At 33.4% G+C, this 144,179-nt stretch overlaps 2 protein-coding genes across 2 annotated transcripts; both read left to right on the forward strand.

The window, feature by feature from the left end:
• Nucleotides 1-52,606: 52,606 nt before the first annotated feature.
• On the forward strand, nt 52,607-105,515 carry LOC128219714 (cell death abnormality protein 1-like). Its single transcript, XM_052927645.1, has 4 exons — nt 52,607-53,270; nt 54,010-54,121; nt 54,645-54,670; nt 103,793-105,515. The coding sequence occupies exons 1-4, from the start codon at nt 52,892-52,894 to the stop codon at nt 103,951-103,953; spliced, it is 678 nt and encodes a 225-aa protein (XP_052783605.1). The 5' UTR covers nt 52,607-52,891; the 3' UTR covers nt 103,954-105,515.
• A 14,283-nt stretch (nt 105,516-119,798) lies between these two features.
• LOC128220192 (scavenger receptor class F member 2-like) lies at nt 119,799-126,397 on the forward strand. The gene is made up of 3 exons (XM_052928474.1): nt 119,799-119,822; nt 124,956-125,247; nt 125,493-126,397. Exons 1-3 carry the CDS (start codon nt 119,799-119,801, stop codon nt 126,395-126,397), a joined length of 1,221 nt encoding a protein of 406 aa, XP_052784434.1.
• The last annotated feature ends 17,782 nt before the right edge of the window (nt 126,398-144,179 follow it).

The following is a 144,179-nucleotide window of genomic DNA, read 5'->3' on the forward strand; positions in this document are numbered from 1 at the left end:
TCATAACAGGCCGAAATTCAGACGGAACATGTAAACAATCGTTAATGGTCGGATTTCTAGAAATACGTTTGATTTTAGTCATCAATTACAGTTAGTTTCATTGATTAAATTATTAGAAAACGAGAAAAGAAACTCGTTTATCCGTTTATAAACTTAAAAACACACTTCAATGTCTCAAATACAGAACTTAGTTAAATAAAACTGCACTTTGAGATCAAAATGTACTTAAACAACGACATGTTTCCGGTTTTACAATTTCCGGACTCGTACTCTTTGCATTAACAAGCGTTTAGAATGAACACCAGCCCGTTACATTTATACACTAATTCTAACAAATTTTCATTGAACATGTATATGTGTTTATCATTTACATGATTGTCAGCATTAGCAGATTTTGACAATCATTCCTATAATGAGAAATGTATGAACGCATGTATGACACCAATGTATGCCTTGTCATGTGTCATATTTTTTTAAATGTTCTGTTTCATTTCATGAAAACTCTACGTTTGTGATTGATCAACAATTGATGAAAATATGTATTTAAAGTCTAGGTAGATTTTGCCTAAACGGTAATCTTAAGATGTCGACAAGAAATGCCATCGATTCCAGCAACAGTGGGATATGGTAGCTATACATTATAGTATGAAATAAAACATTGTTTTGTCCAGATAATCCCGTGTTTGTCAGTCAAAACAAACATCATCCAGTATCATATCCATCCGTCTGCGTGCCTGTGTGTCTGTATGTATGTCTGTGTGTCTGTCTGTGTAAGTATGTGTGTGTGTATGTGTGTATGTCAGTCTGTCCGACATTCGATCGATCTGTCTAACATTCGGTCTGATTTCTCTGTCGATCCGTCCATGATGATGGTTTGAAACAAGCTGTATGGTTTGTAGTTAGTACAATTACTTGTTTTATTAATTTTTCGAATATATGACAAAACATGCCGATAAGCATTACCTGCTTTAGTTAAATTGAGTGAGTTGGTACGTTTGTGAGCACTCAACCTCAAAGATATATCCCATCAAAGCAATTAGAGGAATACTACTTGTGTATAATGAAGAATGGAGTATAGATCTTGTCTAGAACAGCAATCATTAGTCACAGATACAAAGTACAAACGGTGCTATCACAGGGATCAAACATTACTAAATCGATGTTAAAGCTGAACTCTCACAGAGTGAAAGTTTTGACATTTTTTTTATTTTTTGTCTTGGAACGAGCCAATTTAAGCGAAAGTCCATTAAAACCAGTTAATATATAAGACTGCTGACAAAAATTTAGATCGCAGATTATTTTTTTTAATGAAGTTCAAATATTGATATTTAATGCATTTGTTTTAAACCGTTAGTAACGGTTTTAGTCATAAAACATCAATTTTCGAATGGAAATATGAAAATTTACGGTCTGATTTTTGTCAGCATTCTTATATCATTGGTTTGCAGATATCTCCGCAAAAATTGCCCTTTCCAAGACAAAAAATAAAAAAGTTGAAAAAATGGCAAATCTGTGAGAGTGCAGCTTCAAAAGAAATACACAACAATACATTCATGAACTTGAACACATTGAACTGAGCACTATAGTCACCCTCATGTTTCAGACCGAGCATGAACTTTTTACCAACCGAGCTGCAAACTGGCGCGCATAGTGAAAATAGTCTCATCGGCTGCAAACGTTCACGTTAACTCATGCTCAAGACAATAAAAAAGCATCTAAAATAAGAGGTAGTCCGAAAACAGAAATTATCAGGTAAAGGTTAATTATCGTATACATAGATTTCTAAATATATCTATATATATAACATTAGTTGTTTCAGACTAGAGCTTCATGCATCGCGTGTACATAATATTTAATATTTAATTAAGGTACATAAAATGATCATAAAGTCTACTTTATAGCGAGCCATAAATGGGATTTACTTTTGCAAACGCAATTAATCTATTCTATTTTATAGACAATAAAAAAATGTGTTCGCATTCAGATAAGTGACCTTCGTTAGGATTTATTCCACATGTTTTAGATACAAAAATAAATGGTTAAACATTATTAAATCTTCTAAATAAAGATAAGTTTATATCATTGAGGGTATGAACATATAGGAAAACTGTGTTAATTTATTAATACTTATAAGTTCTCCTGTACTCCTCTTATATAAGTTTGATGTTCATATTTTGTATACTGTGGACAGGTAAAGCTGTATGGTAATGTCACCAGAATTAACCCATATATTTTCAACTACCATAAGTTTGGATATAATCCTCTCACGTGTTGCGTGGGTACACACTCTTGTGTTATTTCTCGTACTGTCAGTTCCACACATGCTTCATGTATAAGTCTTTCTTTTACTTGTAAAAATGTAGTACGTCTCCACAGTCCTCGTCTCTCTAACATGACCCAGTACTTTCGGCCCTTTTCTTATAAATAGTTTGCCAGGTGGTCTTTCTTTCCCAAGCCAAGCCATCGGATTTCTTGTGCCACGAGTTGAACTGCCAATGGGTGAAGATATAATCAGCTTCATATGCTATATATTTAATCTCTCCATTTTTATTGTTCTATATAATATTTACGCTTTTTCTTTTTGAAGTGAATATTTTCACAGGTTTAAATATATTGCACTGCTTTCATGTTGTTGCTTTTTTTAATTTATCATGAACTTCATATTGACTTACATGCTTGATTATTAGCTCTTTCACTTCTCTATCAAAACCTTTGTCACTAATACACTGGTCCCAGACATGAAAAGTGAATTCCCGGAAGTGATCTCCTTTTGTTTATCAGTCATGTGGTCTATATTTTTCTTGATGTCTTATTCAGTTTGTACCATTTTATTCAGTCTTTTTATTCTGCCCATTGACATCGTAGTATTTGCGTTTGTTAATTACCTGAGCACAATATTCAATTATTATATATAACAATTGGATCAAAGTCTGAAATACATTATGTGTATAGTTTCACATCATTGAAATACTTGTATTGTTTATGTTGCCTTTAACCGAAAAAAAAAGTAGTACATAAATTATATACCTGTTTTCAACACATCATTTCAAAATGAAACCATCAGTTGCAAGAGGAAAGGTTTTCAGATCTTTGAGATTTCAACGCTATATTATCACCTTTTATGTTTATATCAAACAATTAAAAATCGAATCGCACATATGAATATGTTTGTTTGTATTGAAGTATGAATACTACTGTGTTTTTAGTATTGATGCTTGGAGTACGTTTTAGGGTACAAATAAACATGTACACGAGCACAGCAATACTGTTATATTCAATGCAGCTATGGCAAAACAATAATTAAAACATAATAATCAGTCGAGGTGTTGCAAAATGTTTCCCAAAGACAAACCTGTGAACACACTATATTTAGCTTCAACATTAGAACTCCAACTTGCGTTGCTTAATATGCAATTTTAAGCTCCACGGGTAAACTCGTATTTAATGCTTCATTACAAACGTGATTTCATTAACGTTTTATTTTCAGTATAAGGAAGACTGGCTGATTCTTTAGAAACTTGTTTCAATACCTGGTCTATAATCAATCTGAGTATTCGGTCTCACATATATTGCTTTCGAAATAATCACAGCTTTAAGGAAAAATATAACTTATCATCAATAATAACGTTCGGTCACTAGATTGACATACATTGACATACATTGATGTAATACTTTATCGTTTATACTTGAATAAATAAAAAAGTGTGCTACAAGCTGAAGCAGCAACTTCTACAGTTTAACAAAAAGTAGGAATTTGCAGGTGCAAAACGCTACATGTATTTAAATTGTTTTCGCAAAACGTCATAATTTCGTTTAGTTTCCGTAATGCCTGGCTATACTGCCAGTGTAACATAATAATTGCGGCATAGGTATCTGTACTCATTTAATGGAGTCTGTTTTTTTACATCAGATTTCATAGTTACCACTTTCCTTGGGAAGTTTGAAAGAGAAAATCTAAGAGTACAGTAACAACAAAAATGATTGCGAACAGCTCGGTTTCCAATAATACTTTGAAATGATAGTTTTATTGCAGAATTCCATTATCTATATCAGATCCGGCCGTGAAATATCTGGCGTACTTCAGACTAAGATCGGAGAAAAATCATACATTTATTGAAGAAAATGCTAGTAAAAGCGGCTTTATTTTAAACATACATAAGTGAGTTTTAAACTCTAAATTAATAAATGCTCACGTAAGCTGTTAATTGGCGTTTTCGAAATGCTTTAAAAACCTTTCCATAAATGACGCTTTTAAAACATCCACAATAGAGAACAAGCATTGTAACTGTTTTCAAGCGTCATTCTGTTACGTTTGAGCGAGTTGAAAGATGTCTTCCAGAATAGTTAGTATATTTTTGATATCTGGTATGATATTATTTTTATTTTATTTTTTACGTATGAATAATTTTGTATTATACGATCAATCATTTGTAAACCTGTATAATCCCCGAGAAAACTTCGAAGATATTTTATTCAGAGTTCATTGTTCTCTCTTTAACTTTTGTATATAATTGTTCATGAGTAAATAGTATACTTATTCTAACATTGAACAAGTGATATATCAGTTAAATACATGTTAGAAAAAAACATTTCACTTATTATTCTTTTGATATTATAACAATAAGAATGACTATGCTGGCACTTCAAAAACGAATTATTTATCGTTTCGCACAATTCACATATCACAAAGGTGTAATATTTTACGTATGAAAAAACATGTGTCGGTATAAGTGTATTAATTGATTTACATTAAAACGTTCTAAACTTTTTGTCTAAAGTTTATTTAATGGGATTTAGGTATTATATTGTTTACAGTCGAGATCGTGGAGTGTAAATTTCAAATTATTTTGAAGTTTATTTACTACCTTATAAATGGTAAGTTTTACTGTTCTGATGTTTTTTATTTGTGCCTAGATTAAAGTGATAACTATTGTTGTCAAATCGCTTACAAACTGGTGAAACCAACAGTAGCATATTTTTAGTGTTCACTGACCATGCCACGATTGCTACCTCAACTTTTACTTATATCGATATACTTGGTAAATTAATATATTTGCTTTCATTTGACATCGTACGTCGATCGTTTTGTTTGGCCTTATTCCATATTGAGGTTAGCAGATATGTAGATTACGATTAAAATGTTACCAATCAAAAATACTTTGTGAAATTGACTGATTCAATATGACTGTTTATCCTGTCACTTGCATACACATCGGTCAAATAAAAAATTGCCGTGTAAATTTTAGTTAATTAGGGTAGCTGACCACGTGATGTTTATCTTCAATCAGGCGAAAATGGACTTCTTTTCTATTCTGATATGTCAGAGAAAAGGCACAAATATTGCTTTTGTATATTATCAATAGTCCACCAACCACCAACTTCAACAATTACTCGTAAATAACGTTGCATCACTCTGCATGATTATGCCACTGGCAAAGAAGATCGGCCAGAAAATCTACATATGCACGTACTCCACCCACAAATGGTAAAACATGTGCATCAATTCTCTCTTTCCCGGTGCAGTTCTGAACACCCAAATCATTATTCTTCTATATCAACATTAATACAATTCATTGTTTGTAAACACTCTTAATCAGTGTAGTCTGTGAATTGCGGAATAATTGTTACATCATAAGATAATGAATGGTGACTGATCGATGGTTATGCACTTTTAAAATATTAGATATTTGAATTGATATTGACGTATTAAAATGCACTTTCTTGACTATTTAAATATATTGAATAAAATTGAACAGTTTTGATAACTATTTTTGGGTACATTTAAAGATGAGAACTCAGTGTGCCAATGTCAACAGGGAAGAAACAGTTGTACCCCTTTTTTAAAGATATTTGTTAATTTGAAGGCAATTTATCGTGTTTTATTAAACAAAATAACATGATAATTGGAATACAAGGTTAGTGCCGTTGATGGTGAAATTGTATCTGGCTCTGCTTCGGAATTTTTTGTGTTTGCCTTGCCAGATAAACTTCCTCTGTTCAGGGCACTAACTTTGTATTATGTAGTGATGAAACGATTATCGAGTACAATCGATAAATCGTCGCTCGCAATGCTATCTTGGCGACAATCGATAGAAGTTGTCCAAAATCGGTGTCGCTAATGTTACTTCCGGTAACTACGTATTTTTTGTTTGAGGTAAAAGTTGAGTAAATGTCAATTTTTCTTTCTGGTAATTTCTCGTTTAGTTCATTTTAACATGGGAGGTCACACTCTTACAGTTTGTTTGAATTTTTTATTAGTCAAGGCTCATTTAGAACATCTGAAAAAACATAAATGCGGTGAAGGTAAACACTTTTGCTTAAAAACTTACAAACTCTCCCAAAATTACAATTTGTATTTAATTGTTTATATATTTTATTATCCTTCTTCAATAACCTGTCTACGGTGTAGTGGGTCCGGTCTTACCTGTCAATACAGGGGATCCCGGCTCGATGTATTTCGTTTTTGAAGTCTTTTTTGTATCGTTTGTTATTAACTAATTTACTTTTTTGTGAAAGTTTTATCAAATTCAGATATATTAATGAAATGTTTAATATAACAGGGTATTTAAAGTTAAGCTGGTTCAAAAATATTTAATATGCTTTTACACGGATAAAATGCTAAGATAACTTATTTGATGCGGTGTACATCATTTTGCAATTTATCTGCAATTATTAAGTAAGTGTTGTGTTGTTATTTTTTCGTTAAGTTATTAAGACAGAAAAAGGTTATGGAAATTTACCTACTGTTGCGAAAATTATATGGCATTAAGTGTTAGACTCCTATTGTAATCGTTAATGTTTTATTACGGAAACTAAAATAATCAGAACAAATGTGTTTTGTGCAAATGGTTTAAAGCTCTGAAAAAATATTTACTTCTGTTTAGAAAATTAACAAAAAATTATATCAATATTGAACACGAGTTCTACATAGATAGCATTTGATGTATAAGTTTACAAGTAAGCAGGGACAAATTGCAAATAAAACCCTACACAATATCCTCAGGGAAACACGCTGGAAAACTTTTTACGTTCTGGTTTTAGAAAGACAATGTTTGGGTAGGTATAACCATGTCGAAACGAAAAAGGTTTCACTAAGGCAAAGCTGATCTTCCACAAAAAATACCAGCGATGACATGAGCACTAGCTTTATTGCATTTAAAATATATTTGATGCTTAGCAAGCGTGTTATCAAATTAATTTTTGTTCTAACGTCAGCTGTAAAATACATTAAAAATACTTTCAACGTGTACACATCTCTGTGATAACTACGATCGAATGAAATAAGTAAAGCTATGCTTGCCTTTTTGTTGTCTTATTCAATTATTGTTATAACTATTGTATGGCTACGCGTAAATGTAATTCCAGTACTATGTTAGTACTAGTAGTTTTATGAATATATATTTTAAACATACATATGGACGCTATTTATACTTTATAAAGATATAGGATTGAGGTGAAGTATAATAAAACAATTATACAAACCACAGAAGAACACTATATAAAAGTTTTTTTTACTGTTTTTTACTGTTAAGTTGGAATTCTCATAAACTAAAAATAACTAAGATTTTCAGTTTACATAGCACGCACAGACCTGAACTGAATATTTGAACTGAACACTCCTATTATATAGCACAGACTGAACACTTTCGAGTACCTTTAGACAATAAAATCGTTCAATGCGAGAACACAAAAAGTATTGACTGCACGGTTAAATTTGCAGAAGAAATATAATTACCTATACACTGTTCTCAGTTTAGATTATAAGGATTCGTTTTGCCTTAACTATTTAATTCTCCGCCTATGGAAAAGCCAGCTCATTCTGATTTTATCACGGAGAGGGCTTATGGTCATAACCTGGCTTTATTAAAGGCGGTTTTCAGCATATCGACCGTGCGCGCTAGTTAGCAGGCATTTCGCGCCAACACTGAATATTTATCTTCATTTGTAAATTGCGAAACAATTAACTCTACGGACTGCGCCCCCCAAGTTATACTGATTAAATGGTTTACTAAGCAAAATAAAAAAAATGTAAATCAATGAACAAGAACTGTTATAACAACGCGTTGCGTTGATAAGGATGTGACTTTAATCAGATAACCTTAGATTGATAATACAACGTCCGATCAAAGTAAACCATTCATTGTAGGTCTTTACTCTGTTTTAATTACGTTCTATGAACATGGAAACGTTTCCGGGAATCTAAAACGATTTCTCTTTAATGTTGGCCTTTGAATCGGTTTCATTCTTCCATCCAGTGTACTGAACTGTGCAGGATTCACTGTTTTTTGTTGAAACTTGATTGGTAGTTTTCAATAACTCGCCGTATACCAGTAAGATATGTCATGTGTATTATTCGTTGTTTAATTCATCATCTCAGGTCACAATTATAGCAATAGGATCACGTGCAGGTCCAGGTAATGTCTTTGTTGAAAAGACTTCTTAATTAGATTTTTTTTTTATATTCCAATGTAAATGTTGGACTTTGACTTGAACCAAATTTTAGCATTCCGCTTACTTCCGAACCGAGATTTCAGAATGACTAGTATCGGACATGAATCAAACATAACCTCAGGAGAAGGTTTGTGAAAATGCCACAATGACTTAAACACTCTCTTGTGGTTATTGGTCTCGTTGGCCGTTAGTTTTAAAAAAGCCTGGAAACAAACTTTGCCCTTCAATTGATGTTCTAAAACCTTCGTATAGGAGAATGAAATAGATCTTTCAAGTTGTCACGATCGGCAATAAATATCAATCAAATAGTTCATACTGAGATATCGGATGATAAATGTAACAATTAAGATGAAAACCCTTAGAAACCATCTGTATTTATAAGTATAATAAGTGTTTATTACTTGTTAATAGTACATACAAATTAGTTGTGTTTTCTGCAAAGACTAATAAATAATGGCGTTGGCATTTACAGGTTTCATTAATGCTTTCGATAAGTTCATTTAACTCTTTCCGATTTGGTCATCAATATGTCTTCCTTTTCTCCTGAGGAATTTAGTAAACAACGGCATAAATTTCAAAATGTGTTCCTCAATACTGAGAGAAGGATTAACCCGCTAGATTTACAGCCGCAATTAACATACAGCACCAGCGCTATTACGGTCTAACTGAAACTCATTTCCTTTCCCGTGTTTGAAATAACCTTTTCTGTGTTATTTCACTATCAGATCATATCTTATATGTATATCTATGGTTGTTTTTACATGTGTGCAACTCGTACTGCAAAAACAAATTGCTAAATGTAATATTCATTAATGCCTGCTTGTCAGACATTTATTCTAGCACACGTACATGTACATACAAAAAAACTATTTAAATGAAAGAAGTCTTACAAATTTCAATAAGCTTCACATAAATATTTACTCCAACCTTAATATTTTGATACTTTTTTCCCGTAAATCATTTCAAAATTTTGTAGGCCAGAGCAGAAAACATGCCTTCAAACAAATCATGTTTTCGATACCAAATAAAACAATTTACTTCCTTTGAAAAATGTTTTCATACTTCACTTTCCCCCAAACATACTGATATTTATTTCGAGAATTAAAAAAATAGTATATAAACAGCCTGATTATAAGAATCTCACATGGTTACTCGTGTAGGATAAGTATATCCTTACCCGTGACGATAAAAAAGAGAAGTTCCAGAAGGGTACTCCATTATGTTTGCTCGTGGGAAAGATAATGATTTCCTTCATGCCCAAAAATCTACTCTATCCGGGATGGATTTATAAATATTCTACATTCACTAGAATACAGAATTTGACTGTGTGAGTCACAGATACTGATTAAAATCAACATTTAAAACATACGTGTTTAATACAAGAGAAATTCTTATTTCGAATCCGTTCAGATATATAATAACAAGAGAATGGTAAATGGAAAAACAAATATGACTACCATACAATTAAACGATTGTAATCGTCATTATGTCGTCAAAATTGGTAAAGGTAACAAAAGAAGTGTCCTATTCTTATTTGAGTCAATGTTTTGAATACTGCTACAAGTTTTTGAACGATCATTCTCCACAAATAAATCAAAATGAAATAAGTCAAACGAAGAATGTTTTCATTCACAAAGAGCATGTCTAGCCACGTCTGGAACTACAACTGATTCCCGTTAAATAACAGGATATTGGAATAATTAATACATTTCGTAAAATGGATGATTGATGGCAACGCTGCAACGACGCATAACAAATGGCCTGCGCAAAACGAAATTTACATTGATACTTTGCAGTCCTTTGATTTATGTATTGCCAGTGCTCATAAAGCAAAGAATCATTGTAAATTTCGTACCTTGCACATGTCATTTGATATGTAGCATTGCAGCGTTCCCATCCATCATCTATGAAAGAATCGAACTTTCTTTATATGAATGTACCGATCGAATTATCTTTTAGCTGCTATGCGTTAACATAAACTGTATATTAGGATAACAAGCATAGATAAGAGCCTTCTGGTGGATGCATGCAAATATGCGTCTATTAGAGTAGGCTCATAAAAAGCTCTCAAAAGTATATTTCAGGTTAAACTTGCAGGGTGGGCTATGTTTGTCTCAGTAACCGAAATATATAAATTATGTTTAAATGTCGACATATCATCTATAGAACAACTATTTAAGTGCAATTATGGCAAATATCTCAGTGTAACAATGGAAGACTCTTGTTTCCTCTGGAAAAGAACTCTGTCTCATTTTTTTGTTGGCAGCCTACGGTAAACCTATAAAACTGTATGTGGAAACCAGTTATTGTTCAAACCATTCTATATGTATTTGGTAAAGCTTTCACGTGGGAAAACACATGGGACAATTTTTTCCTCCCCTTCTGTCACACACACGCGCGCTTTTCAAACGTACCAAACATTGAGTAATTTCCGAGTTTCGAACTCTCTTTGCATATTTAGACAGCAAATGATTTTCGTGTACTATATTACCATAACAAAAGGCAAAATTCTAATTATACTTGAGATCTTTATTTAGGATTGTTGGGATAATAGTGAGGTTTGTGCACTTAAACTGGTTTAAACCACAGTGGCCTGATGACAAAGGCTCATTAAAGTCACAATAAAAAATGTCAACTAGCCAAAATTATATTTTATACATACTTGAACATGTATATTATAAATATAATACATTGTCATAAACATAAAATGAGATTTGACAAAATTCAAAAATACCCTATACTGTAAATTGAAACAAGTGACGGCGAAAATGTAAACAAAGACCAATTCTCGTTGAAAATTATAACTTCTTCGTAAGCTACAAAAAAATACCTGGCTCATAAATGCAGTGGCCCGTCATATACACGTAAAAACCGGTATTCTTGTCGATAGAAACAGTATACGACGAAAATGCTTCAAAATGCGAATTATCACAAGCGCTAGCCATTGTTTTGTCAAAATGACATAGTACCCGGCTCGCCTTAATCGATTAGCGAAAGCCACTGTAGTTTAAACCCCGAGTAAATTTACATTTTACTGACCGTTCCAAGGCGGTACCTAACAATCCTTGATAAACTCACCTTTATATATATATAAATAGAACATTTAAGAATTCCTATTTTAAACGAGATTATGGCATTAACTAGAAGGGCAATTGTTTAAGAAACACCTGAAAACTTAATGACTTTCAACCATTTTCGTTATTACTTTATTCGGGATCGTTGGGATAAGAGTGAGGTTGTGCACACAAACTGGTTTAAACCCCCAATAAATTTACATTTTACTGACCGTTCCAAGGCGGTACCTTGATAAACATACCTATTTTTTTATATATATAGTATGTATGCACTGTGCTGCTTGCGGAGTTTTGTGCTGTTCTTTCATGTTTCTTGTTTGTGATTTTATTTTATATGTCTTTGGCGTTTACCCAGTGCCATTAAACCTGTTTTATGTTTAAACTTTTTGCTACTGAGCTTATTTCTGTAGCTTTTCGCATAAATATTAGTCTTAATTTTAAATCTGAATTAATGCTGCTGCGTATCATACGAGATTATCCTTATACATACAAAATACCACAAGTAGCCTGGAAGGTAATGAAATATTTCACAGAGAATCATCGTATAAATAATCTGACCTCTCAATGTCTCAACATAAGGATTGGCTTGAAAGCAGTCTTTGTCGCAATATCAAAGCATGGTTAAAGATTTATCTTCTACAGTCATTAAAAGCTTTTTTCTTGACAGCCGTGCTTCTCAGTAATCCTCTTTTACATGTTTTCGCTATCAGTAGTTTTATACCATGAGTGATTGTGCTTGATTAGTTCAAAACTTCTCTTATTTACCGTATTACATGCACTTTTATAGGATATATTGTTTGTAAAAGATAAACGGTGTAATTTACTCAAAAGCTTTTTTCTTCATTTTCCGATTCGAATAAAAGTCATTGTATATTGTTTTCGTTTAATTTTCATACTTGCATATTCCAGCATAGTTTGTTTTGCCTTTGGTTGTTTTGTATTCTGTTATTGTTGTTGTTGTTTTTTATTAAAATGAGTGTTACGTTAAGCTATCAATGTAGCCCATTTAACAATAAATAGAAATTTGTCTTCCATTTTGCAGTATATTCTTAATGGATGCAAGTAGCTGTTACAGTAGCTTTCTTATTTTGCTGAAGTTTACTTTTACCGTTGTATTTTTTTATGAATAATTGTAAAATAGAAAATTGATCCTTATTAATATAATGATACTTAATTTCTGTCTAAAATGACAGGCCCAATAGCCAATATAGGCACATATATCTAAATAAAAGAAACTTTATTATCTCGTACAAGGTTTTTTTCATGAATTATAAAACTTAAACAGTACGTGTTATCATCGCAGCATTTCCAAATAAAACCACAAGAGGAAAGACATATCGATAAAAAACTTGATTAACATTTGAGGGAGGTAAAAGATTTCTGCAAAATCATCAGTAAAGATTTGTTTATAGCTAATATATAAAACAAACATGTTTAACGTCTTGACAAATGTTTGAAAAATGTTCAATGTGTGTTTAAGGTTGAGCATCAATAAATATGTTGGAGCAATCAGAAACATATTGAGATATTTTATTGCAAGTTTTAAAGTTCATTGTTCTGTTGTTTTTCGTGTGTTTGTTTTGTGCCTCTATAATTGTGACATTTTGGTGTTAAAGCGGTAATAAGCTTTATTAAGTGTTAACTAACCATGCCAAAGCGGTTGCTCCGACGTATACTTATAACGATATTTTGGTAAATTAATGTTAACTGTCTTTTAATGAAGAACGTCTATTGTTTAGGGTCTTGTTTGTCATACTCCCATATTGAGATTAAGGACATGTGATATTAACGATTCAAATGATTACAATCAAAATAATACTTTGTGGAAATAACGGATCCAACAGGACATTAATTGCGCTCAACCCGCATCAATAAACACAACAAACTATGCCTTTTTAGAGGTCTTACATTTTAACTTTTATTTCGTTTATAATAGTCGTAGGCCATTTTTGCCGCAATAATTGCATATCAAGCGTGCAGTCAAACGTTGTTCCAAGTAGTGACAGTAGAGATCCCATCATCCGCCTTGTACGGGGCGAAGGTGCAAAAGCTTACCGTAACCCCAGCTGACAACAATAATCACTTCTGATTCACAACCCAACCCTTGAATTGCGCTCAAGAGAATAAAGTTCACAGTGAGTCACCTTTAAAGTTTATGCACTCGTTAATGTTTAATTCAGAACAATACAATGGTCCAAACGTCTGTCTTTTATACAAATGGTTTATGGATGTAAGCTATGACAATTATTTGCTTATCTTAAAACATTGACAAGAAATGAGACTAATTATAAAATGCGCGTTTCCTGTAGATCGCCTTTGATCGTTCAGTTGGAAAGTAAGCAGAGTGGTTTTTCATATGAAGTCCAAAAATAATCCTGAGGTAAACACACCAGAAAACTATCTTGTTCTCCGCTTTAGAAAGTAATTTTTTTGGTTTTGTTTAACAATGGTCAAACGGAAGCGTTACATTTTGTTAAAAGCCTAGTTTCCATGGCATAAGATTCCACTTTCCCTGAGGCGAGACTGATCATTAAAAAATGGACCTGTTCATTTTATAAAAATCTTTCATTCTAACCAAGCATTTAAACAAATTGTTTTAAGCGTCAGTTAAGAAATACATTCCTGCTACATAATACGTATATTCATCTCTGTAAATTTGCTCAGTAACTACGCTCGTATACAAAAAGTAAAACAGTGACCTAGGGTTGTGTTTGACCTAATTCAAATATTGTCATAACGTCTTTATGGTTAGGCATAAATGTTATTCGAGTACAATTAGTTTTAAAATTTAAACAATAAATAAAAGCCACATCCGAAAAAATATAAAATCCTTTTAACTCCTGACGGATGGAAGATTTATAAACTATTAAACTAATTACATAACACACACTGATTACTTTTAAATGCCTTTTAAATTAAGTGCTTCCTTGCAGGAAATAAATACATAATGATCGCAAGGCTAAATAAGCAGGAAAAGAGTTACTTAATACTGTTTTGCAGGTCTTACACTTTATATAAGTGAGAGTTTATTTGTTTTTAATGTTTACGCCCTTGTCCTATCATATCGCCGACGGATTTTGAACTAATCATGTAGGCAGCGTACGATTAATACGACCTCCAAAGGTGGATGTAGTCATAAAAAAGTTTAATGTACTTGGTGTCGGGGCGCTTTCCACATGCGCGCTTGCTAAAAGATATTTCGCGCCCATACCAAGCTAGGTTTTTTTCTATTTTAGTACTGCTAGATAATCAATTATGCAGACTTGTAGAAGAGCTGCGATCGGGTATTACCGATTTCATGGCTTAGTTAAATAAAATAAGCAATAATTACAACAGAGTACAACCTTGCATATGTGCGCCTGCTGTCAGGCAACACTAAGATAATTGTTTCCTTTTTAGCCTTGCTAAACAATAAATATCGCAGACAGGCTGCGACCGAAATATAACTATACACAATTAGAGCCCGAGACTGAGTACTACCAATTTTCTGGTTTAGAAAAGCAAACTAAACAATAACTATAACACTGTAATCAACTACATGATCTTTAACAATCTTATGTTGCGTTCAAGAGGATTTGACTCTAATAAGATATCCTTATACAAAGTAAGATCTATGTAAGCCATTCATTCAGGTATTTCTAGGGTTTTAATTACCGTACAAGAACATGGTAACGTTTCCGGAAATCAATATAATATCTCTTTAATGATATTCCTTGAAGTAGTTAAACGTCCAATCTGCGTACTGATCTGTACGAAAATCACTGCATTGCGTCGAGATTTGATTGGAAGTTGCCGATAATTCGCAGTTTACCATTAGGTAACGTCATGGACGCTGTTTATCTTAATAATCTTAGGGCGCAATTATAACAATATGATCATGCCAGGTCTGGGTATTGTGATTGCTATGAAGACTACTTAATTAGATGATATTCCTTCTATTGAAATGTTATTGTTACTGGAATTCGGCTTGGACTGATACTGTTCTGTCCAGATTGTCTGGCTTCGTCGGTGGTTACATATAAAATATAACTTATTTATACTCACTGCTTACACCAATGATATGTAGACAATATAAGTTTAAATACAAGATAATTCTACAATATTCATTATACATGACAGTATTTATTTCACTTTGCCGCACACTTACGCTATTGACATTGAAAGCGTTTTGGTTTGTTTGAGAGCCCTAAACCTCCACGTTGTTTTCTATCAAAACTTATTTATCAGTGGACATGTTTTCGTTCACAAAGAAACCTGTCGAGCCATATCTAAACCTCAACTAGTTGGGGGGGGGTGCAGAAAAAATAATCACAAACAAAAATAGGGAACAACAACTTTAAAAGCAACACACTATTTGGGTAATATAAATTGGTTGGAACCGCTTTGGATAAAACTGTACAACGTGAATTTACTGGTGTTTAGACTAGTTTGTATGCACAATCTCACTCTTATCCAAAAGACCTTGAATAAAGTAAAACCTTAAATTGTAAATCTGATTAAAGTTAAGGATAATTTAGAATAAAACAAGTGATAATAAAAAAACAAGGTTAAACCCAAGTACTATAATTAGAGATCCCAATTATATCTGCAGAGGATGAAAAACAAATAGAATTTAATTCTTAAAACGGATTCGGGATTGCTAATAAATACTGCAAGCGCGATCTTTCGGAAGTACAGACCACACCGGAGGTAAATACAGGTGCAATTTGATTAAGACTTGTCATCGACAGACTGGTAAATGAAGTTTTTCAATGTACGTCATTGTACGTCGTAGCGTGAGAAGATTGCCAACATATGTTGCTAAGCATGGTCTATCTTACAAGAATCGCTTTTTCCCAAGTAAATATTGTGTCTGAAAACATTTTTTTGCTAAAAATATAAAGTTCATCAGTTCTCTTCTTCTTTTTAAAGTCATTGCACCGCTTAACAAATGTGATATCGAGTTTGATAGATATAGGGTATTACATGGCATTGAAAATAAAATTCCGTATAAGAAAACAACGACAACAAAGTTCAGGCCTAGTTAATGTTACAGAATATTTAATTTGGCAAGTGAAATATTCTATTCCAAACGCTTGTTTGGTCAGGAGTCTACCAAGTGACAGTTATCAAAAGAATACTTTAATGGCTTAAACACTATCTTTTCACGCAATACTGATTTTCATGCGTCAGGTTCAATATTCATTGCATCAGCCGGATACATTCATATATTTTACAACGATTGTGAAGGAAGCTATGACAGCTTATACTAAGTCACTCTCGTTAGCACGATGTTGCGCGAGAGTGGGGTCTTGCGTTTACGATTAGCCTTTATCGGTCACCTGAATAGAACTTAAAAAGTGCTGTTGACATTTTAAAGGTCAATAGCTCTCGACTTATCTCCTACGATTTGGCAAGTTATTAAACGTGGTATAATGCCATTCTGACCAAATTTGTTCATGACTGGACAAAGGATTCTTATGTAACAACAAAATGGACGCTGCCCGCTCAAGTGCCCACCAGCAGAGTGTAATAGGGCAAATAGTTTCTGCAGAGAAGATGTTAAAAATGCTTCCTATATACTCATATAATGAAAGGTAGACCGGCCCTGTCGGCCATGTTTTATGGGATGAAGCAAAATGGGATGAAGCAATTAAATAGAGGGTCACATTAGGAACAACATCGACATAAAGAAACTCTTGCGAGGATTAGTTGTAATAGTCCCTGTGGTTTAGGAGGAGAAGTTGTTTAAAGCAAAATGTTAACGACGGGCGGACGTCGGACGGACGGACGACGACGGACGATGGACAATCACTCCATCACAATAGCTCACGCTGAGCACTTTGTGGTCAGGTGAGCTTAAATAGAAACACCAAAGAATACGAAGACAAAGTTAACAAAGGTAATGCAAACAATCTGTTGCGGAACAGAGTTAAACGAATAATTGTTGAATTAAAGTAGTCTGCTTTAAATACATTTGTCGCAGTGAAATCAGATTTAATATATTTGGCCAAATACTCCAACATTACAATACAACGCACATAAATCAGATGTCGGCAGATGTTGAAATTTAAAAAAATACATTTAAACCAATTAATTGTAAATTATCATGTAAAATATTGTTGGTAACGACTTTGTCGCCGTGTAACATTCGTGCGTAATTGTTGGCTGTTATAATTCTTAAAAAGAATATCCATGGATCGATTATCAAAGTAGATAAAATTCTTGCTGATCGGTCCTTAGGTATTAGTAAATATGTGCTTTCCATTCCACAAGGCATGCTCATTCATTTTGCAATTGACAAAAACCTCTCCTGAGCATCTTATAAAATCCTTTTTATTAATGTTAACTTATGTTGAACGATTAAAAACTGAATTTTTCAGTGTTTATCTCACAGACTGAATTATTTCTAGCGCATTTAGCAAATAAAATACTTCCTTGCGGGAATATAAAACATTCTGTCGGCAAGGTTTTATAAAGCAGAAAAATACAATAACACAAGAAACAAATGATTGAGATTTTATTTGCTGTTAATGTTCACGCTTATGTCTAGGCCAATTTCTGGTTTCTGGTGGATTCTGGTTAAATCATGTAAAAAGCTTCTGACGAATAAAAGCGCCAAAATTCCATTTAATCACAACCTTGATTAAACTGTGTTTTTTTTCAGCGTTTTGTGCACACGCGTTAGCTATTATGCAGACATTTTGCGCAGACAATAAATCAGTGTAAAAAAGTAAATATGACAATAAACAAAACAACCAGCAGAAAAACAATTATGAGGTGAGGTCTTTAATATCCTAAATTGCAGATCAATCTAGATATTACAGTCCAAAAGAGCTGCATATTTAATGGACGCACATAGTGTTAAAAGTGTACCAGCGGTTGTGAAAGCTAACGCTATCCCAGGCAAACGACAATAAAACTCATTCCATTTTTCATTCTATTTTTTAATATAAAAGTGCATGGTAAAATCGGTTTATTTGATTGTAGTATCAGTAATTTGTATTAAACGTTTGATTTTGACGCATCAATTTAAAGCACGTGTTCACTATTATCTAGTGTTATAAGAACGACATGTTATTAATATTTTGACTGGATCATTATACAAGGCGTGTAAAGCACATACAATGGTAAAGGTATCGAAAGTTTGTCTTAAGTTCTACATTTGGTCATTACTTTGGCAAAATGTCACCTAATTTTACCTAAGGTCATAAAAATAGCTAACGTTTAACTTCAGGCATCACGTTGGTAATATTTTTACTTATACTTATGTTTGAGTTTGAGTTCGGTTTTCGTAACACTTATTGAATTTCTACAAAATGTGTGCACTATGCTTTAAGCGAACAAGGTACCAATAATTTCAATTATTGTTATAAATTAAAGTCGTACCCCGAGATAAAATAACAATTCAACTTTTTTTATCATATTTGGATAATTATAAATTATCCCGAATATAGTTAATCCTTCAAGCAAAGAAATGGCTGTGACATTTTGGAAGAGCGATTCTATGGAAGCAGAAACTGCCCCATAATAATAAATGGGCTTTGGAAGGGTAATTGCATCAATCGCAACATCAGTTATACCTTAAACAGATGGCCATAATGTATTCGTAAACAAATATACTTCTCTATACTAAATTTCAATTTTAGTAAACCACCGTTTTATACGTTCGTTCCTGCGTCTGTTACCAACCTTAGCACAGACTTTTACCTTTTAAAAAAGTCTCATATATACATTTATAATATAATTTTCATCATTAATTTATTCTTTAAACTTATCTCCCATGGTATAAAATCTACCTGATCCCTCACCCTGCTACAGGTAGCTGCATCGTCGAATCTTACTTGTTGTCTGAACCTTAATGTTGACTTGGAAGGAGATGGATATGGGCCAAATTAGGATCTACATCAAAATATGTCCAATTTTATACGTCATTAAAAGGGGTCGAATCTCTACGAACACAATTCATTTACAAAAACATCCCAGCTGTTATTGATATAATAGAGAGCATTGGTGGTAATGACATTATTATGAGTGAACGCCAGTATGTGAACATTTTACAAAAAAGTGGCGAAAGCATGCGACTGAAGGGCGGTCGGCGGCAGATTTCGGTTAGGCAGCATCCGAAAAGGAATTTAGATTACGTAGATGCATAGTATGAAATATGCTTCCGTTAAGTTCTTCAGAAAGTCTGTTTCTTCGATAGACATAAAAATTTATATATTATATAAAGGGATTATTACAATGAGAAACGTTTTTTTAAAGAGAGAGACGTCGAAGCTGTAACCTGCTAAAAGCACGGTAGAGAACCCACGTGACTTATTGGTAAAGTGCACTGCAACAAATGTTAACAAAAGGTCTCGATTCAGGTAAGGTTTTTAAAGATAACTTTCTTAATATTTGGAGAATTTTTGTGAAATAAAGACCATAAACCCCGCATTTAAGAGCTCTATCCACGGTAATAAAGATCTTTCTCTAATAACCTAAAGTTTTCCTGAAAATCAACTGATTTCTCAGAATCGAAATCTAAGGCAAAATACACGGCTTTTGACAAATCTATCGGTTTATTTCATGTAAGCTGTAAATAATTCATACAAAAATCATATTTTAAGCAAAGTTTATGTATTTTATAGTTTTCAGCGTGTATTGTTTAACTTCTAGTTATTTCAAAGGTAAAAATGAACTAAAACCAAATTGATAATGTGCACGGACATTTTAGGATGATAATGTACACGGTCATTTAAGTTTATATTTGAAAGTAGAGTGCGGTTTACAAACTCATCGTTATAAGCATTTCTATTTATGAAGTCAGAATGTATAGTGTTTAGTTTTTTATTTAAGTCGTATTAATAAATTTTGCATTATAACGCACACCTAAATAACTAAATATTTAGCAATCATATTTAATGAGGAGTTGAAAGATAGTCTATGGGATAATTGAAGAGAAAGTCTGCCATTATAAGTTCGATTACTTTTAAATATGCAAATCAATACATAATCATACATACATTTCTTCAAAAATCAGATAGTTTTACTTATAAATTATAATCTGGACTGAGACGAATAAAACATCTCTGTAGTTAGCGGCCCGTTTGTGGTGATAATAAATTTCACGAATGTTCATATTTTGATGTCATATAAAACAATAACATAGGCACACCATAATTAGTTTATATATATTTCCACATTTAAAGCATATTGTTCATACCTTTCAGGTAACGGTGAATCTTTTATTTGGTTCAGTCTGAACAAATATTTTCTGACCTACATCAGTAAAACTGCGGTCGTTCGAACAATACAGACAGGAACTCATTGTAAAGATTGAGGCTCGGAGTAAGATGGGAAACACAAAGGAGGAATGAGAGCACACTATATTACCAACTTACAGGCTAGGACTAAGACTTGAACATCTAGATTAGAGCTGAGCATGGAACATTAGAATGTTCTAGACTAAAGGCTTAAATGTGATTACACAATCATTGTGTTTCAAAGCTTGCTGAATTATATAAGATACATGCAGTTATATATATATATATATATATATATATATATATATATATATATATATATATATATATATATATATATATATATATATATAGGACATCAATGGGAAAATGACAACCATGCATCTCTAAACCTTGTGAAAATCTTTTATGCTCAATCCGTTTTCATACTAATTTTACACAGCATTTTTTCAGTACTGTAAGACAAACGAACATTTTGAAAGAGCACCATTTGGTAACAGAACGTTTTGCTATTTATCTTAATAAAATGTTAAACTCATAAAAGGTTGTTTTTACTCGACAACATACTGGAATGCACTTCTAACTAGACCATTGTGATCTTTCAATGTGTCCTGATTAGCTGTGTTTCGCCTTTACGTGCCTGCTGAGTCCAGATTTGAACTTGAATACTGAGCGGCACTGTAGACATTTGTGACGTGTCATTCCCCTGTGTCTAGTAGAAATCTGATCACTGAGATTGGTCGTGTCACCCAATTTGAACCTAAACACATCACATGTTACCTTCAATTGGCTGCTTTCGCGTCTTTCGTATATCTTCCAAGTCTTGCAAGAGCAGTTTTGCCACAATATTTGCAAACGTGCAACTTTGTCTCGCCGTGATTGCTGCACCTATAAAAAAGACATGTACTGTCACAAGTTAGCGATAAATACTGGCAATGTCAGTACTTGAATATAATTTATAAAAACACTATATTACTGCCACGCAGTGAGTGTTTGATCGTGTAATCAGCACCATAAAACTAATAAAACCCTGTCCACTAAAACATGGACCACATTATTATGTGAAAAACGCAACCCCTAAAAAAAACCATTAGCGTGTATTGTTGAACTTCTTATAGTTATTTCAAAGACGAAAATGAACTCAAACCAAATCCATAAAGAACACGGACATTTTAGGTTTGATAAAGTACACGGTCATTTACAACCTTCAGTGTATATACTCATTATTTCACTGACTGGTGTTAAAACGAGTTATTATAAATTTATTTATTCTTTCTATTCTTCAAATTCATTATTGAACATTGCTCCATGTTTGAAAAGACACCTTGTAATGGAGTGGCAATGGAAGAATGAACGCGTTGTAACAGTTAGACCGACGGAGTCGCCTAAATGATGGGCTCTTTTTCATGAATCATGGAAACATGTGTTATCACACTAAAATTCAGTCCCGTATTTTAACAATATATTCGCAATTGACATATAAAGGGCTTGAAGTTTTTGTAAAGGGTGTTCCACTTCTTTTTCGTATCGTATATGTAAAACGTGTTTGTATTCAGTATAAATGGTAAACATTAACACATTACTGCTTAATAGCTCTTCATTTTGTTAATTTTGAGACAGAAGAGTGTTCTTGTACTTTCAATGCCTTCGATTGCTAGCTGATTTGAAAAACTTATAATTATGTGATATTTGTTTCATTTCAGAATACGACGACTCCGACTTTATGCAAAGAATGCGGAATGGCATTTCAAAATTTAAAAAAAAACAACATCTAGTAGACCAAGATAGAAGGCATTCTGGTCAATTGCCATCGTTTTTGCGGAAAAGTGTTTACACAGACACAGGTTAGTTTTTAGCTTTATTTTTTTTGCGCTTGGACGAGCGAAAGTCTTTCCTATTCCAGCAATGTTTCGGATATGCCTGGATAGCACAAGAAATTGGACCAATAGATGTGTTTACGAAACTGTTTATCGACATAATAAGGGATAATAACATCCAAAAGACAATGTAAGATATCAAAAAACTCATCTAAGACTGTTTAAATCAGCTGCAACTTACCTATCAATTACTATACCGTTCCAGTGTCAAAGAATATTATCAAATTTTAGATGTTCAAATTACGCATTAAAAATACTGAAAAAGGCACCATTTGAATATTGAAAGATATTTTGTAGAAATTGCCTTGAGAGAAACGTAAATGTTAATAATTTTCCATATTCTCATGGATTTCCCAGTATACTAGGCATTAAGGGCTTATTTTTTTAGCATGGACAGTATTGTTAAAAGTGAAACAAAATGTGTAAAGTTAACGTTGTTGACAGATGGACGTTCTCATTGTACAGTTACAATGTCGAAGGACTTTAACTTGTCATTTGAATAAGGATAGACTGACTTAAACGAAAATATTTACACCTCAACTTCCATTCCTTAAATGAACTGCCTTTCGGCAATTGCGTTCATCAATAGATCTTCGGATATGTTCGGATCGCAATTCATTGCATAACAATATAAATGAAAAATACTTATCTTGTTATTGTTTGTATTGTATCAGAAGGTCCCGTAAAATATAAATTAACGTTTGAGATAGTGTTATTTTTTTTTATTTTAAATGTATAGTTGCCATAACTGTTTAAATTTTACGTTTAAAAGTGATTTCAAGTGGTTGATTTTTTTCCGCGATATTGTGACGTCATTTGAAAAAATGCTTCCGGTTACAGTCGGGTCGTTCTATTAACATAATGGGTAGGAAAGGGTTACTGAAAGTTTTTTTTAAATGAAATTAAGTATGTTTTTAACAATTATTGTATGAAATAATGAACTATTGGTGTAAATATAAGTAATGAATTGCGGGGTTGATGTCATTATCGGGGATATGAACGCAATTGGGCTGGTCAAAGTACGCGTGGAGTCCTTTGGACTCCACACACTTTGACCAGCCCAATTGCGTTCATACCCCGATAATGACATCAACCCCGCAATTCATTCCTTAATTGAACATAAAACGACAGTCCCATCAGCCAATGTTTACAACAGACACACATATCTAGTTATAAATCCAACGGACCCATCATTCAATGTTCACAACAGACACACATATTTAGTTATAAATCCAACGGACCCATTAGTCAATGTTTACAACAGACACACATATTTAGTTATAAATCCAACGGACCCATTAGTCAATGTTTACAACAGACACACATATTTAGTTATAAATCCAACGGACCCATTAGTCAATGTTTACAACAGACACACATATTTAGTTATAAATCCAACGGACCCATTAGTCAATGTTTACAACAGACATACATATTTAGTTATAAATCCAACGGATCCATTAGTCAATGTTTACAACAGACGTACATATCTAGATGTAAAATGACAGGCCTAGAAGCCAATACGTACAATAGTCACACATATCTAGATGTAAAATGACAGGCCTAGAAGCCAATACGTACAATAGTCACACATATCTAGATGTAAAATGACAGGCCTAGAAGCCAATACGTACAATAGTCACACATATCTAGATGTAAAATGAATGGCCTAGAAGCAAATATGTATTATAGACACGCATATCTAGATGTAAAATGACACACTGAAGTTAATGTTACCAATAGGCACACTCATCTAGATATAAAATGACAGTCCAAGAAGCCAAAGTTAACACTAGGCACATATATCTAGATATAAAATAACAGGCTCAGAAGCCAATGTTTACAAAAAAACTTATATCTAGATAAAAAGCGACACAGCCAGTAACCCATGTTTATGATAGGTACATATATCTAGATATAAAAAGACCGTTCCAGAAGTTAAGGTAATGGCAAAAACAGGCACTCGTATCGAGATATGAAATGACAGGACTTGAGGCAATGTTCACAAAAGTCACACATGTATACATTTACAATGTATACAGTTATATTTCCTGAGGAATAATTACAGTGGTATGAAGTAATAATCATAAATTCAAGACAGACTTATACCATTTATTACTTTTAGCAGTAAATTAAAAATTGCAAAAATAGGGTATAATTTGGTATCATCAATATTTGTAGTGTAACTAATTAGGGTTACGGCTCTCAGTAACCTGTTTTATCGCTGCATCATTTACTTATCACACGTCAACTACTAGTTGTGTGTGACCTACGCATAATGTACAGAAAGAAATGATGACGTAATTTCCTTTTCCTTTCTGAAATTCTCTCAAACGGTAACACATGTTTCGCTCCTCCAAAAATCGACCCACACGCTCAATGCCCCTAGCGTTAGTTTTATATCCCTTCAGTTATATACACAAGCTAGAAAGTTAAAACTATAGACTATTCCTATACTCTGGTCTGTTTCTCGAGTTTTAGTTCTTTATGGGTTATTATCAGCAATATCGTAAAGTTATAGCTACAGACCAAGTGGTTAAAGTTATCCGATTATAGTAATTGATTCATTATTTGTTGGACCAAATCTGTGCTGGTTGTTTTGTCGTTTATTTTCAGTGTTACTTGGGGCATGACACATTTCCACTCGCGTCGTACTGCTTTAGTCTACTCGTGTCAACGAGGGCTCAGGACAGCGCCAAACCGCCATACGGAAACTTGTACCGCTGCGGAAGTTGGGGACGGGGCTTCGATAACAACAATTCTGAAAACCGCTTCACCTAATACCGCGCTGCTGCTCACCAGGGTCGGTTGAAGAAGGGCGGCTTCGATGTGCCAAAAGATTTTACATAATTAGGAAACCGCCTTACGCAGTCTGGTACCGCTGATTACTAGGGTCCGCTGCGGATGGTGATTCTAAGTTTAATTATGTTAATAAATACATACTGTGGAGTAACGTGAACAGTCTTGATTCCAAAAGTGTTCATAGTTTAGCGTCTAGAAACAAATTTGAAGCCATTGGTTAAACCATATACACTGGTCTTCGAACAGTATATACGAGATGTCCGTCAATTATCTGGATCTGCATGATGTATGTCGATAATAACTATGCTTTAAGCGAAAGCATCATCTCCTTTAAATAAGTGTTTACATATGCCAGAGGGCATTTTAATCATAAAAGCATAAGAATGGCATATTAGTCGTATAGTCGACATGATATAGTCTCGTAATCGCAGTTTTACATGCCTCACTTAATGATCTATCATATATATACATGATAGATCATCAAGTGAGAAAGGTGAAACTACGATTTTTACGAGACTTTATCATGTCGACTATATATAAGTACTTGCTTAGTGAAGTCACATTGCCTTTCTACGTATTGATATCTAGTTATCACTTTCAGTGAATAGATTGATTGAGACAAATCTACGGAAAATGAGCAACATAAATGGCCGTTAACAGCCAGGTTTCTAGAAACATTGTTATATAACGGCTACCGATCGATTGTTTATCATAATTTAATGATCGGTTTTTGATTCGAACTAAATGTATGTGTTATACCTAGAAGGGGCTGAAACATAAGTATCGGATATCAGTGAAGCATTTACTCACTATAATGCAAGTTCACTCAGTTTAATCGAAATATACGCTTGTTATAACTCTTCTTTTATCAATGTTCCCGTTAACAGTTCAATTGTGTTCTGGAATTTCTAGGAAAAAAACAATTCGTCATTTAAGGATGTATCTAAAAACGCCTCCTCGGAGACCACTCATTTCCCCTACATTTTAAGCAACTTCAATCTATCTATTAACCCAGTTGAAACAGGTATGCCATTAAATAAGTAAACGTATCAAACTATATTACTTGACAGGCTTCACCTGTTTTCACGTCTTCAAACATGTTGTAATAAGTGTGACGGTGTGAGCTATTAAATCTTTTTAAAGCCCGAGAAGGTTCCAACGCGATTTCTTGCCTTTTTTAAAGACTACATTCGTCTACTAACAGTGCAGAGCCTGTTACCCAAATATTTACTAATGACGTGATTTAAAAACGTAACACAATTCTTATTAAACACTGCGATGCATCGCATATCTTCGACAATAGAAAGGAATATTCATATTAACCTATATTGTGTTGTTAAATTCAAGTCGACGACAAAGACAGAGAACGATATAAAAAATATGCGGCTGTTTTTTCAAATTATCGAAATAATAACGAAATATGATAATCACTGTTTAATATATATTTAGTTCAGGTTCAAGAAAGTGCGTTCAATGATATCGTAAACAATATATATGAACGTATCCTAGCTGTTTATGACAACTGTAAATGTCAGCGGTAACAAAATGACCTAACATTCAGGCAAATAGCATTTTATGAAACATAACGATGACAATGAAAGCAATAAATACTTCTTGCTTTGTCAAGTTTCTCTTTTCAATTTACTATACATTACTCCACAACATATATAATTGACACATCTGAATATACAGATATAGTTAATACGCCAGTAAGATTATACATTGTCATTATTCTGCTGTATCTGAAACATATTAATTGTGACAAATAAACATTAAATTAAAAAAGTATTGGAAAGTTAGCGATCCAATTACCTTTGTTTCGTTTCTTTACTGTAAGAATTTCTAATTGAAGCTTTTCACAGGATGTGATTTTTGGGAAACCAGGCGTAAACGAACAAGTGGCCCTGTTAAGTACAAAGACCTATATCGCAGTAATAATGAGACACGGTTGATATATAATCAGATAATTAGACGTTATCACAGACGTAAGTGAGATTATATTTAGGAATTGAAAATAGTTTTGATTTGCAAACATACTACAATTTAAAACAAGGGATACATTTCGCGAAACTGTCCTAAAAAATATCAGTAGCAACATGCTATTTTGTTATTTTAATATGGAAACGAACTTTTAAATAATACTTAATAAAGTAATAGAAATACCCATAATGATTCAGCCTCTGCAGAATTTATAGAATACCGCTTACCATCAAGTTGAGCTACGTAAAATATATGTACATTAAATACACAGCAGAATTTAATATACACAATATGTGATGTATTTTCTATTTGAAATATCTAGTTTTTAAAAGCAGTTTGTTTGTCATAATACGAACGTTTTACACCCTTTAAGTCTTAGGTGAATATAATTTGTAAAACAATGAAATTCCAACTAATTCATTGAAATATATCAAAGATGTTATTTGTAAGTAATCAGTTTCTAAGAAAATTTTGAATTTTAAGGTAAAACTATTACTTAAGACACTTACAATTCATATACAAACAAAAAGCAGTAGCAGAAGAATGGTATTCAAAAAATGCAAATTCACCTGGGTTGCTTTTGGCAATGGTCCAATTTCGCCTGTATATACCCGGAAGCCAGATAATAACAAAAAACATAAAATTAAAAAGTTACTATTTTGACGAAGGATTCTCAAAACGAACAAACATGTTTTCTACAGGGCAATTTTGGTCATGTTTAAATGTATTTGATCCCCATTCCTTAAAATCTGGGATCACTGTTTGTATTAAAAGTTGCTTCCTGTTGACTTGTGTCTGTATTAGCGTCTGGTTATCTTGTTATATATTTGCTGTGTCTCATAAATACTACGATATAGGTCTTTGTACTCATTTTATGGGGTCACGTAACGCCTTGTCTCTAAGTTTTCACTTTATGTAAAAGACTTGAATAAGAAATTCTAACAATAAAGGTTAATGGTTTCATGGCAAAAAAAATTCTTTTCTTTTTTCACATATAATATACGAATCATACATTCCACTTCCCCGAGTTTAAAAAAAATCATTTGAAAACTTCTAGAAATAATGGTGTATTTTTTATGTTTTAATTTACTCATGAGAGTAAAACATTTGCCGTTTTATTGCAGTTGGTAAGTTTACATGAATACTGCGTTCCAAAAGGGGGTGTGGTGGGGGAGGGGGGGGGGGGTGAAACAGTGGTGAAACTAAAACTATCAATTGACAGTGGTGAAACTAATAATACTACTACTACTAATAATAATAATAAAAATAAAAATAATAATAATAATAATAATAATAATAATAATAATAATAATAATAATAATATATTAATATTAATAACAATACTACTACTACTAATAATAAAATAATAATAATATTATTAATATAAATGACAGTGGTGAAACTATTCATTGACAGTGGGGAAACTGTTTAGTGACAGTGGTGTAACCAATTATTGACAGTGCTGAAGCTATTCATTGGCAGTGATGAAACTATTCATTGACAGTGCTGAAACTATTCATTGACAGTGGTGAAACTATTCATTGACAGTGGTGAAACTATTCATTGACAGTGGTGAAACTATTCATTGACAGTAGTGAAACTATTCATTGACAGTGCTGAAACTATTCATTGACAGTGGTGAAACTATTCATTGACAGTGCTGAAGCTATTCATTGGCAGTGATGAAACTATTCATTGACAGTGCTGAAACTATTCATTGACAGTGGTGAAACTATTCATTGACAGTGGTGAAACTATTCATTGACACTGGTTAAACTATTCATTGACAGTGGTGAAAGTATTCATTGACAGTGGTGAAACTATTCATTGACAGTGCTGAAACTATTCATTGACAGTAGTGAAAGAATTAATTGACAGCGGGGAAACTATTCATTGACAGTGGTGAAACTGTTTATTGAGAGGTGTGAAACTATTTATTGACTGTGGTAAAAGTATTCATTGACTGTGTTGAAACCAAAACATTGACAGTAGTGAATGTTTTCATTGACTATGTTGAAACTGTTCATTGACAGTGATGAAACTATTCATTGACAGTGGTGAAACTATTCATTGACAGTGGTAATAGTATTCATTGACAGTGGTGAAAGTATTCATTGACAGTGGTGAAAGTATTCATTGACAGTGGTGAAAGTATTCATTGGCAGTGGTAAAAGCATTCATTGACAGTGCTGAATATATTCATTGACAGTGATGACCCTTAAGTTCTTCATTGACTGCAGTGAAAGTATCCATTTGGTTTGGTGAAACTATTCATTTACACTCATGAATCTGAAACTGTTTGTTGACGATGGTGAAACAGAAACTGTTCACTTACAGTTGTGAAACTGATAATTAACATTAATGATTGCAAATAACTTGTCAAATCCGCGTAAAACCTACTTAAGTGGGAATCATTAAAAAACTTCGATTTTTCTAAAATACCTGAAAATAGATAAAATAATCTACATTGTGCACAACGTACCTTAATATAAACTGTAGCGTCATTATGAAAGAAACGTCGGGACAGAGACACATATACTTAGTAGGGATTTTCCTGCTGATTTTTATAAGCCCGATTGTGACGAAAGCCTTATATTACCGCTTTCGAGTCCGTTTCTTGTGTAGAAACCAGTTAAGGTGGTCATTTTCGAACATGGGAGAGTAACCAGGCTCGAACTCAATACCTCTTTAATTAGAGAACATCTATACCACTAAACCACTCTCACTCTGGATGGATCGAACACACAACCCCTTGGGTGAAAGGCGGACATCTATACCACTAAACCACTCTCACTCTGGACGGATCGAACCCACAACCCCTTGGGTGAAAGGCGGACATCTATACCACTAAACCTGTCTCACTCTGGATGGATCGAACCCACAACCCCTTGGGTGCAAGGCGGACATCTATACCACTTAACCACTCTTACTCTGGATGGATCGAACCCACAACCCCTTGGGTGAAAGGCGAACATCTATACCACTAAACCACTCTCACTCTGGATGGATCGAACCCACAACCCCTTGGGTGCAAGGCGGACATCTATACCACTTTACCACTCTTACTATGGATGGATCGAACCCACAACCCCTTGGGTGAAAGGCGGATATCTATACCACTAGACCACTATACCACTGGGATCGAACCCAAAATTTCTTTTTCGAGAGGCGGACACCTATACCACTAGACCACTATAACCCCGGTTGGGATCTGCGGACATCTGAACCACAAGATCATTATCATTCTGGTGAGTAGCGACAGACATCTATACCACAAGACCTCTCTCACACTTGTGGAGATCGGCGGCTATCTATACCACTAGACCACTATCACCCTGTTTGGGATCGGCGGACATCAATACCACTAAACCACTATTAACCTTATGGGGATCGGTGGACATCTATACATCTAGACCACTTTCACCCTGGTGGAAATCGGCGGACTTCTATACCACTAGACCACTTTCACCCTGGTGGAAATCGGCGGGTATCTATACCACTAGACCACTTTCACCCAGGTGGGGATCGGCGGGCATCTATACCTGTCCACTAGACCACTCTCAGCCTGGTGGGGATCGACGGACATCTATACCACTAGACCAATCTCAGCCTGGTGGGGATCGACGGACATCTATACCACTAGACAACTCTCAGCCTGGTGGGGATCGACAGGCATCTATACCACTAGACCACTCTCAGCCTGGTGGGGATCGGCGGGCATCTATACCACTACACCACTCTCAGCCTGGTGGGGATCGACGGGCATCTATACCACTAGACCACTCTCAGCCTGGTGGGGATCGGCGGGCATCTATACCACTAGACCACTCTCAGTCTGGTGGGGATCGACGTAAATCTATACCACTAGACCACTCTCACCCTGGTGGGGATCGACGGACATCTATACCACTAGACCACTCTCAGCCTGGTGGGGATCGACGGGCATCTATACCACTAGACCACTCTCAGCCTGGTGGGGATGGACGGGCATCTATATCACTAGACCACTCTCAGCCTGGTGGGGATCGACGGACATCTATACCACTAGACCACTCTCAGCCTGGTGGGGATCGACGGGCATCTATACCACTAGACCACTCTCAGCCTGGTAGGGATCGGTGGTCATCTATACATCTAGACCACTCTCAGCCTGGTGGGGATCGACGGACATCTATACCACTAGACCAATCTCAGCCTGGTGGGGATCGACGGACATCTATACCACTAGACAACTCTCAGCCTGGTGGGGATCGACAGGCATCTATACCACTAGACCACTCTCAGCCTGGTGGGGATCGGCGGGCATCTATACCACTACACCACTCTCAGCCTGGTGGGGATCGACGGGCATCTATACCACTAGACCACTCTCAGCCTGGTGGGGATCGGCGGGCATCTATACCACTAGACCACTCTCAGTCTGGTGGGGATCGACGTAAATCTATACCACTAGACCACTCTCACCCTGGTGGGGATCGACGGACATCTATACCACTAGACCACTCTCAGCCTGGTGGGGATCGACGGGCATCTATACCACTAGACCACTCTCAGCCTGGTGGGGATCGACGGGCATCTATATCACTAGACCACTCTCAGCCTGGTGGGGATCGACGGACATCTATACCACTAGACCACTCTCAGCCTGGTGGGGATCGACGGGCATCTATACCACTAGACCACTCTCAGCCTGGTAGGGATCGGTGGACATCTATACATCTAGACCACTCTCAGCCTGGTGGGGATCGGCGGGCATCTATACCACTAGACCACTCTCACCCTGGTTGGGATCGACGGACATATATACCACTAGACCACTATCACCCTGGTGAGTAAATGCGGACATTTATACCACTTGAACACTTTGTGGAGGAGAAAGTGCACTTTTAAGTAATCGGATTAATTGAAAAATAACTTATTACGTTAAAATAAGTTACGGAGTGTGTTTCTTTGTTTCTGAATTATTAGTATTAGTTCAGTCTGTAAAATCAAATTAAGGGATACAAACAGATATTCGAATATTCAAATATTTACTTGAAGGAATAACCGATTATTCGAATATCAATTTTGCCATTTGTTTGCATCACTAAAATAATAGATATTTTTCGCAGATAAAAAATTGTGAATTTTAATCATCCTACATCAATTGTTGTGTTATCGCTGCTGTCTATTTATGATATGCTTCTTTTGATCTTTTTATTTTTAATATTGAAATGTATGCATTCTTTATAATTGCTCTTATGAAAATATACATGTCGATTGTATATGTAGTAAATATCTGAATGCAAGGTTGGAAAAAAGCACACGTAAAAAATAAAAAATATCTCAAACTTGAAAGATTGTAACAAGTTAACCAATCACTTAAACTTAATATATAGAGGTGTGCGAGGATGATGTTCATTTTCGACGGAAACATCAAGTTTTATTACAATTTATTACATTTAAAGTACAAATTGGGTGTAACACCAAAAATCATCAGACAAAATAAAAACATTCATCAAACAGCAACAAAACCATTAAATTTGATTTAATTGAGGAAGTGGCAAATGCAATGTCTGATCGTGCGTCATTGACAACTTAGAATTTATAAATCAACCTATATCGATATAAAAATATGTTTCGTAATCAAATTGGACATACTGAATGACACCATGGAAAATCACAGCTGTGCAGGCCCATAGCGTTTCAATAAATGTTATTACATGAGTATGTCTACGCCAACAGGATCGCCGGACAGACTCACAGTTAATCATTTGCATGAGGTCAGAAACCAACAACCCAATTAGTAGATTAGAAACCAACACATTTTCATTGAGTTACAACTAACAACGGACGGATTTTCCACTTAGTCTCTACTTGTTTTATTACGCGAGTTATTAAGAAGCTCTCGCTCGCCAACAAGCTAGTATTCACACGGGGTCTCATACCGAACACTAAGAAAGTTAGCATTTTTTTTATCATTTTAACTCTTTAATAGTCGGCCCCGGATGTATATCAACCGTAATTTCACCGACTTCGTTGAAGCATTACAATAGTTTTTGTTGCTATCATTCCACTAAGACAAATATAAACAACACGTAAATGAGTAACCTTTATTGTAATTTGTTCATTCATCGTCGTTATCTGCATTATACAATGCAGTTTTGCCACGCCTACAGTATTGGTGTTATCACAGTATATACGGCTTGCACATTTACAGTCATCACCATTCGCTGCAAGGTAACTGAAATGTTAAAATGTGCAAATTCGCTTAATATTATTATTATTTTAAAATAACAACTTTCAGAAACCGTTTATAAGTGTGTTTTATTTTCAAATTGGAAATAGTTTAACGTGACAAGAACATGACGCAATATTGGGTACTTTATTAGATAAGAAATAAATGAACATATTTTCAAAATAGTCTTATTGATAGAAGTTTAATATAATCATAAAGGAAACTTTCATCTTGCTTATCTTAGGATGACTGTCTTGTAATGAAATATTGGGTATAAAATTATCTGATGTCTGATGTTAGTAACGGTTTAAGCCATAAAACCTTAAATTTGGAATGGAAATACGAAAATCTGCGATCTGATCGTTTGAATATGCGCATGCGTGGCAATGGCGGCAGTTTATTTTGCACAGGAATTAAAATAATGTTTAATGATATAAATAAGGGATAAATAACGGATATATGTGTTGAATCTTATTTTAATGAAGTTGTGAAGTCATAGCTGATAGTTTGGACTTAAACGGTGTACATTTCGCCCATGGGAGGGGCCAGAAAACGCAAGAAGAGTAAAGGGTCACCGCAGAACAAAGAGTCGGAGAAAAGGCGCGTAAACAAAACGACACCAAAACAAATGGCGCAGGCCACCCCGACAGTGCAAATGCAGAACCAAGGTTCTTATCAACAAGGTATGAACATGCAAATGAACAATTATAATCAAAATGGACAATGTTTCACCCCAGGACCAATGTTTAGTCAAAATCAAAACCAAAATCAAGGACATTTTTCTTCACCTGGATTACCTTTTTCACCTGTGGCAAATCAAGCATCACCTACCATGCAACAGTACACTCAATTGGGCCATATGGGATCAACTGGATTAGCGAACAATGATCAGTTTACAATGATATTTCAAAAGCTGGATAGTATTGACAGTAAATTGACCCAGTTGGACACTATCCAAATAACGGTGAACAAAATCACAACACGACTAGACAAAATTGATCAAAGGGTCGGCGGCCTTGAAACGAAAATTAAAGATATTGAAGAAAGCCGAAACTATGACTCTAAGACATTAAATGAAATAAGGGAAAAACAAAAAGAACTAGTAGCGTTGAAGTCAAAAATAGACTCACTAGAAGCAACGCACAAGAGAGCGGATGCAGATATCAAAAAAGAAGTCATTGATCTGAAAGGGAGAAGCATGCGGGACAACCTACTATTTTTCGGGATTCCGGAGAACACAGACCCGAATAACAGGGAGAGCGACGCAGACTGCGTGGAAAAGGTTTTAGAGCTAATTGAGACAAAGATGGAAATTGCAGACGCCAAACAGTCAATAAAGCTACACCGTGCACATCGGATAGGAAGATTCAATAACTCGAAAACAAGGCCAATTGTAGCCAAATTCGTGTACTATCCGGACCGGGAAAAAGTCAGACTCAATGGTAACAAACTTTCCAGGCCCTTTGGTGTTAGCCAGCAGTATCCACCGGAAGTGATGGAGGCCCGAAAGCTGCTCGTCCCTATTATGCTCGACGCGCGCCGTCAGGGTAAAGAAGCCTACATCAGCGGGAGCAGATTATTTATAAACGGTCAACTTTATCGGGATGCAGGAACCGGGACCGGAAACGGAAACCACTAGGACGGAGGCGAGGGTGTCATACGGTGTGTGACTTGGAATGTTGAGGGACTTACTCAGCTTAAACGGGAAAATACTGATTTTTCAAATATTTTAAGCAATTATGATTTAATATTTTTAAGTGAAACCTGGACTAACAAACATTCTACAATTGATTTGAAAGGTTTTAAGCTGTTTCATTCATTTAGAAAGTTTCAAAATAGAAGAGCAAAACGAAATAGTGGGGGAATTGCGGTATATGTTCGTAATACTATATTGAAAGGAGTTAAAATGATAAAAAATGATTTAGACTGTGTAATGTGGTTAAAGTTAGATAAGACCTTTTTTCGAATGAATAATAATGTTTACTTACTTTTCACTTATATTGCTCCCGAGAATTCACCTAGTCATGATATGTATAATATTGATATATTTCAAAAGATAGAAGAGGAAATTACACATTTTCATTCTCTAGGCTCTGTATATGTATTCGGTGATTTAAACTCAAGAATTGGGCAAAAGGCTGATTTTGTAAGAAATGACCATATATTAGGAGACGAAACTTTATTGGACATTGATACGCAATTGCCGCGAAAATCTTCAGATAGAACATCAAACCGGTTCGGTGAATTTCTACTTGATATATGTAAATCTCAGGGCTTACGTGTTTGCAACGGACGTCTTGGAAATGACGCCGACGTTGGAAGGTCAACATGTTACACACATAACGGGGAGAGCGTGGTAGATTATCTATTAACTAGAAGCTCTAATTTTGATTATATTAAACACTTTAATGTACACGACTTTACACCATTCTCTAATCACGCCCCGATTTCATTTAATCTTAAGGTATTAACGGTAAAATCCGAACAATTGAATAGCAAAGTGATCTTCAAATGGAATGTAGAGCATAAAGAACAGTTTTTAGAAGATATAAGTCGAGATATTGATATTTTATGTGGACAGTTATTAACAATGATAAGCAATGATTGTTATACGGATGAAATGGTACAAACATTTACGGTATTTTTAAGCTCTAAAGGAAATAAGTACTTTGAAAAGCGCACTAAGGTAGCAAAAAATACATATTTTACGCAAAGCGACAAAACTATGAAAAAATGGTTTAGTGAAGAATGTCGTGTCAAGAAAAATATTTATACCGTCAATTTAAATACTTATAATTTGAATAAAACTAATGAAAGTAGAACTGAATTACTACAGGCAAAAAAAGATTATAAATATCAATGCAGATTAAGTAAACGCAAGTATAATCAGGCACAGGCACAAACAATGAATGATATGCGAAATAAAAAACCAAAAGAATTTTGGAAAATGTTTCGACGGGCGCCAGTAAACGATAACAGTGAAAATGTCAATATCAGTTCCTTTTTTGAGCACTTTAAAAAATTATCAAGTGAAACGGTAATTGAAGAAGACGTAGACATCCAGAATTTTGTTGAAAACTTTTCTACTGAGAATTTAACAACATTCGAAGAACTCGACTCTCCATTTACAAAGGATGAAATTAGAAAAGCGGTGAAATTACTAGGAACAAATAAAGCATGCTCTTTTGATAACATTATTTATGAATATTTTAAAGAGGGGATTAACATATTGGAAACTCCTTTGGAGATTATGTTTAATTACATTTTAGAAAAGCAATGCTTTCCGAATTCGTGGTCAAAAGGCGTAGTTTTACCCATATTTAAAAAAGGTGATAATTCAGATCCTAATAATTATCGAGGCATTACATTGACTAGCTGTTTCGCTAAGTTTTTTACTGTGTTGATAAATGAAAGACTGAAACGATGGGTTAAGGAAACAGACTTACTCACCGATGCACAATTCGGTTTTAAAAGCAATTATAGTACAATAGATGCAATTTTCTTGTTGAAGTCGTTCATTGACAAACAACTGCAAAATAAAAAGAAGCTATATTGTTGTTACGTTGACCTACTTAAGTGTTTTGATTCTATTTATAGAAATGGTTTGTGGTTTAAGCTATTGAAGTCTGGATTAGACGGTCGTCTATTTAACGTTATTAAGTCAATTTATTGTCAAGTAAGATTATGTGTAAAACATATGGGCTCGCTATCTGATTTTTATGATTGTGATATTGGCCTTTTACAGGGAGAAATATTGTCACCGATTTTATTTTCAATGTTCGTTAATGATATAGAACTATATTTAAATGAAAATAACGATGCAGGTTTAACATTAGACCAACTTTCAATTTATTTGTTATTGTTTGCAGATGATGCTGTAATATTTTCTGATACTGTTGAAGGTCTTCAAAGATCTTTAAATAATTTTCATGCATATTGTGAAAAGTGGAAACTTAAGGTTAATGTTAATAAAACAAAAATAGTTGTTTATAAAAAGGGAGGTAATAACAATGAAAATGTAAATATTTATTACAATGATGAAATGATAGAAAAGGTTCAATCTTTTAACTATCTTGGCATTGTTTTGTCAAGTGGGGGATCATTTATGAATGCTACGCAAACATTAGCAGATAAAGGACTTAAGGCTATGGGAAATTTGTTTGGGATAACTAGGGGGAAAGAAATTCCTGTTAAAGTTATGTTGGGTTTATTCGACTCATTTGTGTCATCAATTTTGTGCTATTCTTGTGAAGTATGGGGCTTTTGTAGAGCTGAATTTATAGAAAGGGTTCATAGAAAATTTCTGAAAAGACTTCTTGGTGTAAAAATAAGCACTAGTAACTCTGCAATATATGGTGAACTAGGACGGTACCCTCTGTATGTTACTAGACATATACGAATTGTTAAATATTTTCTTAAACTGTATCAATTTAAAAGAGACAATTGCATTTTATACAATACATTGCAAAGCCTTCGATATGATGCGGAAAATAACGCAAATTCAAACAATTGGTGTTCTAATGTACGCACTATATTACAAAATGCAGGATTCAATGAAGTATGGTTATATCCGGAGTCGATTAATATTGATTATTTTATTCCTAATTTTAGAAGAAGGTTAATCGACTCGTTTATTGGTCATTGGAAAAATGATATAAACTCATTAAGTTCACTAGTGTTATACAGAGAACTAAAATGCACTATACATATGTCATCGTATATAGATAAATTGTATAGCTATAGACTTAGGAATATTATTGCTAGATTAAGATTGTCCTCTCATATGTTAAATGTTGAAAGAGGAAGATATGTTAATATTGAAAGAAATCAACGTAAATGTGTTTTATGTGTTCATAATGATATCGAAGATGAATATCACTTTGTTTTGATTTGTCCGAAATATAATGACATTAGGAAAAAATACATAACTAAATTTTACTATGCAAGACCAAGCATGTTTAATTTCATTCAATTAATAAACTCGGAAAATGCTACATGTCTACGAAAACTAGCTTTGTATTGCAAACATGCTTTTAAGCTACGATATACTGCTTTGAATAATAATGCTTAACTTTTAACATGTTGAAATCATTGTTAGTTCATATATGTATATATGTATAATGCACTCTCGCATTTATCAACTATTGCCATGCCATGTGTTATGTTATTGTAACAACGATGAACTGTATATGTTCAAGTTAACAATAAATTTTCTGTTCTGTTCTGTTCTGTTCTGTCATCAGTCTTTTATCACTTCACTATATATCAGCAAATATTTGCTTGTTCCAAGACAAAAAATAAAAAAGTTGGAAAAACGGTAAATCTGTGAAAGTGCAGCTTTAAAATGAAGCTATAAATAACGCTCTCTGATTCGCCGAAAATCCTTTATGGGACTGTACAAACTAAATCTAAATTTCTTGCAATACCGCATTATAAGCTGTAAGACAAGAACGCTTTACAAACACTAGTAAGTCTTTTATGTTTAACATTATAATCTTGAAGACATCAAACAGATTGTTCGTTTATTTTGAACAGGAAAAGGATATACATATTGTTTTCAGAAGTGGATGCCTGTGTTAGACAATTCTACTGTAAATACACACCATCCAAAAACCACTCACATGGCCAACCCGAGTGTCTGAACAAACTGAAAGTATGTGATGGCATGATGGATTGAAGTAACGGAGCTGACAAAATTCACTGTCGTACGTTCTACTTTATCTAACTATTTCAAGAGATTAATTGGTCATGCGATATTACGCTAACCAGTTTCAATGTATTCACGTGTAAAATATTTATATAATGTAATGACTATGGGAATTCATTATGACCTTACATTTCAATTGACTTTTTTCAGTATATGCCTTAATTTAAACCGAAGAACTGAAGTGTATTTCACCCAAAGAAAACGCGTAAATGATAAACGATAGGTTTTGGGAAAGGCTGTGGTTGATATTCACCAATTCCTGTGCTTGCTAACGTTTGATATAGAACAGACGATCTTTGGTTGAAACCAGTGCGAAATATCATTTTTTATATATTTTAAATAAAGATATGGAAAATGTGTTCATAGCATATAATCTTCGATTGTGATTGCGCTACTCGTAAAACTATTGTTTTCTGTAATTCGAGGGGTGAACACGAAACGAGCTCAGCTTAAAGTTTTGTTCGTGATTTCATCCCTTTGGTTGCAGCTCCCCAGTGCGCCAAGATGGGAATGATCAATTGCCAGAACAGGAAACATTGCGGCCGGCTGTGTGACGAAAGTCCAGACTGTGGCGGCATGGACGATGAGAAGCACTGTCGTACGTAATGAATTAATTTATTGTAAATTTATATTTCAACATGTATCCCATACATTTATATTCACTATTTACATCTACTTCCACATAACGGTTACTCCCCTTGTCTTACAATGTTTTCTGACATCACACAAATCACGTGTTAATGAGCAAAGTCAGGTGACGTCATTCAAGAATACACTTGATTTACTTCTAAAACAATGTCATCTAATGGCATGTTACACGTTAACTTAGGGAATATACCTTTTCATATATTGTCATGACAATTTCCCTTTTATATAGCTGCCAGCTGCTTCTGTCCCGAAAATCACTATTTGTGCAAGGACAAGAAGACTTGCGTATCGAAGAAGCAACTCTGTGCTGGCAATAACGACTGTCCGGCCTGCGACGACGAGGATAATTGCCGTATGTTATGTTTGGTTATAAAAGTGATTTAACCTCAGCGCAAGGCAGACCTAACTAAACATACAATTAAGTGAGCTTCGACTGTCCTGGTCAAAGCTTTCGATATCATATCAGATCCTACTACTTCAGCAGTTGCTAGTGGTCGTTGCTCCGGTTGCACTTATCATTTATTTATATGAAAGTCCTCAGTATTACACTAGCTTATGCGTATTAATATTAAAGAATTTTAAAACTGCAATAACAAAAGCTTGTGGGAAACTCAAAGAAATGACAATTTTTCATTGTTATTAGTTCTAAAAGAGCAGAATAGAACAGTACAAAATTAATTTATCTATCCTCAGTTGGATATATGCTAAGTAACCGAGGAGAATACAAGTAATTTATTTTTGATATGCTAAGTTACAGAAAAGAATACAAGAATTGTATTCATCGTAAATATGCTAAGTAACAGAAAAGAATACACGCAATTTATTTATCATGAATATGCTATATGTCACAGAATTGAATATCAGTCTTTTATTCATTGGGAAATGAAGATTGATTTTACTTACTATTAAACCATTTACAAATGATCTATAATGTAGATATGTAATTGTACATTAATGCTCGGTATGAAAATTTAAAAGCTCCTCAAAAATGCCATGATGTAAACGATAATAATTTCAGTCATATTCGTATTATATGCTTTAACAGCGGCTGAATGCCAGTGCAGGGAACGTCACTACCTGTGTATGGAAAAGGCAAAATGCATCAACATCAAACAGATCTGTGACGGCGACGAAGACTGTCCGATGGATGAAGATGAGGACTGTCGTATGTACCACTCCTGAACTTATGTTTCGACACATATAACAGAATCAGTTGTTCCAATGCTGTTTTTGTGGGCGCAAAAAGCTATGATTGAATTGGTCTGTTGATGGCATAGCTGTCATATTTACACCGGCTCGTGGAGAAACATATGCAATCAAATTATCATTTTTGGCAACATTTACTAATGTTTCTTATCCCGCCTCTGCAGGTGATGGCTGTCGTTGCAAGCAGGGCGAGTAGCTGTGCGAGGGAGGAGACAAGTGTGTTCCAAATGAGCATCTGTGTGGTCAAGGTAAGAACTGCCCTTACGGAGACGACGAATTCTGTGTGAGAAGACGTTGAGGTGGAGGAGTCGGAGGTGTAGCTGCAGTCAATGTTTTTACCGCATAAGGAAACATGTCATACAGTTCACAATGTATCTAAGTCATCTATATTCCACCAGTCAAAAATTTATTATCAGCAATATTGATGTTGTCAAAAAGAAATGTTGAACTTATGTTGTTGTTGTATTTTTATTCAAAGTTTAAATAGAGTATGCACCAACAAACGAAAAAAACTATTACGAAAACATCCATGCTGTTTGTATATTTTTACAAAAAAGACAATATAAAAATAATCAGAAAGCATTGTATAATGAAGTTTAAATATTTACAACAAAACGTATGTATTTGCAACTTATCGCATGTTCTTTCGAACATTGTAAACTGGATTGGCGATAATAAGAAATGAGGAAGGCAAAGTATATACATGTTTCGAATGTTCATGTTTTATATAATTTTTGAGGAACAATCTTCTTTTTCTTTTTGAAGAGTAAAACATGCGTCTTTTGCAACATGTTTTGGCGTAAAAAGTATATACATGTATATTGAGGATCTCAAATGAGTGTTTATTTTGTATCAACTTTATCAAACGAGTTCATTTTAAAACGATAAAACGAGTTTAATAAATTTGATACAAAATAATCACGAATTTGACATTCTATTTATAACATAACTCAATTACGGTCCAAATCTAGGTCAAAGTTTCTTCAATGTCCTAGAGTGAAAAACTTACATTAAGTGTTATTAGAATGCTTTATCCGCATGAAAGAAAATAGTCCGATATTAAATCATTTATTAACAATACAAAACATTCATGTCTCAATTATCAACCGATTGTCAAAGGTTTCACTTAAAAACAAAAAAAGAATATTTATTTCAATCCATTTAAATTAAGCAAATCAAGAGCAATTTTATAACTGCGTGACGTCATTAGTAATCACGCGAGTGTGTACATGTCATTTGGCGGTTGAAGTTTGAAAAGACCGTTAGTCTTCGTTACACTCGCTTTCAGTAGTGCGAATTCGCTTTGTAGCTGTTGGATTACCTCATGGATTTTTGTCATTTTGATAGATATGCACAATGAGTTTTACCTCCGTGAATTGGAGTACCAAAAATGTTGTAAGATCCAACAGAAAAAGTGAGATTGCATGTGGAATCAGTGACTGTGTGAACTTGAGCATTGCTGGCGAACTGTGTGCATAGACTGAGCATTGTGCAGGTATTTTCACTGGGTACAGGATGTTGGATATTTCCTTGTGTTGATCTGGATTTATGTGGCTATGGTTGTTTAAAGATGCAATGTTCTTGTGTCCCGATATTTGCATAATCTGCAAGAACATTGTTGTCATCTATGATTCAATTCCTTGACGAGGTATTTTCTGGCGCTGTGATCAGGGGGTCGTTTGTTCGAATTAGACCCAGCCTTCTTCACCATTCGTTTTATCGTGGAGCTGAGTTTGTTGAGACCGACAAGATTCATTTTGATACATTGTTGTTGATGTTTATTTACTTTTTTGACAGCGCGTATGAATACATTTTTTTGTGATGCGGTTACCTTATTTGCATAGGAATTACACTAGTTATATATGAAAATATTGCATGCGGTTATATCACTCCTGCGCCGTAAGTTATGTTATAAATATATATATGCTATAGAAAGCAATTTAATATAGTCATCTGATATAGACAGTGGTGATGAAGCTGCAGCATTCGTTGAATCAGTGATGTTATCGCAGCGAGTGACGCGCGTTGGCTCACCAGATCTCACGAACAGTAAAAAGCGCCAAGCTGTAGAGCTTGAGGATTCACCTGTTAAGAAGCCCCGGCATTTAGCTAAGCGGACACTTTATAATATTCAGCCGACACCGGCGCCGCACCGAACGACCAATAAAGTGGTCATTACTCAAGCTAACATTAATGTGGACTGCGACGTCATTGTTGAACAGCTCGTGCGTAAGATGCCTGCAGATATGCATATGCTCTTTACATCACTCAGTGAGAGGGTAGGTAAATTAAAAGCTTCCCTCGAACAACGAATATCTGCAATAGTATCGCAATTGCTGGATAAACGTGTATACATTGAATTAAACTGCATACGCGGGGACGTGAACGATAAAATTGACGTGTTCAATGAAACTGTAAGTGTTGATGTCACCGAGGAGATTACAGAGCTTACCGCTAAGGTCGACTCGCTCGTAGATAACCTTCCTGCCTCTGGTAATGAAATTTCCAGGAACATTTTAATTCGTGGAAAATCAGAAATACAGAACAAAAATACCGAGTCTAGAGAAAACACGCTAGTGAAAGACGTTCTCAAACTCCACGGCATTACTAGTTAATATGCTGAACGCAAACCTCAACAAACCAATATAATCCTTGGGTTATAGTTGTCAGAATGAGGTCCATGGAAGATAAACGTAACGTTATGGTGAAGAAACCCGAACTTCAGCGAAATCCACAGTTCATTACAGTGTTCAATGACCATGAACTTTCATATGCAGACCGTGTCATGTCCAGCAACTTTCGTGCTGTACTTAAAGCACTGAACAATCAGAAGCTTACCATGAAAGACTAACGTGTCATACGTTCGTGTGATGTTTCCGTTGACGTCAGTGGTCGGGGTGGATTGTAACGCATGCCCCAGCAAGACCAGCGGTCCGATTTTCGGGACTGTCGAGGCGGGAATTGGAGGCAGATCTTTGGAGGTCGAGGCGGTCCTGGTGGTCGTGGTGGTCCTAGCTCCCAGGGTCAACGCGGAGGTCATAGGGGACGAAACTCCGGACCTTTTAAGATGTTCGCCGGGTTTTGGAACGTTCGTGGATGGAACATTAATCCTGATTCTGATCATTATTTTTAAGATCGGCGTTTTTAACCAAAATATAGATATTTTAGGTATAGCCGAATCGCACATTATAGGTAGTAATATTTTGCCAATTGATGATTATACATCGTATGGTTTTAATCGTAATAATACTCATAGAAATGCTCGAAACGGCTCTGGTGGAATCGGTTTCCTTGTTAAAACTACATTTTCCCCAAGAGTTTAATATTTCAGTACTAGAGGCTGAACATGAAGGTATTTCATCGTTAAAACTTGTTCATAAGAGAAATATTTGTACGTTATTGCCATGTGTCTGTTATTTACCGCCTGAAAACTTGATACGATATTTCGATGTCAACTCCTTTCCTGTTCATATTTTTGACTGACATTGTTCTACTAGCTTCAAGCTAAGTTGATTTACAAGCTATTTTAAATGCTTTAGCTGATAAGTGTAGTATTAATGACATAACTATTAATAATACAAAAAGTAACAGAGTTCACTTTCGTCCTCAATCTGTACAACGTACATATTTCATTTTAGCATTGCTCAGAGTGCTAGCCGTGCCCTCGGGCTCCTTTTTGCTAAATGTAAAATCGTTGGTGGTATGCCGTATGACGCATACATTTATAATATGACTTTGTTGTGTGGCCGATTGTATGTTACGGTGCATCTATATGGGGTGTTCGGTCGTTTTTCTGCATCAACGCCGTGCACAAAAGCGCCATGCGTTTCTTTCTCGGCGTTGGGAAATACACACCTTATGATTCTGTTTCAGGCGAAATTGCATGGCTACCACCGATTATCCGTCAGTGGAAGTCTATAATCGATAATTGGTCTAGTCTGTAAAACACCTGTGTCTCGTGTCATAAACGAATATCACTTTGTGCAAACGGCAAGGCATGTAGAACATACAAATCGTGGTTATATATATATATATAATTATATGAATGACAATGTACCAAAATCCACATTTGTTAGCCAGTTATATGATAAAATGATGTCAGCGTATGTCAATGATTGGCACGATTCTATAAATAAACCGGAAAGTATACGTGGAAGGGGTAGAAATAAGTTAAGAAACTATTGCAAGCATAAAATTAACTATTCTGTTGAAAATCATTGTAAAAATTATTATGCCGTCAAAACACAGGGCAGCGTTTTAAGTACATTTAGAAGTTTGGTAGCCCGTATTCGAGTGGAAACGGGCCGATATGAAAACTTGCCCTAAAGGATCGTTTTTACCCTTTTTGCAACTCAGTTGAATCAGAAATCCATGTGTTATTCTGTAGGTTGTATACTAATACGAATGCCATTGTTAAAAAAAGGCGAACACAATTAATCTATTTTATCAAAGCATGTCTGATATCGATAAGTTGTCGTATATTTTAACATGTTGTCAAGATTTTGTGCCAAAACCTATAACGATATTCTTAATAATAGGATTATTTATTTGTGTTAGTAATGTTTTAGTTCTTTTAAAACTTATAGTATTGTGTTATTTTACGTATGGCTAGAAATAAATGCTAATCAGTTCATCTACGGTCGAACGGGGCGATAACCGATTTGTTACACCCATTTCTTAATTATGCACGATTATGCGCGTTCATGTTTTCAGTATTTTATTTATTTGATTTAACTTTGTTTTAAAACAAGACAAGCATTGGTTTCTAGTGTTTTTTTTTACTTTTGTAGATATATGGTATCCATTATGTGTGAAAAACTTTGTGTTGTATATATATATCGATTTAAGATGTTGTATTATGAATGTTTAGTATATTTGTTGTGTGCTATAGTCTCTTACAACTTATACACTGAGTGTCAATGCATGTTTTAAGGTAAACATGTATTTACTATGTGATGTTTAAATGTGGTATTGTCGATACTTCAATAAACTATCATATACTGATATTACTGCTTACACGGTGAGCAAAAAGAGCCAAGATCCGAAAAGGGGTGTATTTCAAGCAGATCGCTAGAAATACGTAATAGAAAGCTTTTACATTTATGAATTGGAATCGTAAAAGAAAAACTGTGTTTAATAGATTGATGACTGTGTTCTGATGTGATACTTTTACCTGGTATTGAACTCGACAAACTTTTAAAACAGTATCAATAATCCACTTAAAAGACAGACAGTTATGGCGTTATTTGCGACTGTAAAATGAAACAAGTCCATGATGTATACGTAACAAAATAGTATACATTCTGTATATGGTGTTTCTTTTTCACTCCTTTAGAATGTATATTTGCTAGATTCACTCTTTCAACCATAAAAATACGTTCCTGACATTGTTCTACACAAATTCTTATTTGCTTGCCCTGGAAGACATGGTCAAAATTATTAGAAATACGAAAACAGGTTCCGCTCAATTATTTGAGTAAGGACTAAGAAATGTTGTATGTTACGTAAAGATTGAGATAGTAGGGTCAATCAAGCTGTTAACATTAGATATAGTTCTTCTACTCATTTACATTATTGAGAGATGTTGTTGAAGCAAGCTTACGAGGGGGTTGATCCAGAATTATGCATCCTTTTCCTTTAATTTTAATTTCCTAAACATTGAGTGACGGTTGTTGGTAAAATCAATAATGTAGAAATATTATTTTCCAGAACAGTTTTAGACTGTGAACCACAGTGACAGAGCACTCCATAGTAAAGCGTCATGGTCAACCATGATAAATTATTACAACTTACATTCAATGCTTCAGCACACTTCAATCATAAGCTCAACAAATCCAGCACGCAGTTTTTAATAGAATTAATAAATGAACTCTTGAAATTTCTAATTAGATTCTTTTTCATTCTGCATTTTCTTAAGTTTATCCAGGCTACTATGATGCGTATAGTTTTATGAGTGGTAACTGGTGGCACAAGTGTATGTTTATTTATAGAATTAAACATGGTTGACCAGGGCTTTTTGTTGATATTTTGCCCCTGTGAAAGAATATTTGTCCATTTGTCAATGATTTGAACCACTTATAAACATTATACAAAAAGGATTTGATAAACAAAAAGTCTAAAAGGTAAACAATACGACAACTACAATTATTATACCTCACTTATATTCTCTATGTTAAATTCCCTATATCCGAGCGGTCAATAATTTTTTATTATTAATCAACTATTACGTATTTGACGAGATGCAGAGACAACTGCGGTATCAATACCAGACAATTGAAGACAATATATGCCAGAATTCGCTCAATATCGACCAAACTCGGCCAATATCAACAAAACTCGCCTAATATGAGTTTCCTCCATTTTGATTGGCTACAAAACTCGCCTAATATAGGATTTGAGAAATGGGCCATTTTCATTGGCTGTCGAAACTCGCCTAATATGAAAAATATGCTGGAAATTGTTTTTTCAAGGTAGCCATTTTGTTTTCCGTTTTCCGACTTTTGTGAAAAATGTGCTTGTATAACTTTATTTGGAATACTTGAACCTATTGAATGATTGAACCACTTTGTACGGTTCGATATAACAGTTGTATTTAACCCGTTGGTAGATTTTACGACTATTATGATTTTGTACGCCGACAAAATGGACGGCGAAGGTAAAACATTTGACGTTTTGGCAAACGATTTACAAAATAAGACGAAAAGACGTGCTTCCTTACAATGTACAGTACTTTATGCATTAGTATGTGCAATGTCACTATAAGGATGCAGGTCAAAATCAACAAAGTCAAGTCTAGAAAAGCAGACACCATGAATAAATAAGGGATAGATACGGCTTCAATGTAAACTAAAGGTGAGTTATAAGAATGTTTTTTACCAAAACGATACTAGTTAATTAATAAAATACTTATTAATTAGGTGATTTCATATTGGCCCAGTTATTTGTCCTCGGTCAGCTGTATTTGCCTTCGCCCTTTCGGGCTCAGGCAAATACAGCTAACCTCGGACAAATAACTAGGCCAATATGAAATCACCTAATTAATAAAAGTATTAATGGCCGCATTAATTACAAGAGCTGATGCCTACACAGTAAATAAAATTGCATAACAAAACCGTTCAAGTTATCTACTACGATATGAAAAAAAAAATGAAAATATTTTTTTCAGGACATCAGAGGCAGTGGAAACTGAGTTCTTAACCTATTGCCTCTCAAACGGAGGCCGATGGAAATACATTAGTTGAGTCTATAAAGATTCCAAAGGTACAAAAAGGTCTAAAATAGGCATGTTTTGGTTTCCCAAGGCTAAGGTGGCAAACGCTTATTAAAATGTGTTGTTAATCTGGTTACAACCGGTGTTTGCATTATTTCTGCATGTTTGCAACATTTTCAATCAATGAGTGTATCTTGTTTTTACATCGGCTGATTTTGATGTTCATTTCAATATGAGAGCACATATGGGCTCGATCAAGCCTAGGAGCAGTTTTATATGCCAATTTCTGGGCTTCAATGGCCATTTCGCTGAAATAAACTGATTAAGTTAAACAAACTGTTCAACAAAAAGCTTCCTTGGTTCACTGCTTGTTGTCCTTCACCGAATGTAAACTTCGGGTACGGTTCCCGGTAGTACTCGCTACTGAAACACGGACCTTTTATTAATGGTAAAACTAATTTCACTTACCTTGCAAAGATAGTTCCGTTTAAATCCCTTCCAAAAGTTTTGCATGTGTACAATGTTGCCTACCAGGTATCCGTCGGCCATATTTATATTGTGAAAATGACGTAAGGGATGGATGTGCCTGTCTTCGTCTTCGTCGGGTTACTTGGCCATCATGTACCGTGATATTCTCGCAGCTGGACACAAAAGACAACGTTTGGAAATATGTTTTTGCGTATTTCCCCAATATTCATATTTTAAATAATTCCATAAAAAATAGCCAAAATAACATAAATATAATTAACAATGTATTAACAAGTCAATATTATAACCATAAACACTTAATAAAAATACAAAATTACATTATTCATTATATAATTATGTTTTCCTTTTATGTTAAAAACGCTCGGTGGACATCGTTGTCGTAGGTCCGTTCGTGTGCGCGTGAGTATATTTATGTGTGCATGCATGTATAGAGCAACCTAAAAAAGTAGAATACTTTGTTTAAATATACGCATATTATAACGTATTCTTCATCATCACATTTGGTTGAAATATGTTTCATTCTAAATGAGAAAATATTTACATCTCATGTAGTAGAATAGCTCAGAAAAAAGGAAAACAACAATTACGTTTTTGATATACGAGTTATAAAATTTATAGCAGTCTTCGAATCAACGACGGTAAAATAAAAGAAACACAAACACCCGTAACAACATGAATTTCACGTTTCTTTTCACGCGAAAATCAGTTATTTTGGCAAAACAAATTATCAAGCCAACTTCTCGTCGTACAATAACACTTTTAATAAAAGTAAATCTTCACGTAGTATTATTTTTCGTATAACATAACTTACGGCGCAAAACTGATTTAACCCATGCACTATTTTTCATATATAACTTATTACTATGCAAATTAGCTAACCGCATAATAATGTTTAAAAAACGTAAACAAACATCAGAAACTATGTCTCAAAAGAAATCCTGTCGGTGTCAACAAACTCAGCTTCACTATGAAACGAATGGTAAAGAAGAGCGGGATTAATTCAATCAAAAACCCCTGATCACAGCGTTAGACAATATCTCGTCCCGAAATTGAATGGAAACGGACCAGATTATGCAAAAGTCGGGACACAAGAACATTGCATCTATAAACAACTATAGCCACGTAAATCCAAATCAACACAAGGAAATATCCAACATCATGTACTCCATTGAAAATACCCCGTCTACTTCCATGCAAATTGCTTGATCTATGATGTTCGCTAGCAATGCACAAGTTCATACAGTCACTGATTCCACATCAAATCTCACTTTTTTCTGGTGGATTTTACAACAAGTTTTGTGCTCCAATTCAGGGAGGTAATATCCATGTGCACATCCATCAAAATGATATAAATCCATGCTGTTATTTACCAGCTTCAACGCGAATTCGCACTATTGATGCGATTGTGATGCTGACTAACGGTCTTTTCAAACTACAAACGCCAAATGACATGTACACACTCGCGTGATTAATTATGACGTCACGCAGTTATGAATTTGCTCTTATTATGAATTTGTACGATTCAAATGGATTGAAATATATATTTGTGATGTTTTAAAGTGAAATCTTTGAAAATTCGTTTTTATGGCAGACTATTTTCTTCCTGCGGATGAAACATCCTAATAACACACAATGTAGTTTTTCGCACTTGAACCGCGTTTTACAAGGGAATGCAGGCATATAAATCGATGCTTTAAACAAAACAAAAACATATTTTGTAACTAGCGGAGCCCATGATTTGTGTCAGTCTTTGAATGTTGGCGTATAATAAAGCAAACATTTAAACTTGGGATGAGATAAATTTAGTTCTCATTTGTTGGCAGTCTAAATATTGTAGAATGTCATGAATTGTATATGCATGATCAGTACACAAATGTAGCCTGGTCGCCTATGCAAAAGTATTTGTGAGGATAAATTTCCTTGCTAAAGAAAACTTCGATATCGTATTGCACATGTACAGACCATCTTCTTATGGTTAAATTACGCGACATTTATTCCTGCTTCCTGCATTCTGCTTTAATATCCTTATTTAAATGTTTTAGTGCAAAATGAAGACCCTGTCATTAATGGATATATCTCCATTTCTAATATTCCTGTTTGCTTACGGTACGTTATTTTATATATGTTTATTTTGAACTAGTTCAAATCAAACCAGTTTGATACGTCACAGCAAGGTCAATGACCAATGTTGATTGCAGTAGCACTGGGACTGCTGCTGCTGGAATCGACAAAGTTAAAGGAACTTAAGAATCTTCGTCATAAACATCACCCTAGCCATCATCATCATCTCAGTCGACGTGACCGTCATCGTTGTCATTATTAGCATTATCATCATCATTGACGAGTATTTTGTCTATGAAAAAGCAAGGCCGTTGAGATAGAGATTCAGTTATCGTCAATGACGTACGTTTTGTCACCTTCCTTAAATATTTACTTTTAATTAAGTCAGTGTAACAATATCATAAAAGGTGACAGGCGCAATCAAAGGGACTAAACTCTGAAGTGTAAGTATAGATGCAATCCTGTTAAGGCTATAAGAATGAATACTGTTTAGTTTAGTATTAAAACAGACCCCGAATGATATCAAATTTAATATTGGGGCAATTCCTAGACATGATAAAAGTCATGTGAGGCTAACAATGCAAATATGAGCCGCGTAGAAACAATGTAGCTCTAAGATCACATACTTGCATTTTCTCTAAATAACAATTTGTATTGAATTTGGTCATCGACATTTCAATGAATTTAAAAGTTAGCATACGTCAAAAAAGGTAACCTTATTCGGACCTTTGATTCACACAGCTGCGGTTTTGTAAATAATGGTGTTATATCATTGTACTCTTCGATAAGTTATCAATGGTATGATTAAAACAAACACTACCTATATAAAATGAACATATAATCATGACATATGTTAAATTTGTAAATATACACACGCTTCTCTAATCACTGATGATATAATGTCAGAAATTATTTATCGTCTTTCATACATAAATAAAATTAGAATGAATTGTCAACCTTCAAATCCGTTCGTATTGCTTTGGCATTCTTAACATTTTAATACAAAACATTACACATTTTATTAAAATACAACATAAGTTTATGTACATATAATATTTTAATTATTATCACTATATCGCAAAAGCTGTAATATTATAAAATAATACGAGATGTAAATCCATAAACACTCCCACTAGTCCATACTACGATGCTAAAAATAAAGGTATATGGGCATACGCATACTTTTTATTATCTAGGTTGCTCAGCTTCGTGCAGTTTGGGTTGTGTCAATGACCTATGTGACAAAACAACGCGATATTGTACATGTAAAGCTGGCTACTATGATATGAAGTGCACATCCAGGTGCGGTGCTGGTTGTCTCAATGGTCAATGTAACAAAACAACCGGATATTGTACGTGTAGAGATGGCTATTATGGTACGAGATGTTTATATAAGTGCAGTGTAGGATGTCTCAATGATCAATGTGACAAATCAACGGGATATTGTACATGTAGAGATGGCTACTATAATGTATACTGTTCATCTAAGTGCGGTTCTGGATGTCTCAATGGTCAATGTGACCTAGACTCGGGATATTGTACATGCATAGATGGCTACTACAATGTGAGATGCTCATCTAAGTGCGGTGCTGGATGTCTCAATGGACAATGTAACCTACACACAGGTTATTGTACATGCATAGATGGCTATTACAATGTGAGATGTTCATTTAAGTGCGGTGATGGATGTCTTAATGATCAATGTGACCAATCCACGGGATATTGTACATGCAGAGATGGCTACTATGGTACCGCCTGCTCATCCAAGTGCAGTGTTGGTTGTCTCAATGATGAATGTGACAAAACAACGGGATATTGTACATGTAGAGATGGCTTCTATAATACAATATGCTCATCATCTTGTTTTCCTGGATGCAAAGCATGTAGTAACTCTAAATACAATTGCAGTACGTGCACACCTGGTTATTGGAGTACACCGAAGATGCCGTGTAGGCACACTTGCAATTCTAATTGTGCGTCGTGTATTACGGAAAATAATTGCACAGAGTGTAAAGCTGGATTCTATGGACCTGACTGTCGACATAAGTGTAGTTTAGGGTGTTTAAACAAAGCTTGCGATCAAATATCCGGGCTATGTCACTGCGTATCTGGATATTCAGGTGCATTGTGCAAGGAAAGATGCCCTAGTTCTTGCAACGCCTGCATCACACCTGAAAATTGCACACAATGTGTATCTGGGTTCTATGGTAAGACGTGTAAAACAACATGCAGTTTAGGATGCACAAGTTCGGAGTGCGATATGATAACCGGTCGATGCGATAGTTGCAGGGAAGGTTTCTTCGGCGAAAATTGTGAACCAGGTTTACCATTTATGAATTATATAGCAAAACTGTTTCTTTTACAACTAGTCATGTTAACACCTACTACTACTGCTACTTCTGCTACTACTGCTACTACTGCTACTACCGCTGCTACCGCTGCTACCGCTGCTACTGCTGCTGCTACTCCTACTACTACTACTACTACTACTACTACTACTACTACTACTACTACTACTACTACTACTACTGCTACTGCTGCTGCTGCTGCTGCTGCTGCTCCTGCTCCTACTACTACTACTACTACTACTACTACTACTACTACTACTACTACTACTACTACTACTACTACTACTACTACTACTACAACTACTACAACTACTACAACTACTACTACTACTACAACTACTACTACTACTACTACTACTACTACTACTACTACTACTACTACTACTACTACTACTACTACTACTACTAATAATAATAAAATTAACGATACTATTATAATGATAGATATAACAATAATTGTAATAATAATAATAATAATAATAATAATAATAATAATAATAATAATAATAATAATAATAATGATAATAACCATAACAATCTTAATAATAATAATAATAATAATAATAATAATAATAATAATAATAATAAATATACTACTTCTACTACTACTACTACTACTGCCAATATCAACTTCGTATTTACTTCATGAAGCGTTACCTGAAATTTGAAATAATAAAATGTTGACACAAAAAACTTAATTCTACTTCAACAGAATATACGGAAAGTGTTTCGCCGACGTTGACCATAGTTTCAACTGTATCAAATGTGATTGCGGTTTTGGTCGTCTTGATGATTGGAGCAGTTGTCCTCCTACAGATTAGGAGGTATGTTGTACGATCAAAGCTATCAAAAATTGCAGAATACGAGTCATTTTAGTTTATCGAATAGATATGGTGTTTTATCAACGTAGCCGGTTATTCTATGAAAAGGGGAATTTATCAGCTCCCCTTTAAAGTAATGTAATACTGTTATAGCCTCTTTTACCTGCATAGCGAACAATGTTGGTTTGACCAGCTGTGTCTGTGTTTGCACAGCGAGAGGTAGTTGGTTTGGTTCTCAGTGAAATACAATTAGTTTGAGTCACGGTGTCTGCATGCACAGCGAAAGGTAGTTGGTTTAATCCGTAATGTACGCCTGCATAGCCAGGTAGTGGGTTGGATCCCAATCAAATTCACATAGCCATGCAGTCTGTTTCATTAGCACTTGAATTATTTACGCGACATGTTTATTTACTAATAATCCAACGCAAGTGTAACATATAGCTTATGCCGTTTAATAAGCCATGTGTACCATTTGCTTTTATATTTTTGTTTTTGTCATAAATTTCTGTTGTAATACCTATTTCAGATCGAAAATGCAGACAAATATAGAAGGTAATACTCTTTGTATGATTTAATAATTACATCAAACAATTAATATATATATATATATATATATATATATATATATATATATATATATATATATATATACAAATTAAACCTTTGGGATATTTTGCCAATTTGGACAACCTTTGGAAGACATTATCATTTAATGCTATATATCCTATAATAATATATCCCTTGCATATTCCTTCATAAAATATGCATAAATAAATGTAGTAAAGCATTATTAATGATGCTTTTTTTCAAAAATACTAGCCATCGAGAATATACAATTTTTTACTGTCGCCTAAAGGTTAAGCGCCGGATGTTCATGAAAAAGTACAACCTTTGGGAGAAGTACCCCAAAGGTTGTACTGTATATGTCGGCAAAAGGTTCAATTATATATAATGTAACTTAACTACTTAACTCAGTCGGTAGAGTGGTCGAATTAAAGCGGTAAATATCGGTTAACCTAATACTTTAGTCCTACTGACAACGTTAAGATGCCAGTTCGGTAACCATGATTTATGTAGCCATCTCCTCAATCCTTTCAATATATTGTCAAATTATTATTTCTTGCATTTTGTTTGCTGTGTTCATGACAATATTTGAAGCTAACTTTAATTCAAAGGCGGGCTCGGTTTTGATCTTACTCTCACACTAAGACGAAGGTTTATTAACCTTAATAAACAATAACAACAAAATTTATGTCATTATTATTAAACCACATACATGTTGCTTGTCCAATCACATGCTCTTTTGCCGTTTTCATTATTGCATTACTCTTGTAAAAATGCAGCATTGTTTGCCATTGTGACGAGGTTGCTTAATTGCATCAACCACCCGTTGGTGTGTAAGATTCTTTACACTCGCACTCGGGCCTTGCCCATTCGACGAGTGCTCTGGTAAGGGTGTTAGTTATTTAAATATTTCGAGAATGGTGCACAGACACAATACAACCCTGGTTTGAGCCAATCCAATTCTTTGACGTGCCTCAAAGTATAGCACTGTCACACGGGACCCCGATTAACGTCCATCCCGGAAGATGATTAGTATATTAGTGTTGCGGTTTGGAATCGAAACTGCTGCCCCTGGATTGACTAGTGTGACACAAGACCACGGAACCACCCGGAAAACGTTGACAAGATATTAACCGTGTATTTCGGTATTTTCTCCCTATATATAGCGATACTGGTGAGCAATGTGATTGTTGTCGGAATTCATCCTCCGGCGAGATTATGTATGTCAAAAACGTGTCCCCTGTATCCAAAAGCGTAGTAAGCAGCTAGCCTTTATCATTTTCGTGTGCTGGAAGAACATCAATAATTATGAAACGGGTATAAAAAATACCAGTTATTATGACTATATGCACATTGCAGCATAAATGACTCATTTAAGTAATAGTTTAATACGAAAAGTTGAAAGTGTTGTGTATAATGCCTTAATCCTGTTATGCCAATGCCAAAACGAAATTGTCTGATGGAGGCGCAGACATCGACGACCATGTACTTGGATGAAAAATTGGCGATTGGATTATATATATATGTCTCTGGTGTAATGTCGTCTGCGATTTCATACGTTTTCTTCTCAACTTAAACAGACGTGTCGTCACAAACCAACTGTTCCTGTACTTTAAATAACAAATAGAAACTACTCTTTGCTAAAATCTACCGTTATGGCATTCATCAAAGTACAAGGGACACACGTAGTGCACGTGCGTTTTTCAAAATCATTTCAGAACTGAAATAAGAGTGAAATCTATATACAATGTAAACTTATTATGTTTTCAATTTGAAAAGCTGAAATGCTATGAATATATGTACATATTCATTTTGATTAAGTTTCACTTGTATCTGTTTGAATGTTAAACCATTCGAATTAATTATATGAGGCTTTTTCTAAGAAAATAATGACTGCAAAACGAATCAGTAACGTATTATTTCACTTGAGAAACAACCACCAGAAACCATACATTAAAATTACACTTAGAAAAATGATTTGTTTTAATGAATGTAGTGCAGTTAATCTCTCCAAAAAAGATTTAAAGGTGCACTTGACAATTATAATTGAATATTTGATACTGTATATAAGCGGTAACAGCAGGGGAGAAAATGCACAATAAACGATAAGAAGGTACAACACTCGCTCCAGGCGGTAGGTCCCGGCGCGAGCCCAAGACTGTCTGCACATCATATTTCCGCGTATCTATAGCCCATTTAAACAAAGCGACACACGAACCTTCCCTAGATTGAATATCAAATTGATATTGCCACTAACCGTTGTTTTCTTGATATTTCATCGTGTATGCGGTCGAACAACTTCTTCCTTGTGTCGATCTATTTGTTGTTAATAAAGGAGATAGGTTGCCCCTCTTTCCCATTTCTAACCTACGCCCCTTAAAATGGGTTTACATACTTAATTATTATACGGCTCCAGACATTAATTAAGTAGAGTCCGAAAATTAAACCGTGGCGTATTAAACAGCAAACCGTTTTAAAATAGTGTTGTTGTATTTTAAACTTTGGCATAACATGTAATGTAAATGGGGGGTAGACGATGTATAACAAATATAAGATATTTTGAAGATTACGTTTGAGATTCAAAGATTCGTTTAAATATGTATCAAAATGAATCTAGGAACATTTTAATTCATTCAAAATGGTTCTTATATAGTTCTCCCATCAATTTATATTTCAATTACAAATCGAACTTCAGTTTTTCAGACATACTCATTCGTTTCACGATGTCTCTCCCAGAGGAGTCCGACTGCAAATATTAATTGTTCAGATATAAAGAATGTGTTCATTAGAAGCACGACACCTAGTTTAGTTTCAACTCGTTTTACTATTTGTGGGATTATATTGTTATAAAGTGGGGGTTGACGTTTTCACTTAAACCCAGGTTCTGGTTACACGATAGAAGTCGAGACAACCGTTGAAGTATAAAAAAGCCCGTAAGGAATGAGGTCACAGAAGCGGAATTTTATACGGGGTAATGAGGCTTAAATTGGAATTGATTCGATTATGTTTTTTATTGAAATCCCGATAACGGAAAAATATTAATCACAAGTTTAGAAAACCTATTGACTATTTGACATAATATTTTGTTTAATTTTGACTGACGAAGAGGTGTATCACTGTTATATTATTGAAAGGCATTTACTGCATGTTTTAAAGACAAATTAACACATAACAAACACTTTGCAAACACATCCTAGCAGTAAATGCATAGTTGTGTTTATGTAAGGTTTCTTCGTGTTTCTTAACATGACATTTACCTCAATTATACACCAATGATATATCTGAATCAATACGTTGAATAAATAACTGAGTCGGAAATAAAAACGTATGTTTTAGAATTATAAAGGTTTAAACAAAATCATTATTTAATTTATATGGAAAAGAGCTTTCATATGAAATACGTTTAAGCGACATACAATATACATTAATTTTTATTACTTCTTCAGGAAGGATCGCTTAAGATCATGTCGTTATTTACATGAAGCTTACAAAGGCCATTTTTCCTGCAAAAAAGAGGGAAGAACAGAACAATAACAATAACATATTTTGACGGAATATTTACATTTGTTTGAATTTTATTCATAATTTGTTTAAGTTCTTAACCAGACGACTTACACTGAGCAGAGATTATCGATTGAAAATTTAAAAAAAATGAACTTTTTGGATATATAAACTTGCAGGTCCTTAAGTACGAAAGTCCTGAAAATCTTGTGACAAGCATATCATCAACTTTTATGTATTTACTTCAATCTTTGATTTCGCATAACTTGACATAAGAACGTGAAGGATTCTGTATTTAAGACACAACCGTTTCATTCATTGGCAGGTATATTGTCCTTAAGTCTATAATAAATTCATATTTTTTTTTCTATAACTTATAAAATATTCAGTGTTTCACATATATTTTACTGTTTGAAATTATGGAATAAAACGAAAAGAACTTTATGGACTTATGCATGGCATCAAGAACGATATATTAATTAACTTTTAACACTACCGAGCCCGGTAAACAAACATTTATTATTACAATTATTTTGATGATGTATTATCCACGCTGTGGTGGCAAAACTTTTCGTTTTCTTTTCTGTTTTCGTTTTTACATGAAAGGATGAGGTATTTCAGAGTATGATTTTACATATCGGTCTAACCATAAACTATTAAATACATGTCACCACAAAAACATAACGTCAAACGAACGAACGCATCAAGAAAGAAAATATCGGAAAAAAAATGTATATATTATAAACAATTTTTCAATTATTCTCATTTAAAGCTTGTACACAACCATTGTACTAATAAAAGTCCAGAATGATACATGGTATATGCTATGCAAGTTGATGGTGTTATTTTGATAAAGCTTCGGGTCCAAGTACATTGTAGGTTTTTGACCCACGCCTAATGCATTCAATAACAAATATTCAAATATAGAAAATAAATTATATCCAGTGAAAAAGTGCATACACTGGACTAGGGGCGACATGTTTATGTCTAGATAGTCCAGTATGGGTAATAATTATCTCTTACATGAATACTTAATTGGAAAACAATCGAACGCGGGCCGTTTAAAAAACAAAAACAAACAGAAAAACAACATAAATATGTAGATAAACATTTGAAAAAACAATCAGAAAAATAAATCAATAAGAAATGTCAACATATTCTTTGGTATTTAAGAAGTTTTAGAATTCAGATAGTAGTGAGGCAACTGGGAATTTAACATCAAAGAGGTCAGTTCACATTATTATATATGTATGCACACTGGACGAAACGTCCTGATCTCAGAACACTCTCTTGCCAATAAACTGTCCTCGAGTCTTACTCATCCTCTAAAAATATCAAAGTTACCGTACTCTAGCGATTAGATTTTTAAGGCACGCATGCTATCCAATTTCTAAATTACAACAAGTCAAGACCAATGAAAAAAACACATATCCAAAATCCAGAGCTGTGGGACCACATATTACATTCATCGTAGAGCCCGCGGTTACTCATTTAGCAATTTTCCCACAAACAAATGGGATTAACCCACCCCCTTGGCCTAAGAAATATGTTTCAGTCACACTTGGGACTGTGACGGAGTCAAGCCATAACGCAGCCTCTATAGAGTGCGGGCAGACCTTATTGCCGGGACACAAAACTATACATATCCTTGCTGTATACATAGGTGGCAGTATCGGTCAACGATTGTGACTAATGAGTAGTTATATATCATTGTTGTGTACATAGGTGGCAGTATCGGTCAGGGATTGTGACTCAAGAGGAGTTATACATCATTGTTGTGTGCATAGGTGGCACTATCGGTCAGGGATTGTGACAAATTAGGATTTAAATATCCCGGCTGTGTGCATAGGTAGCAGTATCGGTCAAGGATTGTGACTGATGAGAGCCTATATATCCCGGCTCTGTGCATAGGTTGCGATATCGGTCAGGAATTGTGACTGATTATTTGTTAAATATCCCAACTGTGTGCAAAGGCGGCAATATCGGTCAGAAATTGTGACTGATTATTAGTTAAATATCCCGGCTGTGTGCATAGGCGGCGGTATCGGTTAGTGGTTGTGACTGGTTATGAGTTTAATATTCCGGCTGTGTACATAGGCGGTGGTATCGGTCAGGGATAGTGACTGATGATGAGTAACATATCATGGATGTGTGCATAAGTGGCAATATCTGTCAGGGCTAGTGACTGTTGAGGAGTTATATATGCATGATGTGCGAAAAGGTGAAAGTATCTGTCGAGGATAATGACTGATGAGGAGTTATATATCCCGGATATATGCTTTTGTGACAATATTGGTCACGGATTTCATTTGATGAGGAGGTACATGCAAATGTGGCAGTATCAGACTGGATTCATAGTTTGTTCGTTAGTAATCTCTGCTACGGTTTGAGTGAGGGATTTTGAGTTTGTAATCGAAAACACGGTGTTTTTACCTGATAAGTAGTATGATTCTTATTTTTCCCATACATGATTGTTCTAATTTAGTTATGATTAAACTCATTTTGCTTTTTTGTATTTGGCCTACTCTTTTGTAAGCCATTTCTGTGACGCTCTTTGTGAGGTATTCAAGTCTGCAATCGTAAATCTAAAATTACCATGTTTTCAATTTTGCCATATCTATAAACATTGTACATCATTTTTAAATACCATCTTCTTTTATGAAAGAGGTTTGAAGTGTTTGCTGTATATTACTTGTACATGGCACGACTTATTTATATATTGATAAGGATTTATATAGCTTTTAAGCGGTACTTGATAGCAGGCTGAGAAGTAAGAGGGAGTTTCTTGATGATATCACGGTGTTGAATTATCACAAGTTATTGAAGAAAAACCTTTGAACAAAATGGTATATGTAGCGCACACAAAAATACACTTACCATGATGATTAGTTCATTTCTTAAAGTCCAAAGTCAGTCACGAAAAGCTTCATACAAGTCAGTTGAAATGGCTTCCAGAAGACGCAGTGTGCTTTAACTAAATAGTCAAACATGTGTTCTATCCTTTATGTCAAAACAAAACGCACAGCCTACTGAGTTTTTATATAAACATAGCACGACAAAAATATATACACACATACCACACACAAAAACAACAATACTATTCAGTCGCTAGACAGCAGAGAGACAAATATACATGGAACAACACTCGCTTTTTCGACTATATATGTCATAATGACATTTTCTAAACTTGTATTGTATATTGCACATCTGCTTTTTGCGCATAAATCACACTTCAAATCAAGCCATTAACTGATCCCAGAACTGGAACAAAACATTATATTATTTTCTGATAATGTACTAAAAGAGGGAAAGTTCTCTGGTATTTATCATAAATACAACGCTTAATTCGGCAGTGATGACAATTCTTAAAACAAATGGGACCTTTAATAAAACAAACTACCCACATCGGTTTCCATCAAAAAGTAATTTAGATATGTTTAAATGTCTGTGTTTGGAGTACATGATTCTAGGTCAGCCCTTTTCTCCAAACATAATACTAAACTTGGTATTTGGGGTCATTAAGGCGTATAAGATAGTCCAAGCTACACGGTCCAAACAGTGACTGGTAAGGTATTTATCGACTTGCATTCCGAAGATAAATCATTCAGTGCACTGATTGATGTGTTTAACGTAATTAGGAGAAATATGGTTTACCTATTGACAAGTATAAATTTTCCTGACAATCAACGGCAATACTTCTAGGAAGGAAGAAAAATTATTTGTTACAAAAGTCATCGTGAACAATTATTATTAACTTTTTGTCTGAAAAAATGTGTCGAACAAATTATGTCATTTTTTAAAAATTTGTTCATCTCTGCACATTAACATCGCATCTACTATTTACCTAAAAGGTAAGTGTGCTATTGTAACTTTAAAATAAGGGAGCAGATAACATTTTCTGTTGTCTCTCCTTACTACTATTAAATTACAAATCACTGTCTAGACTGAGAAAAAAATACCAACATATTTTAAATTACATTTTCTGGAACTTTGCAACAATGTTCAGATAGGATACTATTGGCTACATCAGAATTAGAAATATGATAACACACATACCACAACCCTTCTCTAACGTTGTACGTTAATTTCAGACCATACATGACACTTCATTTCATTTGAAGTAGAAGTACGCTCTGTTCAACAGAACATCATTGGAGTCACCAGGTCAAATTCTTGTCATTAGTATCACGACTTGAATCAGATAGTGGTCTTCTGATCAAAATGTCTCGGACGAAATGCTTGGGCATTTGGTAACTTGTGCTTTTATCATCATGACAAACATTTCACAGTCACATAATAAGCATTTGTTGAGAAGACTGTTGCTTTTTGAAAAAAAAAGTCTTTGAAGTTTAGATATTATTCCAGTGTGAAAACAACATTTCACCTCATAAGAAAAGTAAAAAATATGTTTAAAAGAAGCCGCGATTGTGTTTGAGTGTATTGAAACCAATGCGTAACTGTTTGATATGCAGTATAAAGCTCAACGTAACGGGTACCTTCCTAAACAGAAGACTATAAAACTGTGCTAGACCATTAAAATCAATTATATAGAAACTTAAAAAAATACTTTTTATTACCAAAAATGGTTCACTGTCGCATTAATTATGTTAAATGCCGCGGTATAAAACATTTGGTGTTGCCTTGAAAAGAATTCCAGCAGTTCTTCAAACAATTTAGATCTGATTCTGAGATAAAGTATATGTCTCTTCTAAGATACAACTTTATTATATTTGTCAGAGTGCAGCTTGTCTGTAACCTATCTAAATTTAAAAACACAAAATGTGTCCCCATTTGCTGAAAAGAGAGAAAAGGAAAACAACGCTAAAACAAAACATAAACAATAACCGTGATATGCGATGATCAAGTTTCTGAGCCCAAAGCATGTCAAACTTTACAGTTATTTACACAAATAACTATTTGCCATGCTAATAACCACTTGCTTAATTTCGGCAGGTTCCTGGGGACAATGTCTTTCATATATTAACTGTTTTAAATTCGGCATCTTATCCTGACGGTTTTAGATTTATCATGACTTTTTTTCTATGATCGAGACATTGTCTATGAATCATAATGCTTGTACAAGTACTTTATAAGTTTGAAAACTGTTTGAATGATTCCTTAAATAATTGAAGATTTAAAATCGGTGCTTTGTCACTACTTGTTTACCTTTTTTCAATTTGAATAAGCAATAACATTTTTTCAAATAAAACAAGCAAATAACTGCATTAAACCCCAATTTAAAGATGGGATGCACAAGTGATTTGTTTAGATTTCGGGCGTTGCGTCCATAAAATATAAACATATGTTAAGAAAACCCTTAAAACGAAATATATGTGTTTACATGTTCGAGTTTTTCATTCCCCTCAGTCAAGTTATTTAAGATGCAATAAACCAATGCATTAGCGCCTTCAATTGATGGGAAAGTTTAAAACATTTAAAGCATGTGATTAACTTATTGCTGCCTTTGTAATTAGAGAAAAATACACATATGAATAGAAGCGGCTAGCGACGTTTTTTGCCATTCAGTTTTAAGTCAAATTTAGTCTCTTTATGTTTTTTTAAGCCATGAATCACTTTAAAATACTATCCACTTTTATCAAAGAGGAATGAAGTAGTTGCTGATCATTACCAGTACATGGCACGACTGATTTACGTATGATGAGGACCAATAACAAAATCGTGGGAACATAAATATAGGGTTTATGTTAGGCCTCGGTACGGTAGCACTGCGTTAAGTACTAGCAGGTATCAATTCGCCTTTTGTACTAAACTTATATTTAACTTTAGTCTTTTCAGATTTAGAGACATATATCTTCGTCAAATGCCCTACACTTCTATAAAAAAAATTGAAGTAGTTGCCGTGTACTTCTAGTACGTGCCACTATTGATTTACGAATGCAAAGGGCTAATAAAACTTTAAGAGGGACTTGATGACAGACTTAGAGGAGCTAAGAGACTTTTGTAATATATCATGATGCTCTATTTGGAAAGTGAAGTGATACTATTTTACTTCAGATACAATTTAGATCATCATTATATGCTGTAATAAAATTGTTTTTGAGTGACACTTAATATTCTGCTACAACCTAATTTATAACATACTTGTATACATCACTAGATCCGTATCAGGTACTTTAAATCGGCTATTTTTTTCCATTTTATTATGCCTTATTACGCAGCGGTATTTGGTCCTTAAGCAGATCTTATTACATGTGTTTCGTACATTCGAACTCAAATTTGCATGATAACCTGATGCAATCCATTGTCCTTCATTCCTTACATGCAGAATTACAATCCATTAAAATACATTTAGAGATCTTCTGTATAATATGATCTTTTGACGACTTCTCATACTGTTTTTTTGAGACTGGAGATGAAATTAACAGTCTTATATAAAACTGCAAGGAAAAAGGCATAATCTTTCTTTGTTTTTGTTTTGCAATTTTCAAACAAATTTCATTTCCGTAAAGTGTTCAATTCAAATCGCAATATACAGCTGCAGAAAAATCACTTTAAAATTTGTTTTATGTTAATGTTTAAACCTCACATAGATAATTCCTGCTTTTTGCATCATTAAATGAATATATTACCTCTTTTAACTATCGTATCTACAGTGAATACGATATTTTTGAAATGGGCCTCACAACAAAAAAATAGCTTAAATATAACTCAAAGATGTGTTGAACCATATAATTGAATGATGCGAATCTTAATCGTAGATTGTATATTTTCGATTATTATCAATTAAATGACTTGTCTTATATTTTTCGATCACTAATAAGGACCCATTTGTTCCGTTGAACAAACTATACGCATTTGTAATTAACTATACTATATATTCTTAAACAGTGGTATCGACCCTGACCTCAGTGACTACAAATTCAATCCCGAAGATGATCTCCACATGATGTTCATGATGTTAAAGTGTTGTCATTTTGCATAATTTATTTTTTAACTTATGGTGGAAGCTGCGTTTTCTGTTTTAAGTACACGTAGCAGAATAATTACCTTACACACTCGAATGCAATTCCAAAGGAACTTTTTGCATGTTTTTCTACAAACCAATACTATAACTAAAACTAAAGGGCCTAGCTAAATAATCCATCACTATACAATAGAAAGTGTTAAGAGGTACAAGGCAATGGCCAAAATGATAATTAGTAGAGTCGCCCACGTATACACTCCTTTAAGTCCTTTAATCAGAACCGTCTGACATAGCTCGCCTTAGGCTAGCAAGCCTAAATAAACATTTGTTCATCATCATCATCATCATCATCATCATCATCATCACCATCATCATCATTTTTAGGGTAAATCATTGCAAAAGGCAAGCAATGTGGATAAATGAATACTTGTAATCTATCAAAATACATATGTCACGTTTTCAAAATAAAAATCTACTTTGATATTGTTTATGACTTGTTTGTAACAACTGTCGTGTCTCAAACATAAACCGCTTTTACTTCAGGGACGACCAAACATTTGAAAATGGGACTTTTGTTTTAATAAAACATGCATAATTTAGTGCCCGTTATCTAATAACGACACTTCAAGGGTTTAAAAATGGTTGTTGATATTTGCTCAGCTATATTTTTAAGTGTTTTACATACTCATATAGATTTTCAAGGGTTGGGATAACTTGAGACATTATTTAATAAAAGTCCCAGGACGCTACTTGAAACAACTGAAATTGATGGTCCAAGTGTTTACGTCTATGTTGGGGATATTTATGTAATTTATTATTTCCCACTTTGAAGTTCTATTTAAATGTGAAGAAGTGGCATATATTTATAAAATGATAAGATGTAAATACTGTTGAAATTCCTTTTGAAGAAAGAATAATATATATCTTATAGACACTATGGTCATGTCTTTAAGGTCATAGCGGACAGAGGCAGATCGGTCTTTTTTAGTCCCTTCCTCGGGAAATATTTCCAACGTTAAGGTTATTACGTAATCTCAAACCTGCGGTTAAATGTATGTATACTCTGTATAAATAGGTTTAAGTATAGCCTAGACTTTAATCATTAAAAAAATAACAAATAAGTTAATTTTAACACGTTAGTCAAAAGGTTAATATTGTGTTAAGTACTGAAAATTTGAAGCTAAGTTTGGATACGATAGCAACAAATAGACATGATACGATACTCATACCGAAACTGATTGACTTTAAGATTTATGAGGGATATTATGATAAGACGCTTTCCGGTGACCTGTATCACTTCGAGATCGGTGTGAAAACACGTATCTCATCGAACGAAACGTGATGCAGGTCACCAGAAAATCGTTTTATAGTAAAATTCCATTTATTTTATATACCTGTTTATCTAATTATTCTTTTTTATTTTTCGGTTTCAATTTAATTTAAATTTACCGCCATCTGTCAACTGTCAAAATATGGAATGGCTTTCGCGTATGAATGTGTTACGTAATTTTCTGTATGGAAGTCAAGGGAGGCTTGTCGAGCGAAACGGCGTCATAAGTTACAGGATTCACTTTATTGATAAAAATAAGAAGATTGTTTTTTATATATTTTAGCAAACTGATAATATGAAAACAATTATTTAAAGTCACAGCACAAAAAAAAAACAAAAAAAACGGTACTTATTTTAATCGTCATTTCCTGTAGACGTAAGCGGCCATTTTAACGAAGTGAGTATTCGTGGGATTTTTTTACGGTCATTATATGCAGAATTGAGGGAAGTTCGTGAGTCAATCCTATTTCTATCGATGACGCGAATTCGCCTTATACTTTGTATTGGCGAACTGTTCATGTTCATGATAATTCTAATTTATGAACTTCGAAAAGGTAAACATCTAGTTGTCTAGATATATTGGAAGTGTTCTCTGCTTCGTACTGATCCTCATGTTTCTTTGAAGAACCATGTTCCTGTATATTTACATGCTTCTGGAGGTTGAGTACAGCTAGATAAGTTTATGTATTTTATATAAAAGTTGACAGATTTTACAAGTTTTTTTGTCACGCTATTTTTAGCAACGCGAAAGTAGTTCTGAGACTATACACGGTACTCGCTTGATACGGAATCAGGAAACGACAGTATGGCGATACAGAATTTTCAATACGGCGTGCAATATTGTCACTGTTGGATATGGAAAAGGATAGGCATATAATAAATGGATTGATAAGCTGTTAAAAGAACTAAACGTATATTACTTAGTATACAGTTATACTTTAATGTGATAAAATAAACAGACACACTAATGAAAATAATAGAGTAAGGCAATTTGGGCGTTTTTGATAATAGTTCGATCATTTTGTGCTCTCTATGGATGCATTTACAGAGATTACAAGCTAGTTATCTTAAAACATTGACTTGTTAGGTATTTTCAGACAAATGGTTAACCTTTTTATGTTCTGTATTGATAAATGTAAGGAGAATGTACGCTTGATTTGAATATTAATCAGGACGTTTTTGTTCATGGCTTGCAAAACGTACATCTTTTTTAGAGTCAATCAAGGCTCGGATTGATCAGTAAGGTATTTTTGCGAGTAAGACCAAATTCAATCTTGGCATCAGGTGTAATCATTGGCTGATAGATACACGGTCCGAATATTGAAGACCCTATTAACTTTATCATCATGAATGTCAAGAAGGAAGTTGTGCATTGTAGCAATATCCAAGTTATAGGTAGACTTCCGAGCAAGAGGAGTTAATTTTGTACCTAATGAAAATAGTATACATCGTTTTTTTTCTGTTATATACACACTTTGTATCATTACGTATATCTGATGCAATGTTAAGGAGGCTCATTAATACTTTTGAAAATCACAAGCAATAATATTAATCAAGGTTAAAGGCCTCAAATATTTAACTTCATACACTTTTTATCAAATTTCTTATATTTGAATGTTGAAATTGTCAGTTGCAAACAAGGTTGGCATGGTTAACTTTGTTTTTACAATGTATTTTATTCTCCTTAAAAGTTTTAAGAACATTTGTTAGATGAGGTGGTTATACCGTTTGGGCTTACTTGCAAACATAGGGACATGGTTAACCCAGTGGTAGTGCTACAAGAATCAAGGACAACCTGTAAGATCGCAAGATATGGTTAAACGTCATGATGATTAAACATTTAATCATTAACGGCATTTTCACACTATATTTCTGGCCTAGTTAATCAATTATTTTTCTTGAAATGCACTATACCCTTTTATTTGTCTGTTTTCAATCATAAAGCACTCGTTATGCGAACAAAACACTTACATAGTTTTGTATGTGAATAGGATTTTAGGTTGGACATATACAGTGACATTGATCAGTTTAAATTATCATCAAGTGTTTATATCAAAGAGGAATGAAGTATTTGCGTAACACTTCTAGTACATGACATGTTTCATTTATGCAGGACCAAATAACACTTTAACTGAAAGTAAATCAAGTTATGGGTGGTGAGACATTCTTTTGATTACTCTCATTATTAACGGCTTCCAGATATCATATAAATGGGAGGAGGTGGACCCATATTATTCTGACGGTATTTAAACTACATTCATTTAGTTTATTCGTGAGGAAACACATGGTACACGTTGCGTCCTGAAATTTCGCCCCCCCCCCCTCCCGAACGACCATAGCCTGAGACTGCCCCTGAATCAGATTCACGCGCATGTTTTCTGATTGGAACTGCTCAAGTTTAATCTTATCCCGTGCTTTAAGAGATTTTTTAAATGATAGAAGTGTTAAAAGAAACTTTGATGTGGAATGCTGAAGCTTTGCTTTGGCTATATGTATGCTACAACAAGATAAGATACCAGTTTAATACTTTCGGTCTAGGATTGTATTGATTACTCCTGTATTCGCATAATAGCATCTGTAAACAGAGCTGAACATATCGCGACATTTTAAAAAAAACTATGATAACAAAATAATTCAATGTCAACGAATGAATGTTCCAAAAACAGAAGGTCATAAGATACGAGGATCAAGCATCTGGAAATAATGATGCTTATGTACAATTCTATCCCCTGACAATAGCCTTATTGAAACTCATTTGATGCATGTTTTACTAATGACTTATTTGTAGCTTTCGTGCGTTTATGAAATTTAAACGCGCGATGTTGCATTGTCATGCAAGGCATTTCCCACTGTCAACATTGATTAAATTATTTCAAATGTTCTAACCAGTATAAACACTATGCGCTAGTATTTATCACAACAAAATCAATTGTTAACTTACTTTATTATGCAGGGTAAAAAATTACCGGTAAACTGAATATTTATGCGTTAGCTCAAAAGACTACCATTCGAACAACCCCATCCATTATGTTTCGTAAGACGATCCACAGGATGTTTATATCATCTTAAGAAATTAGATAGTATTCTATGTCTGATTTTAACAAAGCTTAATCGTTCTTTTTGCTTGTATGAACAATTACAGTTCAAAGAGGTGACATTTGTTTTTGACACAGATGAAGCTCAATTTCTGTAACAATGAAAGTAACATTTCGGATGCAATTTTTTTAATCAAATACATATACATCAACATTCTTAAAGCGTTTACATCAATTCATTACACCAGGTTTCATATGGATGTTTGTAGGAATACCTTAGGCTGCTTCCTTTCGATGCTCACTGCGATGGAACTATATGAATACTTGTAAAGCATGTAGACAGACGTCATATAGGTCAGTATAATAACATACTATGGCATCTAAGGATTATAAGTCCGGCCAACAGCTGTAATTTCAAATGCTAGATATGGTATTGCTTAACTGCCACAAGATGCAATATATAATTCATATGAAGCGTGCTGCATTTGTTCAGAAAATAATATTCCGAGAAAACAGTAATATTTTACCTGATGTTTGTTTAAAGAATAACCCTAGATAAGTAAACTTTGACTCATTTCATAGACTAAGAAAGATTAAAGGTTTATAATCTAATTTTGAAATAATGAGGGTATTTTAGAATTGTTTGTTCGTTTTATTTCATATATCATAGACTAATACCTATTTTCTTGGTTTTGAAGGTTTTCTGAAAATACGTTTTACTATTTTAAATTATTTGTTTGCCAAATAATGAAATGAATATCACAAAAAATAAATAAACCAAAGTATGCACAAACAGGTCGATTTGCAGTATTTCAGAAACTAATTATCAAACGGTATTTGACAGGCATACGCAAACATGTCATTTTTAAAGTTCTTTATTTTACATGCCGGAGAGCGTAGTTTACCAGAGTACCCGGAGAAAACAAAACAATTATGTCCATGATTTGCCTTAGTCACGTGGCTCTAACTCAATCACACGTTATTGAAATGAATGACAAACTTTTGTAACGGGTTGATGTAGATAGTATCTCATTTTTAAACATCTACGGCTACACAATAAAGCAAATAGGTTATTGTCACCATAACAACACATCACATTTTATTATGTTGGTCTTGCTTTCTTGTTAAAAAAATACTATTTATAAATATCATTATAGTAAAACAGGACATAATAAAGATCTACTAAATCACTATACAAACAGTTATACTAATTTGCGTGTTGTTTCGCTTTTTCTCTGATGATCTGTTATAGAATGTCATAACCTGGTCTCGATTATGTGAACGTTTTCTTTCTATTGGAAGTTGATAATTCGTTTTGCGTTAATGCATGATCCTGTTTCTTATCATGTTAAAAAATGCAATTGAAACGCACAGAGTGATACGCATGTTTGGTTATGATGCATTTTATTAATATGTTTAAAACATTGTTTGAGTTTATTTGACCTTGCAGTGATACAATTCATATAGTGTTTCACGAAAATGATAAGATCTTCCTAATTTTAAACTTAGCAAGTTATGGAAATAATATACATGTACATTTTAAGAGCCGTCAATTTAAGGGTAACATTTTTGTCAATTGACACCTCAAAATCATTATTCGACATTATAATTAAGTTTGTCTTGTTTTTTTTATCGAAATCACAACAAACGAGATCTCGCTCGCCGGATTAACATCTCTTATCTATTAACAACCATGTATTTAATTTAATATCGTAAGTTCCTTTAAGGCACTCATAGGTCCTTGTGAAATGTCAGACGAACTACCTTTTTTAATTGTGTGTTACATCAAGTTAACAACATTTCAAATTAAGCACCTAAACGGATATCTATAAACTTAAAACATTCTTTGATTTATCGATTCAAACTCAACCGCTCATAAACAACTCATATTTCTCCAGCCAGTATCACAGTTTATAATTAAATACAGTAACTTTAATTTAGATATGCATCCTGGAAATGTGTATAATTAAATATTAAAATAATTGTAAGTGTCAATACGAACATAATATTGTTGTCAAATCAAACATGGTGGATTGCAATTGCGTAAGGTTAAAAAAGATGTTGTTGTACTGTCACAACGCAAATAGTTCCATCATTTTCTAAAAGTTCAGTGAAGTTATTTTGTTATACATAAAACATGGAAAATAAGGTTTCAAACTCTTTCATCGGCACTCTGCTTAGTCATATTTCATTAGCATGACATTTTGCTTGCGTTTATTGCTAAATAACGTGTGTATACTCAGACGTATATGCAAGTGTTAATATTTTCCCATATCATTGTAAATGTCATCAGTATCCACGTTAATCAAAATGATACATGTAGCCTTTGAAGTTAGACTGTCAAGATGATTCGATTTCAAAAGTCTCAATCATCTATAAACATGTGTTCCGATAATCCTTGTAGATACTTGTGTCATATGTATATATTTTCCATATGCTGTTAATTTGTTTGTATATATATCTGTCTAAATGTGTCAAACTTGTATTTTATTTTGCCATGACTCTTTAAGTGTCAAATCTTTTGACAAATGTTTCTAATCATGTTTATTTTTTGTTGTTATTTTAGATATGTGTCAATGACTGCATTTTCAATGGGCAGTACCTTTACACGTCACTTTTACTATACTGTACCATATGTTTGTATAGGTTCATATGTATTATACATTGTCAAATTCTTTATTTCTTCTAAACTTGCCATTTTATTTTTATTTTTTACATTTTTTTTTTATTATTTTTTTTTTTTTGGTAGTTTTTGCTACCCTGAAGTATTATTCTCTAGTCATTATTGAATACGATTATACTTGCGCTCTCCCCTCCTTCGCTTGGACTTGGTTTGGGACTTTTTTGTACGCCCAACATTATGGGACTTGTACTTATTATATCACTCATAATCTCAATTATATAATAGTCATACAATAAATATTGGCTGGTGTAATTGCACCAGCTATTTGCAATCGAATAGCTGTTAGTGGTTCTTGTCCCATAAATGAACTCCGGTTGTGAGAGCGCAAATATAACATGGTTGTAGAAATAATTACACATGAAATATGTGGCTAGATCTAGAATCTCCCTGTCACAGTAGATAGGTGAAAGAAAATTCACTTCTGGTTAGTTGCATTCGATTTCCACCAGTGCCTCGTTAAACATGTGGATTGTTTTGCAGCATAGTTTCTTTTCTGCATGCTCAATTTTCAACAAAAAACGTATTTTGGACACATGTGTAAGCTGACTCAGAACATGATAACTTTAATTTATAAAGAGAAGAGTAATCTTTTACAAAAAGCCAACAGAAACTCTGTATAAGATGACAACAATCGTCCTTCTTACAAATGGAATATAAGGGGAGCAATCTGAAATACTGTAATACTATATATAATGTTATTTTATGCGCTGTGGCGACTAAACAATTGTATTAATAAAATTGAATAACTATTATAATAGACAAGACAAATCCCATAGGATTTAGGTACAGATGCAAACTAGCATTGTTAATAAATGTTTTCTTTTTTCTTTTATATATTTACTTAATTTATTGTTTCGTGGCCACAACTTTTTCGTTTAAAAGCGCCAAAAATATTGCTAATATTTGTTTTATCTGTACCAAACTAATATGATTTTTGTTTTGTTTTAATCATTAAATTAAAATGAGTTATACACGGATATGCATTATGTCTGAACAAAAAATGTTTGCATCAACATATTTTGAGCGCCTTTATTTGCACGCTTAAACAAATTATTTGATACGGTTCATTGATCGTTATGATTAATATCAATACCAATTTCTCAGACTTTGATATTACGAAAATAGTTTTTGAAATACAAGTTATTGCTGAAGGACAATTCACTTCTTGTTTAGGCTGAATATTAAGGAATTATCTTTATCTGATTGTCTTGGAAAATACTTGTTCAGTCCATAATGAGAAAATAAAATGCACTAAGTGTCCGTATTGATATATTTTATAAAATATTTTGGGTGAGAGATGATATACAAGACGATTTAACAATTATCCAGTAGTCTAAGATTTATCATAACATAAACATGCCATGTTGTAAGTTGTTTTGCATATTGCACGTTTGCTTCTTTCGCATAAAGGACATTTGAGAAAGACAAACCATTATTTGATCCCCAAACCACAATCGAATATATGAGAGGGAAAAATCTCAAGACTGATTATTCTCTTAAACTGTAAATATTTATGCAAACTGGAAGTACAGCTACTATATACTCAATTTTCTTGAATCATTATTTTTAATGTTGTGTTTAAAAAACAACAACCTTGATTCTATTTATTTATGCGTCTGCATGCAACAATAGTTATGCATCATAAATATGCCGCTTAATTGGCAGGGATAAGCATTATTAAAACATATTACATATTAAATTACACATACCTACTCCAGCACTTCAGATGTGTGCCAATGGTGGTGATATTTATTCAGCTTTTTGTCAAGTGATTAACAGATTTATAAACTATAACAAGGGGTTGGAATAAACTCAGGCATTATTTATTGTCAGTTCTTGATACAAATTTTATTACATATCAAGAGTTTAGTCTATGTAAGGGATATTTTTGTCATATATTACTATTCTCTGTGTTGGTCTATTCAAATATTAAGACAGGTAATATGTTGATAAACTGATGAGTACACTGTTGTAATTTCAACAATTACACCTAGAACACTCATGTTTTTTTTGCTCATTAAAGCACGAAGTGCTCAACGTGGGCTATTGTGATCGGTCTTTGTCCGTCGTCCGTCCGTCCGTCCGTCCGTCCGTCAACAATTGCTTAAACAACATCTCCTCTGACACTACCTGGCCAAATTCAATGAAACTTCACAGGAAGCTTCCTTTGGTATCCTTTTTTAAAAATACAACAAGGGGTCACGATTGATTGACAACAACAACAACAACAACACAATGGTCAACTTCCTTTTTTGCTTTAAAAAGCATCTCCTCTGAAATTACCAGTCCAAATTCAATGAAACTTTACCGGAAGCTTCGTTGGGTGACCTTCTACAAAAAGAAAACAAGGGGTCACGATTGATAAAAAACAAACTATAACAACAAGATGGCCAACTTCCTGTTTTGCTTTTAAAAAACATCTCCTCTAAAACAACCAGGCCCAATTCAATGACACTTTACAGGAATATTCCTTGGGTAACCTTATACAAAAATACAACAAGGGGTCGCGATTGATCAACAACAACAACACTTTGGCCAACTTCTTGTTTTGCTTTAAAAAATCTCCTCCGAAACTACCTGGCCAAATTAAATGGAACTTTACAGGAAGCATGACCCTCTACAAAAAATCAACAAAATGGCCGACTTACTGTTCTGCTTTAAAAAATCTCTGAAACTACCAGGTCAAATTCAATGAAACTTTACAGGTAGTTTCACTGCATGGCACTTTACAAATATAAAACAAGGCATCGTCATCACAATATGTTTAAATTGCAACATTTTTATTAATGCTTTATCACAGAGTTGTGGCACTTTGTGTTTTAGGGCCATTATGGCCCTCTTGTTCAGCTTGGTAGCATTCCCTGAGACACTCTCCTCAGATCTTTTAACTTTGTAGCAATCTCTGAAACACAATTATCATGTAATTGAAATCACAGCAAATCATTAGGCCAGGTATCATTTCCTGAAATACTGGTATAATTTAGAAAACAAGCTACTTAAGCAGTCAACGAAATGACCGATAGGTAATTATTAAGCACCAGTAGTAATCATTGAATATTACAATTTTTGAGGGTGTTTAAAGGTCCGTCTTCGGCCACTCATCGGATACACACACCCTTTGTCAGATTTTGTGCTCCCAATGTGTCAGTTAATCTGCTTGTATTGTATGTTCTTTAGATGACCGAAGTAAAAAAAAACTTAATGGTCATTTTCAGTCAATATGACTCTTCTTCACGTCATCTTAATATTTACGTTATCCTAATCGGGGCAGTTAGAAGCACATTTTTATTCTACTTTAGTCATTTACACCGAACGCTTAAGAATATTTCGCGAGTCAGACCTTCATTCAAGTCTTTGTTTACTTTTTTGATGAGCTTAACGATATTCCAAACATTTTGAAGACACACCTTTCTGCGCTCTGTGTTAATGCTGTTAAGTCTGCAAGAGTGATATGGTTCACACACCAGGTATCTTCGGCGTATTAATCAAATGGCAATGCTTCTACGATAAAAAAAGATACATTATGTAATTGGGCAGTCGAGATCTTGTCCTACAATCCTAATGCTTTAACAATTTTTTCTAAAGTTTAAGTACTGTTTTCTGTTAGCGTGAATCAACATTAACATTTTTGAAATAGCATCGCAAATATGAATTGCGTAAAGCACCGATTAAAAGGTGGAATTTAGAGTATATAACTATTAGTAATACTAAATATAGAATGCACTCTTTACATATATCTGATTCGTTTGGATTTCTGATTACATATGTCCGTGTAACAGAAATAAAAAAAACTATTGATATAAATAAAATAAGTATATACCAGTTTGTTCTTAATTCAGCTCAGTTAGCGTCTTTACAAAGCAAAATGTCGATAAATATATCCAGTAAGTTGACGGGAAAGTTTAAGACATTTAAAGCAAGTAATCGACTTCTTGTTTTATTTTTGTATACATAGAGATAAATACTTGTCTATGAATACCGGCTATCGTACATTTATAGTCTGAAAAAATAAGTTAAAAACAGTTTGTTTAGATTTAGAGACATATATAAATTTTCAAAAACATCCACTTCTATCAAAGAGGATTGTAGTAGTTGTAAACTTGTATTACGTGGCATGGTTTATTTACATTTGTAAAGGACCAGTAAATCTTATGTGGGAACTTGGTAACTGGCTAAGATGAGTAATCAAGACTAATGATCAATGTACCGCGGTAGTAATTTAAAGCCAAGAGGAATTCAGTTAATACGTTGATTCGTGCGCTGTTTATAACCATAAATTAGTCATGTACAGAGGAAATGAGCCAGTAATACTAGCTTTAAGAAAAAGGGCAGTACTTAATCTGTCTTGTTAATTATGTTTTCAATTTTTTATGACAAACAAATATATAAGTTTAATTCACTTCATGGTTTACCTAAAAGAACCACTATCCGGTTGTCAGATAATAATACGTTAATGGCAATGAGAAACATTCGTAGACTCTTTTGGTTGTTTGAGACATGCAGGCATACGTTGGTCATTTAAATACACCTTGACCTTTTTCCAACACATTGGGCTTTTGACGTCTTCTCATAATATTTTATTGAAATATAAACTAAGGACTCCTTTAAAAAACTTAAAGGTAGTAGGCATATATTTTGTTAAGAAGGACAAATCGGTTTAAAATAGGTTTTGTATGAAAGCATTTATGCACTTATGTTTTATTGGTAAAAAGCAAGGATGATATCCAAAGCTGAGCAAAACGTTCTGACGATACACATGCAATAAATAAAGGGAGAAATTCAAGTAGATGACATCAAAATATGCACGCTACAGCTTTGTTCATACTAATCTCATTTTCGTGTTCTGTTTAAAAGTGCATTAAGATTACATACAGCTACAGAAATACCTTTTGTATATTTCATCAATGTGAGAAATTTGAAGCTATCATTAACAGTTTTTTTAAACAGCAATGCCACAGCCGTTAGTGCAAATTAAAAAACGTGAAATAATGCCAGCGTACTGCAACTTAGATGATGCAAATTGACCTGAACATAATAAAGGGTATTGCTTTACAACTGTAAATATGTAAGGGTTACGTTGCTATATTACATATATTACTCAATAGTCAAATTTCTTTACAAATATAGGAAATAGTAACTATAAAAATTAAAAAGCTAGACATAAGTGTTTTACACCCGCAAAAACAGGCCATTTAAAGTTTATTTATTTTACAACGGTTGCGACAAAAGTTGATTTTTTCAGCTAAGTCATTCTATGTTGGGCGAAAGTGTAATCATGTTTTGAATCAATAAACCCGGAAAATACCAACTTTTCCAACTTTTCTAAATTTGTGATCACTAATCATACTCACATGTGTACAGGCCAGGAATCAAACACCGGCCACATTGGTATGAAGTCAGTGCACTAGCCGTTGCACTAATTGGACAACCTCGCTTCGTTTGTTATGGTGTACCTCACATATTCAAAAATAGAGCGTATCTAAATGAACTTTTGCAAATACATTGATATGGTATGAATCGTGATATGTATGAATATAAATAGTTAATATTTCGAATATAAGTGACCTTATATAATTGAATATACATATATACATAGATAAATGTAATTGAATCTTACATTTTATACTTCGAAATGGCAAGTGCGACTTACTCTTGAACTTGACCGATCGGTTCATTTGACATTACTGTAGGTAATGGAAAGTATAAACAAATACTAAGCTGTGATGCCGTTCTCTTTATTCTTAAACATATCGATCTTGATATCAGTGACCCTCAGTGCAATCCATAAAAATGTCTCCTCAGTCTGTTTTTGCTATCGAAGAAGTGTTGTTATTATGCATTATTTCTTATTTAACTTATAGAGTCCAAATAGTACATGTAGCCGAAAAAAAATAGCTGCAATAAACCCAAATGCGTTTCTCAATTTACTTATTTGCATGGAATTCTTTACATACCAATAGTAAAATATAACTACAGGAAAGGGCCTACAAGACTAATGATCAATGTACCGCGGTAGTAATTTAAAGCCAAGAGGAATTCAGTTAATACGTTGATTTGTGCGCTGTTTATAACCATAAATTAGTCATGTACAGAGGAAATGAGCCAGTAATACTAGCTTTAAGAAAAAGGGCAGTACTTAATCTGTCTTGTTAATTATGTTTTCAATTTTTTATGACAAACAAATATATAAGTTTAATTCACTTCATGGTTTACCTAAAAGAACCACTATCCGGTTGTCAGATAATAATACGTTAATGGCAATGAGAAACATTCGTAGACTCTTTTGGTTGTTTGAGACATGCAGGCATACGTTGGTCATTTAAATACACCTTGACCTTTTTCCAACACATTGGGCTTTTGACGTCTTCTCATAATATTTTATTGAAATATAAACTAAGGACTCCTTTAAAAAACTTAAAGGTAGTAGGCATATATTTTGTTAAGAAGGACAAATCGGTTTAAAATAGGTTTTGTATGAAAGCATTTATGCACTTATGTTTTATTGGTAAAAAGCAAGGATGATATTCAAAGCTGAGCAAAACGTTCTGACGATACACATGCAATAAATAAAGGGAGAAATTCAAGTAGATGACATCAAAATATGCACGCTACAGCTTTGTTCATACTAATCTCATTTTCGTGTTCTGTTTAAAAGTGCATTAAGATTACATACAGCTACAGAAATACCTTTTGTATATTTCATCAATGTGAGAAATTTGAAGCTATCATTAACAGTTTTTTTTAAACAGCAATGCCACAGCCGTTAGTGCAAATAAAAAAACGTGAAATAATGCCAGCGTACTGCAACTTAGATGATGCAAATTGACCTGAACATAATAAAGGGTATTGCTTTACAACTGTAAATATGTAAGGGTTACGTTGCTATATTACATATATTACTCAATAGTCAAATTTCTTTACAAATATAGGAAATAGTAACTATAAAAATTAAAAAGCTAGACATAAGTGTTTTACACCCGCAAAAACAGGCCATTTAAAGTTTATTTATTTTACAACGGTTGCGACAAAAGTTGATATTTTCAGCTAAGTCATTCTATGTTGGGCGAAAGTGTAATCATGTTTTGAATCAATAAACCCGGAAAATACCAACTTTTCCAACTTTTCTAAATTTGTGATCACTAATCATACTCACATGTGTACAGGCCAGGAATCAAACACCGGCCACATTGGTATGAAGTCAGTGCACTAGCCGTTGCACTAATTGGACAACCTCGCTTCGTTTGTTATGGTGTACCTCACATATTCAAAAATAGAGCGTATCTAAATGAACTTTTGCAAATACATTGATATGGTATGAATCGTGATATGTATGAATATAAATAGTTAATATTTCGAATATAAGTGACCTTATATAATTGAATATACATATATACATAGATAAATGTAATTGAATCTTACATTTTATACTTCGAAATGGCATGTGCGACTTACTCTTGAACTTGACCGATCGGTTCATTTGACATTACTGTAGGTATTGGAAAGTATAAACAAATACTAAGCTGTGATGCCGTTCTCTTTATTCTTAAACATATCGATCTTGATATCAGTGACCCTCAGTGCAATCCATAAAAATGTCTCCTCAGTCTGTTTTTGCTATCGAAGAAGTGTTGTTATTATGCATTATTTCTTATTTAACTTATAGAGTCCAAATAGTACATGTAGCCGGAAAAAAAATAGCTGCAATAAACCCAAATGCGTTTCTCAATTTACTTATTTGCATGGAATTCTTTACATACCAATAGTAAAATAAAACTACAGGAAAGGGCCTACAAAAATCATTACTTTACGAATAGAACTGATTCGATGCACAAGGCATTGGCCAAAATGCTAATGCGCTCGCGTCACAATAGTTTAAACACCATATACACAAACACAAAATCTACAAACAGGCCATACACGTATCGAAATATCTAAACTGATGAACGATATTGTTGTCGCCTGAGAACGGTTATTGAAACACACATTCCATAGAACACTAGACTACTTGGGGCTTGAACTCATTTATATTGCCATAAACGCACACTTGTCCCAACTATTATGAATGACTAGCAAATTCGAAATATAAGGCTTCATCACAGCCAGAAGCAACCTGAAATCAATGAAGAATAAACAAGTAAATCAGCTGCAAAAGAATGAATCTAACCAAAGCAACAGCGCAATCTGTGAAAATAAACGATAACACCATTCAAACACAGTCATCTGTCATAGCTCGCCCTAACAAATTGTAACACTTTGTTCTCATATACTCATATAATGAAAGTATCATTTTGCAAGGAGGAAAAACGCAATAAAAATGGCATAATACAAACAAAAAACTATATACTTTCAAACATCCCTCGAGATATACAAGCAAAGGGAATCAAGTATTTTACCAAGTTTCATTAAAGTATACACATGTTTCGCAATAGTTTTGACACAACTAATGTTTGGCTGAAACATCAGTTTGAAATCCTTATAAATCATCTTTCTAATTATCTACGTTATGTTCGTTGATCAAATGTAAGTTATACCAAGTTCGTAAACGGGTAACACCCTATATGATGTCTTAATTTATTTGTTAACGAGCAATACCAGGGTAACTACCAACAAACAGTATCCTCATCATCATACTAACAAAAGTCACGAGTGGAAGAAAAGTTGACATCAAATTCTCAATACACGTTTTTTCATGGAAAATTATTGCAAAATGAACGCTATTTGGATGTAAATTATTTGTAATCAGTCATAATGTATACGTCACGGTTAAATAAAAGTGTACTTTGCTATTGTTTATGAGTTGTTTGATACAATAATCGTGCTATCTACTTCAGGGGTGAACAAATATTTGAAAACGAAACAGTAAATTTAATATAGCGTGCATGTGTAAGTGCCTGTTAAATAATAACGACACTTAAGATGTATAAAAATAGTGTTCATATTTGCTCAGCTTTATTGTCAAGTGCTTCAAAAACGCATATACTTTACATGGGTTTGAATAAAAAAGACCTTAATTCATGATTGTCTCGTGACGATACTTGATACAACTGATGTTTAAATGTTTACGTCTATGTCGGTGATATTTATGTGATATATTACTCAATTGTACGTATCCATTGTATTTATGGGTTTAAAAATAGCCCAGACAAGCACGGGTTAAAGCTGCACTCTCACAGATTGACCATTTTAACAGCTTTTTTATTCTATGTCGAGGAAAGAGCAAATTTTGCGTATATATCTGCAAACCAATGATATAAGATTGCTGACAAAAAATCAGATCGTAGATTTTCGTATTTCCGTTCGAAAATTAATACTTTATGGCTTAAACCGTTACTAACGGTTGAAGAGAAATGCATGAAACATCAATTTTTGATCTTAAAAATAAAAATCTGCGATCTGATTTATTGTCAGCAGTCTAATATAACAACGTGTTTCCCTGGATTTTTCGCAAAAATGGCTTGTACAAAGACAAAAAATAAAAAAAAGTTGCCAAAACATTCAATCTGTGAGAGTGCAGCTTTAAAATAATCGAGTAAATTGTTTTCGACATGAAAGTAAACGGTCATTCCTTCTGTGCTTAGTTTTGATACTCTCAACGTGAAGTTTATAGAGGCAGCAACAGATGGTTATAGAACAATACTTATTTCAAAAACAAATGGATGTTAAATATATGGTTTGATAACCTGATATATTATAGTATTATACCTCACATGACCTGCCAATGTTAATTTCTCATATACCCATCATGGGCAATTTCGTACTGTCACACACTGACAGTACCGTTTTGACCGGTTGACATGATACTGTCGCATAGCACGCGCGTCTAAAAATAGGCATTTTTTGGATTCCCGAATCTGAGGTGGTAAGCGCTTATTAAAATGTGTTGTAAATCTGGTTACAACCGGTGTTTGTATTATTTCTATAATGTTAACACTAAACGTATATTATATAGTTCTACAATGAGTTGGGAAATAAACCGGCACGCTTATAGACATAAATAAGTCAGGTAGATTCGGCGTTTTAGATAATAAATCTGAGCTCTGTATGGATGAATTTAAAGAGATGACAAGCTAGCTTGATAAAAACATTGACTAGATATGTTCAGTCAAATAGTTTACCAATCTATGTTCTGTAATGATATGTTTAAGGAGATCGTACGCTGGATGAAAAAGTATTTATCATAACGGTATTTTAGTGGCTGGCAAGAGGCAAGAGTGAATTTCAAAAAAAATAATCTTAAAGAACACTTTATCAGAATCTCATGAATGTTTCTTAAATCATAATCATTCAAATTTTGTATCTCGCGAAAAACCCTAAACTATGTATACACGTTCCCTTAGGTATAATATAACAATCAATCACACACAAAAGGTTGTCTTTATTAAGCATTTGTGAAATGTCGTGTTACAAAACAGTGTGCATAGTGAAGTAGAATCATACTAGTAAACACACGTTTAATTCCAAATATTTATTTCACTGTTTATCAAACCAATTATATTTTAATGTTAAGTGTTGTCAGCTGCAAAAGGGGTTTCATGGTAATTTTTTAGAAAACATGATTTTTACAATGCACTTTATTCTCGCAAGTTCTAAGAACATATCTAAGGTTGGGTAGTTCTCCTGTTTTGGCTCACTTTAAACTTGTCAAACTCAAGGTCATGGTCAACCCAGGGAATGGTGATAACATCCATTGATTAAGGGGAGAGTAATCGTTTACAAAAGATTTACAGAAACTCTCCATAGGATAACAACCGTTGTCCTTCTTAGGTGATGTAGATTGGTATTTATATTAGTAAAACATGATTGTATGACTCTTAGTTCAACAAACCGTTTTTAGATTGCAAAATGATATCGAAACTACCATAGAATTGTAATATTTAATGACAAGTACGAATTCTTTAATTATATTTAACGAAGCGATGTTTACATATTATGCATTTGAAGGCCGGTTACATTTTGTACAATAATATTTGAACAGTCTTATTCACTTGATTAAATAACATAATGTAATAACAGTATATAATATATAAACATATCAACAAATATATAAAGCTAAAAAAGCGCCTTTATTATGGTTAGGCGTTGTTTCTCTTTTTGCATTCTGTCGAAGTCGATGAACGGCTTTAAGTAGGGTTGCTGCTGGAATTTCAGAACTCGGTAAACTTGTTTTATTATCCTGTAATAATCGATTATATAAAATATATGTGTCCTCGTCATACAAAATCTATACGCATTTCTTTACTTTAGTTCGTTTTCGGTAGTCATTGTTTCTACTTTCTGCTCACTGTAACATTTTCCAATGTACTTTGAACTAGGGAGTGAAATCTCTATCCTCCACATGCATTTTCTGTGAGCTGAGCGGTTGGTCGGATGCATGTATGTTTAAGTAGTGATGCAGGGTCGTTTGTGTGATTCGTTTAAGATACAGAAAATATCAATGTTTACTTTAACGGGCAATAATTGGTACTGTCATCATGCTTCAAATGTACAGATTCATGTGGTGATGTATGCACCATTTTTGTTAGTGATTCTCATTCGGAATATTTATTTGTCTACGTACACGAACATATTGATGCAAATACATGGGTTCAGTTGTTCAAATGTGTCCGTTTTGGACATAAAAACTGGTGATGGAATGTCTGTCATGGTGAGCTCGTGTTCTTATGGCAAATACTCAGAAACAAGTGTTTTGGATTGTCGAATATATCTACTGGCTTTTATAGTTTTATATAGAACAGTGCGTATTTTGATATGTTTACATACAACTGTAAATCATTCTTTTTTAAGATATGATAATAGATAAATAAGTTAATAGTAAAAGCATCTTTGTGAAAAGTTTTAAATTAACACAGGAGTCTTTCCAGGATATCTGCCAGTACTTGAAGAATGCAAAAAGGAAAACAATAATTATCGCTATATATCGCGATACAGGTCTAGCGTATCGAACTATATATAACTATATATTTTTAGCCTTAACCCATAGTCATATTGACAGGACAAGATCGCACAGGGTCAACGTCAATAACACAGAAAAGCCTAATCGTTACAACCCAAAATGTACAAATCGACTTGACGAGAGCCGTGACGTGATGTATGAAAAAGCTTCTTTTTTATTTTCAAACATATTAAATCTCACGATCATAAGCCATATGTACAAAAATAATGCAACTCTGAATTGTAATTTCATGCTCTCAACAAAAAATATGCATCGAAAATTGTGAAAAATTAGAAGTTAACGAGATTTCAAAAAAAACCGAACTATATGATGTATAATCAAAACAGCTTGGACACGCGGAATGTTCAAACACACAGATTTTCATAACGAGTAAGAGATAGTCAATGTTACTGTATCCACCACACCACTCACAACTTTAAAAACGTTTTCCGAATCTCTTATCATACGAATATTTTGACATGTTTGACATGTTTGACATGTTTGACATGTTTGACATGTTTGGATCTGTATCCATTACATTTTGGTCTGTTGATTTTAACTGAAACCACAGTCAAACGGTTTTTCACCATATTTTTTTTTATGAGAAACAGCCAGAATTGGTCATGGCTAAAACCGAGGAACATTTGTGATTGAACAAAATTTTAGCAGTAAAGCTGCTTGTAATTCATAAATTTATTAAGCTTTGGTCTTGTCATATTGATTACGATATTGGTTGGAGCATAACTTGGTAAATGATTACTTGATTTATGGTAAACATTTTGATAGTGTGCACGTGTTACAAAACGAGCCGAGAAGTTTGATCTTCGACGGAGTTTGTTCTCCCGGCTTGGTAACAAGAGCAAAATGTGCACTGCATTTTAAAATGTTTCATCATTGCGAAATGCTGTTGACAAAATGATTTGTTTGCTCGTGCCAGCATGGGTCGACGAGATTCCTTTCTCACTGTCCTTTATGCGGCGGTTTAAGATGCAAGCCTGTTGTTTTGTCAATGTCTAAAGTCTAGCTTGAATGAAAATTGAAATCAATATTGCAAGATCAATCACTTTTTAAAAAAAAAAAACTGTTAGTCAAAAGTGTTAGAATGTAGATGCGTTGTGAAACACAAGTGAAATGTACTAGGTTCATGTGGCAATGATTTTGTTCAGCAAAATGATTTGGCAAAAGTAATTTAAAGGCAAGCATGAGTATGGAGGTGTCGTTAGACCAGCTTAGTATTGGTGTAAGGTGGTGTACAGTGCCAATACTAGGAACCGCTCATGTTCGCCATGTCACGCTACAGGCAATGAAAGATAGGGAGTGGCAACCTCTTTGTATTGCCGTGGTCCGACAGTCCACACAGTCTTTACAATGAGAGGGGAAACATAGGCAATCGGATGCTTCTTCCTAAGTGTGCCTTGACGAGTAACTGCCTTTGGCGTTGCCTTTATTTTCAAATTTATGAACAAATAAAACTAGTTTAGGACCACATAATATGGTTACGATGAAAATTAGGTTTCCCTTTTAATGTACAAAAATAATGCAACTCTGAATTGTAACAATAGGCTTTATTTCACACAAGATTTAATGAAAAAAATCAAATCTTCATAATGTTGAAAAAATATAGGCTCATGCAAATCTCTCAAAAAATTACAAATCTCACAATCATAAGCCATATGAAAAAAAATGCAGCTAAGTCGATGAAACATGAAACATTGATATCTTATTGAAACTGTCGTTCACACAAGATTTCATGAAAAAAATCAAATCTTCATAATGTTGAAAAAATATAGGCTCATGCAAATCTCTCAAAAAAATACAAATCTCACAATCATAAGCCATATGCACAAAAAATGCAGCTAAGTCCATGAAACATGAAAAATTGATATCTTACTGAAACTGGCGTTCACACAAGATCTCATGAAAAAAATAAAATCTTCATAATGTTCAAATTCAACAAATCAACATTTGCAGCAAATCTCACAGATCTCACAATCATAAGCTATATGCACAAAAGAGCACCAAGTCCATGAAACATGAAAAATTTATATCTTACTGAAACTGGCGTTCACACAAGATTTCATGAAAAAAATAAAATCTTCATAATGTTCAAATTCAACAAATCAACATTTGCAGCAAATCTCACAGATCTCACAATCATAAGCTATATGCACAAAAAAACACCAAGTACATGAAACATGAACAATTGATATCTTACTGAAACTGGCGTCCACACAAGATTTCATGAAAAAAATAAAATCTTCATAATGTTCAAATTCAACAAATCAACATTTGCAGCAAATCTCACAGATCTCACAATCATAAACTATATGCACAAAAAACACCAAGTCTATGAAACATGAAAAATTGATATTTTACTGAAACTGGCGTTCACACAAGATTTCATGAAAAAAAAATCTTCATAATGTTCAAATTCAACAAATCGACATTTGCAGCAAATCTCACAGATCTCACAATCATAAGCTATATGCACAAAAAACACCAAGTTCATGAAACATGAAAAATTTATATTTTACTGAAACTGGCGTTCACACAAGATTTCATGAAAAAATAAAATCTTCATAATGTTCAAATTCAACAAATCAACATTTGCAGCAAATCTCACAGATCTCACAATCATAAGCTATATGCACAAAAAACACCAAGTCCATGAAACATGAAAAATTGATATTTTACTGAAACTGGCGTTCACACAAGATTTCATGAAAAAAATAAAATCTTCGTAATGTTCAAATTCAACAAATCAACATTTGCAGCAAATCTCACAGATCTCACAATCATAAGCTATATGCACAAAAAACACCAAGTCCATGAAACATGAAAAATTGATATTTTACTGAAACTGGCGTTCACACAAGATTTCATGAAAAAATTAATATCTTCGAAATGTTCAAATTTCACCAAGTCCATGAAACTTAAAAAAAAAATGATATTTTGCTGAAACTGATTTCACATAATCTTCATAGAAAAACTACTTCATTCACATATTTCAAAATCTCGAGCCATTTGTACAATAATAATGCGGAATCAAGTGATAATTATGGAACTACTTCATATCAGCGTATAAATAAAAGGGGTTACAAAATAGTCCTAACCATTTATGCACAATTATAATGCGATGCGCATTAATTTTGGCCATCGGGTATATAAGCTCCACATTTTTCAATATTCGTCATTCTAGTAGCAAGCTCTTAGCTCAGAAGTGCTGTTAGTCTGCTGGGAGCCCAAAGTGGGTTTGAACTTCTCAGATTTCTCCTCGCACTATGAACTTGGTGCATCAGAGATACAGAGAAAATATCTGAGAGGTTTTTGACCTTCTGGTTTGAACATGAGAACCTTATGTCGCGATACCTCATAGTTTTTCGCTCTTGAGTCTGTCGTCGATCACTTTGACATTGCCTGACGAATACGATCATTCTCTGTGATAACCATTAGATCATATAAGATTCAAAAGCGATTTTGCAAGTGATTTGTTATTTGCGTCTGGTAGCATGAGCATAGAAGTATAGCTTCGACGAGATTTGTTTCTCATTGCTCAATATGCTACGGTCCTGGATGCAATGCAATGATTTTGTCAACTTCGCAAAAACATTTTGGCAAAAGTAAAATTTGAGAGGCTACCATGAGTATTGAGGTGTCGTTAGACCAGCTTAGTATTGGTGTAAGGTGATGTACAGTACCAATACTAGGAACCGCTCATGGTTATCATGTCGCGCTACAGGCAATGAAAAATAGGGAGTGGCAGCCTCGATGTATCGCTGTGGTCCGACACTCCACACAGTCTTTACAAAGAGAGAGGAAAACACAAGCAATCGGATGTTTATTCCTAAGTGTGCCCTGTCGAGTAGTTGCCTTTAGCGCTGCCTCAGTTTTTTTCAAAATTCAAAATTCAATCGCTTCTTTGCTCATAAGGTGCGATACATAAAAGGAAATGCTTTCTGAGATTATAGTTAGCATTTCCTGCCTGCAAGTAAAGCGAGCAAATATGCCTCTATGTGCTTAAGAGGTGTGTTTGAAAGTGAACCTCTTAGCTCAAAAGAGAAATAAGTCTACGAGTTTTCGAGCCTAGCTTGTGGTTTTGGGTACTTGAAGTTGATCGCATATTTCCAATCCTTCACTGATCGATCTATGCGGCTGTAGCACTCGATTCTTGCTTCAGTATAGCCATTCATGTATCTGAGATCACTAATTCGGCGTTGTACCTACAACGAGTCAGCAATACCAGCAATACCCCGTTTGTTACACCCGAGTAGTCCAGCACTCTACATTATAGGTGTAACAAATTGTAAAAGGTCTGGAAGGCCTCTAATGGGTGCTGATTTTGCGTAGTGTATGACACTAGGAAAATAGGCTTCTGGCTCAGAGTTACCATTTTCCGATCTCGCTGATGCCGTGGGTAACCTGACCAATGCCAGTCACAAGTCTGGATGAAAAACAGGGAGTGACCACATTGCATAACAAAAATACTTTTCACATTGAATGTTTGATATTATAACAAATGTAAACTTTTGCTTGTGTTTGATTTCATGAAAACAATTGTGTATAATTATGTATATTTATATGTTTGCAATGTTATGTATGCTATGCATGTTTGTACTTTGTTATCTGCTTACATTTTGAATAAATCTTAAACTGAAATTAGAAGCATTAGTTGTATATGAGATATTTTCAATAGTTATGCAACGATTGAATGAAACAAAATTTAAGCATCATGAAGACTTTCGTCTTTTGAAATGCTTCAAACTGCAATGCTCACTTAACTTTCACGTGAAAGCAATTTTTAAATTTCATCTCATATTTTTCAAAATTTTCAAACATAAGAAAAAACTCATGTTTCCTTTGCATTATAATTTCAAGCTCTTATAATCTTCACTTCTCAGTCATTTATTCATTCTTGAGTTGATGTCAAACATGTCAGATACAACGTTAAGCTTAATTAGCAATTTGGCAGATCGTGTAAAACATTGTGAATCTGACTTGCAGCAAATAAAGATATTCATTAGTACGCGGAGTAGCAAGCGCACTTTGGACGTGCTAAGAAAATTTCTTTCACTACTTCACAAATGTGTGAAAATATTGCAAAATACAGCGATTTCCATTAAATCTCCAAACAAGATGTGCAAACCGAAACAGAAGACCGGAGACCTATTGTCACAGGTTCAAAAGCTAAAAAATGACTTGAAAAATTTAAAAACAGACTTGAACAACATTTCACAACGTTGTGGTAGGGAGAAAGAAGTTAACATTTTGGCTGACATGCGATTAGTTTCCAAGATATTTCGCAAAACAGCTCCACTAGGAGACCTTCTATGGTATCACCTCAGCATGAAAAAAGAAACGCGACAAGAGTTGCAACTACAAAACGATGAAAAAAACATTTGTCAAATTTGTGTTACGGACAAAAAGTGTATTGTGTTTACGCCTTGTGGCCATTTGACTTGTCATGCATGTTCAATCAAAACTAGTAAATGCTATTTTTGCGGAACTGTTGTTATTGGAAAATATCAAATTTATCAATAAATTGTAAAATATATTTCTCTGTACTCTGTTTTCAATTTTGTTTCTTCACGGTGGTATTAATGCTATTACCTCCCTTTAAGAAGAATGAGATACGGGTTTTTAGTAGATGAAAAATATCTCGTAAAACTTTATTGTATTCAAGATAAACAATTTGGGAACATATGATAACTGTGACTTAAGTATATTGGAAAATTTGTTTAGTTGCTGATACATAACTTCATGTTCAGATTTTATTTTATTTTCAAATCAAAGGCTGTGATTTTAGTCTTCGGGTATTTTATAAAAAAGATCGTCATCCTAATTTTCCATTTATCGATGTGTTATTCAGCAATTTGTATGATAAAATAATAATCAAAGAACGAGAAGCAAAAATAAGTGGTATGAAAGGTTTTATTTTGAAATCGTAACATAATTTACGTTTCATTGAAACAGAACATTTTTCAAAAGTTATACGCTGGGGTTTTCTTCGTTCGGTGTCTGGTCAAAAGGTTCGTCACCCCAATTCATTGCCACAGACAGTGTCTCATCATTATCATCAGTATCATCAGTATCGGAATGGTAACTCAAATCCCTTCTACAAACTGGGATGTTCGAATCCATCTTGCAAACTGGGGTGTTCAAATCCCTTCTGCAAACTGGGATGCTCAAATCGCTTCTGACTACTTCATTTGTGATGATTTGTGATGTTGTTTTGACCTTGTGTAGGTGTACGAGCTATGGTTAGCGATTTTCAATTTTCATTTTCAATTTTCATTGTAAATTTTCATTGTAAATTTTCATTGTAAATTTTCATTTTCAATTTTCACATTTTTCAATTTCAAACAATACCCTCGTGGGACTAAACACACTCACCGCCGATATCGGGTTGTAAATAATACGATGTGATCAATTTGATTTTGTTCGGTTTTGAAAAGGATTACCAACTTAATAAATGTTTCATTACAGCGGATCTTTATGGCAGTAGCTCTAATATCATAGATAACCTAACATTCGACGGGTAATCAGCTGTCAGATTATGTTTACATTCCACCACGTGATTCAAAAGATTCTGTGCTAGTTACACAAGCTAAACGCTTCATCGAGTTATGTTAATCCAAATTTGATATTTTTTGTTTAAAGTCGACTGCACACCGATCAGGTATGGGCGAATATACATTTTATTCAAAAAGAATCAATCAGGCCTATTGGATTATTAAATACTTCAGCTAGCTCAAAAAAAATAATTATGTTTCAGACTTTCAAATACAAGATCCAAACGAATTTTCGAATCAATCATGAATCATTTCCGCTTGTAATAAGCAGATAGGGAAAAATAATGCCAAAAATAATAGTAAGTGTAATAATATCAATAATGATAATAAAATTAGATGGAATCCATCGAGAATTAAGGAACTTAAAAGTAATTCGTCATTCAAACATAACCAATTGTCCTGATTTGTAGAACAATTAGATTCTAATTAAACATTGATGGTTCAACGAATTCGTTCATACAGATAATTCAATATTCGTCTTTGTGTCGGTCTGTCAAAAAACAAAATGATACAACTTCTAGAAAATCCCTTCCAAAAAAGCCGTGACAGCCTGAGCAAATCAAACCCTAACGATATTTAGAAATAAAATAAAAACGAATATAAGAAAGTCAACCAAAATCTGAGAATCAAAATGCGTCGGAGTTATATGATCATTTCAAAACACTATATAGTACTTCAGATTATACTAACAACTCAAAATTAAGAGCAAACATTTGCGATGAGAATCTTGATAAAATGGTAATATTGGCAGATTAATGAAGCTGTAACGCTGAAATCTATAAAACCATATTCATAGATATATCACCGTTTCTATTGAAACTATTAAATCGCATCTTTACCACAGGAGAATATCCAAGGTCCTTTTAGGGAGGATTATTAGTACCTGCATTTAAAGGGGGCACTGAAGACGAGCCAAAAAACTATAGATAAATAACTCTCATTGATATTTTTCGAACTTTAATTCTCAAATATTTCTTAAAAGACTGATGTGGAGCAGTCTTAATAGAAATATTTAAAATCAATTTCAAAAAAGCAAGTCTACGATTTATTGATATTTTACTTTCAACTATGATTTTGATCGAAATAATAAGACAAAGAATAATTGACATATATGGAATGCAGATATTAATGAATCGAACAGACTAGAAACATATCGCTGGTATAAAAATGAACTTAAGCATGAAAATATCTAAATAGTATGCACATGAATAAATATAGAACGGTTGTTACAACATTTCCTCACATGACCTTTTATTCGAAACAGGAAGACATCATCTCTTTCCAAGAAAATATAGAATATGTAGCTTTTGTAATATGAATGTCATCGAGATGAATATACTTTTTTATGTCAAAAACATCATAATCTACGAAATCATTTCTGTAAACCATATTTTTGCTTTTGGCCAACAAAACAAAATGTATTACCCTTGTTCCTCAGACAGCGGAAAAACTATGCCAAGTTGGTAAATATTTATTGTATGCATCTTTGTTACGATCGAGAACATTATTATGTTAAGAATTTGATACTATGATGTATAGTATATTTCTCTATTGATAACAAAATCAGAACAGAAAGCTCATCGTCATATTATATGAATACTGAACAGAAATATAGAAAACACACATAAACAATCAAACTATATATAGTTTCATGTATAACACGTTTTAAATGATTTTTTTATCATTGACATATTTTTTAGAAATTACTCGGAAATCGAAAGAATAAAAGAGTTAAAGGAAAATATCAACCAAGTTACACACAATTCAGCGTGCATGATGGTTGAAATGATATCACAATGATTTGTTTCATATGTTTTTGCATTTTGTCTTTGAACGTTATATATCATTGACCAGAACAAAACATTTATTGTTTACTTTAACATTTACAGTTCATCGTTGTTACAATAACATAGCACATGGCATGGCAATAGTTGATAAATGCGAGAGTGGATTATACATATATACATATATAAACTATCAATGATTTCAACATGTTAAAAGTTAAGCATTATCATTCAAAGCAGTATATCGTAGCTTAAAAGTATGTTTGCAATACAAAGCTAGTTTTAGTATAGACATGCAGCATTTTCCGAGTTTAGTAATTGAATGAATTTAAACATGCTTTGTCTTGCATAGTGATATTTCGTTATGTATTTTTCCTAATGTCATTTTATTTCGGACAATTCGAAACAAAGTGATATTCATCTTCGATATCATTATGAACACATAAAACACATGTACGTTAATTTCTTTCAATATTAACATATCTGCCTCTTTCAGCATTTAACATATGAGAGGACAACAATCCTAATCTAGCAATAATATTCCTAAGTCTATAGCTATACAATTTATTCATATACGATGACATATGAATAGTACATTTTAGTTCTCTGTATAACACTAGTGAACTTAATGAGTTTATATCATTTTTCCAATGTCCAATAAATGAGTCGATTAATCTTCTTCTAAAAAAGGAATAAAATAATCAATATTAATCGACTCCGGATATAACCATACTTCATTGAATCCTGCATTTTGTAATATAGTGCGTACATTAGAACACCAATTGTTTGAATTTGCGTTATTTTCCGCATCGTATCGAAGGCTTTGCAATGTATTGTATAAAATGCAATTGTCTGTTTTAAATTGATACAGTTTAAGAACATATTTTACAATTCGTACAGGTCTAGTAACATACAGAGGGTACCGTTCTAGTTCACCATATATTGCTACTAGTGCTTATTTTACACTATTTAATGCTGAATAAATGTTATGTAAAATAAGGAACACAAGTCAATTGAAATAAAGATCAATTTCAACCCAGAAGTTATTCACACGAGTTTCGGGTCTGGGATCATTTGTCACTAAAAGAAGGTTTGAAATAGGTCTTGGGACATTACAATGATATTAAATAACACATACTTGTTTTGTAGCGTTCATTAAATGAATGCCTCATTGTAAAATTTTATGAGAAACTCAAATGTGTAACAAGACCGACCAATCAACGATCCGAATCCGCTACAGGGATAAGCACCCTGTATTGAAAAATGTACTGGACGCGTGGCATCTGTAAACACCCACGGGGATTAATGGTCATATCCGATAAACAAATACACAACCACATACTACAAATGCATTTGCGTATACGTTTGGAGAGGAATCATAAGCAAGTTATTAGTATGATTATTTTTCAATTGCTAAAGTGAATTTGATGTTATATTTTAGATACTTAGGGCATATGGTATCTTTATAAATATAGACATAATTCGAAATAAAATCCTTAAACGATATTAATGTAATTTCTGCACACGTTTTTGTTTTTGATTCTGAAAATTGATATGGTTTCCGTAAATGTAGGTGTTTACACATTTGAGTTTATCATAAAACATTACAATGAGGCATTCATTTAATGAACGCTACAAAACAAGTATGTGTTATTTAATATCATTGTAATGCCCCAAGACCTATTTCAAACCTTCTTTTAGTGACAAATGATCCCAGACCCGAAACTCGTGTGAATAACTTCTGGGTATTGATCTTTATTTCAATTGTCTTGTGTTCCTTACTTTACATAACATTTATTCAGCATTAAATAGTGTAAAAATAAGCACTAGTAGCAATATATGGTGAACTAGAACGGTACCCTCTGTATGTTACTAGACCTGTACGAATTGTAAAATATGTTCTTAAACTGTATCAATTTAAAACAGACAATTGCATTTTATACAATACATAGCAAAGCCTTCGATACGATGCGGAAAATAACGCAAATTCAAACAATTGGTGTTCTAATGTACGCACTATATTACAAAATGCAGGATTCAATGAAGTATGGTTATATCCGGAGTCGATTAATATTGATTATTTTATTCCTTTTTTAGAAGAAGATTAATCGACTCATTTATTGGACATTGGAAAAATGATATAAACTCATTAAGTTCACTAGTGTTATACAGAGAACTAAAATGTACTATTCATATGTCATCGTATATGAATAAATTGTATAGCTAAAGACTTAGGAATATTATTGGTAGATTAGGATTGTCCTCTCATATGTTAAATGCTGAAAGAGGCAGATATGTTAATATTGAAAGAAATCAACGTACATGTGTTTTATGTGTTCATAATGATATCGAAGATGAATATCACTTTGTTTCGATTTGTCCGAAATATAATGACATTAGGAAAAATACATAACTAAATATCACTATGCAAGACAAAGCATGTTTAAATTCATTCAATTACTAAACTCGGAAAATGCTGCATGTCTATACTAAAACTAGCTTTGTATTGCAAACATACTTTTAAGCTACGATATACTGCTTTGAATGATAATGCTTAACTTTTAGCATGTTGAAATCATTGATAGTTTATATATGTATATATGTATAATCCACTCTCGCATTTATCAACTATTGCCATGCCATGTGCTATGTTATTGTAACAACAATGAACTGTAAATGTTAAAGTTAACAATAAATGTTCTGTTCTGGTCAATGATATATAACGTTCAAAGACAAAATGCAAAAACATATGAAACAAATCATTGTGATATCATTTCAACCATCATGCACGCTGAATTGTGAGTAACTTGGTTGATATTTTCCTTTTACTCTTTTATTCTTTCGATTTCCGAGTAATTTCTAAAAATTATGTCAATGATAAAAACAATCATTTAAAACGTGTTATACATGAAACTATATATAGTTTGATTGTTTATGTGTGTTTTCTATATTTCTGTTCAGTATTCATATAATATGACGATGAGCTTTTTATGTTTAAGTCAAAAATAAGCTTTCTGTTCTGATCTTTTCTATCAATGGAGAAATATACTATACATCATAGTATCAAATTCTTAACATAATAATTTTCTCGATCATAACAAAGATGCATACTATAAATATTTACTAACTTGGCATAGTTTTTTTCAGCTGTCTGAGGAAAAAGGGTAATACATTTTGTTTTGTTGGCCAAAAGCAAAAATATGGTTTACAGAAATGATTTCGTAGATTATGATGTTTTTGACATACAAAATGATATTCATCTCGATGGCATTCATATAACAAAAGCTACATATTCTATATTTTCTTGGAAAGTGATGATGTCTTCCTGTTTCGATTAAAAGGTCATGTGAGGAAATGTTGTAACGACCGTTCTATATTTATTCATGTGCATAATATCTAGATAGTTTCATGCTTAAGTTCATTTTTATACCAGCGATATGTTTCTAGTCTGTTCGATTCATTAATATCTGCATTCCATATATGTCAATTATTCTTTGTCTTATTATTTCGATCACAATCATAATTGAATGTAAAATATCAATAAATCGTACACTTGCCTTTTTGAAATTGATTTTAAATATTTTTATTAAGACTGCTCCACATCAGTCTTTTAAGAAATATTTGAGAATTAAACTTCGAAAACTATAGAGTTATTTCTCTATAGTTCTTTGACTCGTCTTCATTGCCCCCCCCCCCTTTAAATGCAGGTACTAATAATCCTCCATAAAAGGATCTGGGATATTCTCCTGTGGTCAAGATGCGATTTAAAAGTTTTAATAGAAACGGTGATATATCTGTGACTATGGTTTTATAGATTTCAGCATTACAGCTTCATTAATCTGCGAATATTACCTTTTTATCAAGATTCTCATCGCAAATGTTTGCTCTAAATTTTGAGTTGTTAGTATAATCTGAAGTACTATATAGTGTTTTGAAATGATCATATAAATCCGACGCATTTTGATTCCCATATTTTGGTTGACTTTCTTATATTCGTTTTTTTTTTATTTCTAAATTTCGTTAAGGTTTGATTTGCTCAGGCTCATGCGGCTTTTTTTGGAAGCGATTTTCTAGAAGTTGTATCATTTTTATTTTGGCAGACAGACACAAAGACGAATATTGAATTATCTGTATAAACGAATTTGTTGAATCATCAATGTTTAAATAGAATCTAATTGTTCTACAAATCAAGACAATTGGCTCTAAGCTGGCCCTTATTTGCTGATATAAAATGGTTGCTCAAGTATTCCCCTTCGTACCAGTACCCGGTCTTAAACCGTCAAACCACATCTTTCTAGTATTATGAACCATATTCTTCATAACATATATTATTATATTATATTATTAACGAATATTAAGTAATTCACCATTCATCAGCCTTCATGAAATATTTTCTAATTGGCTGTTACGGTAATATATATTTATTAATACCTTGGTTATATTTCATCCTTCGACGTAACCAGTATAGTTTTTTTTGTTTTAAGCTGCAGTACATGTTTTTTCAGTTTTATCCGTTATCCTTCGTTGGTTAAAATAAGGCCTATATAAGGTTCATGTCGTTCACACATGGAGTGAACCTCAGTCACAGTGATTTATAAGTTGACTGCATTTTTAAAAGTTTCTGTAGATGCTCACTGTCATGCGATACACATTAGATCATTACTGATATCGATGAAGGAATTTGAATTTAGCAACTAAGCACTCAAATTAATTGAAAGAAGATGTTAATTATAACTGTTTTTTAAGTGTAGTCGACTCAGGTTATTGGAGATGTACGGGTTTATCAGTACATGATAACACATTTCGACGTGACTTGATCATCTAGTGAGTATGGAACAGATTTTCGCTTTTATATCGGAATAATTGATTGCAAGACGTTTCTTCGGGTTATGCTTTATTTAAAAGTGTTTCGTCTGAAAGTTTTATTTAGTAGTTACCCAGAGCATTTTTATCTAGACATGAAGTAAACGTCTTGTTGTCATGGAAAATATGCACCTTTCTTTAATATATCAACTCATACTAGATTCGTCATTTTGATGTTATTCTATGATGTAATCAATGCATCAATAGTAATGTTAATCAATACAAATAAAACATTAACAAATTTCGATATCATTATCTGAAATTCACTATCAACTAATGATAGATGACTTCTCTTAAATTCGAAATGTTGATCAGTTATGAATAGGCAGGAAACTTGAAGCAGGAAACGACATGTTATATGTAAACCTATTTGTACCAGCATCTAAGGATTGAGGAGATATGGGAAGTTACTGTTTACACTGCATATATCAATAGCAGATATTTGTTTATCTACTTTGCAGAACATTTGTATCCCCTTGAGAACGAAACATTCTTAATAAGCTTTAAACAATCTTATCTATTAGAACAGAGTGATGGTTTATGCGTTAGATTTCAATTGTTAAACCTTTGATGGATGAGAATAAATACAACCCAAATTTCTAATTACATGACCAAAACAAATCCGATAATCCATTTGAATTATCGCATGAAAAATATCATACGCCAAGAAATTGATTGAGTTGATCACGAAACTCTTAAACATCAATTCAAATTATAGAATTTTTGCTATAATCCCTTTAAACATTGATTTCGTTTTTAAACGACATTCATCAAATTGATATTTCATATTCAAGAAAATTAATAAACTCTTTAGTTGACCAATGGTCCATTCTAGGACACCTTATGTTTCTTATATATAAATATATATACATCATAGGCATTCCCTTTGAAATACAAAATCTGATTGTCTTGTATATGGATTGTGTATCACCAATAATTAACGTAAATGCACAAAAAATAAATGTACGTAGAAACTATTCTTGCACAGCATATCAGAGTGGTGCGTATCGGAAATAAAAGCAATCACGTGTGAATAAAATAACTAGACTTTAACTAACAGGTCCAAAAAAGTATATTGCATAGCAGCACAGATTTAACGTGTTTTACAACCTTTTATATTTTTTGTATTGAAATGAGCAAAATTTTTCGTAGTACTAAATATCTGCAAACTAGCGATAAAAGACTGCTGAAAAAAGACCGCAGATTGTCATAGTTCTGTTCTGAAAAATTATATTTAAAGCTAAAAGTGTTACTAACTGTTTATGACAAATGCATAAAACATCATGTTTCAAACTTAAATAAAAAAAATATCTGGGACCCATTTCTGTCTGAATTCTTATATGGCTTGTTTACATGCATTTTCACATAATTTGGCTCGTTCTAAAACAGTTGTCAGAACGTTCAATCTGTGGAATAACAGCTTTAAAACAAGAATTGTTTGAAAATATAAAACGGATTCAATATATAAACCATTGGTAGTATTAAACAGCTGCATTTGAATATAAATCCTTACTAAATCGTCAACCTAGCTACTTTCGAGAAATCATTACTATATCTTATACTGCAGCATAGGACATCGTCTCTAAACGAAGAAGATATCGCTCATTTTATGCATACAATACAATACAAGAAACAAGTGCTTGTAGAAGAAACGTTTAGAACTTTTACGAATAGAGAAACATAAATCTAAAAACATGTAAGAATTACTTTACAACATCAGATGCAAATACGAATTGGATTTTTTGTGTAAATTCTGTTAGATACATATTAACAGATTACCTTTAATTGTATTTACGATATTATAGTTGTTTTAATTGATCGATATACTTTTTTAAATACATTGTATATGTTCATTAATTTACTGTAAATAATATATAAACATTTGTATGCGATTAAATGATGGTATCGATGGATCGATACAAAATGATGTTATATGTGAGTGTGCATGTGCGCGTGTGCGAGCGTGTGATACACGCGGGAATTCATATTTCTTATAAATGATTGATTTGTTTAATTGAAAATGTTTTGATTGACTTGCGTTTTGTTTGTTTGTTATGTGATGCTAGAAGTAGCCGGGAAATCTGCGTTATTGACCGATAGTATTGATAACTCTGATTTTGCTGTCACAATGGACTGCATATGCAACAAAATCAAGTATCAGTGTGCCGTTATATCTATGTTTTTAGAACTGCACAAGTTGAGCTCACTATGGTAGAACCAATGTTATATTTACTACTCGTATCAGATGATGCTAAAAATTAAATATAAGTTAATTAAAATGTACCTCATACAAAACGTATTGTCAATCAGTAACGGATGTTATATATTGAGCAGAAATAATAGCCTAGAATCATAGTAAAACTTAATCAATCTTTAAAAAATGTTTATTGATTGAGTTAATGAAAAACAAATAATAAAACACCAAGTGTGCAACTGTTTGCAGTCTTTTTGCAATGGAAAACTAAAGTATATTTTGTCAAACTATCTTTAACTGGTGCAATATTTAAAATATTTTCAAGGAGCTTGAAATACCAAAACTTATAGTCCGCGACGTTTTGCTAAACAAGTGTTGAATGGTCAATTATGAAGAAAGTAAAGTTTACTGATAAGTAAATTAACAGTTTTCGCAATCATTGTAAAATAAGTAAGACTTATATATTAAACAGTGAAGGCTTGTCACGTTGGAACTGAAATATACGGATTTCAAAACAATGTTTTAAGAAACGCAACATTTTGTGTTGTTTACCATTATTTTGATTCCTTTGATGATATAATTTCAGCCAACTTATATACAAATCAAGAACACTACCAGGCGGTCGGTCTTTAAGCTAGTTCTGCATTAGCTAGACTTAGCTAACTCAATTTAAAGCCTAATTGTTTGTTTTGATATTTTGTGTTTGTGTATATGTATTGTAAAACACTCGTGAACGTATATTGCCATATGACAAGAGTGCTATATAAATAAGGTAAAATAATAATAATAATAATAATAATAATAATAATAATAATAATAATAATAATAGTAATAATAATAATAATAATAATAATAATAATAATAATAATAATATTTGACTATCAATTAACTAGTGATTGATGAAATCCGATCAGGCGTTAACGTTCAATGCTGCTCATCTCTTTAACTTAACCGTGTGTTTGGTCCCATTGTCGACAAAACATATATTTAGTAAATTAAGATACATCTTAGATTTCTTACATGTAACCAATCGTTTATACATGCTCACATACAAATAGCTGTATTCATCATCATTTCTATTGATGCAGCACGAAAGTTAAAACAGCATACAAAACTATGAAATGATATACTGACTACTGAATGTAGTATAATTATGTGCTTACTATTATGATACAAAATTATGTTAAATAACACCAGTATCACTATACTATGTTGATTTTAATGTGCGGTTGCATGTAATTATACATTTGGCTTCATTTAGTAAGAAACCATAGGCATAAGTATTAGAATATATTTTTAAGATTGATTCCGTTTGACTTCACGAAACTGTATTCATTTTATTGCATGTAATATTTCGTTTATTCCATGATATACACGATTAGTGTAAAAGTAATCCATATCAAAAAGTAAATCACTCCATGGACTTACTAGTAACTGTTATTGCTTAAATAATTATTTTGATTCTTAAAATTATATTTTTCCTGTTTTGCCAATATAATTTTAAGAATCAAAATAGTTAGCTGAACCTTGATAAACATTGTTCATTGCACATACTTTACACATTTTCAATTGAGCTAGCTTGATTGACTGCTGTTTATATCTTTTATAAATTATTTTCAGTTTTTATTATACAAGGCTGGTTATCATAAAATGCTAAATCTATCTTTGATTTCTTTTTCCATAAAATCCAGTATGGCTACCGTTTTATACGACCTATGTCTGAAAATGGTACATGATAACGCTGACGTTTCAGTAAACTTTGACACGGTATTTGTTTTCAAAGATTTTGTCGGCTGCAACATGATCTAATTTTTTTAGAAACGTAAATCTTTTTTCGCTGTTCATATATTTCAAGGTCGTCAAGTAACGCTGAGAAACTGGCCGGCACGTTAAATATTAAAATGTATCTGCTCACAACCTTTAACATAATCCCTCAGATATGGCAATAACTATAAAAAACTTCAAACATTGAGTCATTTTAATCTGGCGGTTAAGAGGCAGATTTGTTTCGCATGAGACCCTGCTTCGAATCCTGATTCCGAGTGAAACTAAAGCCAATCCAAGAAACATATTTTTACTGAAAATAATATTAGTAATATTAGTTCCGCTAAGGGACCATTGTGAGCTGAGAAATTCTGTTTTCTGGCTTAAACCTTCTGAGGGTTGCAATTTAATATCTTTCAGCAGTTAAATCGAGCTTGGAAAGGTCATTGCCTGGGCTTGCGTCAGGGACCTCCCTTTAAGTGTTCGAAATTCTATTTAATATTTAAAAGCACACAAAATAAAAAAGTATATAGATGCCTCATAGTTGAGAACAAAAATGTTGAGAAAATGCATAGATGCAGGTGTTGAATACTTCGCAAGAATGTACAAAATATATCAATATATGTCGGTATGACTAGAAGTACACACTTTCGTATAACTCTCGTCCAATGTACAGACTACCCTCAGCGAACAATCACACCCATTAGTTTTTTGTGTCGATCTTGTCGACATTTTAGGATATTTGTGGTATTTGGCACATTTTGAAGTTCTAGTACTTAAATGAGGCACTGTGTATTTCAAAGCAAATAGACATGGCTTACATGGGCACATTTCCTTACTCGACATTAAAATTATGCGACAACGCGTTTAATAACACTTCTAAAGAAGTATTTCTCAGACAAAAGGCTTTTTCTGGGAATTGAAAAATCTTAATTATACTATTATGAAGGTTAATAAATACCAACGTGCCATTAGCTAAAACACACATGTACATGCTTTGGGTAAGGGTATGACATTTAATAAGTCAGAACATCACCTTTACATATAAACGCAAATGATTGTTGGGTTATTGAATATCACATTTTATTTGACCTGTATTTTTCTTAGAGGTTAATACACGGTGAATGTTAATACATATGTAACTATATATGGTAACACATTTGTACATGGATTTCGTGATTATTTGCATGACTCAGCGATCATCAGTTTTGCGGCCCGGGCCGATTTTCGATTATTTTTTGCGGCCCGTAGAACGTCCGCACGTGATTTCAATTTTCGCCTTAAATTCAATATTGGCGACTACAAAATAATGACATGGCTCAATTAAACATTATAACATATTAGTCAGATTATTGTGATTGAAACCGAAAGTTCCATTACTGACCAATATATATGTGCTTTATTTGGTTTGTAATGGTTCACTCCGATCATATTCGTTGTTTATGAAGTAAAATATCTGAACAAATTTGTAAGTCTTTATACCTTAAATGGTTGCAAAATGAACTGTTACAATTACCAGTATAACATAATACAGGAATAATCGTCATATGGTAACCTTAGCATATAAGGCAAGAATTGTCATTCGTTGTTCCACATAATTCGTCAGGTTCGTCTATCTTGATAGAGAGCGTAGGCCAAATTGAAACTTTCTCGACATATTGCGCTCAGGTTCATTTAACCATTTTCAAATAAGACTTAAAGAATGAGGTCTTTTGACTTTTGTGTTCATAAACATTTAAATAAAGTAAATACTCCAACGAATAGTAAAGTTCCTTCGTATAGCTTGTAAAGCATTGAGCAAACAGCAACCTTTGGGCAACATGATATCACGGAATATGACCGCATTTTGTGAAGAAATTTTTTGAGCAAATTTCGGAATCTTTTAAGTTGAACAGAATTATATTTTCTGTTCAAGCATATTCCATTCTTCACAATTATGAGTTCTTATCTAAAACATATATCCATGACAAGAAAATAATTAACAAAAACATAATGTATCCCAAAGGTTGTTTTCATAATATACATTAAAAAAATATTATTTATTGTTTTACCTATTATATATCCTGCTGGTCAGTGCTTTATGACTGAACCTTTAAAAATCGTTCGAAACCATTAGCAAAAATGTTTTATTGATTTAAAAATTATTTGGAAAGAGAAAAATACAATTACTTTTGGGCGACACAGCATATATCCTATGGGCGACACGAGTTTCCTAAAGGTTGCAACAAAGTTACCCAAAGGTTGCATTGGTCTATATATATATATATATATATATATATATATATATATATATATATATATATATATATATATATATATATATATATATATATATATATATATATATATATATATATATATATATATATATATATAATAAAATAAGTTTAAAGAATTCCAGTAAAATAATAATTATTATATTTGACAAATCAATAGTAAGAAATAAAACAGTAAATTTAGGTTTTGGTATAAACTTCATGTAATATATGTTGCTATCTTTCACTAAACAAACAAACTGTATATTGATTAGACCCGAACGTTCCAATGAGGGCACGAGACCATGGCGATTTGGAGACTGCAACACAGCAAATGGAGTTATATGAAGATTTGCGACACGATGATGGAAATGGGGAAAATAATCGCCACTATGCCAACATAAACAACATAAACAACCCGACATACCAAGGATAAACAGGACCGGACAAAATAAAACACATGTTTTTGTTCATACGTGTGTAAGAAGACATTGTACAGACATAAATAATTATACTTTATTGACATAAATTGCCACACTGTTATATCGGCAAATAAGTATGTTTTTTATAGTTTAGCTTCTTATTGGTCATCAATGGAATGTTTAAATATAACATCAATATGTTCGACAAATCAAGGAAACGTAGAACATGAGTAATTGGAGTCTAAGCATAACATCAAGCCATTCAGAGAGACATCCGTGCTTGTTCTTGATGTTGAATGTAAACAATATTTAATTGCTTTTCTTATGTTATTAATCTGAATGCACATTCATTCATATACAACACTCTTTAACAGAGGTGGGTAAGGACTTGATAACAAATTTGTATTGATTTTATTCAGTGTTTCATTAACATATCTTTGATAAGTTTGCTACAATGTAACGCCAACATGCTCTTGCCATAAAGTCTGAGTTATAAATGGACACACTCTGGAAGTACCCCCCCCCCCCCCCCAGAAACACAGATATATGTAGCAAGTAAGATAGTAATTGTTCATTGACAAAAACAAAAATTGCAACACTTCCAATGTCCCTGGCACCGTTTAAGAGATATGATGTACAGGTAGTTTTGCTATCCTCCACTTACAACTTGTTTGTTAAACAGTGAGCAGTGATCAGGGCACAAGGTAGTTATGTTTGAATGCTAAAATTGGCGAACAGATGTCTATGATATATTTTATTACATCCTTTGTATCCATTTAATTGACTTAGTGTACGAATCTAATGAAAACAAAACATTGTGTTCTTATATAAATATGTATATATTTATTGATATCCTAATGTCTTAGGCTCTCCTACTAACACACTTCCTGAACTTGTTTTAATACATGTGTGTATTATATTTTCGTTACTGATCCTGTAACCATACGTTTTTGATATTGCAACTTCAACACGCATTTGATCGCCTCTTTACTGTAAATATTTTAAGCAGAAAGTGTTGGATGTAGGTTCCTGCAAAACGTACCACTATTTTTCCAATGGTATAAACCTTTCTAGACATACTAGCGTTTATCAGCAACGATATTTGCGAGCGGAATCTTGGAGTGTTTCGTTTTTGCTAGATATAAAATGATTATATTTCAGACGAACGTTACTAAAGAAATGTTAATAGACAGGATGTAGATGTACAGCATATTGTAAACATATTAACCAATTAACAATGATTCTATATGAAAATACACTGATACGATTGTATGATAAAAATAATTATTTTAACGAAAAAGGTGTTTTCCATGATATATTTCTTTTCACTGATATATTACTTTCTAAATTAAATCATTGTTTAAACCAACGCATTAATTTACCAGACATGTTTCGGGATACAATCAAACACTGCAATAAGCAGCTTGAAAGAATATTATTTACAATCAACTCAAGTGAAAACTATATTTAAGTAAATATAAGATTCCGTTCCAAATACATTTTAGTATGTTGTACAACGGTTAAAAGGATTCAATGATTATGTCAAATGTTTTTCGATAAAATCATATCTAATCTTAGATACATTTCATAAGACGAAAATAAAATATAAAGCGAATTTTCATAATGATATAGTTACTTGTTGATAATAATATATTAAAATCAATACAAATATCATATTTGTAAAGTTCCATGCAAATTTGAACGTTTGCAATAGGTGATTTGCGGTTTTGAACCTTGCGTTATTCCAATCGCTTATCTCTTTAAACTAAGTTCCGTTCCATCGAATTTAACCCAATACTTAGGGAAATCGCTCTAGTGACATGAAACATTTTTAAAATAAGTTATACTCCTGTTGTTTGTTTATTTTTAAATTCTCCATGTTTTAAACATACGTAAGTAAGGGTAACGAATAACAGGGCAAAATGCAGATGATTATTAAATCAATCAAAGATGGCTTTAGGTCGGCTGACCTTTCTCAAGGTATTATGATTAAGTCTGCTTTTCCCATGTTTTGAAGAGATTTTCGAATCATGAAACTCTTGTTAACACAGGGGAAGTAACGTGGTATTGTCACACTCCATATAGCCACACATCCATCTCAATTGCAAAAAAGGCAAAAACGAATACAGGTTTATGAAAAATCATGAGGGGTTAATGGCACTAGTACTAAACCACTGGACATACAGTTGTTTTATTTTTTAAATGTATAATGGGTGCCGCCTCTTCCCTTTTTACCAAAAGGACCATGGCCAAGAGGTCATTTTTTGTCAGGTTGCATTCAAACTCAACAATGAAGACCACTTAACAATCACTTTCTAAGCGTATGTACATTTTAACCAGATTATCATGCCATTGAAGGCCAAAAACATAAAACATTGTTTTCCAAGAACCAAAAAACACTATTTTCAATTAGGTTTTCCTAAATTAAATGTATAATTCCCTATCGATGTCATCAAATCAACAAGTGTACTATAAAAACACCATTAAACTCACGATGCCTGTAACAAGAGCTGTCGTAGGACGCTCGACTACGACTGTCTTTGAAATGAATACGCTAATGATGTAATATGTGCCAGTCAAAAGCCATAAAATAGTCAAATTAAAAAGTAAACAAGTAACGCTGAGATGTGACACAACCAGGATTTCAATGAATTACAAAACTACTTTATTGTGAGATTCAGTTTCAACTGATTTTTTTCTATTTTTAGTAACAGTAACCTTGACCTTGGCCATAAGGGCCGGAACACAATCCAATGGAAGTCCTCAATAAATTCTTTATACATATCAAGTTTGGTCACATCATGTCAACCCTAACTTAAGGTATTCAGTACAAAACGGTTACTATTTTTAGTAATTATAACCTTGACCCTGGTGGCCCTAAACGCCATCCCATGAAATATCTTCTTTGTCTCTTCCTTATACCATGTTTGGTCACAATATGTCAACCTTTACTCAAGTTACTCATAGCTAACAACTTTCTGTTTTAGCAACAGTGACCTTGACCTTGATCATTGTCTCAACCATAACACAATCCCATGAAAGGCCACAAAACTCTTCATAGATACCAACTATGGTCACAATAAGTTAACCTAATTTACGTTTTTTAATACCAACCATTTTTCTATTTATAGTAACAGTGACCGTGACTTTGATCATAGGGGCCCAAATGCAGTCCCATGAAAGGTCTCCATAAACTCTTCATATATACAAAATTTGATCACTGTTTGTCAAACATAAATAAAATTATTTGATACCATTGACTTGTTTGACGCCGCTTTCCCGCCGGCCCTCCCGAACAACGACGCAAGTCCTTCTAATAACTAGTTTGCTCTTGTGAAAACCTGATTAAAGAAAATAAAATTGTGCTTTTCAAAATAAATTAAAAAAAAGAAACGCTGTAATGCAGCATTACCAGACTTTAATTGACTGACAGAAGAACTTCAGCTTTCATTGTGAGGTTCAGTTTCAACCATTTTTTATTTCTAGTATCGGTGACCTTGATCTTGACCAAAATTGCCTTCAACGCAATCCCATGAAATATATCATAAACAATCTTCCTAAATATAAAGTTTGTTCAAGATATGTCAACTCTGACTAAAATTAATCAGTATCAATTGTTTTCTTATATTTAGTAACAGTAAACGTGACCGTACTTTCTTAGTAACAGTGACCTTGACGTTGACCCCAGGGACCCTAAACGCAACCCCATGAAAGGTCTCCACATTTTTTTAATACCAAGTTAAGATAAGATAATGCAACCCTGACTAAAGTTCTTCGGGTGCAAGTAGTTTTTCTACTATAGTAGCAGTGATCATGACATTGACCCTAGGGACACCAAATGCAACCCAATAAAAGGTATTCATAAATTGTTCCTACTTACCAACTTTAGTCAAGATATATCAACCCAAACTTAAGTTATTCAGTACTAACCATATTTCTATTTTAAGCAACAGTGGCCTTGTCTTTGACCCAAGGGATCAAACCGCAATCCATCGAAAGGTCTTCATAAAAATCTTCATAAATATTATTTTAATTCAAGATATGTCAACCCTAACTAAAGGTATTTAGTTTCAAGAGTGTTTCTATTTATAGTAACAGTGAGCTATTTCTTAACCCCAGGGTCCCTTAACGCAATTCAATGAAAAGTATTCATAAACTATTCCAAAATAGCAAATTTAATCAAGATATGTCAACCCTTTCTAAAGTTATTCAGTTTTCACTGTTTCCTTTCTTAGTAACAGTGACCTTGACTTTGACCACAGAGGCCCAAAATGCAATCCTATGAAAGGTCTTTATAAACTCTTCCTAGATAATAAGATTTGTCACATTTGTTACGTCAACCCTAATAAAGTTTTAATGTTTCAATCGTTTTGTTTCATTTTTAGTAACAGTGACCTTGACCTTCAGCCTAGGGTCCTTAAACGCTTTCCCATATAAGGTCTCCATCAACTCTTCCTACATACAAAGTTTAGTCAAGGTATGTCAACCGTAACAAAAGTTATCAAGTTTCATAAGTAAGTTTGACTCCGCTCGCCCGGCCACTCAACCGCCCATCAGCCCGCACGCCCGCCCGCACGAACAACGACGTACGCCATTCTAATAACCGAGTTTCACTTTGTGAAAACCTGATTTTGAAAGGGAAAACAGGAAAAGAAGTCAATCAAGGGCCATAATTTGTATTTACGGTTCACATGGCGTTAAGTAACCTAAATGTTAGATTGTCGTCAATAACTGTGCGAAGTAATACATCGAATGAAGGGTATAAAAGGAATTGATGAAAATCCCAATATTTATCCCAACTTGCCGTAAAACTATAAACTGCCCTTAAACTTTCACCTAAGTTCCTAAGTCAATCAGGAGCCATAATTTGTATAAAGGATAATATGGTGGATAATATGGAGTTATGTAACCTCATTTTGTGATAGTCCTGAAAAACTGTGTGAAGTATTAAATGAATGAAACAAAAGGGTATTGGAGTTATAACTGAAATTGCCAACCTGCTCTAAAACGCCATCCCATGCAAATAATCAAAATCCAGATCTTGTTTAAGTAAAGAAATATTTGCCAACATGCATATGTATATACTTAGCTTATTTGTGTTGCGGGTTGTCTGAACTTTACCTTAGCGAGGGTTAACATTTAGCATCGAGCATCTACCATGGACACCAAGACAATAACAAAGATGGCCGCCGTTTTATAAAGCCCATGATAACTTTATTTGTAATTACTACTAAATACAAATAAGTATGGACTTTAATGTTTGTATTAATTTATAAACATAGGTTTTTTTAACAATACTTCCAATCAAGGTTATGGTTATTTCAAGGTCAAAATGTGAAAAAGTGTTCAAAAAGTATTCATTTCTCTGACTTTGTTTTTAACAATTAAAAGACTAATGAAGTATTTCACTTATAGAGTTTATTTTATCGAAAGTAGTCATTGTCCATCAGAGGAATAGAAAGAAATGAAGGCCAGCGAAAGAATTTTTTGTAAGATAGTCGAGCAAATAACATATTTACCATAACCGTATTTTGATTTTTGCAGAAAAGTCATTATTGAAATATAAATCAGCAAGCAACATTATTATCTCGATGCTAGGGCAATCATCAGAGCTGAGGGTCACCCATTTCCTATCCTCTACATAATCATATTATATTTAAGAACAATTATTACAATCATAACTTTTTAGGTGATTTGTACTGGAGTTGGCATTATATCAGATACAATTAATTATGATCAACAATTGCAGAAGTAATAATAAGAATGCAACAGTTGAAAGCAACATCGGACATTTTTAATTAATTTTAATCACAGAAGAGCATTAAATCGACTAGTTTCCGTTATAACGCTTGCGTATATTGGCCGTTTCTCATCATTAATGCGATATAGGTCTCTGTACACATTTAATGGGGTCATATTATTCTTTTACGCCTGGTTTTCCTAGTCATCATTTTTTTAATGAGAACAACAAATGAAAGGAACAGCACAAACGGTCCTGGTAAGCCCTATTTCCGATAATACTTATAAATAATGTTTATATAAGTAAATCATAATTTCGTTATCTGGCTTAGATCTGGTCGATTAGAGAATGGAATTCAGACGGACTAGCAACGGGAATAAATAAATTTTGTATTCAGTACAATGCTCGTGGAATGCCTGTTTCAATAAATGAGTCTGCTGAAACTTCAATTGACCGTTAATGGCGTGTTCTTAGATGCCCCTTCATGACATTTCTAATACCTATGCATTCTACATTTGAGCCAAGTGAATTATGTCGACAAAAGATTAGTAAAGGAATTTATAACTAAAATCAACAGCGCTATATGTACGTTGTACGTATTCCTAAATGTTGAGACAAGTTAGTAAGTTTGAGCGTTTAAGAACCGGCTAACTAAATTAAATCCGTCGTGATTTATTGACAATTCCAACGGTACGAGTTTATAAAATATATGCAAACAGAAACTATTTATTAATTCTTCATTGGTCTATTGTCATTGGAATTTCATCTTGTGGAGTTTTGTTGTGTGCCTTTTCCACGCCAAAACACTGTGCTAACCCAGCATTGAGTTTTCACTGACATTGTACAGACGAGCTCTTTCATATTCACTTACTACGATGATTTGTAATGTGGTAGTTGGCTCGTTGGCCGTGGTTGATACATCGATGAACATACATTATAAGATTGAAAATTTCATTTTGTTTTGCTGTGAGTTTTGATTGCACGCAAAGCGTGTGTGAAAGTTTCTATTTTACTACACGTTTGACCGTAAATAAAAAAAACGCAAATATAACTAGCATTTAGAATACCAAACACAAATTAGTCATGTAACATGAATGCTACATAATGTGAAACATTTGGTGTATTCATCGTTTAAAATTTGTTATCAGTTATTTTCAACTGCGAGCGTTTCATTCCTTTGGTTTTGATTGCTGTACTTTTAAAGTCACAAAAGGCATAAGCTCAAACATTCAGCCTAAAGAGTATATTAAAGTTTTACCTTACTAATCTCATCAATAGTGGGTGACCTTTTATACAATAATACCATTTAACAAATATATTCAGGAAGGTTGTAAATGCTAAAACTTACTTTCATATCTATTTGACAGATGTTGGTGGAGTTTTTTCAACAATGATGCACAAAATCAAAACAGGTTTCCAAAGAACAAACATTTCTGAAAGGTTAATCCATGAAAGAAAATTGCTTAAATGTTTTCGTTACCACTAACTCAAATGATGAATTCTGATACAAATAGGTTTGTGAAATACACATTGCCGAGATGTTGTGGTGTTAAAATGTGATGATGCATTAAAACTAATGTATTTATGTTAACAATGTATGTTTACAAGCAAAAACAAAAACAATGTAGTTTTTTTATATCTCTATGGGAAAATACCTATTTGAAAATGCCATTTAAATGATGTGTTTCGATAGCAAACGTTCGGTCTTTTCTTTTGATTTATAATTGTTTTTGCAGTGTATTAGACTTATCATCAATTGAATATCGGTGAAAGGACTTGAGGGAAATTGAAGCATGAAATGTCACAAATGTATTAACTAAACTTAGTGCGTAAGATGAGAATAACAGCATTCACCTTTAAACGCATAAATGCATGTCAAATACTGGTCCTGCTTTATTTCACAACACGTTTCAAAAAATAAATACTTTCCGGAAGGGAAATCTAAATCCAAACTTTGTAAATAGCATTTTAATCTTGAGTTTTAATTTGATAGTAATAACTGATGTTATTCATTGCCAACAGCATCGGCTTTTGGATGGACTGAAACTAGTTTGATCAAGGCAATGTTTCAAACGTATTTAACATACATAAAAACTTCTTCACAGATGCGTTCTTAACCATAAGTTGTCAGTGCTTCCTAATCATGCAAGGATATTAACTAACAAAGCTTTATTAAAATAAATTGTCGTTTGAGACTGTTAAGCTTGGTGCCCAAATGGGACAGTCATGTGACAATAATAAATTTTCCTCACGATAAACACTTCTTGGTAGCAGAGTATTGTACGAATCTCCGCGTTGGGTATGATGACCGATTCAAGTACTTTCGTCTGAGATAATTATCTGCAGAATTTCTTTCCCCCAAAGATGGCTTCGATGCCTTGACTCGTACTTACTCACTGGTTGCTAAACTTTTATTCTGTGACTCGTTCTATATTAATAATATTGACCCTTTCTTACGCCCTTTTTCCGTTACGTTCTTTTAAACTGTAATACCATAAATTTTTCATAAACAAAAACAACCCAACATCATATTTCCGTTTCACCTTTTTTTATTTTTGGCATATATCGTTTTAATCGTTTTGTCTGGAATATTTGGCGAGGCTCAATTCTAATTTAAGTCCATTCATTTGGACACACGAACCAAATTGCATAAAATGATTGCACAATTAGCAAATTATTACAAAGAGTGATAAAATAGGATGGCACAAAAGCCACATCACAAATTGATATACAATATTGGCCCAAAGACGTGCAAAGTGATTTTGGAAAAAAATGGTCCGAAAATATTGACCCGATTAAAGGCCAATTAGTCACTTGCCACAATTTGGCGTCTTCAATGGCGATCTACCCCAAACGTTTGAGCAAATAGCCAATATCAATAATTGCACCAAAAATAGCACTGGCAATATCAATGATTGCAGCATAAAATAGCAATAGGCAATATCAATAAGTGCAGCAAAAATAGCAATAGGCAATATCAATAATTGCAGCATAAAATAGCAATAGGCAATATCAATAAGTGCAGCAAAAATAGCAATAGGCGATATCAATAATTGCAGCAGAAAATAGCAATATGCAATATCAATGATTGCAGCAAAAATAGCAATAGGCGATATCAATAATTGCAGCAGAAAATAGCAATATGCAATATCAATAGTTGCAGCAAAAATAGCAATAGGCAATATCAATAATTGCAACAATAAAGCAATGGGCAATATTAATATTGGAACAATAAAGCAACACAATTTCGTTCAGCTCAGCAAATATGCAATTCAGTATCCACATATGTAAAGCATTCTTGTTTCATGAAAGATGGGTGCGAAGTCCGTCACGGTAAATTAATGCTCGGAAAGCGCATGAAATAAGGTTATGTTTAATTTTTTAAGTATTTGGGATTCAAAATAGTGTTGCCGGACGCTTGCTAAATGTATGGTAAGTGACACAGGAGTTGACGCGGTATTCAACGTACTGGACCCTGTAAACCTAAACTAAAACCTGCACGACTGAATTGCACAGGCTGCTTTCAAATGACAAATATTTTATGTTTAGTTAGGGCTTAACTGTTTTTCTAAACTACTTAACTTAATAGACATCAGAGTTTCGATTTGCGAGTAAGGTATGTATATAATGGTCATATAAAAAAGACAACAGCATAAACTTGAAATTTAATCAATGACCATTCAGAAAAAAAAGCTGTATGGATGGGGCTTACGCACGTGGTCGACTCGCCTAGGCAAAACTGAAATAAAACCCTCCTTTTGGGGAAAGCTCAGAAGCCTCTGCCCGTCCGTCACCAGAGATACTGCGTTGTCAGTTATCACATGATGTCGACCTTATCTCCCGTAAGTCTTTAAGGACATCGTATTGAACAATTTTAAAATAGTTTATACTTCTCTGCTATAAAGAAATATCCAATTCGTATTATTAGCGTAAATATGTAATCATTAAAATGTTAGATTACACAATAGTTTCAAACCATAGAATTTAAATGGACATTTCGATGTCACGCGAAAAGATACCCGCTATGGATGATTTCAAACCAAGTATATCCTAATTCACTAAACCGTACAACACGGTTTGTTTAACAATGTCTGTGAGGCTAAATGTAAGAACACGTGGTCCTATTATGTTCTGGATTCTCGTCGGTCTTGGGTTATTTGTAGATGATGCATCTAGCGACTTTGAAAAGGCGTTGCATACGTTGATGTTTTTGTTCACCAGCGTCCACTCCACGGTTTGCTCCAAACGTTGATCCAATGAAAAGGCATAACGTAAATATTAGAACAAAAAACAGCAGAAGGGGACAATGCATTACAATCAGCATCATCATTAACTGGTATTTCTGAACAATTCTTAGAAAAAAAAACAAGGAAATATATTCAAGTATCAACCTTAAAGCCTTGGTGGGTAACGGCGGGTCTTTTTTTAAATGTCACTAAAACTAATAGATAAATCTTAATCACATCTTGTCTAAACAGCGTATTTGTTGGAAAGACAGCTCGAATTTATCGTATAGCAAATAAGTATAGAAGTGTTGTTTAAGTATGCTAGGTTTAGGATGGAACGAACCGACGAAACCGCCTCCGGATGGATGTTTGATAGTAAAACAAAAGACAAAACGGTTTTCATTTTAATTAAAACTGAGCAAATAGACAGTTTATGAAATTAAACCAAACTAGTTTATTTCAAACATAACCGCCCATATAATCATAAAAAAGGATATATATTCAATGTTCTCAATGATCCCAAATAACCAGACACTAATGAACTGCATAATACATGAATATAAGCTTCGAACCTATGTATATATACTGACTCTGGAAGTAACATTGCAATCATTGCAATGAACTGACTATGCAAATATTACCAGACAGTATCGCGTTAGCCTTTAAACGTTTATTGACCTTCTCTGGTACTAACTGATATACCTGGATCTGGGACAGTATATGTATAAAGTTGTAAAATCACCGATCAGCATTAATTCAGAATGTCATTTTTCTGCAATTATGTACTATGTGCGGTTAAATTCAAACGAAACAACGACCTAAAATTCAGTTTTAACTAGCAAAACATTTCACTTGATCATGCCCTCGCTGTACCATATCCAGAAAACGATAATCACAAAGCAACAGCCCATGCAAAGGAGTGTTTGTGCTGGTTTAACTGTTTGTTCGATTTGCCTTTTGATTAATCTATTATCGCAAATATTCAAGGTTTGCCTTTCCTCACACTATAATTGCAAGGCATTCTAAGACAACACATTCGGAAAAGTAAGTTCGCATGCCACAGGGCTGAAGTAATACCATGTAACAATACAGTGTTGTATTCATATATCATAGGTACTTTATGGTATACAAAAAAGCGTATAGAAAATACTTTCTTTAGAAAAATGTTTTTCTTTGCAATTCTTTTTTTATATTTTGGAAGTGGTAGCTTTAAGGATTGAAGAAGCACATTTTTAATGATGTAAAGAAAATGTAGTACGTGATGAATGGAAGTCTTCTCATCCGAATAATAGTATTCATGTTGTGTGAGGAGGCATATTTACCAACGATTCAAACTTAAACCATGTTTCGGTTTTATTCACTTAAAGAAGACGTCATTTCTGAACTAACTCACCAGGTATCATGTACACTTTTCGAACTTGATAGCGCAATGCTCTCATTTGTTTAACCGTGTGTTGACAGCAAATCTGAGATAAGTACAAATAAACAGAACAAGACAATCGATCAAAGTTGTATTTGAGTTTGAAATTTAAGCAAAACGGTGTTTACACATCTGAAAACACAATCGAAGCATTACGACGTATGTTTACAGTACATCATTTATCATTCCTGTAAATGACCATTCAAAATCAAATTGCGACTCCATTATCCACGAGTGTACAAGAAAAATACACGCCTGCCGTAGGAAATTGTATTTGTTTTGTATTCATCGCACTTGCAAAATACGACAGACCTTGAATGTATAATTAAGTTACGTCTATTAAGGTGAACTATCTGTTAAGCCACCTGAGGATAATTAAGCTTTTACAATTAAAGTCAAAAATCAATCATGCTTGTTTAGATGTTCAAAACAATTTTCATAATACAATCACAATAACGATGACAAGCCAAATAGTCGAACAATCAAAACTAAACCCTGCTTAGGGGCACACGGCAAGGGCCCAAATGACAATATATATTGGAATCTCACAGTATTAACACCACTTTCACAAATGTACACTTCATATACAGACTACTCACTCATTAAAAGAAGTATTCTTATACTACTTTTATACTGTAAAACACGTTGAAGAACACATCTTATAAGGAGTTGGTGAATGTTTACGAGCGCTCAACTACCATGCTGTTAACTATCAAAAATTACTTACCAGAGGAATACTAAAACTAAAGGTATGGTAAAGAAAATGATCTTGTCTAGCCGAGCCATCATTAGTGCAAGATATAAAGTACAAACCGTAATATACTAGAGATCAAAAGGAGATACTTCGGTGAGAAAGACGATAAACACCAAATAAAAAAGAAGCAAAATCATCATTACGTGGCAAGCACTTTTGCTGCTAAAATAATAATTCAAACTCATACATTCGAATGAGCTGCAACTGTCTGTCTTTGTCGTTTTCGTACGTCGTGTGTTTATAAGGCTTAGCCTTGTGCCTTTAAACACATTTACAAATACTCTAAAGTAAACGCATGCATCACTAATTAAATGCAGTTATAATGAAATATATTTTAGAGCATGGTAAATAGTGTTGTCAATTGTTTCCAACCGACAAACATGTTGAAAAACAACCAACAAGAAAACTTCATCATGCGATTTCGAGCATGTTTTATTAAAGTATAACCTAACATGGCCTTTAAAAACTTGTAACAACGCGATTTAAATGTGGATTACTATCATGACTATAATATAAGAATCATGCATTCCAGATTGATAATAAATCTTATTTATAAAAGTTTTTAACTGAATATCAGTACAATTATTCGATGTTAACCTTGAGAATTATTAATTGATGAATTAATAAGAAATGTGCTACTAGCGAAATCTCCTGCAGTTGAACAAAATTAAACATTTCCAGATCCCGGATGACATTTTAACAATTATCACAGAAGGGCATTACTGTCAATTAGTTCACGACTGGTAAAATTGGCAATGTCACTTCATTACTTTATTACCCCACGTTTATATATGTTCTGATTTGATACAAGTCATACTTGTCGTTTATGCCTGCATGTTTAGTTATCACTATCTTTAAATACCTTGAATAGGAAAAAGAGCAAAAGCGTTTTTGTATTGAAAATTGCATACATATATCAAAATGCTTTCAGTTAAACAAACTTACGTTATTATTAGATGCCTTATCTTTTTTCAATAATGTCCGGATAAGGGCAGGCAAGTCAACTAACGCCTTGTTAAATTGGCCGTGGCACTTATTGTTTCTGAGGAAGAGGTCTCTGTTCTCATTTAATAGGGTTTCATTGCTCTTTTACGTATTGTTTCCTTGTTTTTCATTTTCTATTTTCAATGAAGAGCTTGCATGTGAAAACACATGAGTAAAAAAGCAAAATAATCAGACCAGCATTGGAAATAAATCAAACAACTAATCAAGATATTGCTGGTGAAAACGCCACAACACATATAAAATTCTGCCTGAACTCTATTGTTAAAATGGTCACGTAATCTGGTGATTCATGTTATGGAAAAGTTGTTCAAAAACACTTTTACCTTGAAATGACATTTCTAAACATGTACACCTCAACTTACATTCATTCAATGAACGGCATTTCGGCTATTGCGAACATCTTCGGATATGTTCGGATCGCGAATCATCGCGTATTTATATAAAAATTGTGTATTTTTTTGTTGTTTTTAATCAACATGTTGAAACGTGATGATTTATGATTTGTTAAATTTATTGTTGTCATTAGAGTTTCAATATTGCGTTAAAATAAAAAAATTTGGACTATTTTTTTGTCCGTAGTAATAACATGTATATACCTATTTCTATTTACAGCATGGGTGAAAAGGAATCCGTAAGGTTTTCTTAAATGAGAATTAATAATGTGGTTTAAATCACACATGTCATCAGATATTGAAACACCAGCTTTAAAACCTGCCTGGATTCATAATAAATACAATTGGATTCAACACAATATTTGAGTGTAATTTTTATCACGAAGTAAATAATTTGCCAAGACAACTAAGAATTACAATGGTTCAATAGAGTTTAGATTGCATTGGGACACCCATACTTTTAAAAACAGGTTAAGTGACTCTAGAAGTACAAGATTGAGGTATTACCTCGTGTTCAAAGGATAAATTAAACAATGTGACATTAATATATATTAATGAAATGTTTAGTGTTTGTTTTTTTTAATTTGCTTTCGTTTTTTTTTTCATCAAGTCTACTAGCATTTTGATTTAAATGATTTTTTCTAACACTTCTTATGTTATTGAAATACTTATTTAATCATTTAAGACACCGTTTGCAGGTTATATGTATATGTCATATATGTTTAATTTACATTTTAATGAAACTAAACAATTCTTCAGAACCTGCTTAGCGTTTCATTCTCTTTTTATTATTTAGAATATTCTAATATTAATAGATGTTTTTGTTTTTGTTTTTTTTGTTTTACTTTAACTTGTTTAAGTCAATACGTCATCTGCGTTACCGGAAGTTTTAAGGAATGGTTAATTTCATCGGGGTTAACTTTAAGAACGTTTTTTTTAAAGATCATTCGAATGAGTTCCGCTTGTTTAAACCCGTGTTTTGTTCAAAATTAAAAAAAACTTTTAAGTATGGTTAAGTCACCAGAGAATACATATGTTTTAGGACTTACAATCGCAAATGGCATGGCATAAAGTACCAGGGACATTACTGTCTAACTCCAACCCATTTGCCTCTATTTTCTCTGCCATATTTTGTCTGAAAAGCATCCTCTGCATTGTTAGTCTAATGGATCATGCCTGATTTGTACAACTACGGCAACCCATTTTTCCTAACATTTTTTCTAAGATTAAGAACTATGAAATTCCGACAGCATTGTCGTAAATAAAAATGTACTATTCATTTATGTTTGCTTGTCTGTCATTTAGTCTAGCCCTGGAATAAACATGACAAAAACCTCGTAACACGTACATTTGAAAAGCTGATCTCAAGGAAAGAAGTCTGACAAATATCATTATAATTTGCATGTAATATTGACTACAAATGTAGAGAAATTGCGGTTTGAAGTGTTTTTACACATAAACAAATCATTTAAAACTGCGTGGGCACTTTGCAGAAAACATACCTTCAATCTTCAAAATAAAGCATTCTCCCTTTTTGCACAAACAGTTTCATTCTTTACTAAACAATCCCTACAAATATATTGATACTTGATTTCAGAATGCAAAAAGAATGTATATAAACAACGGGACTATATATTCTGCGTTCACTATGAAATATGTAATAACTATGTGATTCATATTTTGTTTTATAAATACTTAGTACGAGGCTGAGACGTTTCCGCAAAAAAAATGGTAAATTGACACGCAACTACGCTGTTATACATGTATGACTTTCTTAATAGTTGAGGCTGTTGCAAAACGAATGGCGGAATACTTCGGATACTATTTTACGTTGCTTTACGTAAACGATTTAAAAAATATATGTTAGTACAAAGTCGTTTTTGTATTTGCTCGACATGAGAGGGAACACCTCCCACAAGAACCCATGTAACCACCTGCGGCGGTGATCAGATAATGTCTTTGCATTTACTTTAACTACATCTGAAGACACCATTAAATCACCGACTGAGAATAAATTATAAATTTTACACATCAAACAAACATATGAAATACTTTTAAAAGGTACAACAATGTTAAAGTTTGTTTACCGATGTGTCAGACGGGCCTGCCGTCTTAATACGCGTTCAAACATCTAAATAAGGTCGATGCCACATTAATGGTAACTGTACCGGAGCTATAACAATTACGAACCGGTAACAACGCACATTGAATCATCCTTACAAAAACACTATTTTTTATGTAATTGTTTCAGTGATTTACTTCTATCAATCAGTAATGAAGTCTTATTATTAACATGTTGGGATTGACCAGACGTGTGCAACCATGGATGAGAATGGAGGCAATAAGGTTTGTTAAAATACTGGTACCGTTAAAGGCTAAATTCCTTGTTTTTAAATTGTATATAATTATGTTCTTTATCTGCAATCTTATTGACAACATAATTATGTACAAAGATGCAATGCTGTATAAATCTTAACCATACAATTTACCACTAATTTCCACGCGTTTTTGATATCCATTCGTTAACATATCAATCGTAGCACATTCTTGAAGCTTATGTTCGCCTTTCACTTCATTATACAGAATCACAACAAGAGCACACTTATCAATAGTAATCAAAATAAGTGGCGTTTTGTTTCCTTATAAGGATACAAATTGTCGTATTAAGAAATTTGTTAACATAATGGTGACATGAAAATCTATCTTTAGTTTATGTCGGTCCTTTCGTGTACGATGCATTATTTCTTTCTCATGTGCGCAACGTAGTGACGTATTCCATATAGATGAACTAACTTGTCAAGATATTAAGTATTGGAAGTGACTCGCGGTCCAATTGTCTTCCAAGAAGTTTAAATAACATACAAAAATGATTTGAAATTATTGAGCAATTCATCGAAAGTTCGAACATTATGCATTTGGCATTCGACAGTTTTATTTAATATAAACTAAGGCGCTGCCCCTACGGACAGGTGCACATAGTAATGTGTATGGTCTATTACATTATATCGAAATAAGATCTGTTTAAACCAAGATCTTCAAGGCATTCGCTTTGCTGTGTGAATAACATTGGCACGATATCAGAAGGTGTTTTTCTGACAAATAATCAAGCGATGGGGTTGTACGTCATTGGAAGTGTGTAAGTGCAGAACGAGTGTGCTTTGAAGATAAATTGCTCCGTGACTTGTAACTTATATTCTTTAAATGTTTGTAGTATGCGTTCACTACGTATATTATTGAACTTTTCTGGGATTGTTTGTATTAGATAACAATTTCACCTGATAAAATTTAAAATGCATCCTATTAGTGTCCTCTTTATACATGCAGTCTTAAACCTGTCCGGACAACCCTTGTACAAGGATAAACTTGTTTCTGTTTTCGTTTATTTTTTGTTAAATCAATGAAACGATCTTAAATAAATGATTAAAAATTGATCATATTACCAGACTTACGATCGGTTTACGATACATTAAATGTTTGTTGTAAACATGGGTCCGATAATAATTATTAAGGAAAGGGCACACAAACAATATGTTTCAAATGAAAACCAAAGGACATTAGTTTCGGTCACGTTTGTTTATGATCAGTACGAGTTAATTTATAAAGTACTAATCTTCGGGGACATGCGGATTTGAAAGTAAATGTTAAGGCGTCGATTATTGTTTCGAAACAATTATTTGTGTGTTGTTGTTTTTTTTTAATTTCGTTTTCACGTAAAGTTTTGATATAGTACTTACATATCTAGTGACCGTCCAATCAAGTCTCAAATACACTTGCGTATTTGATCAGTTACATTATGTGGCACAATACCACTTCTTCTAGTAGCTGTTGTGATAACACATTAACCCCTCAGTGTTTTTTATCATTACCTGTCGCCGATTTCCGTGCGCACATGGTCTTGGTTCCTTCACTGAATTTTGTATTCCTTGCGACATTGTTACCGTCCCTAAGTCCCGGCTGTGCGCCTACCAGGCGTTGATACGTTTTCTGTTGCCAAACGTCTGTCCCTTCCATTGTCGAATTGAAAAATATCAAGTAGCCACCTTGCCAGGCGTCGACAATAATACGGTCCTGTTTTTTATATCCGTCAAATTTACTGTACCGGTCCCTGTTTAGTAGAAGTTTTTTTTAAAAGAACATGAATGCAAATATTGATTTTAAGAACTGAGAATGTCTTTTCTCTTTAGTTTAAGTTTGAATCGATAGTCGAAACGCTTGCTTGTCAATTTTGTCGATTAAGGTGATAGGTACGATGTTGTACTCCTTGTAAAATCATTATATCATGCAATAGAAGTGAAAATTATATTGACTTTTCATGGTATGTGGTATAATGAGTTGTAACTGAGATGATAATTTAACGTAAGTATTTTCGTGATAATGTGGCAAGGTGTCGCCAATAATACGGTCCTCGTTTGTTGATCTCCGTCAAATCCACTGTCCCCGTTCTTGTTAAGTATCGAATGATTCTGATCCTCATTGTCGGGCGATTCCCATTTATAAAAGAAAACTCATTAACAAAGAGATCCGATACTATTGTCTGACCCTTGTGTATTGTGATCACTTGACTAGGTGTTTACAGATTAAGATTTTGAATGGAGAAAATTTGGCTAATGAATGGATTTCTGAGCAAAAAGAAAGACAGTACTAACACTGTTTTATACTTAATAGTCTGTACTCGTTAAAGTGTGGCTCAGAGCTTGTATAATAAAATAAATGATTCAACAAGGATAGACAAAGTACAATTACAAAACAATGATTATTTGCTGAAATTGGTAAATGGAAATGACAAGATTGTCAGTGTACTTCTTTTGTTTATAAATCTTGTCTCGCTTTATAAAGCTAAACTCTGACATCAATATCCCTGGAATAAAGGTTGATCAAAAAGTACTAAAATCAAATCATCTCGTTTTGTTGATGAAGCTATTAATGTTAGTGGTGTTTTAACAAATCCTTCGAATCTTCGCTCAAAACATTAGAATCTTTTAAGAATAATTTAATAAAATTCAAATCATCACAAAAATAAAATATTCATTGTAGATATTATGTTTTGCTTTTATTTTCCAATAATTCCGTTCAATGTACATCGTACATGTGCGCGTGATTACATACCTGTGTGCATGCGTGTATATAGTATATTGGCCATATGTGTATTTTATGTTCAACTATAAAAGGTAAAATACATTACTGAAATATATTTAGATTATAACGCATTTAATAGCATCGATTTTGGTTTAAATTTTATTTATTCTATACTTGAAAAAAACAATGAGAAAACGTTTACAACTCACGTAGTAAAATAGTTTAGGATTTACAAATGGGAAACAACAATAACTTTTTGGAAAGTTTTCAAATGTTTCAACAATCAAATCAAACGCATATAACTGTTTGTTTGCATAAATTCTTAAATTTTCCAATTGATTATAGCTTTGCCTTTTCTTTTCGATGAAGGAAGAAACTTCCTGCTTCTTCATTTTTTTTAAAAAGTCGATCTCTTAAATAGCGTCAGAAAAGGCGAACGAATCGCATTCTGATATGTTTTTATGTAAGTGGTAATCTATAAACGTGTTTAAAAAGTTTATGGCAGTCTTACAATCAAACACGGTCAACAAAAAGAAACACAAACGCTGTTGATGGCAGGAATTGCATCCGCCATAAAAGACGCGATTATCAGTAATCTCGGCATAACAAATTATTAACTCCAATTCTTCTCGTACAATAACACTGTAAAATGACAGTTAATTGCCTTGTACCATAATTTCTTTTCTCGGTTAACGTTAAACTAAATGACTTTATTTCTCATAAGCCAAACTATGATTTTTCGACTACATTTTAAATCGCGTTTTACAAGGCAATGCAGCTTTAAAAACCGATGTTTAAACAAGGAAAATGTTTTGTTATCAGCCGAGCCCTTTGTTTTGCGTCAAGTTTTGATTGTTGGCGTAAATAAAACACAATAATGCTTAACAAGGGATGAGTTGAAATGCGATCTCATTTATTGTCAGTCTAAATATGGTAGTATGTCATGAATGTAAAATGCATGAACAGCACACAATGGTAGCCTTCTCTCTGATGCAAATACTTGTGAGGATTATTTTCCTTGCCAAAACAAAAAAGCGATATTGTATTACACAAGTGCAGACCATCTTCTCATGGCCTTTTTCTGCTTTCCGCTTTAAAATATTCATTTATAATTTTCGTGCAAAATGAAGACACTGGTATTAAAGGATATATCTCCAATTCCTATATTCCTGTTTGCTTACGGTACGTTATATAATACATGTATACTTTGAATGTTTATAAAATAAGATGATGAGGTAATTAACAAAATGTATCACGAAGTTCATAACAAACCGATTTGTTAAGTAACAGCAAAGTCGATGACAAGTGATGATTGCTACTTCTTTAATCGGCAAACTTTCAGGAACTAAAAGGATCTTCTTCATTAAAATCATCCTGGCCATCATCATCACAGTCACCGTGAACGATATTGTTGTCATTATTATCATTATCATAATTTTGACTTGTATTCTGTCCATCAAAAAGTACATCCGATGAGGTAGAGAATCAGTAATCGTCAATAATAATCATCGTAAATGTTCAGAGGCGCAATCAGAATTACTGAACCCTAAAGTGTGAGTACCACTGTAATCCTTTTAAGGCTGTGAAATGATAAAGACTTAGTTGAGTATTAAAATATACCTGTCACATAATGTGATAAAGGTTTCGAATGATATTATATTTAATAGGAGGGAGCAATTCCAAGGCATGTTAAAAGTCATGTCAGGTTAAACATGCAAATATGAGCCACTATATGTAACTCTAAGATCACAAACCTGCATTTTCTCTGTGATATTTTTATTTATATTGGATTATAAGAGATGATCGTCAACACTTCAAAGATATAAAATCCTTGCATAGTGTACAAGATAACTATTTGCATCTGTTCTAATTTCACTTCAACTTTTTAATGAAAACATACTACGATAAAAAGTAAATTTTGGACCTTCAATTTACAGAGCTGAGGTTTTGTAAGTGTCTTAAATTTACAGATGGTGATGTTTAAATGTACTCTTCCATAAGTTATCAATGGTATGATTTAGAAATAATTACCAATACAATGTGAACGTATTCATGACATACTTGAAATATTTAAACATACATGCGCTTCTCTAGGCACTGATGATAAAATGTCACAAAGGATTTTTTTCGTACATAAATAAAATCGAATGTATCGTCGACCTACAAATCTGTTCGTATTGTTTCGGCAGTCTGAATATTTTTAACACAAAATTTTACACATTCTATTGATATGCAACATCAGTTTATGCACATATAATATTTTAATTATTATCACTATATCTCAATAACCTACAAACATTCAATATTCCGTAATGTTGTATTATGAAATATGATGTCCATTAGACCACCTTGCGATGTATGAAATAAGGGTATATGAGCATTAACATACTTTTTATTCACTAGGTTGCTCAGCTTCGTGAAGTGTTGGTTGTCTCAATGATCAATGTGACAAAACAACCGGACATTGTACATGTAAATATGGCTACTATTATTCGAGATGCTCATACAAGTGCGGTGAAGGATGTTCCAATGGGCAATGTAACAGAACAACGGGATATTGTACATGTAAAGATGGCTACTATAATTCGAGATGCTCATACAGGTGCGGTGAAGGATGTTCCAATGGTCAATGTAACAGAACAACGGGATATTGTACATGTAAAGATGGCTACTATAATGCGAGATGCTCATACAGGTGCGGTGAAGGATGTTCCAATGGTCAATGTAACAGAACAACGGGATATTGTACATGTAAAGATGGCTACTATAATTCGAGATGCTCATACAAGTGCGGTGAAAGATGCTATGGGCAATGTTACAGAATAACGGGATATTGTACATGTAAAGATGGCTACTATAATGCGAGATGCTCATACAAGTGCGGTGAAGGATGTTCCAATGGTCAATGTAACAGAACAACGGGATATTGTACATGTAAAGATGGCTACTATAATGCGAGATGCTCATACAGGTGCGGTGAAGTATGTTCCAATGGTCGATGTAACAGAACAACGGGATATTGTACATGTAGAGATGGCTACTATAATGCGAGATGCTCATACAAGTGCGGTGAAGGATGTTCCAATGGTCAATGTGACACAGCAACGGGATATTGTACATGTAAAGATGGCTACTATAATGCGAGATGCTCATACAGGTGCGGTGAAGGATGTTCCAATGGTCGATGTAACAGAACAACGGGATATTGTACATGTAGAGATGGCTACTATAATGCGAGATGCTCATACAAGTGCGGTGAAGGATGTTCCAATGGTCGATGTGACCAAACATCGGGATATTGTACATGTAAAGATGGCTACTATAATGCGAGATGCTCATATAAGTGCGGTGAAGGATGTTCCAATGGTCGATGTGACAGTACAACGGGATATTGTACATGTAAATATGGCTACTATAATGCGAGATGCTCATATAAATGCGGAGAAGGATGTTCCAATGGTCGATGTGACACAGCAACGGGATATTGTACATGTAAAGATGGCTACTATAATGCGAGATGCTCATATAAGTGCGGTGAAGGATGTTCCAATGGTCGATGTGACAGTACAACGGGATATTGTACATGTAGAGATGGCTACTATAATGCGAGATGCTCATATAAGTGCGGTGAAAGATGCTATGGGCAATCTAACAGAACAACGGGATATTGTACATGTAGAGATGGCTACTATAATGCGAGATGCTCATACAAGTGCGGTGAAGGATGTTCCAATGGTCGATGTGACCAACATCGGGATATTGTACGTGTAAAGATGGCTACTATAATGCGAGATGCTCATATAAGTGCGGTGAAGGATGTTCCAATGGTCGATGTGACACAATAACGGGATATTGTACATGTAAAGATGGCTATTATGGTTCAAGATGCTCATATAAGTGCGGTGAAGGATGTTCCAATGGTCAATGTGACACAACAACGGGATATTGTACATGTAAAGATGTCTACTATGGTTCGAGATGCTCATTTAAGTGAGGTGAAGGATGTTCCAATGGTCGATGTTGCAGAACATCGGGATATTGTACATGTAAAGATGGCTACTATGGTTCGAGATGCTCATTTAAGTGAGGTGAAGGATGTTCCAATGGTCGATGTTGCAGAACATCGGGAAATTGTACATGTAGAGATGGCTACTTTGGGACGAAATGCTCATGGAACTTGGCTACTGAGATTGTTATCTACTTTACCTGATGTATTGTGAATGGTACTCATTAAGTTACCTTGTTGGTTTTAACATGACATTGGTTGAATTTTGAACACTACGTTTGTGCCTGTAGTGTCCATTATATAATTGGAACAATAGTCAAGGCTAGTCACCTTCCCATGCTGTTCAACTATACTAATTGGCAAGAACCGTGGGCAGCATTTACTCTCTAATTTGGTTAGTTTATTTGTTATTATATCATACATGACGTCGCCAATACGAAATTAAGAAAGGCTATACCTAGGTTTGGTGTATGACTGAATTAATGACACATGACGCGGCGTGATAAATTAAATGCATTTAAGGTATGCTCGAATAATAAAGACATTGTATATACTGAAATTGAGGTCAAAGTTCGTTTATATCTAGTAGAGAAAAGTTGTTTCAATCGATTCCGTTTTGAATTACCGTTTATGTATCATGAACATAGAAAGATAAATCTGGTCGCTAGAATGTTGATGTATCATCACTAATTGTTGACCACAATAGCCAATTGGTATTTCAATAACCTTTCAATATTTATCTGTAAATAAAGTTCGTATAGCAGTTTAATTTTCAACTTATACGTTGGAAAATTATGTAACGAACATTTTTTTACAATCGTTGTCTTCTTAGTGATTCAATGTTAGAATTTTCGGAAGCCGTTTGTTGTACTTTCACACATTGTTAAATGCATGCAGTTTTTCTGCACGTCCTGTATGAAAACGAATACTATAACTCGTAGTCAATTTGTCGGAGGTAAATTATTAGACCCTTGTTGTGCTGTTGCGTGCTGGAAGTTGGCTTGAATGTCGTCGTTATTTGTTTTTATTGTAACTGCAATATGTTAACCTTTGATCCATTAAACAAGTCTAAGCCCTGTTTCAGCTATTTTATATACACCGGCAGATACACTGGGTGGATCATTTCCACTTTTAAATAATTACTTTTAAGATATTATTTTAGCATTGTCTAGCCGTGTTTTAAACTAACCAACACTTCGGACTCCACACACTTAAACCAGCCAAACTGCGTTCCTACCCCGATAATAACATCGAACACGCAGTTCATTCCATAATTGAATAACAATTTTATGCACTTTTTACCATTACCGTCATAACAGGCCGAAATTCAGACGGAACATGTAAACAATCGTTAACTGGTCGGATTTCTAGAAATACCTTTGATTTTAGTCATCAATTACAGTTAGTTTCATTGATTAAATTATTAGAAAACGAGAAAAGAAACACGTTTATCCGTTTATAAACTTAAAAGCACACTTCGATGTCTCAAATACAGAACTTAGTTAAATAAATCTGCACTTTGAGATCAAAATGTACTTTAACAACGACATGTTTCCGGTTTTACAATTTCCGGACTCGTACTCTTTGCATTAATAAGCGTTTAGAATGAACACCAGCCCGTTACATTTATACACTAATTCTAACAAATTTTCATTGAACATGTATATGTGTTTATCATTTACATTCAAATGATAATTGCCGGAGTAACAAGTTTTCATTTGAATATCACTTTCACCATGATTGTCATTAGCAGATTTTGACAATCATTCCTATAATGAGAAATGTATGAACGCATGTATGACACCAATGTATGCCTTGTCATGTGTCATATTGTTTTAAATGTTCTGTTTCATTTCATGAAAACTCTACGTTTGTGATTGATCAACAATTGATGAAAATATGTATTTAAAGTCTTTGGTAGATTTTGCCTAAACGGTAATCTTAAGATGTCGACAAGAAATGCCATCGATTCCAGCAACAGTGGGATATGGTAGCTATACATTATAGTATGAAATAAAACATTGTTTTGTCAAGATAATCCCGTGTTTGTCAGTCAAAACAAACATCATCCAGTATCATATCCATCCGTCTGCGTGCCTGTGTGTCTGTATGTATGTCTGTGTGTCTGTCTGTGTAAGTATGTGTGTGTGTATGTGTGTATGTCCGTCTGTCCGACATTCGATCTATCTGTCTAACATTCGGTCTGATTTCTCTGTCGATCCGTCGATGGTGATGGTTTGAAACAAGCTGTATGGTTTGTAGTTAGTACAATTACTTGTTTTATTAATTTTTCGAATATATGACAAAACATGCCGATAAGCATTACCTGCTTTAGTTAAATTGAGTGAGTTGGTTCGTTTGTGAGCACTCAACCTCAAAGATATATCCCATCAAAGCAATTAGAGGAATACTACTTGTGTATAATGAAGAATGGAGTATAGATCTTGTCTAGAACAGCAATCATTAGTCCCAGATACAAAGTACAAACGGTGCTATCACAGGGATCAAACATTACTAAATCGATGTTAAACCTGAACTCTCACAGAGTGAAAGTTTTGACATTTTTTTTTATTTTTTTGTCTTGGAACGAGCCAATTTAAGCGAAAGTCCATTAAAACCAGTTAATATATAAGACTGCTGACAAAAATTTAGATCGCAGATTTTTTTTTTAATGAAGTTCAAATATTGATGTTAAATGCATTTGTTTTAAACCGTTAGTAACGGTTTTCGTCATAAAACATCAATTTTCGAATGGAAATATGAAAATTTACGGTCTGATTTTTGTCAGCATTCTTATATCATTGGTTTGCAGATATCTCCGCAAAAATTGCCCTTTCCAAGACAAAAAATAAAAAAGTTGAAAAAATGGCAAATCTGTGAGAGTGCAGCTTCAAAAGAAATACACAACAATACATACATGAACTTGAACACATTGAACTGAGCACTATAGTCACACTCATGTTTCAGACCGAGCATGAACTTTTTATCAACCGAGCTGCAAAATGGCGCGCATAGTGAAAATAGTCTCATCGGCTGCAAACGTTCACGTTAACTCATGCTCAAGACAATAAAAAAGCATCTAAAATAAGAGGTAGTCCGAAAACAGAAATTATCAGGTAAAAGTTAATTATCGTATGCATAGATTTCTAAATATATCTATATATATACCATTAGTTGTTTCAGACGAGAGCTCCATGCATCGCGTGTACATAATATTTAATATTTAATTAAGGTACATAAAATGATCATAAAGTCTACTTTATAGCGAGCCATAAATGGGATTTACTTTTGCAAACGCAATTAATCTATTTTCTAGACAATAAAAAAATGTGTTCGCATTCAGATAAGTGACCTTCGTTAGGATTTATTCCACATGTTTTAGATACAAAAATAAATGGTTAAACATTATTAAATCTTCTAAATAAAGATAAGTTTATATCATTGAGGGTATGAACATATAGGAAAACTGTGTTAATTTATTACTACTTATAAGTACTCCTGTACTCCTCTTATATTAGTTTGATGTTCATATTTTGTATACTGTGGACAGGTAAAGCTGTATGGTAATGTCACCAGAATTAACCCATATATTTTCAACTACCATAAGTTTGGATATAATCCTCTCACGTGTTGCGTGGGTACACACTCTTGTGTTATTTCTTGTACTGTCAGTTCCACACATGCTTCATGTATAAGTCTTTCTTTTACTTGTAAAAATGTAGTACGTCTCCACAGTCCTCGTCTCTCTAACATGACCCAGTACTTTCGGCCCTTTTCTTATAAATAGTTTGCCAGGTGGTCTTTCTATCCCAAGCCAAGCCATCGGATTTCTTGTGCCACGAGTTGAACTGCCAATGGGTGAAGATATAAACAGCTTCATATGCTATATATTTAATCTCTCCATTTTTATTGTTCTATATAATATTTACGCTTTTTCTTTTTGAAGTGAATATTTTCACAGGTTTAAATATATTGCACTGCTTTCATGTTGTTGCTTTTTTTAATTTATCATGAACTTCATATTGACTTACATGCTTGATTATTAGCTCTTTCACTTCTCTATCAAAACCTTTGTCACTAATACACAGGTCCCAGACATGGAAAGTGAATATCCTGGAAGTGATTTCCTTTTGTTTATCAGTCGTGTGGTCTATATTTTTCTTGATGTCTTATTCAGTTTGTACCATTTTATTCAGTCTTCTTATTCTGCCCATTGACATTGTAGTACTTGCGTTTGTTAATTACCTTAGCACAATATTCAATTATTATATATAACAATGGGATCAAAGTCTGAAATACATTATGTGTATAGTTTCACATCATTGAAATACTTGTATTGTTTATGTTGCCTTTAACCGAAATCCGTTATGAACAATTCTAAAATTGGAAATTGGATAACAACTAAACTAATGGTACTTGGTTGCCCAATAACCAGTGTTTACACTTAACACACATGTCACGATATCAAATAATTTATCAGCATGTGCAATATCATTGTTTCTAGAGTTATACAAATTAAAGTAGTACATAAATTATATACCTGTTTTCAACACATCATTTCAAAATGAAACCATCAGTTGCAAGAGGAAAGGTTTTCAGATCTTTGAGATTTCAACGCTATATTATCACCTTTTATGTTTATATCAAACAATTAAAAATCGAATCGCACATAATAATTATGAATATGTTCGTTTGTATTGAAGTATGAATACTACTGTGTTTTAGTATTGATGCTTGGAGTACGTTTTAGGGTACAAATAAACATGTACACGAGCACAGCAATACTGTTATATTCAATGCAGCTATGGCAAAACAATAATTAAAACATAATAATCAGTCGAGGTGTTGCAAAATGTTTCCCAAAGACAAACCTGTGAACATACTATATTTAGCTTCAACATTAGAACTCCAACTTGCGTTGCTGAATATGCAATTTTAAGCTCCACGGGTAAACTCGTATTTAATGCTTCATTACAAACGTGATTTCATTAACGTATTATTTTCAGTATAAGGAAGACTGGCTGATTCTTTAGAAACTTGTTTCAATACCTGGTCTATAATCAATCTGAGTATTCGGTCTCACATATATTGCTTTCGAAATAATCACAGCTTTAAGGAAAAATATAACTTATCATCAATAATAACGTTCGGTCACTAGATTGACATACATTGACATACATTGATGTAATACTTTATCGTTTATACTTGAATAAATAAAAAAGTGTGCTACAAGCTGAAGCAGCAACTTCTACAGTTTAACAAAAAGTAGGAATTTGCAGGTGCAAAACGCTACATGTATTTAAATTGTTTTCGCAAAACGTCATAATTTCGTTTAGTTTCCGTAATGCCTGGCTATACTGCCAGTGTAACATAATAATTGCGGCATAGGTATCTGTACTCATTTAATGGAGTCTGTTTTTTTACATCAGATTTCATAGTTACCACTTTCCTTGGGAAGTTTGAAAGAGAAAATCTAAGAGTACAGTAACAACAAAAATGATTGCGAACAGCTCGGTTTCCAATAATACTTTGAAATGATAGTTTTATTGCAGAATTCCATTATCTATATCAGATCCGGCCGTGAAATATCTGGCGTACTTCAGACTAAGATCGGAGAAAAATCATACATTTATTGAAGAAAATGCTAGTAAAAGCGGCTTTATTTTAAACATACATAAGTGAGTTTTAAACTCTAAATTAATAAATGCTCACGTAAGCTGTTAATTGGCGTTTTCGAAATGCTTTAAAAACCTTTCCATAAATGACGCTTTTAAAACATCCACAATAGAGAACAAGCATTGTAACTGTTTTCAAGCGTCATTCTGTTACGTTTGAGCGAGTTGAAAGATGTCTTCCAGAATAGTTAGTATATTTTTGATATCTGGTATGATATTATTTTTATTTTATTTTTTACGTATGAATAATTTTGTATTATACGATCAATCATTTGTAAACCTGTATAATCCCCGAGAAAACTTCGAAGATATTTTATTCAGAGTTCATTGTTCTCTCTTTAACTTTTGTATATAATTGTTCATGAGTAAATAGTATACTTATTCTAACATTGAACAAGTGATATATCAGTTAAATACATGTTAGAAAAAAACATTTCACTTATTATTCTTTTGATATTATAACAATAAGTATGACTATGCTGGCACTTCAAAAACGAATTATTTATCGTTTCGCACAATTCACATATCACAAAGGTGTAATATTTTACGTATGAAAAAACATGTGTCGGTATAAGTGTATTAATTGATTTACATTAAAACGTTCTAAACTTTTTGTCTAAAGTTTATTTAATGGGATTTAGGTATTATATTGTTTACAGTCGAGATCGTGGAGTGTAAATTTCAAATTATTTTGAAGTTTATTTACTACCTTATAAATTGTAAGTTTTACTGTTCTGATGTTTTTTATTTGTGCCTAGATTAAAGTGATAACTATTGTTGTCAAATCGCTTACAAACTGGTGAAACCAACAGTAGCATATTTTTAGTGTTCACTGACCATGCCACGATTGCTACCTCAACTTTTACTTATATCGATATACTTGGTAAATTAATATATTTGCTTTCATTTGACATCGTACGTCGATCGTTTTGTTTGGCCTTATTCCATATTGAGGTTAGCAGATATGTAGATTACGATTAAAATGTTACCAATCAAAAATACTTTGTGAAATTGACTGATTCAATATGACTGTTTATCCTGTCACTTGCATACACATCGGTCAAATAAAAAATTGCCGTGTAAATTTTAGTTAATTAGGGTAGCTGACCACGTGATGTTTATCTTCAATCAGGCGAAAATGGACTTCCTTTCTATTCTGATATGTCAGAGAAAAGGCACAAATATTGCTTTTGTATATTATCAATAGTCCACCAACCACCAACTTCAACAATTACTCGTAAATAACGTTGCATCACTCTGCATGATTATGCCACTGGCAAAGAAGATCGGCCAGAAAATCTACATATGCACGTACTCCACCCACAAATGGTAAAACATGTGCATCAATTCTCTCTTTCCCGGTGCAGTTCTGAACACCCAAATCATTATTCTTCTATATCAACATTAATACAATTCATTGTTTGTAAACACTCTTAATCAGTGTAGTCTGTGAATTGCGGAATAATTGTTACATCATAAGATAATGAATGGTGACTGATCGATGGTTATGCACTTTTAAAATATTATATATTTGAATTGATATTGACGTATTAAAATGCACTTTCTTGACTATTTAAATATATTGAATAAAATTGAACAGTTTTGATAACTATTTTTGGGTACATTTAAAGATGAGAACTCAGTGTGCCAATGTCAACAGGGAAGAAACAGTTGTACCCCTTTTTTTAAAGATATTTGTTAATTTGAAGGCAATTTATCGTGTTTTATTAAACAAAATAACATGATAATTGGAATACAAGGTTAGTGCCGTGGATGGTGAAATTGTATCTGGCTCTGCTTCGGAATTTTTTGTGTTTGCCTTGCCAGATAAACTTCCTCTGTTCAGGGCACTAACTTTGTATTATGTAGTGATGAAACGATTATCGAGTACAATCGATAAATCGTCGCTCGCAATGCTATCTTGGTGACAATCGATAGAAGTTGTCCAAAATCGGTGTCGCTAATGTTACTTCCGGTAACTACGTATTTTTTGTTTGAGGTAAAAGTTGAGTAAATGTCAATTTTTCTTTCTGGTAATTTCTCGTTTAGTTCATTTTAACATGGGAGGTCACTCTCTTACAGTTTGTTTGAATTTTTTATTAGTCAAGGCTCATTTAGAACATCTGAAAAAACATAAATGCGGTGAAGGTAAACACTTTTGCTTAAAAACTTACAAACTCTCCCAAAATTACAATTTGTATTTAATTGTTTATATATTTTATTACCCTTCTTCAATAACCTGTCTACGGTGTAGTGGGTCCGGTCTTACCTGTCAATACAGGGGATCCCGGCTCGATGTATTTCGTTTTTGAAGTCTTTTTTGTATCGTTTGTTATTAACTAATTTACTTTTTTGTGAAAGTTTTATCAAATTCAGATATATTAATGAAATGTTTAATATAACAGGGTATTTAAAGTTAAGCTGGTTCAAAAATATTTAATATGCTTTTACACGGATAAAATGCTAAGATAACTTATTTGATGCGGTGTACATCATTTTGCAATTTATCTGCAATTATTAAGTAAGTGTTGTGTTGTTATTTTTTCGTTAAGTTATTAAGACAGAAAAAGGTTATGGAAATTTACCTACTGTTGCGAAAATTATATGGCATTAAGTGTTAGACTCCTATTGTAATCGTTAATATTTTATTACGGAAACTAAAATAATCAGAACAAATGTGTTTTGTGCAAATGGTTTAAAGCTCTGAAAAAATATTTACTTCTGTTTAGAAAATTAACAAAAAATTATATCAATATTGAACACGAGTTCTACATAGATAGCATTTGATGTATAAGTTTGCAAGTAAGCAGGGACAAATTGCAAATAAAACCCTACACAATATCCTCAGGGAAACACGCTGGAAAACTTTTTACGTTCTGGTTTTAGAAAGACAATGTTTGGGTAGGTATAACCATGTCGAAACGAAAAAGGTTTCACTAAGGCAAAGCTGATCTTCCAAAAAAAATACCAGCGATGACATGAGCACTAGCTTTATTGCATTTAAAATATATTTGATGCTTAGCAAGCGTGTTATCAAATTAATTTTTGTTCTAACGTCAGCTGTAAAATACATTTAAAATACTTTCAACGTGTACACATCTCTGTGATAACTACGATCGAATGAAATAAGTAAAGCTATGCTTGCCTTTTTGTTGTCTTATTCAATTATTGTTATTACTATTGTATGGCTACGCGTAAATGTAATTCCAGTACTATGTTAGTACTAGTAGTTTTATGAATATATATTTTAAACATACGTATGGACGCTATTTATACTTTATAAAGATATAGGATTGAGGTGAAGTATAATAAAACAATTATACAAACCACAGAAGAACACTATATAAAAGTTTTTTTTACTGTTTTTTACTGTTAAGTTGGAATTCTCATAAACTAAAAATAACTAAGATTTTCAGTTTACATAGCACGCACAGACCTGAACTGAATATTTGAACTGAACACTCCTATTATATAGCACAGACTGAACACTTTCGAGTACCTTTAGACAATAAAATCGTTCAATGCGAGAACACAAAAAGTATTGACTGCACGGTTAAATTTGCAGAAGAAATAGAATTACCTATACACTGTTCTCAGTTTAGATTATAAGGATTCGTTTTGCCTTAACTATTTAATTCTCCGCCTATGGAAAAGCCAGCTCATTCTGATTTTATCACGGAGAGGGCTTATGGTCATAACCTGGCTTTATTAAAGGCGGTTTTCAGCATATCGACCGTGCGCGCTAGTTAGCAGGCATTTCGCGCCAACACTGAATATTTATCTTCATTTGTAAATTGCGAAACAATTAACTCTACGGACTGCGCCCCCCAAGTTATACTGATTAAATGGTTTACTAAGCAAAATAAAAAAATGTAAATCAATGAACAAGAACTGTTATAACAACGCGTTGCGTTGATAAGGATGTGACTTTAATCAGATAACCTTAGATTGATAATACAACGTCCGATCAAAGTAAACCATTCATTGTAGGTCTTTACTCTGTTTTAATTACGTTCTATGAACATGGAAACGTTTCCGGGAATCTAAAACGATTTCTCTTTAATGTTGGCCTTTGAATCGGTTTCATTCTTCCATCCAGTGTACTGAACTGTGCAGGATTCACTGTTTTTTGTTGAAACTTGATTGGTAGTTTTCAATAACTCGCCGTATACCAGTAAGATATGTCATGTGTATTATTCGTTGTTTAATTCATCATCTCAGGTCACAATTATAGCAATAGGATCACGTGCAGGTCCAGGTAATGTCTTTGTTGAAAAGACTTCTTAATTAGATTTTTTTTTATATTCCAATGTAAATGTTGGACTTTGACTTGAACCAAATTTTAGCATTCCGCTTACTTCCGAACCGAGATTTCAGAATGACTAGTATCGGACATGAATCAAACATAACCTCAGGAGAAGGTTTGTGAAAATGCCACAATGACTTAAACACTCTCTTGTGGTTATTGGTCTCGTTGGCCGTTAGTTTTAAAAAAGCCTGGAAACAAACTTTGCCCTTCAATTGATGTTCTAAAACCTTCGTATAGGAGAATGAAATAGATCTTTCAAGTTGTCACGATCGGCAATAAATATCAATCAAATAGTTCATACTGAGATATCGGATGATAAATGTAACAATTAAGATGAAAACCCTTAGAAACCATCTGTATTTATAAGTATAATAAGTGTTTATTACTTGTTAATAGTACATACAAATTAGTTGTGTTTTCTGCAAAGACTAATAAATAATGGCGTTGGCATTTACAGGTTTCATTAATGCTTTCGATAAGTTCATTTAACTCTTTCCGATTTGGTCATCAATATGTCTTCCTTTTCTCCTGAGGAATTTAGTAAACAACGGCATAAATTTCAAAATGTGTTCCTCAATACTGAGAGAAGGATTAACCCGCTAGATTTACAGCCGCAATTAACATACAGCACCAGCGCTATTACGGTCTAACTGAAACTCATTTCCTTTCCCGTGTTTGAAATAACCTTTTCTGTGTTATTTCACTATCAGATCATATCTTATATGTATATCTATGGTTGTTTTTACATGTGTTCAACTCGTACTGCAAAAACAAATTGCTAAATGTAATATTCATTAATGCCTGCTTGTCAGACATTTATTCTAGCACACGTACATGTACATACAAAAAAACTATTTAAATGAAAGAAGTCTTACAAATTTCAATAAGCTTCACATAAATATTTACTCCAACCTTAATATTTTGATACTTTTTTCCCGTAAATCATTTCAAAATTTTGTAGGCCAGAGCAGAAAACATGCCTTCAAACAAATCATGTTTTCGATACCAAATAAAACAATTTACTTCCTTTGAAATTTTTTTTCATTCTTCACTTTCCCCCAAACATACTGATATTTATTTCGAGAATTAAAAAAATAGTATAGAAACAGCCTGATTATAAGAATCTCACATGGTTACTCGTGTAGGATAAGTATATCCTTACCCGTGACGATAAAAAAGAGAAGTTCCAGAAGGGTACTCCATTATGTTTGCTCGTGGGAAAGATAATAATTTCCTTCATGCCCAAAAATCTACTCTATCCGGGATGGATTTATAAATATTCTACATTCACTAGAATACAGAATTTGACTGTGTGAGTCACAGATACTGATTAAAATCAACATTTAAAACATACGTGTTTAATACAAGAGAAATTCTTATTTCGAATCCGTTCAGATATATAATAACAAGAGAATGGTAAATGGAAAAACAAATATGACTACCATACAATTAAACGATTGTAATCGTCATTATGTCGTCAAAATTGGTAAAGGTAACAAAAGAAGTGTCCTATTCTTATTTGAGTCAATGTTTTGAATACTGCTACAAGTTTTTGAACGATCATTCTCCACAAATAAATCAAAATGAAATAAGTCAAACGAAGAATGTTTTCATTCACAAAGAGCATGTCTAGCCACGTCTGGAACTACAACTGATTCCCGTTAAATAACAGGATATTGGAATAATTAATACATTTCGTAAAATGGATGATTGATGACAACGCTGCAACGACGCATAACAAATGACCTGCGCAAAACGAAATTTACATTGATACTTTGCAGTCCTTTGATTTATGTATTGCCAGTGCTCATAAAGCAAAGAATCATTGTAAATTTCGTACCTTGCACATGTCATTTGATATGTAGCATTGCAGCGTTCCCATCCATCATCTATGAAAGAATCGAACTTTCTTTATATGAATGTACCGATCGAATTATCTTTTAGCTGCTATGCGTTAATATAAACTGTATATTAGGATAACAAGCATAGATAAGAGCCTTCTGGTGGATGCATGCAAATATGCGTCTATTAGAGTAGGCTCATAAAAAGCTCTCAAAAGTATATTTCAGGTTAAACTTGCAGGGTGGGCTATGTTTGTCTCAGTAACCGAAATATATAAATTATGTTTAAATGTCGACATATCATCTATAGAACAACTATTTAAGTGCAATTATGGCAAATATCTCAGTGTAACAATGGAAGACTCTTGTTTCCTCTGGAAAAGAACTCTGTCTCATTTTTTTGTTGGCAGCCTACGGTAAACCTATAAAACTGTATGTGGAAACCAGTTATTGTTCAAACCATTCTATATGTATTTGGTAAAGCTTTCACGTGGGAAAACACATGGGACAATTTTTTCCTCCCCTTCTGTCACACACACGCGCGCTTTTCAAACGTTCCAAACATTGAGTAATTTCCGAGTTTCGAACTCTCTTTGCATATTTAGACAGCAAATGATTTTCGTGTACTATATTACCATAACAAAAGGCAAAATTCTAATTATACTTGAGATCTTTATTTAGGATTGTTGGGATAATAGTGAGGTTTGTGCACTTAAACTGGTTTAAACCACAGTGGCCTGATGACAAAGGCTCATTAAAGTCACAATAAAAAATGTCAACTAGCCAAAATTATATTTTATACATACTTGAACATGTATATTATAAATATAATACATTGTCATAAACATAAAATGAGATTTGACAAAATTCAAAAATACCCTATACTGTAAATTGAAACAAGTGACGGCGAAAATGTAAACAAAGACCAATTCTCGTTGAAAATTATAACTTCTTCGTAAGCTACAAAAAAAATACCTGGCTCATAAATGCAGTGGCCCGTCATATACACGTAAAAACCGGTATTCTTGTCGATAGAAACAGTATACGACGAAAATGCTTCAAAATGCGAATTATCACAAGCGCTAGCCATTGTTTTGTCAAAATGACATAGTACCCGGCTCGCCTTAATCGATTAGCGAAAGCCACTGTAGTTTAAACCCCGAGTAAATTTACATTTTACTGACCGTTCCAAGGCGGTACCTAACAATCCTTGATAAACTCACCTTTATATATATATAAATAGAACATTTAAGAATTCCTATTTTAAACGAGATTATGGCATTAACTAGAAGGGCAATTGTTTAAGAAACACCTGAAAACTTAATGACTTTCAACCATTTTCGTTATTACTTTATTCGGGATCGTTGGGATAAGAGTGAGGTTGTGCACACAAACTGGTTTAAACCCCCAATAAATTTACATTTTACTGACCGTTCCAAGGCGGTACCTTGATAAACATACCTATTTTTTATATATATAGTATGTATGCACTGTGCTGCTTGCGGAGTTTTGTGCTGTTCTTTCATGTTTCTTGTTTGTGATTTTATTTTATATGTCTTTGGCGTTTACCCAGTGCCATTAAACCTGTTTTATGTTTAAACTTTTTGCTACTGAGCTTATTTCTGTAGCTTTTCGCATAAATATTAGTCTTAATTTTAAATCTGAATTAATGCTGTTGCGTATCATACGAGATTATCCTTATACATACAAAATACCACAAGTAGCCTGGAAGGTAATGAAATATTTCACAGAGAATCATCGTATAAATAATCTAAATTTTTTATGAATAATTGTAAAATAGAAAATTGATCCTTATTAATATAATGATACTTAATTTCTGTCTGAAATGACAGGCCCAATAGCCAATATAGGCACATATATCTAAATAAAAGAAACTTTATTATCTCGTACAAGGTTTTTTTCATGAATTATAAAACTTAAACAGTACGTGTTATCATCGCAGCATTTCCAAATAAAACCACAAGAGGAAAGACATATCGATAAAAAACTTGATTAACATTTGAGGGAGGTAAAAGATTTCTGCAAAATCATCAGTAAAGATTTGTTTATAGCTAATATATAAAAAAAACATGTTTAACGTCTTGACAAATGTTTGAAAAATGTTCAATGTGTGTTTAAGGTTGAGCATCAATAAATATGTTGGAGCAATCAGAAACATATTGAGATATTTTATTGCAAGTTTTAAAGCTCATTGTTCTGTTGTTTTTCGTGTGTTTGTTTTGTGCCTCTATAATTGTGACATTTTGGTGTTAAAGCGGTAATAAGCTTTATTAAGTGTTAACTAACCATGCCAAAGCGGTTGCTCCGATGTATACTTATAACGATATTTTGGTAAATTAATGTTAACTGTCTTTTAATGAAGAACGTCTATTGTTTAGGGTCTTGTTTGTCATACTCCCATATTGAGATTAAGGACATGTGATATTAACGATTCAAATGATTACAATCAAAATAATACTTTGTGGAAATAACGGATCCAACAGGACATTAATTGCGCTCAAGCCCGCATCAATAAACACAACAAACTATGCCTTTTTAGAGGTCTTACATTTTAACTTTTATTTCGTTTATAATAGTCGTAGGCCATTTTTGCCGCAATAATTGCATATCAAGCGTGCAGTCAAACGTTGTTCCAAGTAGTGACAGTAGAGATCCCATCATCCGCCTTGTACGGGGCGAAGGTGCAAAAGCTTACCGTAACCCCAGCTGACAACAATAATCACTTCTGATTCACAACCCAACCCTTGAATTGCGCTCAAGAGAATAAAGTTCACAGTGAGTCACCTTTAAAGTTTATGCACTCGTTAATGTTTAATTCAGAACAATACAATGGTCCAAACGTCTGTCTTTTATACAAATGGTTTATGGATGTAAGCTATGACAATTATTTGCTTATCTTAAAACATTGACAAGAAATGAGACTAATTATAAAATGCGCGTTTCCTGTAGATCGCCTTTGATCGTTCAGTTGGAAAGTAAGCAGAGTGGTTTTTCATATGAAGTCCAAAAATAATCCTGAGGTAAACATACCAGAAAACTATCTTGTTCTCCGCTTTAGAAAGTAATTTTTTGGTTTTGTTTAACAATGGTCAAACGGAAGCGTTACATTTTGTTAAAAGCCTAGTTTCCATGGCATAAGATTCCACTTTCCCTGAGGCGAGACTGATCATTAAAAAATGGACCTGTTCATTTTATAAAAATATTTCATTCTAACCAAGCATTTAAACAAATTGTTTTAAGCGTCAGTTAAGAAATACATTCCTGCTACATAATACGTATATTCATCTCTGTAAATTTGCTCAGTAACTACGCTCGTATACAAAAAGTAAAACAGTGACCTAGGGTTGTGTTTGACCTAATTCAAATATTGTCATAACGTCTTTATGGTTAGGCATAAATGTTATTCGAGTACAATTAGTTTTAAAATTTAAACAATAAATAAAAGCCACATCCGAAAAAATATAAAATCCTTTTAACTCCTGACGGATGGAAGATTTATAAACTATTAAACTAATTACATAACACACACTGATTACTTTTAAATGCCTTTTAAATTAAGTGCTTCCTTGCAGGAAATAAATACATAATGATCGCAAGGCTAAATAAGCAGGAAAAGAGTTACTTAATACTGTTTTGCAGGTCTTACACTTTATATAAGTGAGAGTTTATTTGTTTTTAATGTTTACGCCCTTGTCCTATCATATCGCCGACGGATTCTGAACTAATCATGTAGGCAGCGTACGATTAATACGACCTCCAAAGGTGGATGTAGTCATAAAAAAGTTTAATGTACTTGGTGTCGGGGCGCTTTCCACATGCGCGCTTGCTAAAAGATATTTCGCGCCCATACCAAGCTAGGTTTTTTTCTATTTTAGTACTGCTAGATAATCAATTATGCAGACTTGTAGAAGAGCTGCGATCGGGTATTACCGATTTCATGGCTTAGTTAAATAAAATAAGCAATAATTATAACAGAGTACAACCTTGCATATGTGCGCCTGCTGTCAGGCAACACTAAGATAATTGTTTCCTTTTTAGCCTTGCTAAACAATAAATATCGCAGACAGGCTGCGACCGAAATATAACTCTACACAATTAGAGCCCGAGACTGAGTACTACCAATTTTCTGGTTTAGAAAAGCAAACTAAACAATAACTATAACACTGTAATCAACTACATGATCTTTAGCAATCTTATGTTGCGTTCAAGAGGATTTGACTCTAATAAGATATCCTTATACAAAGTAAGATCTATGTAAGCCATTCATTCAGGTATTTCTAGGGTTTTAATTACCGTACAAGAACATGGTAACGGTTCCGGAAATCAATAAAATATCTCTTTAATGATATTCCTTGAAGTAGTTAAACGTCCAATCTGCGTACTGATCTGTACGAAAATCACTGCATTGCGTCGAGATTTGATTGGAAGTTGCCGATAATTCGCAGTTTACCATTAGGTAACGTCATGGACGCTGTTTATCTTAATAATCTTAGGGCGCAATTATAACAATATGATCATGCCAGGTCTGGGTATTGTGATTGCTATGAAGACTACTTAATTAGATGATATTCCTTCTATTGAAATGTTATTGTTACTGGAATTCGGCTTGGACTGATACTGTTCTGTCCAGATTGTCTGGCTTCGTCGGTAGTTACATATAAAATATAACTTATTTATACTCACTGCTTACACCAATGATATGTAGACAATATAAGTTTAAATACAAGATAATTCTACAATATTCATTATACATGACAGTATTTATTTCACTTTGCCGCACACTTACGCTATTGACATTGAAAGCGTTTTGGTCTGTTTGAGAGCCCTAAACCTCCACGTTGTTTTCTATCAAAACTTATTTATCAGTGGACATGTTTTCGTTCACAAAGAAACCTGTCGAGCCATATCTAAACCTCAACTAGTTGGGGGGGGGGGTGCAGAAAAAATAATCACAAACAAAAATAGGGAACAACAACTTTAAAAGCAACACACTATTTGGGTAATATAAATTGGTTGGAACCGCTTTGGATAAAACTGTACAACGTGAATTTACTGGTGTTTAGACTAGTTTGTATGCACAATCTCACTCTTATCCAAAAGACCTTGAATAAAGTAAAACCTTAAATTGTAAATCTGATTAAAGTTAAGGATAATTTAGAATAAAACAAGTGATAATAAAAAAACAAGGTTAAACCCAAGTACTTCTATAATTAGAGATCCCAATTATATCTGCAGAGGATGAAAAACAAATAGAATTTAATTCTTAAAACGGATTCGGGATTGCTAATAAATACTGCAAGCGCGATCTTTCGGAAGTACAGACCACACCGGAGGTAAATACAGGTGCAATTTGATTAAGACTTGTCATCGACAGACTGGTAAATGAAGTTTTTCAATGTACGTCATTGTACGTCGTAGCGTGAGAAGATTGCCAACATATGTTGCTAAGCATGGTCTATCTTACAAGAATCGCTTTTTCCCAAGTAAATATTGTGTCTGAAAACATTTTTTTGCTAAAAATATAAAGTTCATCAGTTCTCTTCTTCTTTTTAAAGTCATTGCACCGCTTAACAAATGTGATATCGAGTTTGATAGATATAGGGTATTACATGGCATTGGAAATAAAATTCCGTATAAGAAAACAACGACAACAAAGTTCAGGCCTAGTTAATGTTACAGAATATTTAATTTGGCAAGTGAAATATTCTATTCCAAACGCTTGTTTGGTCAGGAGTCTACCAAGTGACAGTTATCAAAAGAATACTTTAATGGCTT

The sequence above is a fragment of the Mya arenaria genome, chromosome 15 (assembly GCF_026914265.1).
Source record: "Mya arenaria isolate MELC-2E11 chromosome 15, ASM2691426v1".
In the NCBI taxonomy this organism is placed as follows: Eukaryota; Metazoa; Mollusca; class Bivalvia; order Myida; family Myidae; genus Mya; species Mya arenaria.

Coding starts and splice junctions, on each gene's coding strand:
- LOC128220192 (XM_052928474.1), top strand. CDS start 119,799: ATGGATGAGAATGGAGGCAATAAG. Junction 119,823..124,955: donor ATGAGAATGGAGGCAATAAG/GTTTGTTAAAAT, acceptor TTTATTCACTAG/GTTGCTCAGCTTCGTGAAGT. Junction 125,248..125,492: donor AATGCGAGATGCTCATACAG/GTGCGGTGAAGG, acceptor GTACATGTAAAG/ATGGCTACTATAATGCGAGA.
- LOC128219714 (XM_052927645.1), top strand. CDS start 52,892: ATGCCGTGTAGGCACACTTGCAATTCTAATTGTGCGTCGTGTATTACG. Junction 54,122..54,644: donor GTCCTCCTACAGATTAGGAG/GTATGTTGTACG, acceptor TACCTATTTCAG/ATCGAAAATGCAGACAAATA. Junction 54,671..103,792: donor AATGCAGACAAATATAGAAG/GTAATACTCTTT, acceptor TATATTGATTAG/ACCCGAACGTTCCAATGAGG.